A 144,179-nucleotide genomic window follows, 5' to 3' on the forward strand; every position below is an offset into this window, starting at 1 on the left:
ACTGCAGGGGGTGTTTGGGCAAAATATGATCCACAGCCTCTTTTAGTAATTGGCTGATTTTTGGTATAAAAATTCAGAATTTCAAACTGCGAATAGGTGCAGAGAGCCAGAATTTGGGTCCAAAATATGGCTCAGGTATCGAATTTGGGATGTTTGGGATATTTTGAAAACTGCAGGGGGGGTTTGGGCAAAATGTGATCCACAGCCTCTTTCAGTAATTGGCAGATTTTTGGTATAAAAAGTCGGAATTCCAAACGGCGAATAGGTGCAGAGAGCCAGAATTTGGGTCCAAAATATGGCTCAGGTATCGAATTCGGGATGTTTGGAATATTTTGAAAACTGCAGGGGGGTTTGGGCAAAATGTGACCCAACGCTGCTTTAAGTAATTGGCATATTTTTGGTATAAAAATCGGAATTTCAAACTGCGAATAGGTGCAGAGAGCCAGAATTTGGGTCCAAAATATGGCTCAGGTATCGAGTTTTGGATCTTTGGGATATTTTGAAAACTGCAGGGGGGTTTGGGCAAAATGTGACCCACCGTCGCTTTCAGTAATTGGCAGAATTTTGGTATAAAAAGTCGGAATTTCAAATGGCGAATAGGGGCAGAGAGCCAGAATTTGGGTCCAAAATATGGCTCAGGTATCGAATTTGGGAAGTTTGGGATATTTTGAAAACTGCACGGGGGGTTTGGGCAAAATGTGATCCACAGCCTATTTCTGTATTTGGCAGATTTTTGGTATAAAAAGTAGGAATTTCAAACTGCGAATAGGTGCAGAGAGACAGAATTTGGGTCCAAAATATGGCTCAGGTATCGAATTTTGGATCTTTGGGATATTTTGAAAACTGCAGGGGGGTTTGGGCAAAATGTGACCCACCACCGCTTTCAGTAATTGGCAGATTTTTGGTATAAAAAGTCGGAATTTCAAACGGCGAAGAGGTGCAGAGAGCCAGAATTTGGGTCCAAAATATGGCTCAGGTATCGAATTTGGGATGTTTGGGATATTTGGAAAACTGCAGGGGTGTTTGGGCAAAATGTGACCCAATGCTGCTTTCAGTAATTGGCATATTTATGGTATAAAAAGTCGGAATTTCAAAATGCGAATAGGTGCAGAGAGCCAGGATTTGGGTCCAAAATATGGCTCAGGTATCGAATTTTGGATGTTTGGGATATTTTGAAAACTGCAGGGGGTTTGGGCAAAATGTGACCCACCGCTGCTTTCAGTAATTGGCATATTTATGGTATAAAAAGTCGGAATTTCAAAATGCGAATAGGTGCAGAGAGCCAGAATTTGAGTCCAAAATATGGCTCAGGTATCGAATTTTGGATGTTTGGGATATTTTGAAAACTGCTGGGGGGTTTGGGCAAAATGTGACCCACCGCTGCTTTCAGAAATTGGCATATTTTTGGTATAAAAAGTCGGAATTTCAAAATGCGAATAGGTGCTGAGAGCAAGAATTTGGGTCCAAAATATGGCTCAGGTATCGAATTTTGGATGTTTGGGATATTTTGAAAACTGCACGGGGGGTTTCGGCAAAATGTGATCCACCGCCGCTTTCAGTAATAGGCAGATTTTTGGTACAAAAAGTCGGAATTTCAAACTGCGAATAGGTGCAGAGAGCCAGAATTTGGGTCCAAAATATGGCTCAGGTATCGAATTTGGGATGTTTGGGATATTTTGAAAACTGCAGAGGGGGTTTGGGCAAAATGTGATCCACAGCCTCTTTCAGTAATTGGCAGATTTTTGGTATAAAAAGTAGGAATTTCAAACAGCGAATAGGTGCAGAGATCCAGAATTTGGGTCCAAAATATGGCTCAGGTATCGAATTTTGGATCTTTGGGATATTTTGAAAACTGCACGGGGGGTTTGGGCAAAATGTGATCCGCTGCCGCTTTCAGTAATAGGCAGATTTTTGGTACAAAAAGTCGGAATTTCAAATTGCGAATAGGTGCAGAGAGCCAGAATTTGAGTCCAAAATATGGTTCAGGTATCGAATTTGGGATGTTTGGGATATTTTGAAAACTGCAGGGGGTGTTTGGGCAAAATATGATCCAAAGCCTCTTTTAGTAATTGGCTGATTTTTGGTATAAAATTTCAGAATTTCAAACTGCGAATAGGTGCAGAGAGCCAGAATTTGGGTCCAAAATATGGCTCAGGTATCGAATTTTGGATCTTTGGGATATTTTGAAAACTGCAGGGGGGTTTGGGCAAAATGTGACCCACCGCTGCTTTCAGTAATTGGCAGATTTTTGGTATAAAAAGTCGGAATTTCAAACTGCGAATAGGTGAAGAGAGCCAGAATTTGGGTCCAAAATATGGCTCAGGTATCGAATTTGGGATGTTCGGGATATTTTGAAAACTGCAAGGGGGTTTGGGCAAAATGTGACCTACCGCCGCTTTCAGTAATTGGCAGCTTTTTGGTATAAAAAGTCGGAATTTCAATCTGCGAATAGGTGCAGAGAGCCAGAATTTGGGTCCAAAATATGGCTCAGGTATCGAATTTGGGATGTTTGGGATATTTTGAAAACCGCAGGGGGGGTTTGGGCAAAATGTGATCCACAGCCTCTTTCAGTAATTGGCAGATTTTTGGTATAAAAAGTAAGAATTTCAAACTGCGAATAGGTGCAGAGAGCCAGAATTTGGGTCCAAAATATGACTCAGGTATCGAATTTTGGATCTTTGGGATATTTTGAAAACTGCAGGGAGGTTTGGGCAAAACGTGACCCACCGCCGCTTTCAGTAATTGGCAGATTTTTGGTATAAAAAGTCGGAATTACAAACGGCGAATAGGTGCAGAGAGCCAGAATTTGGGTCCAAAATATGGCTCAGGTATCGAATTTGGGATGTTTGGGATATTTTGAAAACTGCAGGGGGGTTTGGGCAAAATGTGACCCAACGCTGCTTTAAGTAATTGGCATATTTTTAGTATAAAAATCGGAATTTCAAACTGCGAATAGGTGCAGAGAGCCAGAATTTGGGTCCAAAATATGGCTCAGGTATCGAATTTTGGATGTTTGGGATATTTTGAAAACTGCAGGGGGGTTTGGGCAAAATGTGATCCACCGCCGCTTTCAGTAATAGGCAGAATTTTGGTACAAAAAGTCGGAATTTCAAACTGCGAATAGGTGCAGAGAGCCAGAATTTGGGTCCAAAATATGGCTCAGGTATCGAATTTGGGATGTTTGGGATATTTTGAAAACTGCAGAGGGGGTTTGGGCAAAAGGTGATCCACAGCCTCTTTCAGTAATTGGCAGATTTTTGGTATAAAAAGTCGGAATTTCAAACTGCGAATAGGTGCAGAGATCCAGAATTTGGGTCCAAAATATGGCTCAAGTATCGAATTTTGGATCTTTGGGATATTTTTAAACTGCAGGGGGGTTTGGGCAAAATGTGACCCACCGCTGCTTTCAGTAATTGGCAGATTTTTGGTATAAAAAGTCGGAATTTCAAACGGCGAATAGGTGCAGAGAGCCAGAATTTGGGTCCAAAATATGGCTCAGGTATCGAATTTGGGATGTTTGGGATATTTTGAAAACTGCAGAGGGGGTTTGGGCAAAAGGTGATCCACAGCCTCTTTCAGTAATTGGCAGATTTTTGGTATAAAAAGTCGGAATTTCAAACTGCGAATAGGTGCAGAGATCCAGAATTTGGGTCCAAAATATGGCTCAGGTATCGAATTTGGGATGTTCGGGATATTTTGAAAACTGCAAGGGGGTTAGGGCAAAATGTGACCTACCGCCGCTTTCAGTAATTGGCAGCTTTTTGGTATAAAAAGTCGGAATTTCAATCTGCGAATAGGTGCAGAGAGCCAGAATTTGGGTCCAAAATATGGCTCAGGTATCGAATTTGGGATGTTTGGGATATTTTGAAAACTGCAGGGGGGGTTTGGGCAAAATGTGATCCACAGCCTCTTTCAGTAATTGGCAGATTTTTGGTATAAAAAGTAAGAATTTCAAACTGCGAATAGGTGCAGAGAGCCAGAATTTGGGTCCAAAATATGACTCAGGTATCGAATTTTGGATCTTTGGGATATTTTGAAAACTGCAGGGAGGTTTGGGCAAAACGTGACCCACCGCCGCTTTCAGTAATTGGCAGATTTTTGGTATAAAAAGTCGGAATTCCAAACGGCGAATAGGTGCAGAGAGCCAGAATTTGGGTCCAAAATATGGCTCAGGTATCGAATTTGGGATGTTTGGGATATTTGGAAAACTGCAGGGGGGTTTGGGCAAAATGTGACCCAATGCTGCTTTCAGTAATTGGCATATTTATGGTATAAAAAGTCGGAATTTCAAAATGCGAATAGGTGCAGAGAGCCAGAATTTGGGTCCAAAATATGGCTCAGGTATCGAATTTTGGATGTTTGGGATATTTTGAAAACTGCAGGGGGGTTTGGGCAAAATGTGACCCACCGCTGCTTTCAGTAATTGGCATATTTATGGTATAAAAAGTCGGAATTTCAAAATGCGAATAGGTGCAGAGAGCCAGAATTTGGGTCCAAAATATGGCTCAGGTATCGAATTTGGGATGTTTGGGATATTTTGAAAACTGCACGGGAGGTTTGAGCAAAATGTGATCCACCGCCGCTTTCAGTAATAGGCAGATTTTTGGTACAAAAAGTCGGAATTTCAAACTGCGAATAGGTGCAGAGAGCCAGAATTTGGGTCCAAAATATGGCTCAGGTATCGAATTTGGGATGTTTGGGATATTTTGAAAACTGCAGAGGGGGTTTGGGCAAAAGGCGATCCACAGCCTCTTTCAGTAATTGGCAGATTTTTGGTATAAAAAGTCATAATTTCAAACTGCGAATGGGTGCAGAGATCCAGAATTTGGGTCCAAAATATGGCTCAAGTATCGAATTTTGGATCTTTGGGATATTTTTAAACTGCAGGGGGGTTTGGGCAAAATGTGACCCACCGCTGCTTTCAGTAATTGGCATATTTTTGGTATAAAAAGTCGGAATTTCAAAATGCGAATAGGTGCAGAGAGCAAGAATTTGGGTCCAAAATATGGCTCAGGTATAGAATTTGGGATGTTTGGGATATTTTGAAAACTGCAGAGGGGTTTTTGGCAAAATGTGATCCAATGCCGCTTTCAGTAATAGGCAGATTTTTGGTACAAAAAGTCGGAATTTCAAACTGCGAATAGGTGCAGAGAGCCAGAATTTGAGTCCAAAATATGGCTCAGGTATCGAATTTAGGATGTTTGGGATATTTTGAAAACTGCAGGGGGGTTTGGGCAAAATGTGACCCACCGCTGCTTTCAGTAATTGGCATATTTTTGGTATTAAAAGTCGGAATTTCAAAATGCGAATAGGTGCAGAGAGCAAGAATTTGGGTCCAAAATATGGCTCAGGTATCGAATTTTGGATGTTTGGGATATTTTGAAAACTGCACGAGGGGTTTGGGCAAAATGTGATCCACTGCCGCTTTCAGTAATAGGCAGATTTTTGGTACAAAAAGTCGGAATTTCAAACTGGGAATAGGTGCAGAGAGCCAGAATTTGGGTCCAAAATATGGCTCAGGTATCGAATTTGGGATGTTTGGGATATTTTGAAAACTGCAGTGGGTGTTTGGGCAAAATATGATCCACAGCCTCTTTTAGTAATTGGCTGATTTTTGGTATAAAAATTCAGAATTTCAATCTGCGAATAGGTGCAGAGAGCCAGAATTTGGGTCCAAAATATGACTCAGGTATCGAATTTTGGATCTTTGGGATATTTTGAAAACTGCAGGGGGGTTTGGGCAAAATGTGACCCACCGCCGCTTTAAGTAATTGGCAGATTTTTGGTATAAAAATTCGGAATTTCAAACGGCGAATAGGTGCAGAAAGCCAGAATTTGGGTCCAAAATATGGCTCAGGTATCGAATTTGGGATGTTTGGGATATTTGGAAAACTGCAGGGGGGTTTGGGCAAAATGTGACCCAATGCTGCTTTCAGTAAATGGCATATTTATGGTATAAAAAGTCGGAATTTCAAAATGCGAATAGGTGCAGAGAGCCAGAATTTGGGTCCAAAATATGGCTCAGGTATCGAATTTTGGATGTTTGGGATATTATGAAAACTGCAGGGGGGTTTGGGCAAAATGTGACCCACCGCTGCTTTCAGTAATTGGCATATTTATGGTATAAAAAGTCGGAATTTCAAAATGCGAATAGGTGCAGAGAGCCAGAATTTGGGTCCAAAATATGGCTCAGGTATCGAATTTGGGATGTTTGGGATATTTTGAAAACTGCACGGGAGGTTTGAGCAAAATGTGATCCACCGCCGCTTTCAGTAATAGGCAGATTTTTGGTACAAAAAGTCGGAATTTCAAACTGCGAATAGGTGCAGAGAGCCAGAATTTGGGTCCAAAATATGGCTCAGGTATCTAATTTGGGATGTTTGGGATATTTTGAAAGCTGCAGAGGGGGTTTGGGCAAAATGTGATCCACAGCCTCTTTCAGTAATTGGCAGGTTTTTGGTATAAAACTTCAGAATTCCAATCTGCGAATAGGTGCAGAGAGCTAGAATTTGGGTCCAAAATATGGCTCAGGTATCGAATTTGGGATGTTTGGGATATTTTGAAAACTGCAGGGGGGGTTTGGGCAAAATGTGATCCACAGCCTCTTTCAGTAATTGGCAGATTTTTGGTATAAAAAGTAGGAATTTCAAACTGCGAATACGTGCAGAGAGCCAGAATTTGGGTACAAAATATGGCTCAGGTATCGTGTTTTGGATCTTTGGGGTATTTTGAAAACTGCAGGGGGGTTTGGGCAAAATGTGACCCACCGTCGCTTTCAGTAATTGGCAGATTTTTGGTATAAAAAGTCGGAATTTCAAATGGCGAATAGGTGCAGAGAGCCAGAATTTGGGTCCAAAATATGGCTCAGGTATCGAATTTTGGATCTTTGGGATATTTTGAAAACTGCAGGGGGGTTTGGGCAAAATGTGACCCACCACCGCTTTCAGTAATTGGCAGATTTTTGGTATAAAAAGTCGGAATTTCAAACTGCGAATAGGTGCAGAGAGCCAGAATTTGGGTCCAAAATATGGCTCAGGTATTGAATTTGGGATGTTTGGGATATTTTGAAAACTGCAGAGGGGTTTGGGCAAAATGTGACCCACCGCCGCTCTCAGTAAATTGGCAGGTTTTTGGTATAAAACGTCGGAATTTCAAACTGCGAATAGGTGCAGAGAGCCAGAATTTGGGTCCAAAATATGGCTCAGGTATAGAATTTGGGATGTTTGGGATATATTTTGAAAACTGCAGGGGGGGTTTGGGCAAAATGTGATCCACAGCCTCTTTCAGTAATTGGCAGATTTTTGGTATAAAAATCGGAATTTCAAACTGCGAATAGGTGTAGAGAGCCAAAATTTGGGTCCAAAATATGGCTCAGGTATCGAATTTTGGATCTTTGGGATATTTTGAAAACTGCACGGGGGGTTTCGGCAAAATGTGATCCGCTGCCGCTTTCAGTAATAGGCAGATTTTTGGTATAAAAAGTCGGAATTTCAAAATGCGAATAGGTGCTGAGAGCAAGAATTTGGGTCCAAAATATGGCTCAAGTATCGAATTTTGGATGTTTGGGATATTTTGAAAACTGCACGGGGGGTTTCGGCAAAATGTGATCCACCGCCGCTTTCAGTAATAGGCAGATTTTTGGTACAAAAAGTCGGAATTTCAAACTGCGAATAGGTGCAGAGAGCCAGAATTTGGGTCCAAAATATGGCTCAGGTATCGAATTTGGGATGTTTGGGATATTTTGAAAACTGCAGAGGGGGTTTTGGCAAAATGTGATTCACAGCCTCTTTCAGTAATTGGCAGATTTTTGGTATAAAAAGTAGGAATTTCAAACTGCGAATAGGTGCAGAGATCCAGAATTTGGGTCCAAAATATGGCTCAGGTATCAAATTTTGGATCTTTGGGATATTTTGAAAACTGCACGGGGGGTTTGGGCAAAATGTGATCCGCTGCCGCTTTTCAGTAATAGGCAGATTTTTGGTACAAAAAGTCGGAATTTCAAATTCCGAATAGGTGCAGAGAGCTAGAATTTGAGTCCAAAATATGGTTCAGGTATCGAATTTGGGATGTTTGGGATATTTTGAAAACTGCAGGGGGTGTTTGGGCAAAATATGATCCACAGCCTCTTTTAGTAATTGGCTGATTTTTGGTATAAAAATTCAGAATTTCAAACTGCGAATAGGTGCAGAGAGCCAGAATTTGGGTCCAAAATATGGCTCAGGTATCGAATTTGGGATGTTTGGGATATTTTGAAAACTGCAGGGGGGGTTTGGGCAAAATGTGATCCACAGCCTCTTTCAGTAATTGGCAGATTTTTGGTATAAAAAGTCGGAATTCCAAACGGCGAATAGGTGCAGAGAGCCAGAATTTGGGTCCAAAATATGGCTCAGGTATCGAATTTGGGATGTTTGGAATATTTTGAAAACTGCAGGGGGGTTTGGGCAAAATGTGACCCAACGCTGCTTTAAGTAATTGGCATATTTTTGGTATAAAAATCGGAATTTCAAACTGCGAATAGGTGCAGAGAGCCAGAATTTGGGTCCAAAATATGGCTCAGGTATCGAGTTTTGGATCTTTGGGATATTTTGAAAACTGCAGGGGGGTTTGGGCAAAATGTGACCCACCGTCGCTTTCAGTAATTGGCAGAATTTTGGTATAAAAAGTCGGAATTTCAAATGGCGAATAGGGGCAGAGAGCCAGAATTTGGGTCCAAAATATGGCTCAGGTATCGAATTTGGGAAGTTTGGGATATTTTGAAAACTGCACGGGGGGTTTGGGCAAAATGTGATCCACAGCCTATTTCTGTAATTGGCAGATTTTTGGTATAAAAAGTAGGAATTTCAAACTGCGAATAGGTGCAGAGAGCCAGAATTTGGGTCCAAAATATGGCTCAGGTATCGAATTTTGGATCTTTGGGATATTTTGAAAACTGCAGGGGGGTTTGGGCAAAATGTGACCCAATGCTGCTTTCAGTAATTGGCATATTTATGGTATAAAAAGTCGGAATTTCAAAATGCGAATAGGGGCAGAGAGCCAGAATTTGGGTCCAAAATATGGCTCAGGTATCGAATTTTGGATGTTTGGGATATTTTGAAAACTGCAGGGGGGTTTGGGCAAAATGTGACCCACCGCTGCTTTCAGAAATTGGCATATTTATGGTATAAAAAGTCGGAATTTCAAAATGCGAATAGGTGCAGAGAGCCAGAATTTGAGTCCAAAATATGGCTCAGGTATCGAATTTTGGATGTTTGGGATATTTTGAAAACTGCTGGGGGGTTTGGGCAAAATGTGACCCACCGCTGCTTTCAGAAATTGGCATATTTTTGGTATAAAAAGTCGGAATTTCAAAATGCGAATAGGTGCTGAGAGCAAGAATTTGGGTCCAAAATATGGCTCAGGTATCGAATTTTGGATGTTTGGGATATTTTGAAAACTGCACGGGGGGTTTCGGCAAAATGTGATCCACCGCCGCTTTCAGTAATAGGCAGATTTTTGGTACAAAAAGTCGGAATTTCAAACTGCGAATAGGTGCAGAGAGCCAGAATTTGGGTCCAAAATATGGCTCAGGTATCGAATTTGGGATGTTTGGGATATTTTGAAAACTGCAGAGGGGGTTTGGGCAAAATGTGATCCACAGCCTCTTTCAGTAATTGGCAGATTTTTGGTATAAAAAGTAGGAATTTCAAACAGCGAATAGGTGCAGAGATCCAGAATTTGGGTCCAAAATATGGCTCAGGTATCGAATTTTGGATCTTTGGGATATTTTGAAAACTGCACGGGGGGTTTGGGCAAAATGTGATCCGCTGCCGCTTTCAGTAATAGGCAGATTTTTGGTACAAAAAGTCGGAATTTCAAATTGCGAATAGGTGCAGAGAGCCAGAATTTGAGTCCAAAATATGGTTCAGGTATCGAATTTGGGATGTTTGGGATATTTTAAAAACTGCAGGGGGTGTTTGGGCAAAATATGATCCAAAGCCTCTTTTAGTAATTGGCTGATTTTTGGTATAAAATTTCAGAATTTCAAACTGCGAATAGGTGCAGAGAGCCAGAATTTGGGTCCAAAATATGGCTCAGGTATCGAATTTTGGATCTTTGGGATATTTTGAAAACTGCAGGGGGGTTTGGGCAAAATGTGACCCACCGCTGCTTTCAGTAATTGGCAGATTTTTGGTATAAAAAGTCGGAATTTCAAATTGCGAATAGGTGAAGAGAGCCAGAATTTGGGTCCAAAATATGGCTCAGGTATCGAATTTTGGATGTTTGGGATATTTTGAAAACTGCAGGGGGGGTTTGGGCAAAATGTGATCCACAGCCTCTTTCAGTAATTGGCAGATTTTTGGTATAAAAAGTAAGAATTTCAAACTGCGAATAGGTGCAGAGAGCCAGAATTTGGGTCCAAAATATGACTCAGGTATCGAATTTTGGATCTTTGGGATATTTTGAAAACTGCAGGGAGGTTTGGGCAAAACGTGACCCACCGCCGCTTTCAGTAATTGGCAGATTTTTGGTATAAAAAGTCGGAATTACAAACGGCGAATAGGTGCAGAGAGCCAGAATTTGGGTCCAAAATATGGCTCAGGTATCGAATTTGGGATGTTTGGGATATTTTGAAAACTGCAGGGGGGTTTGGGCAAAATGTGACCCAACGCTGCTTTAAGTAATTGGCATATTTTTAGTATAAAAATCGGAATTTCAAACTGCGAATAGGTGCAGAGAGCCAGAATTTGGGTCCAAAATATGGCTCAGGTATCGAATTTTGGATGTTTGGGATATTTTGAAAACTGCAGGGGGGTTTGGGCAAAATGTGATCCACCGCCGCTTTCAGTAATAGGCAGATTTTTGGTACAAAAAGTCGGAATTTCAAACTGCGAATAGGTGCAGAGAGCCAGAATTTGGGTCCAAAATATGGCTCAGGTATCGAATTTGGGATGTTTGGGATATTTTGAAAACTGCAGAGGGGGTTTGGGCAAAAGGTGATCCACAGCCTCTTTCAGTAATTGGCAGATTTTTGGTATAAAAAGTCGGATTTTCAAACTGCGAATAGGTGCAGAGATCCAGAATTTGGGTCCAAAATATGGCTCAAGTATCGAATTTTGGATCTTTGGGATATTTTTAAACTGCAGGGGGGTTTGGGCAAAATGTGACCCACCGCTGCTTTCAGTAATTGGCAGATTTTTGGTATAAAAAGTCGGAATTTCAAACGGCGAATAGGTGCAGAGAGCCAGAATTTGGGTCCAAAACATGGCTCAGGTATCGAATTTGGGATGTTTGGGATATTTTGAAAACTGCAGGGGGGTTTGGGCAAAATGTGACCCACCGCTGCTTTCAGTAATTGGCATATTTATGGTATAAAAAGTCGGAATTTCAAAATGCGAATAGGTGCAGAGAGCCAGAATTTGGGTCCAAAATATGGCTCAGGTATCGAATTTTGGATGTTTGGGATATTTTGAAACTGCAGGGGGGTTTGGGCAAAATGTGACCCACCGCTGCTTTCAGTAATTGGCATATTTATGGTATAAAAAGTCGGAATTTCAAAATGCGAATAGGTGCAGAGAGCCAGAATTTGAGTCCAAAATATGGCTCAGGTATCGAATTTTGGATGTTTGGGATATTTTGAAAACTGCTGGGGGGTTTGGGCAAAATGTGACCCACCGCTGCTTTCAGAAATTGGCATATTTTTGGTATAAAAAGTCGGAATTTCAAACTGCGAATAGGTGAAGAGAGCCAGAATTTGGGTCCAAAATATGGCTCAGGTATCGAATTTGGGATGTTCGGGATATTTTGAAAACTGCAAGGGGGTTTGGGCAAAATGTGACCTACCGCCGCTTACAGTAATTGGCAGCTTTTTGGTATAAAAAGTCGGAATTTCAATCTGCGAATAGGTGCTGAGAGCAAGAATTTGGGTCCAAAATATGGCTCAGGTATCGAATTTTGGATGTTTGGGATATTTTGAAAACTGCAGGGGGGGTTTGGGCAAAATGTGATCCACAGCCTCTTTCAGTAATTGGCAGATTTTTGGTATAAAAAGTAAGAATTTCAAACTGCGAATAGGTGCAGAGAGCCAGAATTTGGGTCTAAAATATGGCTCAGGTATCGAATTTTGGATGTTTGGGATATTTTGAAAACTGCAGGGGGGGTTTGGGCAAAATGTGATCCACAGCCTCTTTAAGTAATTGGCAGATTTTTGGTATAAAAATTCGGAATTTCAAACGGCGAATAGGTGCAGAAAGCCAGAATTTGGGTCCAAAATATGGCTCAGGTATCGAATTTGGGATGTTTGGGATATTTGGAAAACTGCAGGGGGGTTTGGGCAAAATGTGACCCAATGCTGCTTTCAGTAATTGGCATATTTATGGTATAAAAAGTCGGAATTTCAAAATGCGAATAGGTGCAGAGAGCCAGAATTTGGGTCCAAAATATGGCTCAGGTATCGAATTTTGGATGTTTGGGATATTTTGAAAACTGCAGGGGGGTTTGGGCAAAATGTGACCCACCGCTGCTTTCAGTAATTGGCATATTTATGGTATAAAAAGTCGGAATTTCAAAATGCGAATAGGTGCAGAGAGCCAGAATTTGAGTCCAAAATGTGGCTCAGGTATCGAATTTTGGATGTTTGGGATATTTTGAAAACTGCTGGGGGGTTTGGGCAAAATGTGACCCACCGCTGCTTTCAGAAATTGGCATATTTTTGGTATAAAAAGTCGGAATTTCAAAATGCGAATAGGTGCTGAGAGCAAGAATTTGGGTCCAAAATATGGCTCAGGTATCGAATTTTGGATGTTTGGGATATTTTGAAAACTGCACGGGGGGTTTCGGCAAAATGTGATCCACCGCCGCTTTCAGTAATAGGCAGATTTTTGGTACAAAAAGTCGGAATTTCAAACTGCGAATAGGTGCAGAGAGCCAGAATTTGGGTCCAAAATATGGCTCAGGTATCGAATTTGGGATGTTTGGGATATTTTGAAAACTGCAGAGGGGGTTTGGGCAAAATGTGATCCACAGAATCTTTCAGTAATTGGCAGATTTTTGGTATAAAAAGTAGGAATTTCAAACAGCGAATAGGTGCAGAGATCCAGAATTTGGGTCCAAACTATGGCTCAGGTATCGAATTTTGGATCTTTGGGATATTTTGAAAACTGCACGGGGGGTTTGGGCAAAATGTGATCCGCTGCCGCTTTCAGTAATAGGCAGATTTTTGGTACAAAAAGTCGGAATTTCAAATTGCGAATAGGTGCAGAGAGCCAGAATTTGAGTCCAAAATATGGTTCAGGTATCGAATTTGGGATGTTTGGGATATTTTGAAAACTGCAGGGGGTGTTTGGGCAAAATATGATCCAAAGCCTCTTTTAGTAATTGGCTGATTTTTGGTATAAAATTTCAGAATTTCAAACTGCGAATAGGTGCAGAGAGCCAGAATTTGGGTCCAAAATATGGCTCAGGTATCGAATTTTGGATCTTTGGGATATTTTGAAAACTGCAGGGGGGTTTGGGCAAAATGTGACCCACCGCTGCTTTCAGTAATTGGCAGATTTTTGGTATAAAAAGTCGGAATTTCAAACTGCGAATAGGTGAAGAGAGCCAGAATTTGGGTCCAAAATATGGCTCAGGTATCGAATTTGGGATGTTCGGGATATTTTGAAAACTGCAAGGGGGTTTGGGCAAAATGTGACCTACCGCCGCTTTCAGTAATTGGCAGCTTTTTGGTATAAAAAGTCGGAATTTCAATCTGCGAATAGGTGCAGAGAGCCAGAATTTGGGTCCAAAATATGGCTCAGGTATCGAATTTTGGATGTTTGGGATATTTTGAAAACTGCAGGGGGGGTTTGGGCAAAATGTGATCCACAGCCTCTTTCAGTAATTGGCAGATTTTTGGTATAAAAAGTAAGAATTTCAAACTGCGAATAGGTGCAGAGAGCCAGAATTTGGGTCCAAAATATGACTCAGGTATCGAATTTTGGATCTTTGGGATATTTTGAAAACTGCAGGGAGGTTTGGGCAAAACGTGACCCACCGCCGCTTTCAGTAATTGGCAGATTTTTGGTATAAAAAGTCGGAATTCCAAACGGCGAATAGGTGCGGAGAGCGAGAATTTGGGTCCAAAATATGGCTCAGGTATCGAATTTGGGATGTTTGGGATATTTTGAAAACTGCAGGGGGGTTTGGGCAAAATGTGACCCAACGCTGCTTTAAGTAATTGGCATATTTTTAGTATAAAAATCGGAATTTCAAACTGCGAATAGGTGCAGAGAGCCAGAATTTGGGTCCAAAATATGGCTCAGGTATCGAATTTTGGATGTTTGGGATATTTTGAAAACTGCAGGGGGGTTTGGGCAAAATGTGATCCACCGCCGCTTTCAGTAATAGGCAGATTTTTGGTACAAAAAGTCGGAATTTCAAACTGCGAATAGGTGCAGAGAGCCAGAATTTGGGTCCAAAATATGGCTCAGGTATCGAATTTGGGATGTTTGGGATATTTTGAAAACTGCAGAGGGGGTTTGGGCAAAAGGTGATCCACAGCCTCTTTCAGTAATTGGCAGATTTTTGGTATAAAAAGTCGGAATTTCAAACTGCGAATAGGTGCAGAGAGCCAGAATTTGGGTCCAAAATATGGCTCAGGTATCGAATTTGGGATGTTTGGGATATTTTGAAAACTGCAGGGGGGTTTGGGCAAAATGTGACCCACCGCTGCTTTCAGTAATTGGCATATTTATGGTATAAAAAGTCGGAATTTCAAAATGCGAATAGGTGCAGAGAGCCAGAATTTGAGTCCAAAATATGGCTCAGGTATCGAATTTTGGATGTTTGGGATATTTTGAAAACTGCTGGGGGGTTTGGGCAAAATGTGACCCACCGCTGCTTTCAGAAATTGGCATATTTTTGGTATAAAAAGTCGGAATTTCAAACTGCGAATAGGTGAAGAGAGCCAGAATTTGGGTCCAAAATATGGCTCAGGTATCGAATTTGGGATGTTCGGGATATTTTGAAAACTGCAAGGGGGTTTGGGCAAAATGTGACCTACCGCCGCTTACAGTAATTGGCAGCTTTTTGGTATAAAAAGTCGGAATTTCAATCTGCGAATAGGTGCTGAGAGCCAGAATTTGGGTCCAAAATATGGCTCAGGTATCGAATTTTGGATGTTTGGGATATTTTGAAAACTGCAGGGGGGGTTTGGGCAAAATGTGATCCACAGCCTCTTTCAGTAATTGGCAGATTTTTGGTATAAAAAGTAAGAATTTCAAACTGCGAATAGGTGCAGAGAGCCAGAATTTGGGTCTAAAATATGGCTCAGGTATCGAATTTTGGATGTTTGGGATATTTTGAAAACTGCAGGGGGGGTTTGGGCAAAATGTGATCCACAGCCTCTTTAAGTAATTGGCAGATTTTTGGTATAAAAATTCGGAATTTCAAACGGCGAATAGGTGCAGAAAGCCAGAATTTGGGTCCAAAATATGGCTCAGGTATCGAATTTGGGATGTTTGGGATATTTGGAAAACTGCAGGGGGGTTTGGGCAAAATGTGACCCAATGCTGCTTTCAGTAATTGGCATATTTATGGTATAAAAAGTCGGAATTTCAAAATGCGAATAGGTGCAGAGAGCCAGAATTTGGGTCCAAAATATGGCTCAGGTATCGAATTTTGGATGTTTGGGATATTTTGAAAACTGCAGGGGGGTTTGGGCAAAATGTGACCCACCGCTGCTTTCAGTAATTGGCATATTTATGGTATAAAAATTCGGAATTTCAAAATGCGAATAGGTGCAGAGAGCCAGAATTTGAGTCCAAAATATGGCTCAGGTATCGAATTTTGGATGTTTGGGATATTTTGAAAACTGCTGGGGGGTTTGGGCAAAATGTGACCCACCGCTGCTTTCAGAAATTGGCATATTTTTGGTATAAAAAGTCGGAATTTCAAAATGCGAATAGGTGCTGAGAGCAAGAATTTGGGTCCAAAATATGGCTCAGGTATCGAATTTTGGATGTTTGGGATATTTTGAAAACTGCACGGGGGGTTTCGGCAAAATGTGATCCACCGCCGCTTTCAGTAATAGGCAGATTTTTGGTACAAAAAGTCGGAATTTCAAACTGCGAATAGGTGCAGAGAGCCAGAATTTGGGTCCAAAATATGGCTCAGGTATCGAATTTGGGATGTTTGGGATATTTTGAAAACTGCAGAGGGGGTTTGGGCAAAATGTGATCCACAGAATCTTTCAGTAATTGGCAGATTTTTGGTATAAAAAGTAGGAATTTCAAACAGCGAATAGGTGCAGAGATCCAGAATTTGGGTCCAAACTATGGCTCAGGTATCGAATTTTGGATCTTTGGGATATTTTGAAAACTGCACGGGGGGTTTGGGCAAAATGTGATCCGCTGCCGCTTTCAGTAATAGGCAGATTTTTGGTACAAAAAGTCGGAATTTCAAATTGCGAATAGGTGCAGAGAGCCAGAATTTGAGTCCAAAATATGGTTCAGGTATCGAATTTGGGATGTTTGGGATATTTTGAAAACTGCAGGGGGTGTTTGGGCAAAATATGATCCAAAGCCTCTTTTAGTAATTGGCTGATTTTTGGTATAAAATTTCAGAATTTCAAACTGCGAATAGGTGCAGAGAGCCAGAATTTGGGTCCAAAATATGGCTCAGGTATCGAATTTTGGATCTTTGGGATATTTTGAAAACTGCAGGGGGGTTTGGGCAAAATGTGACCCACCGCTGCTTTCAGTAATTGGCAGATTTTTGGTATAAAAAGTCGGAATTTCAAACTGCGAATAGGTGAAGAGAGCCAGAATTTGGGTCCAAAATATGGCTCAGGTATCGAATTTGGGATGTTCGGGATATTTTGAAAACTGCAAGGGGGTTTGGGCAAAATGTGACCTACCGCCGCTTTCAGTAATTGGCAGCTTTTTGGTATAAAAAGTCGGAATTTCAATCTGCGAATAGGTGCAGAGAGCCAGAATTTGGGTCCAAAATATGGCTCAGGTATCGAATTTTGGATGTTTGGGATATTTTGAAAACTGCAGGGGGGGTTTGGGCAAAATGTGATCCACAGCCTCTTTCAGTAATTGGCAGATTTTTGGTATAAAAATAAGAATTTCAAACTGCGAATAGGTGCAGAGAGCCAGAATTTGGGTCCAAAATATGACTCAGGTATCGAATTTTGGATCTTTGGGATATTTTGAAAACTGCAGGGAGGTTTGGGCAAAACGTGACCCACCGCCGCTTTCAGTAATTGGCAGATTTTTGGTATAAAAAGTCGGAATTCCAAACGGCGAATAGGTGCGGAGAGCCAGAATTTGGGTCCAAAATATGGCTCAGGTATCGAATTTGGGATGTTTGGGATATTTTGAAAACTGCAGGGGGGTTTGGGCAAAATGTGACCCAACGCTGCTTTAAGTAATTGGCATATTTTTAGTATAAAAATCGGAATTTCAAACTGCGAATAGGTGCAGAGAGCCAGAATTTGGGTCCAAAATATGGCTCAGGTATCGAATTTTGGATGTTTGGGATATTTTGAAAACTGCAGGGGGGTTTGGGCAAAATGTGATCCACCGCCGCTTTCAGTAATAGGCAGATTTTTGGTACAAAAAGTCGGAATTTCAAACTGCGAATAGGTGCAGAGAGCCAGAATTTGGGTCCAAAATATGGCTCAGGTATCGAATTTGGGATGTTTGGGATATTTTGAAAACTGCAGAGGGGGTTTGGGCAAAAGGTGATCCACAGCCTCTTTCAGTAATTGGCAGATTTTTGGTATAAAAAGTCGGAATTTCAAACTGCGAATAGGTGCAGAGATCCAGAATTTGGGTCCAAAATATGGCTCAAGTATCGAATTTTGGATCTTTGGGATATTTTTAAACTGCAGGGGGGTTTGGGCAAAATGTGACCCACCGCTGCTTTCAGTAATTGGCAGATTTTTGGTATAAAAAGTCGGAATTTCAAACGGCGAATAGGTGCAGAGAGCCAGAATTTGGGTCCAAAACATGGCTCAGGTATCGAATTTGGGATGTTTGGGATATTTTGAAAACTGCAGGGGGGTTTGGGCAAAATGTGACCCACCGCTGCTTTCAGTAATTGGCATATTTTTTGGTATAAAAAGTCGGAATTTCAAAATGCGAATAGGTGCAGAGAGCAAGAATTTGGGTCCAAAATATGGCTCAGGTATAGAATTTGGGATGTTTGGGATATTTTGAAAACTGCAGAGGGGTTTTTGGCAAAATGTGATCCAATGCCGCTTTCAGTAATAGGCAGATTTTTGGTACAAAAAGTCGGAATTTCAAACTGCGAATAGGTGCAGAGAGCCAGAATTTGGGTCCAAAATATGGCTCAGGTATCGAATTTTGGATGTTTGGGATATTTTGAAAACTGCAGGGGGGTTTGGGCAAAATGTGACCCACCACTGCTTTCAGTAATTGGCATATTTTTGGTATAAAAAGTCGGAATTTCAAAATGCGAATAGGTGCAGAGAGCAAGAATTTGGGTCCAAAATATGGCTCAGGTATCGAATTTTGGATGTTTGGGATATTTTGAAAACTGCACGAGGGGTTTGGGCAAAATGTGATCCACCGCCGCTTTCAGTAATAGGCAGATTTTTGGTACAAAAAGTCGGAATTTCAAACTGGGAATAGGTGCAGAGAGCCAGAATTTGGGTCCAAAATATGGCTCAGGTATCGAATTTGGGATGTTTGGGATATTTTGAAAACTGCAGTGGGTGTTTGGGCAAAATATGATCCACAGCCTCTTTTAGTATATGGCTGATTTTTGGTATAAAAATTCAGAATTTCAAACTGCGAATAGGTGCAGAGAGCCAGAATTTTGGGTCCAAAATATGGCTCAGGTATCGAATTTGGGATGTTTGGGATATTTTGAAAACTGCAGGGGGGTTTGGGCAAAATGTGACCCACCGCCGCTCTCAGTAATTGTCAGGTTTTTGGTATAAAACGTCGGAATTTCAATCTGCGAATAGGTGCAGAGAGCCAGAATTTGGGTCCAAAATATGACTCAGGTATCGAATTTTGGATCTTTGGGATATTTTGAAAACTGCAGGGGGGGTTTGGGCAAAATGTGACCCACCGCCGCTTTAAGTAATTGGCAGATTTTTGGTATAAAAATTCGGAATTTCAAACGGCGAATAGGTGCAGAAAGCCAGAATTTGGGTCCAAAATATGGCTCAGGTATCGAATTTGGGATGTTTGGGATATTTGGAAAACTGCAGGGGGGTTTGGGCAAAATGTGACCCAATGCTGCTTTCAGTAATTGGCATATTTATGGTATAAAAAGTCGGAATTTCAAAATGCGAATAGGTGCAGAGAGCCAGAATTTGGGTCCAAAATATGGCTCAGGTATCGAATTTTGGATGTTTGGGATATTTTGAAAACTGCAGGGGGGTTTGGGCAAAATGTGACCCACCGCCGCTCTCAGTAATTGTCAGGTTTTTGGTATAAAACGTCGGAATTTCAATCTGCGAATAGGTGCAGAGAGCCAGAATTTGGGTCCAAAATATGACTCAGGTATCGAATTTTGGATCTTTGGGATTTTTTGAAAACTGCAGGGGGGGTTTGGGCAAAATGTGACCCACCGCCGCTTTAAGTAATTGGCAGATTTTTGGTATAAAAATTCGGAATTTCAAACGGCGAATAGGTGCAGAAAGCCAGAATTTGGGTCCAAAATATGGCTCAGGTATCGAATTTGGGATGTTTGGGATATTTGGAAAACTGCAGGGGGGTTTGGGCAAAATGTGACCCAATGCTGCTTTCAGTAATTGGCATATTTATGGTATAAAAAGTCGGAATTTCAAAATGCGAATAGGTGCAGAGAGCCAGAATTTGGGTCCAAAATATGGCTCAGGTATCGAATTTTGGATGTTTGGGATATTTTGAAAACTGCAGGGGGGTTTGGGCAAAATGTGACCCACCGCTGCTTTCAGTAATTGGCATATTTATGGTATAAAAAGTCGGAATTTCAAAATGCGAATAGGTGCAGAGAGCCAGAATTTGAGTCCAAAATATGGCTCAGGTATCGAATTTTGGATGTTTGGGATATTTTGAAAACTGCTGGGGGGTTTGGGCAAAATGTGACCCACCGCTGCTTTCAGAAATTGGCATATTTTTGGTATAAAAAGTCGGAATTTCAAAATGCGAATAGGTGCTGAGAGCAAGAATTTGGGTCCAAAATATGGCTCAGGTATCGAATTTTGGATGTTTGGGATATTTTGAAAACTGCACGGGGGGGTTTCGGCAAAATGTGATCCACCGCCGCTTTCAGTAATAGGCAGATTTTTGGTACAAAAAGTCGGAATTTCAAACTGCGAATAGGTGCAGAGAGCCAGAATTTGGGTCCAAAATATGGCTCAGGTATCGAATTTGGGATGTTTGGGATATTTTGAAAACTGCAGAGGGGGTTTGGGCAAAATGTGATCCACAGCCTCTTTCAGTAATTGGCAGATTTTTGGTATAAAAAGTAGGAATTTCAAACAGCGAATAGGTGCAGAGATCCAGAATTTGGGTCCAAAATATGGCTCAGGTATCGAATTTTGGATCTTTGGGATATTTTGAAAACTGCACGGGGGGTTTGGGCAAAATGTGATCCGCTGCCGCTTTCAGTAATAGGCAGAGTTTTGGTACAAAAAGTCGGAATTTCAAATTGCGAATAGGTGCAGAGAGCCAGAATTTGAGTCCAAAATATGGTTCAGGTATCGAATTTGGGATGTTTGGGATATTTTGAAAACTGCAGGGGGTGTTTGGGCAAAATATGATCCAAAGCCTCTTTTAGTAATTGGCTGATTTTTGGTATAAAATTTCAGAATTTCAAACTGCGAATAGGTGCAGAGAGCCAGAATTTGGGTCCAAAATATGGCTCAGGTATCGAATTTTGGATCTTTGGGATATTTTGAAAACTGCAGGGGGGTTTGGGCAAAATGTGACCCACCGCTGCTTTCAGTAATTGGCAGATTTTTGGTATAAAAAGTCGGAATTTCAAACTGCGAATAGGTGAAGAGAGCCAGAATTTGGGTCCAAAATATGGCTCAGGTATCGAATTTGGGATGTTCGGGATATTTTGAAAACTGCAAGGGGGTTTGGGCAAAATGTGACCTACCGCCGCTTTCAGTAATTGGCAGCTTTTTGGTATAAAAAGTCGGAATTTCAATTTGCGAATAGGTGCAGAGAGCCAGAATTTGGGTCCAAAATATGGCTCAGGTATCGAATTTTGGATGTTTGGGATATTTTGAAAACTGCAGGGGGGGTTTGGGCAAAATGTGATCCACAGCCTCTTTCAGTAATTGGCAGATTTTTGGTATAAAAAGTAAGAATTTCAAACTGCGAATAGGTGCAGAGAGCCAGAATTTGGGTCCAAAATATGACTCAGGTATCGAATTTTGGATCTTTGGGATATTTTGAAAACTGCAGGGAGGTTTGGGCAAAACGTGACCCACCGCCGCTTTCAGTAATTGGCAGATTTTTGGTATAAAAAGTCGGAATTCCAAACGGCGAATAGGTGCAGAGAGCCAGAATTTGGGTCCAAAATATGGCTCAGGTATCGAATTTGGGATGTTTGGGATATTTTGAAAACTGCAGGGGGGTTTGGGCAAAATGTGACCCAACGCTGCTTTAAGTAATTGGCATATTTTTTGTATAAAAATCGGAATTTCAAACTGCGAATAGGTGCAGAGAGCCAGAATTTGGGTCCAAAATATGGCTCAGGTATCGAATTTTGGATGTTTGGGATATTTTGAAAACTGCAGGGGGGTTTGGGCAAAATGTGATCCACCGCCGCTTTCAGTAATAGGCAGATTTTTGGTACAAAAAGTCGGAATTTCAAACTGCGAATAGGTGCAGAGAGCCAGAATTTGGGTCCAAAATATGGCTCAGGTATCGAATTTGGGATGTTTGGGATATTTTGAAAACTGCAGAGGGGGTTTGGGCAAAAGGTGATCCACAGCCTCTTTCAGTAATTGGCAGATTTTTGGTATAAAAAGTCGGAATTTCAAACTGCGAATAGGTGCAGAGATCCAGAATTTGGGTCCAAAATATGGCTCAAGTATCGAATTTTGGATCTTTGGGATATTTTTAAACTGCAGGGGGGTTTGGGCAAAATGTGACCCACCGCTGCTTTCAGTAATTGGCAGATTTTTGGTATAAAAAGTCGGAATTTCAAACGGCGAATAGGTGCAGAGAGCCAGAATTTGGGTCCAAAACATGGCTCAGGTATCGAATTTGGGATGTTTGGGATATTTTGAAAACTGCAGGGGGGTTTGGGCAAAATGTGACCCACCGCTGCTTTCAGTAATTGGCATATTTTTGGTATAAAAAGTCGGAATTTCAAAATGCGAATAGGTGCAGAGAGCAAGAATTTGGGTCCAAAATATGGCTCAGTTATAGAATTTGGGATGTTTGGGATATTTTGAAAACTGCAGAGGGGTTTTTGGCATAATGTGATCCAATGCCGCTTTCAGTAATAGGCAGATTTTTGGTACAAAAATTCGGAATTTCAAACTCCGAATAGGTGCAGAGAGCCAGAATTTGGGTCCAAAATATGGCTCAGGTATCGAATTTGGGATGTTTGGGATATTTTGAAAACTGCAGGGGGGTTTGGGCAAAATGTGACCCACCGCTGCTTTCAGTAATTGGCATATTTTTGGTATAAAAAGTCGGAATTTCAAAATGCGAATAGGTGCAGAGAGCAAGAATTTGGGTCCAAAATATGGCTCAGGTATCGAATTTTGGATGTTTGGGATATTTTGAAAACTGCACGAGGGGTTTGGGCAAAATGTGATCCACCGCCGCTTTCAGTAATAGGCAGATTTTTGGTACAAAAAGTCGGAATTTCAAACTGGGAATAGGTGCAGAGAGCCAGAATTTGGGTCCAAAATATGGCTCAGGTATCGAATTTGGGATGTTTGGGATATTTTGAAAACTGCAGTGGGTGTTTGGGCAAAATATGATCCACAGCCTCTTTTAGTAATTGGCTGATTTTTGGTATAAAAATTCAGAATTTCAAACTGCGAATAGGTGCAGAGAGCCAGAATTTTGGGTCCAAAATATGGCTCAGGTATCGAATTTGGGATGTTTGGGATATTTTGAAAACTGCAGGGGGGTTTGGGCAAAATGTGACCCACCGCCGCTCTCAGTAATTGTCAGGTTTTTGGTATAAAACGTCGGAATTTCAATCTGCGAATAGGTGCAGAGAGCCAGAATTTGGGTCCAAAATATGACTCAGGTATCGAATTTTGGATCTTTGGGATATTTTGAAAACTGCAGGGGGGTTTGGGCAAAATGTGACCCACCGCCGCTTTAAGTAATTGGCAGATTTTTGGTATAAAAATTCGGAATTTCAAACGGCGAATAGGTGCAGAAAGCCAGAATTTGGGTCCAAAATATGGCTCAGGTATCGAATTTGGGATGTTTGGGATATTTGGAAAACTGCAGGGGGGTTTGGGCAAAATGTGACCCAATGCTGCTTTCAGTAATTGGCATATTTATGGTATAAAAAGTCGGAATTTCAAAATGCGAATAGGTGCAGAGAGCCAGAATTTGGGTCCAAAATATGGCTCAGGTATCGAATTTTGGATGTTTGGGATATTTTGAAAACTGCAGGGGGGTTTGGGCAAAATGTGACCCACCGCTGCTTTCAGTAATTGGCATATTTATGGTATAAAAAGTCGGAATTTCAAAATGCGAATAGGTGCAGAGAGCCAGAATTTGAGTCCAAAATATGGCTCAGGTATCGAATTTTGGATGTTTGGGATATTTTGAAAACTGCTGGGGGGTTTGGGCAAAATGTGACCCACCGCTGCTTTCAGAAATTGGCATATTTTTGGTATAAAAAGTCGGAATTTCAAAATGCGAATAGGTGCTGAGAGCAAGAATTTGGGTCCAAAATATGGCTCAGGTATCGAATTTTGGATGTTTGGGATATTTTGAAAACTGCACGGGGGGGTTTCGGCAAAATGTGATCCACCGCCGCTTTCAGTAATAGGCAGATTTTTGGTACAAAAAGTCGGAATTTCAAACTGCGAATAGGTGCAGAGAGCCAGAATTTGGGTCCAAAATATGGCTCAGGTATCGAATTTGGGATGTTTGGGATATTTTGAAAACTGCAGAGGGGGTTTGGGCAAAATGTGATCCACAGCCTCTTTCAGTAATTGGCAGATTTTTGGTATAAAAAGTAGGAATTTCAAACAGCGAATAGGTGCAGAGATCCAGAATTTGGGTCCAAAATATGGCTCAGGTATCGAATTTTGGATCTTTGGGATATTTTGAAAACTGCACGGGGGGTTTGGGCAAAATGTGATCCGCTGCCGCTTTCAGTAATAGGCAGAGTTTTGGTACAAAAAGTCGGAATTTCAAATTGCGAATAGGTGCAGAGAGCCAGAATTTGAGTCCAAAATATGGTTCAGGTATCGAATTTGGGATGTTTGGGATATTTTGAAAACTGCAGGGGGTGTTTGGGCAAAATATGATCCAAAGCCTCTTTTAGTAATTGGCTGATTTTTGGTATAAAATTTCAGAATTTCAAACTGCGAATAGGTGCAGAGAGCCAGAATTTGGGTCCAAAATATGGCTCAGGTATCGAATTTTGGATCTTTGGGATATTTTGAAAACTGCAGGGGGGTTTGGGCAAAATGTGACCCACCGCTGCTTTCAGTAATTGGCAGATTTTTGGTATAAAAAGTCGGAATTTCAAACTGCGAATAGGTGAAGAGAGCCAGAATTTGGGTCCAAAATATGGCTCAGGTATCGAATTTGGGATGTTCGGGATATTTTGAAAACTGCAAGGGGGTTTGGGCAAAATGTGACCTACCGCCGCTTTCAGTAATTGGCAGCTTTTTGGTATAAAAAGTCGGAATTTCAATCTGCAAATAGGTGCAGAGAGCCAGAATTTGGGTCCAAAATATGGCTCAGGTATCGAATTTTGGATGTTTGGGATATTTTGAAAACTGCAGGGGGGGTTTGGGCAAAATGTGATCCACAGCCTCTTTCAGTAATTGGCAGATTTTTGGTATAAAAAGTAAGAATTTCAAACTGCGAATAGGTGCAGAGAGCCAGAATTTGGGTCCAAAATATGACTCAGGTATCGAATTTTGGATCTTTGGGATATTTTGAAAACTGCAGGGAGGTTTGGGCAAAACGTGACCCACCGCCGCTTTCAGTAATTGGCAGATTTTTGGTATAAAAAGTCGGAATTCCAAACGGCGAATAGGTGCAGAGAGCCAGAATTTGGGTCCAAAATATGGCTCAGGTATCGAATTTGGGATGTTTGGGATATTTTGAAAACTGCAGGGGGGTTTGGGCAAAATGTGACCCAACGCTGCTTTAAGTAATTGGCATATTTTTAGTATAAAAATCGGAATTTCAAACTGCGAATAGGTGCAGAGAGCCAGAATTTGGGTCCAAAATATGGCTCAGGTATCGAATTTTGGATGTTTGGGATATTTTGAAAACTGCAGGGGGGTTTGGGCAAAATGTGATCCACCGCCGCTTTCAGTAATAGGCAGATTTTTGGTACAAAAAGTCGGAATTTCAAACTGCGAATAGGTGCAGAGAGCCAGAATTTGGGTCCAAAATATGGCTCAGGTATCGAATTTGGGATGTTTGGGATATTTTGAAAACTGCAGAGGGGGTTTGGGCAAAAGGTGATCCACAGCCTCTTTCAGTAATTGGCAGATTTTTGGTATAAAAAGTCGGAATTTCAAACTGCGAATAGGTGCAGAGATCCAGAATTTGGGTCCAAAATATGGCTCAAGTATCGAATTTTGGATCTTTGGGATATTTTTAAACTGCAGGGGGGTTTGGGCAAAATGTGACCCACCGCTGCTTTCAGTAATTGGCAGATTTTTGGTATAAAAAGTCGGAATTTCAAACGGCGAATAGGTGCAGAGAGCCAGAATTTGGGTCCAAAACATGGCTCAGGTATCGAATTTGGGATGTTTGGGATATTTTGAAAACTGCAGGGGGGTTTGGGCAAAATGTGACCCACCGCTGCCTTCAGTAATTGGCATATTTTTGGTATAAAAAGTCGGAATTTCAAAATGCGAATAGGTGCAGAGAGCAAGAATTTGGGTCCAAAATATGGCTCAGGTATAGAATTTGGGATGTTTGGGATATTTTGAAAACTGCAGAGGGGTTTTTGGCATAATGTGATCCAATGCCGCTTTCAGTAATAGGCAGATTTTTGGTACAAAAAGTCGGAGTTTCAAACTCCGAATAGGTGCAGAGAGCCAGAATTTGGGTCCAAAATATGGCTCAGGTATCGAATTTGGGATGTTTGGGATATTTTGAAAACTGCAGGGGGGTTTGGGCAAAATGTGACCCACCGCTGCTTTCAGTAATTGGCATATTTTTGGTATAAAAAGTCGGAATTTCACAATGCGAATAGGTGCAGAGAGCAAGAATTTGGGTCCAAAATATGGCTCAGGTATCGAATTTTGGATGTTTGGGATATTTTGAAAACTGCACGAGGGGTTTGGGCAAAATGTGATCCACCGCCGCTTTCAGTAATAGGCAGATTTTTGGTACAAAAAGTCGGAATTTCAAACTGGGAATAGGTGCAGAGAGCCAGAATTTGGGTCCAAAATATGGCTCAGGTATCGAATTTATCATGTTTGGGATATTTTGAAAACTGCAGTGGGTGTTTGGGCAAAATATGATCCACAGCCTCTTTTAGTAATTGGCTGATTTTTGGTATAAAAATTCAGAATTTCAAACTGCGAATAGGTGCAGAGAGCCAGAATTTTGGGTCCAAAATATGGCTCAGGTATCGAATTTGGGATGTTTGGGATATTTTGAAAACTGCAGGGGGGTTTGGGCAAAATGTGACCCACCGCCGCTCTCAGTAATTGTCAGGTTTTTGGTATAAAACGTCGGAATTTCAATCTGCGAATAGGTGCAGAGAGCCAGAATTTGGGTCCAAAATATGACTCAGGTATCGAATTTTGGATCTTTGGGATATTTTGAAAACTGCAGGGGGGTTTGGGCAAAATGTGACCCACCGCCGCTTTAAGTAATTGGCAGATTTTTGGTATAAAAATTCGGAATTTCAAACGGCGAATAGGTGCAGAAAGCCAGAATTTGGGTCCAAAATATGGCTCAGGTATCGAATTTGGGATGTTTGGGATATTTGGAAAACTGCAGGGGGGTTTGGGCAAAATGTGACCCAATGCTGCTTTCAGTAATTGGCATATTTATGGTATAAAAAGTCGGAATTTCAAAATGCGAATAGGTGCAGAGAGCCAGAATTTGGGTCCAAAATATGGCTCAGGTATCGAATTTTGGATCTTTGGGATATTTTGAAAACTGCTGGGGGGTTTGGGCAAAATGTGACCCACCGCTGCTTTCAGAAATTGGCATATTTTTGGTATAAAAAGTCGGAATTTCAAAATGCGAATAGGTGCTGAGAGCAAGAATTTGGGTCCAAAATATGGCTCAGGTATCGAATTTTGGATGTTTGGGATATTTTGAAAACTGCACGGGGGGGTTTCGGCAAAATGTGATCCACCGCCGCTTTCAGTAATAGGCAGATTTTTGGTACAAAAAGTCGGAATTTCAAACTGCGAATAGGTGCAGAGAGCCAGAATTTGGGTCCAAAATATGGCTCAGGTATCGAATTTGGGATGTTTGGGATATTTTGAAAACTGCAGAGGGGGTTTGGGCAAAATGTGATCCACAGCCTCTTTCAGTAATTGGCAGATTTTTGGTATAAAAAGTAGGAATTTCAAACAGCGAATAGGTGCAGAGATCCAGAATTTGGGTCCAAAATATGGCTCAGGTATCGAATTTTGGATCTTTGGGATATTTTGAAAACTGCACGGGGGGTTTGGGCAAAATGTGATCCGCTGCCGCTTTCAGTAATAGGCAGAGTTTTGGTACAAAAAGTCGGAATTTCAAATTGCGAATAGGTGCAGAGAGCCAGAATTTGAGTCCAAAATATGGTTCAGGTATCGAATTTGGGATGTTTGGGATATTTTGAAAACTGCAGGGGGTGTTTGGGCAAAATATGATCCAAAGCCTCTTTTAGTAATTGGCTGATTTTTGGTATAAAATTTCAGAATTTCAAACTGCGAATAGGTGCAGAGAGCCAGAATTTGGGTCCAAAATATGGCTCAGGTATCGAATTTTGGATCTTTGGGATATTTTGAAAACTGCAGGGGGGTTTGGGCAAAATGTGACCCACCGCTGCTTTCAGTAATTGGCAGATTTTTGGTATAAAAAGTCGGAATTTCAAACTGCGAATAGGTGAAGAGAGCCAGAATTTGGGTCCAAAATATGGCTCAGGTATCGAATTTGGGATGTTCGGGATATTTTGAAAACTGCAAGGGGGTTTGGGCAAAATGTGACCTACCGCCGCTTTCAGTAATTGGCAGCTTTTTGGTATAAAAAGTCGGAATTTCAATCTGCGAATAGGTGCAGAGAGCCAGAATTTGGGTCCAAAATATGGCTCAGGTATCGAATTTTGGATGTTTGGGATATTTTGAAAACTGCAGGGGGGGTTTGGGCAAAATGTGATCCACAGCCTCTTTCAGTAATTGGCAGATTTTTGGTATAAAAATAAGAATTTCAAACTGCGAATAGGTGCAGAAAGCCAGAATTTGGGTCCAAAATATGACTCAGGTATCGAATTTTGGATCTTTGGGATATTTTGAAAACTGCAGGGAGGTTTGGGCAAAACGTGACCCACCGCCGCTTTCAGTAATTGGCAGATTTTTGGTATAAAATTCGGAATTCCAAACGGCGAATAGGTGCAGAGAGCCAGAATTTGGGTCCAAAATATGGCTCAGGTATCGAATTTGGGATGTTTGGGATATTTTGAAAACTGCAGGGGGGTTTGGGCAAAATGTGACCCAACGCTGCTTTAAGTAATTGGCATATTTTTAGTATAAAAATCGGAATTTCAAACTGCGAATAGGTGCAGAGAGCCAGAATTTGGGTCCAAAATATGGCTCAGGTATCGAATTTTGGATGTTTGGGATATTTTGAAAACTGCAGGGGGGTTTGGGCAAAATGTGATCCACCGCCGCTTTCAGTAATAGGCAGATTTTTGGTACAAAAAGTCGGAATTTCAAACTGCGAATAGGTGCAGAGAGCCAGAATTTGGGTCCAAAATATGGCTCAGGTATCGAATTTGGGATGTTTGGGATATTTTGAAAACTGCAGAGGGGGTTTGGGCAAAAGGTGATCCACAGCCTCTTTCAGTAATTGGCAGATTTTTGGTATAAAAAGTCGGAATTTCAAACTGCGAATAGGTGCAGAGATCCAGAATTTGGGTCCAAAATATGGCTCAAGTATCGAATTTTGGATCTTTGGGATATTTTTAAACTGCAGGGGGGTTTGGGCAAAATGTGACCCACCGCTGCTTTCAGTAATTGGCAGATTTTTGGTATAAAAAGTCGGAATTTCAAACGGCGAATAGGTGCAGAGAGCCAGAATTTGGGTCCAAAACATGGCTCAGGTATCGAATTTGGGATGTTTGGGATATTTTGAAAACTGCAGGGGGGTTTGGGCAAAATGTGACCCACCGCTGCTTTCAGTAATTGGCATATTTTTGGTATAAAAAGTCGGAATTTCAAAATGCGAATAGGTGCAGAGAGCAAGAATTTGGGTCCAAAATATGGCTCAGGTATAGAATTTGGGATGTTTGGGATATTTTGAAAACTGCAGAGGGGTTTTTGGCATAATGTGATCCAATGCCGCTTTCAGTAATAGGCAGATTTTTGGTACAAAAAGTCGGAATTTCAAACTCCGAATAGGTGCAGAGAGCCAGAATTTGGGTCCAAAATATGGCTCAGGTATCGAATTTGGGATGTTTGGGATATTTTGAAAACTGCAGGGGGGTTTGGGCAAAATGTGACCCACCGCTGCTTTCAGTAATTGGCATATTTTTGGTATAAAAAGTCGGAATTTCAAAATGCGAATAGGTGCAGAGAGCAAGAATTTGGGTCCAAAATATGGCTCAGGTATCGAATTTTGGATGTTTGGGATATTTTGAAAACTGCACGAGGGGTTTGGGCAAAATGTGATCCACCGCCGCTTTCAGTAATAGGCAGATTTTTGGTACAAAAAGTCGGAATTTCAAACTGGGAATAGGTGCAGAGAGCCAGAATTTGGGTCCAAAATATGGCTCAGGTATCGAATTTGGGATGTTTGGGATATTTTGAAAACTGCAGTGGGTGTTTGGGCAAAATATGATCCACAGCCTCTTTTAGTAATTGGCTGATTTTTGGTATAAAAATTCAGAATTTCAAACTGCGAATAGGTGCAGAGAGCCAGAATTTTGGGTCCAAAATATGGCTCAGGTATCGAATTTGGGATGTTTGGGATATTTTGAAAACTGCAGGGGGGTTTGGGCAAAATGTGACCCACCGCCGCTCTCAGTAATTGTCAGGTTTTTGGTATAAAACGTCGGAATTTCAATCTGCGAATAGGTGCAGAGAGCCAGAATTTGAGTCCAAAATATGACTCAGGTATCGAATTTTGGATCTTTGGGATATTTTGAAAACTGCAGGGGGGTTTGGGCAAAATGTGACCCACCGCAGCTTTAAGTAATTGGCAGATTTTTGGTATAAAAATTCGGAATTTCAAACGGCGAATAGGTGCAGAAAGCCAGAATTTGGGTCCAAAATATGGCTCAGGTATCGAATTTGGGATGTTTGGGATATTTGGAAAACTGCAGGGGGGTTTGGGCAAAATGTGACCCAATGCTGCTTTCAGTAATTGGCATATTTATGGTATAAAAAGTCGGAATTTCAAAATGCGAATAGGTGCAGAGAGCCAGAATTTGGGTCCAAAATATGGCTCAGGTATCGAATTTTGGATGTTTGGGATATTTTGAAAACTGCAGGGGGGTTTGGGCAAAATGTGACCCACCGCTGCTTTCAGTAATTGGCATATTTATGGTATAAAAAGTCGGAATTTCAAAATGCGAATAGGTGCAGAGAGCCAGAATTTGAGTCCAAAATATGGCTCAGGTATCGAATTTGGGATGTTTGGGATATTTTGAAAACTGCACGGGAGGTTTGAGCAAAATGTGATCCACCGCCGCTTTCAGTAATAGGCAGATTTTTGGTACAAAAAGTCGGAATTTCAAACTGCGAATAGGTGCAGAGAGCCAGAATTTGGGTCCAAAATATGGCTCAGGTATCTAATTTGGGATGTTTGGGATATTTTGAAAACTGCAGAGGGGGTTTGGGCAAAATGTGATCCACAGCCTCTTTCAGTAATTGGCAGGTTTTTGGTATAAAACTTCAGAATTTCAATCTGCGAATAGGTGCAGAGAGCTAGAATTTGGGTCCAAAATATGGCTCAGGTATCGAATTTGGGATGTTTGGGATATTTTGAAAACTGCAGGGGGGGTTTGGGCAAAATGTGATCCACAGCCTCTTTCAGTAATTGGCAGATTTTTGGTATAAAAAGTAGGAATTTCAAACTGCGAATACGTGCAGAGAGCCAGAATTTGGGTACAAAATATGGCTCAGGTATCGCGTTTTGGATCTTTGGGGTATTTTGAAAACTGCAGGGGGGTTTGGGCAAAATGTGACCCACCGTCGCTTTCAGTAATTGGCAGATTTTTGGTATAAAAAGTCGGAATTTCAAATGGCGAATAGGTGCAGAGAGCCAGAATTTGGGTCCAAAATATGGCTCAGGTATCGAATTTTGGATCTTTAGGATATTTTGAAAACTGCAGAGGGGGTTTGGGCAAAATGTGACCCACCACCGCTTTCAGTAATTGGCAGATTTTTGGTATAAAAAGTCGGAATTTCAAACGGCGAATAGGTGCAGAGAGCCAGAATTTGGGTCCAAAATATGGCTCAGGTATTGAATTTGGGATGTTTGGGATATTTTGAAAACTGCAGAGGGGTTTGGGCAAAATGTGACCCACCGCCGCTCTCAGTAAATTGGCAGGTTTTTGGTATAAAACGTCGGAATTTCAAACTGCGAATAGGTGCAGAGAGCCAGAATTTGGGTCCAAAATATGGCTCAGGTATCGAATTTGGGATGTTTGGGATATTTTGAAAACTGCAGGGGGGGTTTGGGCAAAATGTGATCCACAGCCTCTTTCAGTAATTGGCAGATTTTTAGTATAAAAATCGGAATTTCAAACTGCGAATAGGTGCAGAGAGCCAAAATTTGGGTCCAAAATATGGCTCAGGTATCGAATTTTGGATCTTTGGGATATTTTGAAAACTGCAGGGGGGTTTGGGCAAAATGTGACCCAACGCTGCTTTAAGTAATTGGCATATTTTTGGTATAAAAATCGGAATTTCAAACTGCGAATAGGTGCAGAGAGTCAGAATTTGGGTCCAAAATATGGCTCAGGTATCGAATTTTGGATGTTTGGGATATTTTGAAAACTGCAGGGGGGTTTGGGCAAAATGTGACCCGCCGCTGCTTTCAGTAATTGGCATATTTTTGGTATAAAAAGTCGGAATTTCAAAATGCGAATAGGTGCAGAGAGCCAGAATTTGGGTCCAAAATATGGCTCAGGTATCGAATTTGGGATGTTTGGGATATTTTGAAAACTGCAGAGGGAGTTTGGGCAAAAGGTGATCCACAGCCTCCTTCAGTAATTGGCAGATTTTTGGTATAAAAAGTCGGAATTTCAAACTGCGAATAGGTGCAGAGATCCAGAATTTAGGTCCAAACTATGGCTCAAGTATCGAATTTTGGATCTTTGGGATATTTTTAAACTGCAGGGGGGTTTGGGCAAAATATGACCCACCGCTGCTTTCAGTAATTGGCAGATTTTTGGTATAAAAAGTCGGAATTTCAAACGGCGAATAGGTGCAGAGAGCCAGAATTTGGGTCCAAAATATGGCTCAGGTATCGAATTTGGGATGTTTGGGATATTTTGAAAACTGCAGGGGGGTTTGGGCAAAATGTGACCCACCGCTGCTTTCAGTAATTGGCATATTTTTGGTATAAAAAGTCGGAATTTCAAAATGCGAATAGGTGCAGAGAGCAAGAATTTGGGTCCAAAATATGGCTCAGGTATCGAATTTGGGATGTTTGGGATATTTTGAAAACTGCAGAGGGGTTTGGGCAAAATGTGATCCAATGCCGCTTTCAGTAATAGGCAGATTTTTGGTACAAAAAGTCGGAATTTCAAACTGCGAATAGGTGCAGAGAGCCAGAATTTGAGTCCAAAATATGGCTCAGGTATCGAATTTGGGATGTTTGGGATATTTTGAAAACTGCAGTGGGGTTTGGGCAAAAAGTGACCCACCGCTGCTTTCAGTAATTGGCATATTTTTGGTATAAAAAGTCGGAATTTCAAAATGCGAATAGGTGCAGAGAGCCAGAATTTGGGTCCAAAATATGGCTCAGGTATCGAATTTGGGATGTTTGGGATATTTTGAAAACTGCAGTGGGTGTTTGGGCAAAATATGATCCACAGCCTCTTTTAGTAATTGGCTGATTTTTGGTATAAAAATTCAGAATTTCAAACTGCGAATAGGTGCAGAGAGCCAGAATTTGGGTCCAAAATATGGCTCAGGTATCGAATTTTGGATCTTTGGGATATTTTGAAAACTGCAGGGGGGTTTGGGCAAAATGTGACCCACCGCCGCTTTCAGTAATTGGCAGATTTTTGGTATAAAAAGTCGGAATTTCAAACGGCGAATAGGTGCAGAGATCGCGAATTTGGGTCCAAAATATGCATCAGGTATCGAATTTTGGATGTTTGGGATATTTTGAAATCTGCAGGGGGGTTTGGGCAAAATGTGACCCACCGCTGCTTTCAGTAATTGGCAGATTTTTGGTATAAAAAGTCGGGATTTCAAACTGCGAATAGGTGAAGAGAGCCAGAATATGGGTCCAAAATATGACTCAGGTATCGAATTTGGGATGTTTGGGATATTTTGAAAACTGCAAGGGGGTTTGGGCAAAATGTGCCCTACCGCCGCTTTCAGTAATTGGCAGCTTTTTGGTATAAAAAGTCGGAATTTCAATCTGCGAATAGGTGAAGAGAGCCAGAATTTGGGTCCAAAATATGGCTCAGGTATCGAATTTGGGATGTTTGGGATATTTTGAAAACTGCAGGGGGGTTTGGGCAAAATGTGACCCAACGCTGCTTTAAGTAATTGGCATATTTTTGGTATAAAAATCGGAATTCCAAACTGCGAATAGGTGCAGAGAGCCAGAATTTGGGTTCAAAATATGGCTCAGGTATCGAACTTTGGATGTTTGGGAAATTTTGAATACTGCAGGGGGGGTTTGGGCAAAAAGTGACCCACCGCTGCTTTCAGTAATTGGCATATTTTTGGTATAAAAAGTCGGAATTTCAAAATGCGAATAGGTGCAGAGAGCAAGAATTTGGGTCCAAAATATGGCTCAGGTATCGAATTTTGGATGTTTGGGATATTTTGAAAACTGCACGAGAGGTTTGGGCAAAATGTGATCCACCGCCGCTTTCAGTAATAGGCAGATTTTTGGTACAAAAAGTCGGAATTTCAAACTGCGAATAGGTGCAGAGAGCCAGAATTTGGGTCCAAAATATGGCTCAGGTATCGAATTTGAGATGTTTGGGATATTTTGAAAACTGCAGTGGGTGTTTGGTCAAAATATGATCCACAGCCTCTTTTAGTAATTGGCTGATTTTTGGTATAAAAATTCAGAATTTCAAACTGCGAATAGGTGCAGAGAGCCAGAATTTGGGTCCAAAATATTTCTCAGGTATCGAATTTTGGATCTTTCGGATATTTTGAAAACTGCAGGGGGTTTGGGCAAAATGTGACCCACCGCCGCTTTCAGTAATTGGCAGATTTTTGGTATAAAAAGTCGGAATTTCAAACGGCGAATTGGTGCAGAGATCCCGAATTTGGGTCCAAAATATGCATCAGGTATCGAATTTTGGATGTTTGGGATATTTTGAAAACTGCAGGGGGGTTTGGGCAAAATGTGACCTACCGCCGCTTTCAGTAATTGGCAGCTTTTTGGTAAAAAAAGTCGGAATTTCAATCTGCGAATAGGTGCAGAGAGCCAGAATTTGGGTCCAAAATATGGCTCAGGTATCGAATTTGGGATGTTTGGGATATTTTGAAAACTGCAGTGGGGGTTTGGGCAAAATGTGATCCCCAGCCTCTTTCAGTAATTGGCAGATTTTTGGTATAATAAGTAAGAATTTCAAACTGCGAATAGGTGCAGAGAGCCAGAATTTGGGTCCAAAATATGGCTCAGGTATCGAATTTGGGATGTTTGGGATATTTTGAAAACTGCAGGGGGGTTTGGGCAAAATGTGACCCAACGCTGCTTTAAGTAATTGGCATATTTTTGGTATAAAAATCGGAATTCCAAACTGCGAATAGGTGCAGAGAGCCAGAATTTGGGTCCAAAATATGGCTCAGGTATCGAACTTTGGATGTTTGGGAAATTTTGAAAACTGCAGGGGGGGTTTGGGCAAAAAGTGACCCACCGCTGCTTTCAGTAATTGGCATATTTTTGGTATAAAAAGTCGGAATTTAAAAATGCGAATAGGTGCAGAGAGCAAGAATTTGGGTCCAAAATATGGCTCAGGTATGGAATTTGGGATGTTTGGGATATTTTGAAAACTGCAGGGGGCTTTGGGCAAAATGTGACATAACGCTGCTTTAAGTAATTGGCATATTTTTGGTATAAAAATCGGAATTTCAAACTGCGAATAGGCGCAGAGAGCCAGAATTTTGGTCCAAAATATGGCTCAGGTATCGAATTTGGGATGTTTGGGATATTTTGAAAACTGCAGGGGGGTTTGGGCAAAATGTGACCCAACGCTGCTTTAAGTAATTGGCATATTTTTGGTATAAAAATCGGAATTCCAAACTGCGAATAGGTGCAGAGAGCCAGAATTTGGGTCCAAAATATGGCTCAGGTATCGAATTTTGGATGTTTGGGAAATTTTGAAAACTACAGGGGGGGTTTGGGCAAAATGTGACCCACCGCTGCTTTCAGTAATTGGCATATTTTTGGTACAAAAAGTCGGAATTTCAAACTGCGAATAGGTGCCGAGAGCCAGAATTTGGGTCCAAAATATGGCTCAGGTATCGAATTTGAGATGTTTGGGATATTTTGAAAACTGCAGTGGGTGTTTGGGCAAAACGTGACCCACCGCCGCTTTCAGTAATTGGCATATTTTTGGTATAAAAAGTCGGAATTTCAAACGGCGAATAGGTGCAGAGAGCCAGAATTTGGGTCCAAAATATGGCTCAGGTATCGAATTTGGGATGTTTGGGATATTTTGAAAACTGCAGGGGGGGTTTGGGCAAAATGTGATCCACAGCCTCTTTCAGTAATTGGCAGATTTTTGGTATAAAAAGTAAGAATTTCAAACTGCGAATAGGTGCAGAGAGACAGAATTTGGGTCCAAAATATGGCTCAGGTATCGAATTTTGGATGTTTGGGATATTTTGAAAACTGCAGGGGGGTTTGGGCAAAATGTGACCCACCGCTGCTTTCAGTAATTGGCAGATTTTTGGTATAAAAAGTCGGAATTTCAAACGGCGAATAGGTGCAGAGATCGCGAATTTGGGTCCAAAATATGCATCAGGTATCGAATTTTGGATGTTTGGGATATTTTGAAATCTGCAGGGGGGTTTGGGCAAAATGTGACCCACCGTAGCTCTCAGTAATTGGCAGATTTTTGGTATAAAAATTCGGAATTTCAAACTGCGAATAGGTGAAGAGAGACAGAATTTGGGTCCAAAATATGGCTCAGGTATCGAATTTGGGATGTTTGGGATAATTTGAAAACTGCAAAGGGGGTTTGGGCAGAATGTGACCTACCGCCGCTTTCAGTAATTGGCAGCTTTTTGGTATAAAAAGTCGGAATTTCAATCTGCGAATAGGTGCAGAGAGCCAGAATTTGGGTCCAAAATATGGCTCGTGTATCGAATTTGGGATGTTTGGGATATTTTGAAAACTGCAGGGGGGGTTTGGGCAAAATGTGATCCACAGCCTCTTTCAGTAATTGGCCGATTTTTGGTATAAAAAGTAAGAATTTCAAACTGTGAATAGGTGCATAGAGCCAGAATTTGGGTCCAAAATATGACTCAGGTATCGAATTTTGGATCTTTGGGATATTTTGAAAAACTGCAGGGAGGTTTGGGCAAAACGTGACCCACCGCCGCTTTCAGTAATTGGCAGATTTTTGGTATAAAAAGTCGGAATTTGAAACGGCGAATAGGTGCAGAGAGCCAGAATTTGGGTCCAAAATATGGCTCAGGTATCGAATTTGGGATGTTTGGGATATTTTGAAAACTGCAGGGGGGTTTGGGCAAAATGTGACCCAACGCTGCTTTAAGTAATTGGCATATTTTTGGTATAAAAATCGGAATTCCAAACTGCGAATAGGTGCAGAGAGCCAGAATTTGGGTCCAAAATATGGCTCAGGTATCGAATTTTGGATGTTTGGGAAATTTTGAAAACTGCAGGGGGGGTTTGGGCAAAATGTGACCCACCGCTGCTTTCAGTAATTGGCATATTTTTGGTATAAAAAGTCGGAATTTCAAACGGCGAATAGGTGCAGAGATCGCGAATTTGGGTCCAAAATATGCATCAGGTATCGAATTTTGGATGTTTGGGATATTTTGAAATCTGCAGGGGGGTTTGGGCAAAATGTGACCCACCGCTGCTTTCAGTAATTGGCAGATTTTTGGTATAAAAAGTCGGAATTTCAAACTGCGAATAGGTGAAGAGAGACAGAATTTGGGTCCAAAATATGGCTCAGGTATCGAATTTGGGATGTTTGGGATATTTTGAAAACTGCAAGGGGGTTTGGGCAGAATGTGACCTACCGCCGCTTTCAGTAATTGGCAGCTTTTTGGTATAAAAAGTCGGAATTTCAATCTGCGAATAGGTGCAGAGAGCCATAATTTGGGTCCAAAATATGGCTCGTGTATCGAATTTGGGATGTTTGGGATATTTTGAAAACTGCAGGGGGGGTTTGGGCAAAATGTGATCCACAGCCTCTTTCAGTAATTGGCCGATTTTTGGTATAAAAAGTAAGAATTTCAAACTGTGAATAGGTGCATAGAGCCAGAATTTGGGTCCAAAATATGACTCAGGTATCGAATTTTGGATCTTTGGGATATTTTGAAAACTGCAGGGAGGTTTGGGCAAAACGTGACCCACCGCCGCTTTCAGTAATTGGCAGATTTTTGGTATAAAAAGTCGGAATTTGAAACGGCGAATAGGTGCAGAGAGCCAGAATTTGGGTCCAAAATATGGCTCAGGTATCGAATTTGGGATGTTTGGGATATTTTGAAAACTGCAGGGGGGTTTGGGCAAAATGTGACCCAACGCTGCTTTAAGTAATTGGCATATTTTTGGTATAAAAATCGGAATTCCAAACTGCGAATAGGTGCAGAGAGCCAGAATTTGGGTCCAAAATATGGCTCAGGTATCGAACTTTGGATGTTTGGGAAATTTTGAAAACTGCATGGGGGGTTTGGGCAAAAAGTGACCCACCGCTGATTTCAGTAATTGGCATATTTTTGGTATAAAAAGTCGGAATTTCAAAATGCGAATAGGTGCAGAGAGCAAGAATTAGGGTCCAAAATATGGCTCAGGTATCGAATTTTGGATGTTTGGGATATTTTGAAAACTGCACGAGGGGTTTGGGCAAAATGTGATCCACCGCCGCTTTCAGTAATAGGCAGATTTTTGGTACAAAAAGTCGGAATTTCGAACTGCGAATAGGTGCCGAGAGCCAGAATTTGGGTCCAAAATATGGCTCAGGTATCGAATTTGAGATGTTTGGGATATTTTGAAAACTGCAGTGGGTGTTTGGGCAAAATATGATCCACAGCCTCTTTTAGTAATTGGCTGATTTTTGGTATAAAAATTCAGAATTTCAAACTGCGAATAGGTGCAGAGAGCCAGAATTTGGGTCCAAAATATTTCTCAGGTATCGAATTTTGGATCTTTCGGATATTTTGAAAACTGCAGGGGGTTTGGGCAAAATGTGACCCACCGCCGCTTTCAGTAATTGGCAGATTTTTGGTATAAAAAGTCGGAATTTCAAACGGCGAATTGGTGCAGAGATCCCGAATTTGGGTCCAAAATATGCATCAGGTATCGAATTTTGGATGTTTGGGATATTTTGAAAACTGCAGGGGGGTTTGGGCAAAATGTGACCTACCGCCGCTTTCAGTAATTGGCAGCTTTTTGGTAAAAAAAGTCGGAATTTCAATCTGCGAATAGGTGCAGAGAGCCAGAATTTGGGTCCAAAATATGGCTCAGGTATCGAATTTGGGATGTTTGGGATATTTTGAAAACTGCAGTGGGGGTTTGGGCAAAATGTGATCCCCAGCCTCTTTCAGTAATTGGCAGATTTTTGGTATAAAAAGTAAGAATTTCAAACTGCGAATAGGTGCAGAGAGCCAGAATTTGGGTCCAAAATATGGCTCAGGTATCGAATTTGGGATGTTTGGGATATTTTGAAAACTGCAGGGGGGTTTGGGCAAAATGTGACCCAACGCTGCTTTAAGTAATTGGCATATTTTTGGTATAAAAATCGGAATTCCAAACTGCGAATAGGTGCAGAGAGCCAGAATTTGGGTCCAAAATATGGCTCAGGTATCGAACTTTGGATGTTTGGGAAATTTTGAAAACTGCAGGGGGGGTTTGGGCAAAAAGTGACCCACCGCTGCTTTCAGTAATTGGCATATTTTTGGTATAAAAAGTCGGAATTTAAAAATGCGAATAGGTGCAGAGAGCAAGAATTTGGGTCCAAAATATGGCTCAGGTATGGAATTTGGGATGTTTGGGATATTTTGAAAACTGCAGGGGGCTTTGGGCAAAATGTGACATAACGCTGCTTTAAGTAATTGGCATATTTTTGGTATAAAAATCGGAATTTCAAACTGCGAATAGGCGCAGAGAGCCAGAATTTTGGTCCAAAATATGGCTTAGGTATCGAATTTGGGATGTTTGGGATATTTTGAAAACTGCAGGGGGGTTTGGGCAAAATGTGACCCAACGCTGCTTTAAGTAATTGGCATATTTTTGGTATAAAAATCGGAATTCCAAACTGCGAATAGGTGCAGAGAGCCAGAATTTGGGTCCAAAATATGGCTCAGGTATCGAATTTTGGATGTTTGGGAAATTTTGAAAACTACAGGGGGGGTTTAGGCAAAATGTGACCCACCGCTGCTTTCAGTAATTGGCATATTTTTGGTACAAAAAGTCGGAATTTCAAACTGCGAATAGGTGCCGAGAGCCATAATTTGGGTCCAAAATATGGCTCAGGTATCGAATTTGAGATGTTTATGATATTTTGAAAACTGCAGTGGGTGTTTGGGCAAAACGTGACCCACCGCCGCTTTCAGTAATTGGCATATTTTTGGTATAAAAAGTCGGAATTTGAAACGGCGAATAGGTGCAGAGAGCCAGAATTTGGGTCCAAAATATGGCTCAGGTATCGAATTTGGGATGTTTGGGATATTTTGAAAACTGCAGGGGGGGTTTGGGCAAAATGTGATCCACAGCCTCTTTCAGTAATTGGCAGATTTTTGGTATAAAAAGTAAGAATTTCAAACTGCGAATAGGTGCAGAGAGACAGAATTTGGGTCCAAAATATGGCTCAGGTATCGAATTTTGGATGTTTGGGATATTTTGAAAACTGCAGGGGGGTTTGGGCAAAATGTGACCCACCGCTGCTTTCAGTAATTGGCATATTTTTGGTATAAAAAGTCGGAATTTCAAACGGCGAATAGGTGCAGAGATCGCGAATTTGGGTCCAAAATATGCATCAGGTATCGAATTTTGGATGTTTGAGATATTTTGAAATCTGCAGGGGGGTTTGGGCAAAATGTGACCCACCGTAGCTCTCAGTAATTGGCAGATTTTTGGTATAAAAAGTCGGAATTTCAAACTGCGAATAGGTGAAGAGAGACAGAATTTGGGTCCAAAATATGGTTCAGGTATCGAATTTGGGATGTTTGGGATAATTTGAAAACTGCAAGGGGGTTTGGGCAGAATGTGACCTACCGCCGCTTTCAGTAATTGGCAGCTTTTTGGTATAAAAAGTCGGAATTTCAATCTGCGAATAGGTGCAGAGAGCCAGAATTTGGGTCCAAAATATGGCTCGTGTATCGAATTTGGGATGTTTGGGATATTTTGAAAACTGCAGGGGGGGTTTGGGCAAAATGTGATCCACAGCCTCTTTCAGTAATTGGCCGATTTTTGGTATAAAAAGTAAGAATTTCAAACTGTGAATAGGTGCATAGAGCCAGAATTTGGGTCCAAAATATGACTCAGGTATCGAATTTTGGATCTTTGGGATATTTTGAAAAACTGCAGGGAGGTTTGGGCAAAACGTGACCCACCGCCGCTTTCAGTAATTGGCAGATTTTTGGTATAAAAAGTCGGAATTTGAAACGGCGAATAGGTGCAGAGAGCCAGAATTTGGGTCCAAAATATGGCTCAGGTATCGAATTTGGGATGTTTGGGATATTTTGAAAACTGCAGGGGGGTTTGGGCAAAATGTGACCCAACGCTGCTTTAAGTAATTGGCATATTTTTGGTATAAAAATCGGAATTCCAAACTGCGAATAGGTGCAGAGAGCCAGAATTTGGGTCCAAAATATGGCTCAGGTATCGAATTTTGGATGTTTGGGAAATTTTGAAAACTGCAGGGGGGGTTTGGGCAAAATGTGACCCACCGCTGCTTTCAGTAATTGGCATATTTTTGGTATAAAAAGTCGGAATTTCAAACGGCGAATAGGTGCAGAGATCGCGAATTTGGGTCCAAAATATGCATCAGGTATCGAATTTTGGATGTTTGGGATATTTTGAAATCTGCAGGGGGGTTTGGGCAAAATGTGACCCACCGCTGCTTTCAGTAATTGGCAGATTTTTGGTATAAAAAGTCGGAATTTCAAACTGCGAATAGGTGAAGAGAGACAGAATTTGGGTCCAAAATATGGCTCAGGTATCGAATTTGGGATGTTTGGGATATTTTGAAAACTGCAAGGGGGTTTGGGCAGAATGTGACCTACCGCCGCTTTCAGTAATTGGCAGCTTTTTGGTATAAAAAGTCGGAATTTCAATCTGCGAATAGGTGCAGAGAGCCATAATTTGGGTCCAAAATATGGCTCGTGTATCGAATTTGGGATGTTTGGGATATTTTGAAAACTGCAGGGGGGGTTTGGGCAAAATGTGATCCACAGCCTCTTTCAGTAATTGGCCGATTTTTGGTATAAAAAGTAAGAATTTCAAACTGTGAATAGGTGCATAGAGCCAGAATTTGGGTCCAAAATATGACTCAGGTATCGAATTTTGGATCTTTGGGATATTTTGAAAACTGCAGGGAGGTTTGGGCAAAACGTGACCCACCGCCGCTTTCAGTAATTGGCAGATTTTTGGTATAAAAAGTCGGAATTTGAAACGGCGAATAGGTGCAGAGAGCCAGAATTTGGGTCCAAAATATGGCTCAGGTATCGAATTTGGGATGTTTGGGATATTTTGAAAACTGCAGGGGGGTTTGGGCAAAATGTGACCCAACGCTGCTTTAAGTAATTGGCATATTTTTGGTATAAAAATCGGAATTCCAAACTGCGAATAGGTGCAGAGAGCCAGAATTTGGGTCCAAAATATGGCTCAGGTATCGAACTTTGGATGTTTGGGAAATTTTGAAAACTGCATGGGGGGTTTGGGCAAAAAGTGACCCACCGCTGATTTCAGTAATTGGCATATTTTTGGTATAAAAAGTCGGAATTTCAAAATGCGAATAGGTGCAGAGAGCAAGAATTTGGGTCCAAAATATGGCTCAGGTATCGAATTTTGGATGTTTGGGATATTTTGAAAACTGCACGAGGGGTTTGGGCAAAATGTGATCCACCGCCGCTTTCAGTAATAGGCAGATTTTTGGTACAAAAAGTCGGAATTTCGAACTGCGAATAGGTGCCGAGAGCCAGAATTTGGGTCCAAAATATGGCTCAGGTATCGAATTTGAGATGTTTGGGATATTTTGAAAACTGCAGTGGGTGTTTGGGCAAAATATGATCCACAGCCTCTTTTAGTAATTGGCTGATTTTTGGTATAAAAATTCAGAATTTCAAACTGCGAATAGGTGCAGAGAGCCAGAATTTGGGTCCAAAATATTTCTCAGGTATCGAATTTTGGATCTTTCGGATATTTTGAAAACTGCAGGGGGTTTGGGCAAAATGTGACCCACCGCCGCTTTCAGTAATTGGCAGATTTTTGGTATAAAAAGTCGGAATTTCAAACGGCGAATTGGTGCAGAGATCCCGAATTTGGGTCCAAAATATGCATCAGGTATCGAATTTTGGATGTTTGGGATATTTTGAAAACTGCAGGGGGGTTTGGGCAAAATGTGACCTACCGCCGCTTTCAGTAATTGGCAGCTTTTTGGTAAAAAAAGTCGGAATTTCAATCTGCGAATAGGTGCAGAGAGCCAGAATTTGGGTCCAAAATATGGCTCAGGTATCGAATTTGGGATGTTTGGGATATTTTGAAAACTGCAGTGGGGGTTTGGGCAAAATGTGATCCCCAGCCTCTTTCAGTAATTGGCAGATTTTTGGTATAAAAAGTAAGAATTTCAAACTGCGAATAGGTGCAGAGAGCCAGAATTTAGGTCCAAAATATGGCTCAGGTATCGAATTTGGGATGTTTGGGATATTTTGAAAACTGCAGGGGGGTTTGGGCAAAATGTGACCCAACGCTGCTTTAAGTAATTGGCATATTTTTGGTATAAAAATCGGAATTCCAAACTGCGAATAGGTGCAGAGAGCCAGAATTTGGGTCCAAAATATGGCTCAGGTATCGAACTTTGGATGTTTGGGAAATTTTGAAAACTGCAGGGGGGGTTTGGGCAAAAAGTGACCCACCGCTGCTTTCAGTAATTGGCATATTTTTGGTATAAAAAGTCGGAATTTAAAAATGCGAATAGGTGCAGAGAGCAAGAATTTGGGTCCAAAATATGGCTCTGGTATGGAATTTGGGATGTTTGGGATATTTTGAAAACTGCAGGGGGCTTTGGGCAAAATGTGACATAACGCTGCTTTAAGTAATTGGCATATTTTTGGTATAAAAATCGGAATGTCAAACTGCGAATAGGCGCAGAGAGCCAGAATTTTGGTCCAAAATATGGCTCAGGTATCGAATTTGGGATGTTTGGGATATTTTGAAAACTGCAGGGGGGTTTGGGCAAAATGTGACCCAACGCTGCTTTAAGTAATTGGCATATTTTTGGTATAAAAATCGGAATTCCAAACTGCGAATAGGTGCAGAGAGCCAGAATTTGGGTCCAAAATATGGCTCAGGTATCGAATTTTGGATGTTTGGGAAATTTTGAAAACTACAGGGGGGGTTTGGGCAAAATGTGACCCACCGCTGCTTTCAGTAATTGGCATATTTTTGGTACAAAAAGTCGGAATTTCAAACTGCGAATAGGTGCCGAGAGCCATAATTTGGGTCCAAAATATGGCTCAGGTATCGAATTTGAGATGTTTGGGATATTTTGAAAACTGCAGTGGGTGTTTGGGCAAAACGTGACCCACCGCCGCTTTCAGTAATTGGCATATTTTTGGTATAAAAAGTCGGAATTTGAAACGGCGAATAGGTGCAGAGAGCCAGAATTTGGGTCCAAAATATGGCTCAGGTATCGAATTTGGGATGTTTGGGATATTTTGAAAACTGCAGGGGGGGTTTGGGCAAAATGTGATCCACAGCCTCTTTCAGTAATTGGCAGATTTTTGGTATAAAAAGTAAGAATTTCAAACTGCGAATAGGTGCAGAGAGACAGAATTTGGGTCCAAAATATGGCTCAGGTATCGAATTTTGGATGTTTGGGATATTTTGAAAACTGCAGGGGGGTTTGGGCAAAATGTGACCCACCGCTGCTTTCAGTAATTGGCATATTTTTGGTATAAAAAGTCGGAATTTCAAACGGCGAATAGGTGCAGAGATCGCGAATTTGGGTCCAAAATATGCATCAGGTATCGAATTTTGGATGTTTGGGATATTTTGAAATCTGCAGGGGGGTTTGGGCAAAATGTGACCCACCGTAGCTCTCAGTAATTGGCAGATTTTTGGTATAAAAAGTCGGAATTTCAAACTGCGAATAGGTGAAGAGAGACAGAATTTGGGTCCAAAATATGGCTCAGGTATCGAATTTGGGATGTTTGGGATAATTTGAAAACTGCAAGGGGGTTTGGGCAGAATGTGACCTACCGCCGCTTTCAGTAATTGGCAGCTTTTTGGTATAAAAAGTCGGAATTTCAATCTGCGAATAGGTGCAGAGAGCCAGAATTTGGGTCCAAAATATGGCTCGTGTATCGAATTTGGGATGTTTGGGATATTTTGAAAACTGCAGGGGGGGTTTGGGCAAAATGTGATCCACAGCCTCTTTCAGTAATTGGCCGATTTTTGGTATAAAAAGTAAGAATTTCAAACTGTGAATAGGTGCATAGAGCCAGAATTTGGGTCCAAAATATGACTCAGGTATCGAATTTTGGATCTTTGGGATATTTTGAAAAACTGCAGGGAGGTTTGGGCAAAACGTGACCCACCGCCGCTTTCAGTAATTGGCAGATTTTTGGTATAAAAAGTCGGAATTTGAAACGGCGAATAGGTGCAGAGAGCCAGAATTTGGGTCCAAAATATGGCTCAGGTATCGAATTTGGGATGTTTGGGATATTTTGAAAACTGCAGGGGGGTTTGGGCAAAATGTGACCCAACGCTGCTTTAAGTAATTGGCATATTTTTGGTATAAAAATCGGAATTCCAAACTGCGAATAGGTGCAGAGAGCCAGAATTTGGGTCCAAAATATGGCTCAGGTATCGAATTTTGGATGTTTGGGAAATTTTGAAAACTGCAGGGGGGGTTTGGGCAAAATGTGACCCACCGCTGCTTTCAGTAATTGGCATATTTTTGGTATAAAAAGTCGGAATTTCAAACGGCGAATAGGTGCAGAGATCGCGAATTTGGGTCCAAAATATGCATCAGGTATCGAATTTTGGATGTTTGGGATATTTTGAAATCTGCAGGGGGGTTTGGGCAAAATGTGACCCACCGCTGCTTTCAGTAATTGGCAGATTTTTGGTATAAAAAGTCGGAATTTCAAACTGCGAATAGGTGAAGAGAGACAGAATTTGGGTCCAAAATATGGCTCAGGTATCGAATTTGGGATGTTTGGGATATTTTGAAAACTGCAAGGGGGTTTGGGCAGAATGTGACCTACCGCCGCTTTCAGTAATTGGCAGCTTTTTGGTATAAAAAGTCGGAATTTCAATCTGCGAATAGGTGCAGAGAGCCATAATTTGGGTCCAAAATATGGCTCGTGTATCGAATTTGGGATGTTTGGGATATTTTGAAAACTGCAGGGGGGGTTTGGGCAAAATGTGATCCACAGCCTCTTTCAGTAATTTGCCGATTTTTGGTATAAAAAGTAAGAATTTCAAACTGTGAATACGTGCATAGAGCCAGAATTTGGGTCCAAAATATGACTCAGGTATCGAATTTTGGATCTTTGGGATATTTTGAAAACTGCAGGGAGGTTTGGGCAAAACGTGACCCACCGCCGCTTTCAGTAATTGGCAGATTTTTGGTATAAAAAGTCGGAATTTGAAACGGCGACTAGGTGCAGAGAGCCAGAATTTGGGTCCAAAATATGGCTCAGGTATCGAATTTGGGATGTTTGGGATATTTTGAAAACTGCAGGGGGGTTTGGGCAAAATGTGACCCAACGCTGCTTTAAGTAATTGGCATATTTTTGGTATAAAAATCGGAATTCCAAACTGCGAATAGGTGCAGAGAGCCAGAATTTGGGTCCAAAATATGGCTCAGGTATCGAACTTTGGATGTTTGGGAAATTTTGAAAACTGCATGGGGGGTTTGGGCAAAAAGTGACCCACCGCTGATTTCAGTAATTGGCATATTTTTGGTATAAAAAGTCGGAATTTCAAAATGCGAATAGGTGCAGAGAGCAAGAATTTGGGTCCAAAATATGGCTCAGGTATCGAATTTTGGATGTTTGGGATATTTTGAAAACTGCACGAGGGGTTTGGGCAAAATGTGATCCACCGCCGCTTTCAGTAATAGGCAGATTTTTGGTACAAAAAGTCGGAATTTCAAACTGCGAATAGGTGCCGAGAGCCAGAATTTGGGTCCAAAATATGGCTCAGGTATCGAATTTGAGATGTTTCTGATATTTTGAAAACTGCAGTGGGTGTTTGGGCAAAATATGATCCACAGCCTCTTTTAGTAATTGGCTGATTTTTGGTATAAAAATTCAGAATTTCAAACTGCGAATAGGTGCAGAGAGCCAGAATTTGGGTCCAAAATATGGCTCAGGTATCGAATTTTAGATCTTTGGGATATTTTGAAAACTGCAGGGGGGGTTTGGGCAAAATGTGACCCACCGCCGCTTTCAGTAATTGGCAGATTTTTGGTATAAAAAGTCGGAATTTCAAACGGCGAATAGGTGCAGAGATCCCGAATTTGGGTCCAAAATATGCATCAGGTATCGAATTTTGGATGTTTGGGATATTTTGAAAACTGCAAGGGGGTTTGGGCAAAATGTGACCCACCGCTGCTTTCAGGAATTGGCAGATTTTTGGTATAAAAAGTCGGAATTTCAAACTGCGAATAGGTGAAGAGAGCCAGAATTTGGGTCCAAAATATGGCTCAGGTATCGAATTTAGGATGTTTGGGATATTTTGAAAACTGCAAGGGGGTTTGGGCAAAATGTGACCTACCGCCGCTTTCAGTAATTGGCAGATTTTTGGTATAAAAATCGGAATTTCAATCTTCGAATAGGTGCAGAGAGCCAGAATTTGGGTCCAAAATATGGCTTAGGTATCGAATTTGGAATGTTTGGGATATTTTGAAAACTGCAGTGGGGGTTTGGGCAAAATGTGATCCACAGCCTCTTTCAGTAATTGGCAGATTTTTGGTATAAAAAGTAAGAATTTCAAACTGCGAATAGGTGCAGAGAGCCAGAATTTGGGTCCAAAATATGGCTCAGGTATCGAATTTTGGATGTTTGGGATATTTTGAAAACTGCAGGGGGTTTTGGGCAAAATGTGACCCAACGCTGCTTTAAGTAATTGGCATATTTTTGGTATAAAAATCGGAATTCCAAACTGCGAATAGGTGCAGAGAGCCAGAATTTGGGTCCAAAATATGGCTCAGGTATCGAACTTTGGATGTTTGGGAAATTTTGAAAACTGCAGGGGGGGTTTGGGCAAAAAGTGACCCACCGCTGCTTTCAGTAATTGGCATATTTTTGGTATAAAAAGTCGGAATTTCAAAATACGAATAGGTGCAGAGAGCAAGAATTTGGGTCCAAAATATGGCTCAGGTATCGAATTTTGGATGTTTGGGATATTTTGAAAACTGCACGAGGGGTTTGGGCAAAATGTGATCCACCGCCGCTTTCAGTAATAGGCAGATTTTTGGTACAAAAAGTCGGAATTTCAAACTGCGAATAGGTGCCGAGAGCCAGAATTTGGGTCCAAAATATGGCTCAGGTATCGAATTTGAGATGTTTGGGATATTTTGAAAACTGCAGTGGGTGTTTGGGCAAAATATGATCCACAGCCTCTATTAGTAATTGGCTGATTTTTGGTATAAAAATTCAGAATTTCAAACTGCGAATAGGTGCAGAGAGCCAGAATTTGGGTCCAAAATATGGCCCAGGTATCGAATTTTAGATCTTTGGGATATTTTGAAAACTGCAGGGGGTTTGGGCAAAATGTGACCCACCGCCGCTTTCAGTAATTGGTAGATTTTTGGTATAAAAAGTCGGAATTTCAAACGGCGAATAGGTGCAGAGATCCCGAATTTGGGTCCAAAATATGCATCAGGTATCGAATTTTGGATATTTGGGATATTTTGAAAACTGCAGGGGGGTTTGGGCAAAATGTGACCCACCGCTGCTTTCAGGAATTGGCAGATTTTTGGTATAAAAAGTCGGAATTTCAAACTGCGAATAGGTGAAGAGAGCCAGAATTTGGGTCCAAAATATGCCTCAGGTATCGAATTTGGGATGTTTGGGATATTTTGAAAACTGCAAGGGGGTTTGTGCAAAATGTGACCTACCGCCGCTTTCAGTAATTGGCAGCTTTTTGGTATAAAAAGTAGGAATTTCAATCTGCGAATAGGTGCAGAGAGCCAGAATTTGGGTCCAAAATATGGCTTAGGTATCGAATTTGGAATGTTTGGGATATTTTGAAAACTGCAGTGGGGGTTTGGGCAAAATGTGATCCACAGCCTCTTTCAGTAATTGGCAGATTTTTGGTATAAAAAGTAAGAATTTCAAACTGCGAATAGGTGCAGAGAGCCAGAATTTGGGTCCAAAATATGGCTCAGGTATCGAATTTTGGATGTTTGGGATATTTTGATAACTGCAGGGGGGTTTGGGCAAAATGTGACCCACCGCTGCTTTCAGTAATTGGCATATTTTTGGCATAAAAAATCGGAATTTCAAACTGCGAATAGGTGCAGAGAGCCAGAATAATTTGGGTCCAAAATATGGCTCAGGTATGGAATTTGGGATGTTTGGGATATTTTGAAAACTGCAGGGGGCTTTGGGCAAAAGGTGACCCAACGCTGCTTTAAGTAATTGGCATATTTTTGGTATAAAAATCGGAATTTCAAACTGCGAATAGGTGCAGAGAGCCAGAATTTGGGTCCAAAATATGGCTCAGGTATCGAATTTTGGATGTTTGGGAAATTTTGAAAACTGCAGGGGGGGTTTGGGCAAAATGTGACCCACCGCTGCTTTCAGTAATTGGCATATTTTTGGTATAAAAAGTCGGAATTTCAAACGGCGAATAGGTGCAGAGATCGCGAATTTGGGTCCAAAATATGCATCAGGTATCGAATTTTGGATGTTTAGGATATTTTGAAATCTGCAGGGGGGTTTGGGCAAAATGTGACCCACCGCTGCTTTCAGTAATTGGCAGATTTTTGGTATAAAAAGTCGGAATTTTAAACTGCGAATAGGTGAAGAGAGACAGAATTTGGGTCCAAAATATGGCTCAGGTATCGAATTTGGGATGTTTGGGATATTTTGAAAACTGAAAGGGGGTTTGGGCAAAATGTGACCTACCGCCGCTTTCAGTAATTGGCAGCTTTTTGGTATAAAAAGTCGGAATTTCAATCTGCGAATAGGTGCAGAGAGCCAGAATTTGGGTCCAAAATATGGCTTAGGTATCGAATTTGGAATGTTTGGGATATTTTGAAAACTGCAGTGGGGGTTTGGGCAAAATGTGATCCACAGCCTCTTTCAGTAATTGGCAGATTTTTGGTATAAAAAGTAAGAATTTCAAACTGCGAATAGGTTCAGAGAGCCAGAATTTGGGTCCAAAATATGGCTCAGGTATCGAATTTTGGATGTTTGGGATATTTTGAAAACTGCAGGGGGGTTTGGGCAAAATGTGACCCACCGCTGCTTTCAGTAATTGGCATATTTTTGGTATAAAAAATCGGAATTTCAAACTGCGAATAGGTGCAGAGAGCCAGAATATTTTGGGTCCAAAATATGGCTCAGGTATGGAATTTGGGATGTTTGGGATATTTTGAAAACTGCAGGGGGCTTTGGGCAAAAGGTGACCCAACGCTGCTTTAAGTAATTGGCATATTTTTGGTATAAAAATCGGAATTCCAAACTGCGAATAGGTGCAGAGAGCCAGAATTTGGGTCCAAAATATGGCTCAGGTATCGAATTTTGGATGTTTGGGAAATTTTGAAAACTGCAGGGGGGGTTTGGGCAAAATGTGACCCACCGCTGCTTTCAGTAATTGGCATATTTTTGGTATAAAAAGTCGGAATTTCAAACAGCGAATAGGTGCAGAGATCGCGAATTTGGGTCCAAAATATGCATCAGGTATCGAATTTTGGATGTTTGGGATATTTTGAAATCTGCAGGGGGGTTTGGGCAAAATGTGACCCACCGCTGCTTTCAGTAATTGGCAGATTTTTGGTATAAAAAGTCGGAATTTCAAACTGCGAATAGGTGAAGAGAGACAGAATTTGGGTCCAAAATATGGCTCAGGTATCGAATTTGGGATGTTTGGGATATTTTGAAAACTGCAAGGGGGTTTGGGCAGAATGTGACCTACCGCCGCTTTCAGTAATTGGCAGCTTTTTGGTATAAAAAGTCGGAATTTCAATCTGCGAATAGGTGCAGAGAGCCATAATTTGGGTCCAAAATATGGCTCGTGTATCGAATTTGGGATGTTTGGGATATTTTGAAAACTGCAGGGGGGGTTTGGGCAAAATGTGATCCACAGCCTCTTTCAGTAATTTGCCGATTTTTGGTATAAAAAGTAAGAATTTCAAACTGTGAATACGTGCATAGAGCCAGAATTTGGGTCCAAAATATGACTCAGGTATCGAATTTTGGATCTTTGGGATATTTTGAAAACTGCAGGGAGGTTTGGGCAAAACGTGACCCACCGCCGCTTTCAGTAATTGGCAGATTTTTGGTATAAAAAGTCGGAATTTGAAACGGCGAATAGGTGCAGAGAGCCAGAATTTGGGTCCAAAATATGGCTCAGGTATCGAATTTGGGATGTTTGGGATATTTTGAAAACTGCAGGGGGGTTTGGGCAAAATGTGACCCAACGCTGCTTTAAGTAATTGGCATATTTTTGGTATAAAAATCGGAATTCCAAACTGCGAATAGGTGCAGAGAGCCAGAATTTGGGTCCAAAATATGGCTCAGGTATCGAACTTTGGATGTTTGGGAAATTTTGAAAACTGCATGGGGGGTTTGGGCAAAAAGTGACCCACCGCTGATTTCAGTAATTGGCATATTTTTGGTATAAAAAGTCGGAATTTCAAAATGCGAATAGGTGCAGAGAGCAAGAATTTGGGTCCAAAATATGGCTCAGGTATCGAATTTTGGATGTTTGGGATATTTTGAAAACTGCACGAGGGGTTTGGGCAAAATGTGATCCACCGCCGCTTTCAGTAATAGGCAGATTTTTGGTACAAAAAGTCGGAATTTCAAACTGCGAATAGGTGCCGAGAGCCAGAATTTGGGTCCAAAATATGGCTCAGGTATCGAATTTGAGATGTTTGGGATATTTTGAAAACTGCAGTGGGTGTTTGGGCAAAATATGATCCACAGCCTCTTTTAGTAATTGGCTGATTTTTGGTATAAAAATTCAGAATTTCAAACTGCGAATAGGTGCAGAGAGCCAGAATTTGGGTCCAAAATATGGCTCAGGTATCGAATTTTAGATCTTTGGGATATTTTGAAAACTGCAGGGGGGGTTTGGGCAAAATGTGACCCACCGCCGCTTTCAGTAATTGGCAGATTTTTGGTATAAAAAGTCGGAATTTCAAACGGCGAATAGGTGCAGAGATCCCGAATTTGGGCCCAAAATATGCATCAGGTATCGAATTTTGGATGTTTGGGATATTTTGAAAACTGCAGGGGGGTTTGGGCAAAATGTGACCCACCGCTGCTTTCAGGAATTGGCAGATTTTTGGTATAAAAAGTCGGAATTTCAAACTGCGAATAGGTGAAGAGAGCCAGAATTTGGGTCCAAAATATGGCTCAGGTATCGAATTTAGGATGTTTGGGATATTTTGAAAACTGCAAGGGGGTTTGGGCAAAATGTGACCTACCGCCGCTTTCAGTAATTGGCAGATTTTTGGTATAAAAATCGGAATTTCAATCTTCGAATAGGTGCAGAGAGCCAGAATTTGGGTCCAAAATATGGCTTAGGTATCGAATTTGGAATGTTTGGGATATTTTGAAAACTGCAGTGGGGGTTTGGGCAAAATGTGATCCACAGCCTCTTTCAGTAATTGGCAGATTTTTGGTATAAAAAGTAAGAATTTCAAACTGCGAATAGGTGCAGAGAGCCAGAATTTGGGTCCAAAATATGGCTCAGGTATCGAATTTTGGATGTTTGGGATATTTTGAAAACTGCAGGGGGTTTTGGGCAAAATGTGACCCAACGCTGCTTTAAGTAATTGGCATATTTTTGGTATAAAAATCGGAATTCCAAACTGCGAATAGGTGCAGAGAGCCAGAATTTGGGTCCAAAATATGGCTCAGGTATCGAACTTTGGATGTTTGGGAAATTTTGAAAACTGCAGGGGGGGTTTGGGCAAAAAGTGACCCACCGCTGCTTTCAGTAATTGGCATATTTTTGGTATAAAAAGTCGGAATTTCAAAATACGAATAGGTGCAGAGAGCAAGAATTTGGGTCCAAAATATGGCTCAGGTATCGAATTTTGGATGTTTGGGATATTTTGAAAACTGCACGAGGGGTTTGGGCAAAATGTGATCCACCGCCGCTTTCAGTAATAGGCAGATTTTTGGTACAAAAAGTCGGAATTTCAAACTGCGAATAGGTGCCGAGAGCCAGAATTTGGGTCCAAAATATGGCTCAGGTATCGAATTTGAGATGTTTGGGATATTTTGAAAACTGCAGTGGGTGTTTGGGCAAAATATGATCCACAGCCTCTATTAGTAATTGGCTGATTTTTGGTATAAAAATTCAGAATTTCAAACTGCGAATAGGTGCAGAGAGCCAGAATTTGGGTCCAAAATATGGCCCAGGTATCGAATTTTAGATCTTTGGGATATTTTGAAAACTGCAGGGGGTTTGGGCAAAATGTGACCCACCGCCGCTTTCAGTAATTGGCAGATTTTTGGTATAAAAAGTCGGAATTTCAAACGGCGAATAGGTGCAGAGATCCCGAATTTGGGTCCAAAATATGCATCAGGTATCGAATTTTGGATATTTGGGATATTTTGAAAACTGCAGGGGGGTTTGGGCAAAATGTGACCCACCGCTGCTTTCAGGAATTGGCAGATTTTTGGTATAAAAAGTCGGAATTTCAAACTGCGAATAGGTGAAGAGAGCCAGAATTTGGGTCCAAAATATGCCTCAGGTATCGAATTTGGGATGTTTGGGATATTTTGAAAACTGCAAGGGGGTTTGTGCAAAATGTGACCTACCGCCGCTTTCAGTAATTGGCAGCTTTTTGGTATAAAAAGTCGGAATTTCAATCTGCGAATAGGTGCAGAGAGCCAGAATTTGGGTCCAAAATATGGCTTAGGTATCGAATTTGGAATGTTTGGGATATTTTGAAAACTGCAGTGGGGGTTTGGGCAAAATGTGATCCACAGCCTCTTTCAGTAATTGGCAGATTTTTGGTATAAAAAGTAAGAATTTCAAACTGCGAATAGGTGCAGAGAGCCAGAATTTGGGTCCAAAATATGGCTCAGGTATCGAATTTTGGATGTTTGGGATATTTTGAAAACTGCAGGGGGGTTTGGGCAAAATGTGACCCACCGCTGCTTTCAGTAATTGGCATATTTTTGGTATAAAAAATCGGAATTTCAAACTGCGAATAGGTGCAGAGAGCCAGAATATTTTGGGTCCAAAATATGGCTCAGGTATGGAATTTGGGATGTTTGGGATATTTTGAAAACTGCAGGGGGCTTTGGGCAAAAGGTGACCCAACGCTGCTTTAAGTAATTGGCATATTTTTGGTATAAAAATCGGAATTCCAAACTGCGAATAGGTGCAGAGAGCCAGAATTTGGGTCCAAAATATGGCTCAGGTATCGAATTTTGGATGTTTGGGAAATTTTGAAAACTGCAGGGGGGGTTTGGGCAAAATGTGACCCACCGCTGCTTTCAGTAATTGGCATATTTTTGGTATAAAAAGTCGGAATTTCAAACAGCGAATAGGTGCAGAGATCGCGAATTTGGGTCCAAAATATGCATCAGGTATCGAATTTTGGATGTTTGGGATATTTTGAAATCTGCAGGGGGGTTTGGGCAAAATGTGACCCACCGCTGCTTTCAGTAATTGGCAGATTTTTGGTATAAAAAGTCGGAATTTCAATCTGCGAATAGGTGAAGAGAGACAGAATTTGGGTCCAAAATATGGCTCAGGTATCGAATTTGGGATGTTTGGGATATTTTGAAAACTGCAAGGGGGTTTGGGCAGAATGTGACCTACCGCCGCTTTCAGTAATTGGCAGCTTTTTGGTATAAAAAGTCGGAATTTCAATCTGCGAATAGGTGCAGAGAGCCATAATTTGGGTCCAAAATATGGCTCGTGTATCGAATTTGGGATGTTTGGGATATTTTGAAAACTGCAGGGGGGGTTTGGGCAAAATGTGATCCACAGCCTCTTTCAGTAATTTGCCGATTTTTGGTATAAAAAGTAAGAATTTCAAACTGTGAATACGTGCATAGAGCCAGAATTTGGGTCCAAAATATGACTCAGGTATCGAATTTTGGATCTTTGGGATATTTTGAAAACTGCAGGGAGGTTTGGGCAAAACGTGACCCACCGCCGCTTTCAGTAATTGGCAGATTTTTGGTATAAAAAGTCGGAATTTGAAACGGCGAATAGGTGCAGAGAGCCAGAATTTGGGTCCAAAATATGGCTCAGGTATCGAATTTGGGATGTTTGGGATATTTTGAAAACTGCAGGGGGGTTTGGGCAAAATGTGACCCAACGCTGCTTTAAGTAATTGGCATATTTTTGGTATAAAAATCGGAATTCCAAACTGCGAATAGGTGCAGAGAGCCAGAATTTGGGTCCAAAATATGGCTCAGGTATCGAACTTTGGATGTTTGGGAAATTTTGAAAACTGCATGGGGGGTTTGGGCAAAAAGTGACCCACCGCTGATTTCAGTAATTGGCATATTTTTGGTATAAAAAGTCGGAATTTCAAAATGCGAATAGGTGCAGAGAGCAAGAATTTGGGTCCAAAATATGGCTCAGGTATCGAATTTTGGATGTTTGGGATATTTTGAAAACTGCACGAGGGGTTTGGGCAAAATGTGATCCACCGCCGCTTTCAGTAATAGGCAGATTTTTGGTACAAAAAGTCGGAATTTCAAACTGCGAATAGGTGCCGAGAGCCAGAATTTGGGTCCAAAATATGGCTCAGGTATCGAATTTGAGATGTTTGGGATATTTTGAAAACTGCAGTGGGTGTTTGGGCAAAATATGATCCACAGCCTCTTTTAGTAATTGGCTGATTTTTGGTATAAAAATTCAGAATTTCAAACTGCGAATAGGTGCAGAGAGCCAGAATTTGGGTCCAAAATATGGCTCAGGTATCGAATTTTAGATCTTTGGGATATTTTGAAAACTGCAGGGGGGGTTTGGGCAAAATGTGACCCACCGCCGCTTTCAGTAATTGGCAGATTTTTGGTATAAAAAGTCGGAATTTCAAACGGCGAATAGGTGCAGAGATCCCGAATTTGGGTCCAAAATATGCATCAGGTATCGAATTTTGGATGTTTGGGATATTTTGAAAACTGCAGGGGGGTTTGGGCAAAATGTGACCCACCGCTGCTTTCAGGAATTGGCAGATTTTTGGTATAAAAAGTCGGAATTTCAAACTGCGAATAGGTGAAGAGAGCCAGAATTTGGGTCCAAAATATGGCTCAGGTATCGAATTTAGGATGTTTGGGATATTTTGAAAACTGCAAGGGGGTTTGGGCAAAATGTGACCTACCGCCGCTTTCAGTAATTGGCAGATTTTTGGTATAAAAATCGGAATTTCAATCTTCGAATAGGTGCAGAGAGCCAGAATTTGGGTCCAAAATATGGCTTAGGTATCGAATTTGGAATGTTTGGGATATTTTGAAAACTGCAGTGGGGGTTTGGGCAAAATGTGATCCACAGCCTCTTTCAGTAATTGGCAGATTTTTGGTATAAAAAGTAAGAATTTCAAACTGCGAATAGGTGCAGAGAGCCAGAATTTGGGTCCAAAATATGGCTCAGGTATCGAATTTTGGATGTTTGGGATATTTTGAAAACTGCAGGGGGTTTTGGGCAAAATGTGACCCAACGCTGCTTTAAGTAATTGTCATATTTTTGGTATAAAAATCGGAATTCCAAACTGCGAATAGGTGCAGAGAGCCAGAATTTGGGTCCAAAATATGGCTCAGGTATCGAACTTTGGATGTTTGGGAAATTTTGAAAACTGCAGGGGGGGTTTGGGCAAAAAGTGACCCACCGCTGCTTTCAGTAATTGGCATATTTTTGGTATAAAAAGTCGGAATTTCAAAATACGAATAGGTGCAGAGAGCAAGAATTTGGGTCCAAAATATGGCTCAGGTATCGAATTTTGGATGTTTGGGATATTTTGAAAACTGCACGAGGGGTTTGGGCAAAATGTGATCCACCGCCGCTTTCAGTAATAGGCAGATTTTTGGTACAAAAAGTCGGAATTTCAAACTGCGAATAGGTGCCGAGAGCCAGAATTTGGGTCCAAAATATGGCTCAGGTATCGAATTTGAGATGTTTGGGATATTTTGAAAACTGCAGTGGGTGTTTGGGCAAAATATGATCCACAGCCTCTATTAGTAATTGGCTGATTTTTGGTATAAAAATTCAGAATTTCAAACTGCGAATAGGTGCAGAGAGCCAGAATTTGGGTCCAAAATATGGCTCAGGTATCGAATTTTAGATCTTTGGGATATTTTGAAAACTGCAGGGGGTTTGGGCAAAATGTGACCCACCGCCGCTTTCAGTAATTGGCAGATTTTTGGTATAAAAAGTCGGAATTTCAAACGGCGAATAGGTGCAGAGATCCCGAATTTGGGTCCAAAATATGCATCAGGTATCGAATTTTGGATATTTGGGATATTTTGAAAACTGCAGGGGGGTTTGGGCAAAATGTGACCCACCGCTGCTTTCAGGAATTGGCAGATTTTTGGTATAAAAAGTCGGAATTTCAAACTGCGAATAGGTGAAGAGAGCCAGAATTTGGGTCCAAAATATGCCTCAGGTATCGAATTTGGGATGTTTGGGATATTTTGAAAACTGCAAGGGGGTTTGGGCAAAATGTGACCTACCGCCGCTTTCAGTAATTGGCAGCTTTTTGGTATAAAAAGTAGGAATTTCAATCTGCGAATAGGTGCAGAGAGCCAGAATTTGGGTCCAAAATATGGCTTAGGTATCGAATTTGGAATGTTTGGGATATTTTGAAAACTGCAGTGGGGGTTTGGGCAAAATGTGATCCACAGCCTCTTTCAGTAATTGGCAGATTTTTGGTATAAAAAGTAAGAATTTCAAACTGCGAATAGGTGCAGAGAGCCAGAATTTGGGTCCAAAATATGGCTCAGGTATCGAATTTTGGATGTTTGGGATATTTTGATAACTGCAGGGGGGTTTGGGCAAAATGTGACCCACCGCTGCTTTCAGTAATTGGCATATTTTTGGTATAAAAAATCGGAATTTCAAACTGCGAATAGGTGCAGAGAGCCAGAATAATTTGGGTCCAAAATATGGCTCAGGTATGGAATTTGGGATGTTTGGGATATTTTGAAAACTGCAGGGGGCTTTGGGCAAAAGGTGACCCAACGCTGCTTTAAGTAATTGGCATATTTTTGGTATAAAAATCGGAATTTCAAACTGCGAATAGGTGCAGAGAGCCAGAATTTGGGTCCAAAATATGGCTCAGGTATCGAATTTTGGATGTTTGGGAAATTTTGAAAACTGCAGGGGGGGTTTGGGCAAAATGTGACCCACCGCTGCTTTCAGTAATTGGCATATTTTTGGTATAAAAAGTCGGAATTTCAAACGGCGAATAGGTGCAGAGATCGCGAATTTGGGTCCAAAATATGCATCAGGTATCGAATTTTGGATGTTTAGGATATTTTGAAATCTGCAGGGGGGTTTGGGCAAAATGTGACCCACCGCTGCTTTCAGTAATTGGCAGATTTTTGGTATAAAAAGTCGGAATTTTAAACTGCGAATAGGTGAAGAGAGACAGAATTTGGGTCCAAAATATGGCTCAGGTATCGAATTTGGGATGTTTGGGATATTTTGAAAACTGAAAGGGGGTTTGGGCAAAATGTGACCTACCGCCGCTTTCAGTAATTGGCAGCTTTTTGGTATAAAAAGTCGGAATTTCAATCTGCGAATAGGTGCAGAGAGCCAGAATTTGGGTCCAAAATATGGCTTAGGTATCGAATTTGGAATGTTTGGGATATTTTGAAAACTGCAGTGGGGGTTTGGGCAAAATGTGATCCACAGCCTCTTTCAGTAATTGGCAGATTTTTGGTATAAAAAGTAAGAATTTCAAACTGCGAATAGGTGCAGAGAGCCAGAATTTGGGTCCAAAATATGGCTCAGGTATCGAATTTTGGATGTTTGGGATATTTTGAAAACTGCAGGGGGGTTTGGGCAAAATGTGACCCACCGCTGCTTTCAGTAATTGGCATATTTTTGGTATAAAAAATCGGAATTTCAAACTGCGAATAGGTGCAGAGAGCCAGAATATTTTGGGTCCAAAATATGGCTCAGGTATGGAATTTGGGATGTTTGGGATATTTTGAAAACTGCAGGGGGCTTTGGGCAAAAGGTGACCCAACGCTGCTTTAAGTAATTGACATATTTTTGGTATAAAAATCGGAATTTCAAACTGCGAATAGGTGCAGAGAGCCAGAATTTGGGTCCAAAATATGGCTCAGGTATCGAATTTTGGATGTTTGGGAAATTTTGAAAACTGCAGGGGGGGTTTGGGCAAAATGTGACCCACCGCTGCTTTCAGTAATTGGCATATTTTTGGTATAAAAAGTCGGAATTTCAAACGGCGAATAGGTGCAGAGATCGCGAATTTGGGTCCAAAATATGCATCAGGTATCGAATTTTGGATGTTTAGGATATTTTGAAATCTGCAGGGGGGTTTGGGCAAAATGTGACCCACCGCTGCTTTCAGTAATTGGCAGATTTTTGGTATAAAAAGTCGGAATTTCAAACTGCGAATAGGTGCAGAGAGCCAGAATTTGGGTCCAAAATATGGCTCAGGTATCGAATTTTGGATGTTTGGGATATTTTGAAAACTGCAGGGGGTTTTGGGCAAAATGTGACCCAACGCTGCTTTAAGTAATTGGCATATTTTTGGTATAAAAATCGGAATTCAAAACTGCGAATAGGTGCAGAGAGCCAGAATTTGGGTCCAAAATATGGCTCAGGTATCGAACTTTGGATGTTTGGGAAATTTTGAAAACTGCAGGGGGGGTTTGGGCAAAAAGTGACCCACCGCTGCTTTCAGTAATTGGCATATTTTTGGTATAAAAAGTCGGAATTTCAAAATGCGAATAGGTGCAGAGAGCAAGAATTTGGGTCCAAAATATGGCTCAGGTATCGAATTTTGGATGTTTGGGATATTTTGAAAACTGCACGAGGGGTTTGGGCAAAATGTGATCCACCGCCGCTTTCAGTAATAGGCAGATTTTTGGTACAAAAAGTCGGAATTTCAAACTGTGAATAGGTGCCGAGAGCCAGAATTTGGGTCCAAAATATGGCTCAGGTATCGAATATGAGATGTTTGGGATATTTTGAAAACTGCAGTGGGTGTTTGGGCAAAATGTGATCCACAGCCTCTTTCAGTAATTGGCATATTTTTGGTATAAAAAGTCGGAATTTCAAACGGCGAATAGGTGCAGAGATCGCGAATTTGGGTCCAAAATATGCATCAGGTATCGAATTTTGGATGTTTAGGATATTTTGAAATCTGCAGGGGGGTTTGGGCAAAATGTGTCCCACCGCTGCTTTCAGTAATTGGCAGATTTTTGGTATAAAAAGTCGGAATTTCAAACTGCGAATAGGTGAAGAGAGACAGAATTTGGGTCCAAAATATGGCTCAGGTATCGAATTTGGGATGTTTGGGATATTTTGAAAACTGAAAGGGGGTTTGTGCAAAATGTGACCTACCGCCGCTTTCAGTAATTGGCAGCTTTTTGGTATAAAAAGTCGGAATTTCAATCTGCGAATAGGTGCAGAGAGCCAGAATTTGGGTCCAAAATATGGCTTAGGTATCGAATTTGGAATGTTTGGGATATTTTGAAAACTGCAGTGGGGGTTTGGGCAAAATGTGATCCACAGCCTCTTTCAGTAATTGGCAGATTTTTGGTATAAAAAGTAAGAATTTCAAACTGCGAATAGGTGCAGAGAGCCAGAATTTGGGTCCAAAATATGGCTCAGGTATCGAATTTTGGATGTTTGGGATATTTTGAAAACTGCAGGGGGGTTTGGGCAAAATGTGACCCACCGCTGCTTTCAGTAATTGGCATATTTTTGGTATTAAAAATCGGAATTTCAAACTGCGAATAGGTGCAGAGAGCCAGAATATTTTGGGTCCAAAATATGGCTCAGGTATGGAATTTGGGATGTTTGGGATATTTTGAAAACTGCAGGGGGCTTTGGGCAAAAGGTGACCCAACGCTGCTTTAAGTAATTGGCATATTTTTGGTATAAAAATCGGAATTTCAAACTGCGAATAGGTGCAGAGAGCCAGAATTTGGGTCCAAAATATGGCTCAGGTATCGAATTTTGGATGTTTGGGAAATTTTGAAAACTGCAGGGGGGGTTTGGGCAAAATGTGACCCACCGCTGCTTTCAGTAATTGGCATATTTTTGGTATAAAAAGTCGGAATTTCAAACGGCGAATAGGTGCAGAGATCGCGAATTTGGGTCCAAAATATGCATCAGGTATCGAATTTTGGATGTTTAGGATATTTTGAAATCTGCAGGGGGGTTTGGGCAAAATGTGACCCACCGCTGCTTTCAGTAATTGGCAGATTTTTGGTATAAAAAGTCGGAATTTCAAACTGCGAATTGGTGAAGAGAGACAGAATTTGGGTCCAAAATATGGCTCAGGTATCGAATTTGGGATGTTTGGGATATTTTGAAAACTGAAAGGGGGTTTGGGCAAAATGTGACCTACCGCCGCTTTCAGTAATTGGCAGCTTTTTGGTATAAAAAGTCGGAATTTCAATCTGCGAATAGGTGCAGAGAGCCAGAATTTGGGTCCAAAATAAGGCTTAGGTATCGAATTTGGAATGTTTGGGATATTTTGAAAACTGCAGTGGGGGTTTAGGCAAAATGTGATCCACAGCCTCTTTCAGTAATTGGCAGATTTTTGGTATAAAATTAAGAATTTCAAACTGCGAATAGGTGCAGAGAGCCAGAATTTGGGTCCAAAATATGGCTCAGGTATCGAATTTTGGATGTTTGGGATATTTTGAAAACTGCAGGGGGGTTTGGGCAAAATGTGACCCACCGCTGCTTTCAGTAATTGGCATATTTTTGGTATAAAAAATCGGAATTTCAAACTGCGAATAGGTGCAGAGAGCCAGAATATTTTGGGTCCAAAATATGGCTCAGGTATGGAATTTGGGATGTTTGGGATATTTTGAAAACTGCAGGGGGCTTTGGGCAAAAGGTGACCTAACGCTGCTTTAAGTAATTGGCATATTTTTGGTATAAAAATCGGAATTTCAAACTGCGAATAGGTGCAGAGAGCCAGAATTTGGGTCCAAAATATGGCTCAGGTATCGAATTTTGGATGTTTGGGAAATTTTGAAAACTGCAGGGGGGGTTTGGGCAAAATGTGACCCACCGCTGCTTTCAGTAATTGGCATATTTTTGGTATAAAAAGTCGGAATTTCAAACGGCGAATAGGTGCAGAGATCGCGAATTTGGGTCCAAAATATGCATCAGGTATCGAATTTTGGATGTTTAGGATATTTTGAAATCTGCAGGGGGGTTTGGGCAAAATGTGACCCACCGCTGCTTTCAGTAATTGGCAGATTTTTGGTATAAAAAGTCGGAGTTTCAAACTGCGAATTGGTGAAGAGAGACAGAATTTGGGTCCAAAATATGGCTCAGGTATCGAATTTGGGATGTTTGGGATATTTTGAAAACTGAAAGGGGGTTTGGGCAAAATGTGACCTACCGCCGCTTTCAGTAATTGGCAGCTTTTTGGTATAAAAAGTCGGAATTTCAATCTGCGAATAGGTGCAGAGAGCCAGAATTTGGGTCCAAAATAAGGCTTAGGTATCGAATTTGGAATGTTTGGGATATTTTGAAAACTGCAGTGGGGGTTTAGGCAAAATGTGATCCACAGCCTCTTTCAGTAATTGGCAGATTTTTGGTATAAAATTAAGAATTTCAAACTGCGAATAGGTGCAGAGAGCCAGAATTTGGGTCCAAAATATGGCTCAGGTATCGAATTTTGGATGTTTGGGATATTTTGAAAACTGCAGGGGGGTTTGGGCAAAATGTGACCCACCGCTGCTTTCAGTAATTGGCATATTTTTGGTATAAAAAATCGGAATTTCAAACTGCGAATAGGTGCAGAGAGCCAGAATATTTTGGGTCCAAAATATGGCTCAGGTATGGAATTTGGGATGTTTGGGATATTTTGAAAACTGCAGGGGGCTTTGGGCAAAAGGTGACCTAACGCTGCTTTAAGTAATTGGCATATTTTTGGTATAAAAATCGGAATTTCAAACTGCGAATAGGTGCAGAGAGCCAGAATTTGGGTCCAAAATATGGCTCAGGTATCGAATTTTGGATGTTTGGGAAATTTTGAAAACTGCAGGGGGGGTTTGGGCAAAATGTGACCCACCGCTGCTTTCAGTAATTGGCATATTTTTGGTATAAAAAGTCGGAATTTCAAACGGCGAATAGGTGCAGAGATCGCGAATTTGGGTCCAAAATATGCATCAGGTATCGAATTTTGGATGTTTAGGATATTTTGAAATCTGCAGGGGGGTTTGGGCAAAATGTGACCCACCGCTGCTTTCAGTAATTGGCAGATTTTTGGTATAAAAAGTCGGAATTTCAAACTGCGAATAGGTGAAGAGAGACAGAACTTGGGTCCAAAATATGGCTCAGGTATCGAATTTGGGATGTTTGGGATTTTTTGAAAACTGAAAGGGGGTTTGGGCAAAATGTGACCTACCGCCGCTTTCAGTAATTGGCAGCTTTTTGGTATAAAAAGTCGGAATTTCAATCTGCGAATAGGTGCAGAGAGCCAGAATTTGGGTCCAAAATATGGCTTAGGTATCGAATTTGGAATGTTTGGGATATTTTGAAAACTGCAGTGGGGGTTTGGGCAAAATGTGATCCACAGCCTCTTTCAGTAATTGGCAGATTTTTGGTATAAAATTAAGAATTTCAAACTGCGAATAGGTGCAGAGAGCCAGAATTTGGGTCCAAAATATGGCTCAGGTATCGAATTTTGGATGTTTGGGATATTTTGAAAACTGCAGGGGGGTTTGGGCAAAATGTGACCCACCGCTGCTTTCAGTAATTGGCATATTTTTGGTATAAAAAATCGGAATTTCAAACTGCGAATAGGTGCAGAGAGCCAGAATATTTTGGGTCCAAAATATGGCTCAGGTATGGAATTTGGGATGTTTGGGATATTTTGAAAACTGCAGGGGGCTTTGGGCAAAAGGTGACCCAACGCTGCTTTAAGTAATTGGCATATTTTTGGTATAAAAATCGGAATTTCAAACTGCGAATAGGTGCAGAGAGCCAGAATTTGGGTCCAAAATATGGCTCAGGTATCGAATTTTGGATGTTTGGGAAATTTTGAAAACTGCAGGGGGGGTTTGGGCAAAATGTGACCCACCGCTGCTTTCAGTAATTGGCATATTTTTGGTATAAAAAGTCGGAATTTCAAACGGCGAATAGGTGCAGAGATCGCGAATTTGGGTCCAAAATATGCATCAGGTATCGAATTTTGGATGTTTAGGATATTTTGAAATCTGCAGGGGGGTTTGGGCAAAATGTGACCCACCGCTGCTTTCAGTAATTGGCAGATTTTTGGTATAAAAAGTCGGAATTTCAAACTGCGAATAGGTGAAGAGAGACAGAATTTGGGTCCAAAATATGGCTCAGGTATCGAATTTGGGATGTTTGGGATATTTTGAAAACTGAAAGGGGGTTTGGGCAAAATGTGACCTACCGCCGCTTTCAGTAATTGGCAGCTTTTTCGTATAAAAAGTCGGAATTTCAATCTGCGAATAGGTGCAGAGAGCCAGAATTTGGGTCCAAAATATGGCTTAGGTATCGAATTTGGAATGTTTGGGATATTTTGAAAACTGCAGTGGGGGTTTGGGCAAAATGTGATCCACAGCCTCTTTCAGTAATTGGCAGATTTTTGGTATAAAAAGTAAGAATTTCAAACTGCGAATAGGTGCAGAGAGCCAGAATTTGGGTCCAAAATATGGCTCAGGTATCGAATTTTGGATGTTTGGGATATTTTGAAAACTGCAGGGGGGTTTGGGCAAAATGTGACCCACCGCTGCTTTCAGTAATTGGCATATTTTTGGTATAAAAAATCGGAATTTCAAACTGCGAATAGGTGCAGAGAGCCAGAATAATTTGGGTCCAAAATATGGCTCAGGTATGGAATTTGGGATGTTTGGGATATTTTGAAAACTGCAGGGGGCTTTGGGCAAAAGGTGACCCAACGCTGCTTTAAGTAATTGGCATATTTTTGGTATAAAAATCGGAATTTCAAACTGCGAATAGGTGCAGAGAGCCAGAAATTGGGTCCAAAATATGGCTCAGGTATCGAATTTTGGATGTTTGGGAAATTTTGAAAACTGCAGGGGGGGTTTGGGCAAAATGTGACCCACCGCTGCTTTCAGTAATTGGCATATTTTTGGTATAAAAAGTCGGAATTTCAAACGGCGAATAGGTGCAGAGATCGCGAATTTGGGTCCAAAATATGCATCAGGTATCGAATTTTGGATGTTTGGGATATTTTGAAATCTGCAGGGGGGTTTGGGCAAAATGTGACCCACCGCTGCTTTCAGTAATTGGCAGATTTTTGGTATAAAAAGTCGGAATTTCAAACTGCGAATAGGTGAAGAGAGACAGAATTTGGGTCCAAAATATGGCTCAGGTATCGAATTTGGGATGTTTGGGATATTTTGAAAACTGAAAGGGGGTTTGGGCAAAATGTGACCTACCGCCGCTTTCAGTAATTGGCAGCTTTTTGGTATAAAAAGTCGGAATTTCAATCTGCGAATAAGTGCAGAGAGCCAGAATTTGGGTCCAAAATATGGCTCAGGTATCGAATTTTGGATCTTTGGGATATTTTGAAAACTGCAGGGGGGTTTGGGAAAAATGTGACCCACCGCTGCTTTCAGTAATTGGCAGATTTTTGGTATAAAAGTTCGGAATTTCAAACGGCAAATAGGTGCAGAGAGCCAGAATTTGGGTCCAAAATATGGCTCAGGTATCGAATTTGGGATGTTTGGGATATTTTGAAAACTGCAGAAGGGTTTGGGCAAAATGTGACCCACCGCCGCTCTCAGTAATTGGCAGGTTTTTGGTATAAAACGTCGGAATTTCAATCTACGAATAGGTGCTGAGAGCCAGAATTTGGGTCCAAAATATGGCTCAGGTATCGAATTTGGGATGATTGGGTTATTTTGAAAACTGCAGGGGGGTTTGGGCAAAATGTGACTCACCGCTGCTTTCAGTAATTGGCAGATTTTTGGTATAAAAAGTCGGAATTTCAAACTGCGAATAGGTGAAGAGAGCCAGAATTTGGGTCCAAAATATGGCTCAGGTATCGAATTTTGGATGTTTAAGATATTTTAAAAGTGCAGGGGGGTTTGGGCAAAATGTGACCCACCGCTGATTTCAGTAATTGGCAGATTTTTGGTATAAAATGTCGGAATTTCAAAATGCGAATAGGTGCTGAGAGCAAGAATTTGGGTCCAAAATATGGCTCAGGTATCGAATTTTGGATGTTTGGGATATTTTGAAAACTGCACGGGGGGTTTCGGCAAAATGTGATCCACCGCCGCTTTCAGTAATAGGCAGATTTTTGGTACAAAAAGTCGGAATTTCAAACTGGGAACAGGTGCAGAGAGCCAGAATTTGGGTCCAAAATATGGCTCAGGTATCGAATTTGGGATGTTTGGTATATTTTGAAAACTGTAAGGGGGTTTGGGCAAAATGTGACCTACCGCCGCTTTCAGTAATTGGCAGCTTTTTGGTATACACAGTCGGAATTTCAAACTGCGAATAGGTGCTGAGAGCAAGAATTTGGGTCCAAAATATGGCTCAGGTATCGAATTTTGGATGTTTGGGATATTTTGAAAACTGCACGGGGGGTTTCGGCAAAATGTGATCCACCGCCGCTTTCAGTAATAGGCAGATTTTTGGTACAAAAAGACGGAATTTCAAACTGCGAATAGGTGCAGAGAGCCAGAATTTGGGTCAAAAATATGGCTCAGGTATCGAATTTGGGATGTATGGGATATTTTGAAAACTGCAGGGGGGGTTTGGGCAAAATGTGATCCACAGCCTCTTTCAGTAATTGGCAGATTTTTGGTATAAAAATTAAGAATTTCAAACTGCGAATAGGTGCAGAGAGCCAGAATTTTGGTCCAAAATATTGCTCAGGTATCGAATTTTGGATCTTTGGGATATTTTGAAAACTGCAGGGGGGTTTGGGCAAAATGTGACCCACCGCCGCTTACAGTAATTGGCAGATTTTTGGTATAAAAAGTCAGAATTTCAATCTGCGAATAGGTGCAGAGATCCCGAATTTGGGTCCAAAATATGCATCAGGTATCAAATTTTGGATGTTTAGGATATTTTGAAAACTGCAGGGGGGTTTGGGCAAAATGTGACCTACCGCTGCTTTCAGTAATTGGCAGATTTTTGGTATAAAAAGTCGGAATTTCAAACTGCGAATAGGTGAAGAGAGCCATAATTTGGGTCCAAAATATGGCTCAGGTATCGAATTTTGGATGTTTGGGATATTTTGAAAACTGCAGGGGGGTTTGGGCAAAATGTGACCCACCGCTGCTTTCAGTAATTGGCATATTTTTGGTATAAAAAGTCGGAATTTGAAAATGCGAATAGGTGCTGAGAGCAAGAATTTGGGTCCAAAATATGGCTCAGGTATCGAATTTTGGATGTTTGGGATATTTTGAAAACTGCACGGGGGGTTTCGGCAGAATGTGATCCACCGCCGCTTTCAGTAATAGGCAGATTTTTGGTACAAAAAGACGGAATTTCAAACTGCGAATAGGTGCAGAGAGCCAGAATTTGGGTCCAAAATATGGCTCAGGTATCGAATTTGGGATGTTTGGGATATTTTGAAAACTGCAGAGGGGGTTTGGGCAAAAAGTGATCCACAGCCTCTTTCAGTAATTGGCAGATTTTTGGTATAAAAAGTAGGAATTTCAAACTGCGAATAGGTGCAGAGATCCAGAATTTGGGTCCAAAATATGGCTCAGGTATCGAATTTTGGATCTTTGGGATATTTTGAAAACTGCAGGGGGGTTTGGGCAAAATGTTACCCACCGCTGCTTTCAGTAATTGGCAGATTTTTGGTATAAAAAGTCGGAATTTCAAAATGCGAATAGGTACTGAGAGCAAGAATTTGGGTCCAAAATATGGCTCAGGTATCGAATTTGGGATGTTTGGGATAATTTGAAAACTGCAAGGGGGTTTGGGCAAAATGTGACCTACCGCTGCTTTCAGTAATTGGCAGTTTTTTGGTATAAAAAGTCGGAATTTCAATCTGCGAATAGGTGCAGAGAGCCAGAATTTGGGTCAAAAATATGGCTCAGGTATCGAATTTGGGATGTTTGGGATATTTTGAAAACTGCAGGGGGGGGGGGGTTTGGGCAAAATGTGATCCACAGCCTCTTTCAGTAATTGGCAGATTTTTGGTATAAAAGTAAGAATTTCAAACTGCGAATAGGTGCAGAGAGCCAGAATTTGGGTCCAAAATATGACTCAGGTATCGAATTTTGGATCTTTGGGATATTTTGAAAACTGCAGGGAGGTTTGGGCAAAACGTGACCCACCGCCGCTTTCAGTAATTGGCAGATTTTTGGTATAAAATTCGGAATTTCAAACGGCGAATAGGTGCAGAGAGCCAGAATTTGGGTCCAAAATATGGATCAGGTATTGAATTTGGGATGTTTGGGATATTTTGAAAACTGCAGGGGGGTGTGGGCAAAATGTGACCCAACGCTGCTTTAAGTAATTGGCATATTTTTGGTATAAAAATCGGAATTTCAAACTGCGAATAGGTGCAGAAAGCCAGAATTTGGGTCTAAAATATGGCTCAGGTATCGAATTTTGGATGTTTGGGATATTTTGAAAACTGCAGGGGGGTTTGGGCAAAATGTGACCCACCGCTGCTTTCAGTAAATGGCATATTTTTGGTATAAAAAGTCGGAAATTCAAAATGCGAATAGGTGCAGAGAGCAAGAATTTGGGTCCAAAATATGGCTCAGGTATCGAATTTTGGATGTTTGGGATATTTTGAAAACTGCACGAGGGGTTTGGGCACAATGTGATCCACCGCCGCTTTCAGTAATAGGCAGATTTTTGGTACAAAAAGTCGGAATTTCAAACCGCGAATAGGTGCAGAGAGCCAGAATTTGGGTCCAAAATATGGCTCAGGTATCGAATTTGAGATGTTTTGGATATTTTGAAAACTGCAGTGGGTGTTTGGGCAAAATATGATCCACAGCCTCTTTTAGTAATTGGCTGATTTTTGGTATAAAAATTCAGAATTTCAAACTGCGAATAGGTGCAGAGAGCCAGAATTTTGGTCCAAAATATTGCTCAGGTATCGAATTTTGGATCTTTGGGATATTTTGAAAACTGCAGGGGGGTTTGGGCAAAATGTGACCCACCGCCGCTTTCAGTAACTGGCAGATTTTTGGTATAAAAAGTCGGAATTTCAAACGGCGAATAGGTGTAGAGATCCCGAATTTGGGTCCAAAATATGCATCAGGTATCGAATTTTGGATGTTTAGGATATTTTGAAAACTGCAGGGGGGTTTGGGCAAAATGTGACCCACCGCTGCTTTCAGTAATTGGCAGATTTTTTGTATAAAAAGTCGGAATTTCAAACTGCGAATAGGTGAAGAGAGCCAGAATTTGGGTCCAAAATATGGGTCAGGTATCGAATTTTGGATGTTTAAGATATTTTGAAAACTGCAGGGGGGTTTGGGCAAAATGTTACCCACCGCTGCTTTCAGTAATTGGCATATTTTTGGTATAAAAAGTCGGAATTTCAAAATGCGAATAGGTGCTGAGAGCAAGAATTTGGGTCCAAAATCTGGCTCAGGTATCGAATTTTGGATGTTTGGGATATTTTGAAAACTGCACGGGGGGTTTCGGCAAAATGTGATCCACCGCCGCTTTCAGTAATTGGCAGATTTTTGGTACAAAAAGACGGAATTTCAAACTGCGAATAGGTGCAGAGAGCCAGAATTTGGGTCCAAAATATGGCTCAGGTATCGAATTTGGGATGTTTGGGATATTTTGAAAACTGCAGGGGGGTTTGGGCAAAATGTGATCCACAGCCTCTTTCAGTAATTGGCAGATTTTTGGTATAAAAAGTAGGAATTTCAAACTGCGAATAGGTGCAGAGATCCAGAATTTGGGTCCAAAATATGGCTCAGGTATCGAATTTTGGATCTTTGGGATATTTTGAAAACTGCAGGGGGGTTTGGGCAAAATGTGACCCACCGCTGCTTTCAGTAATTGGCAGATTTTTGGTATAAAAAGTCGGAATTTCAAAATGCGAATAGGTGCTGAGAGCAAGAATTTGGGTCCAAAATATGGCTCAGGTATCGAATTTGGGATGTTTGGGATAATTTGAAAACTGCAAGGGGGTTTGGGCAAAATGTGACCTACCGCTGCTTTCAGTAATTGGCAGTTTTTTGGTATAAAAAGTCGGAATTTCAATCTGCGAATAGGTGCAGAGAGCCAGAATTTGGGTCAAAAATATGGCTCAGGTATCGAATTTGGGATGTTTGGGATATTTTGAAAACTGCAGGGGGGGGGGGTTTGGGCAAAATGTGATCCACAGCCTCTTTCAGTAATTGGCAGATTTTTGGTATAAAAAGTAAGAATTTCAAACTGCGAATAGGTGCAGAGAGCCAGAATTTGGGTCCAAAATATGACTCAGGTATCGAATTTTGGATCTTTGGGATATTTTGAAAACTGCAGGGAGGTTTGGGCAAAACGTGACCCACCGCCGCTTTCAGTAATTGGCAGATTTTTGGTATAAAATTCGGAATTTCAAACGGCGAATAGGTGCAGAGAGCCAGAATTTGGGTCCAAAATATGGATCAGGTATTGAATTTGGGATGTTTGGGATATTTTGAAAACTGCAGGGGGGTGTGGGCAAAATGTGACCCAACGCTGCTTTAAGTAATTGGCATATTTTTGGTATAAAAAGTCGGAATTTCAAACTGCGAATAGGTGCAGAAAGCCAGAATTTGGGTCTAAAATATGGCTCAGGTATCGAATTTTGGATGTTTGGGATATTTTGAAAACTGCAGGGGGGTTTGGGCAAAATGTGACCCACCGCTGCTTTCAGTAAATGGCATATTTTTGGTATAAAAAGTCGGAAATTCAAAATGCGAATAGGTGCAGAGAGCAAGAATTTGGGTCCAAAATATGGCTCAGGTATCGAATTTTGGATGTTTGGGATATTTTGAAAACTGCACGGGGGGTTTCGGCAAAATGTGATCCACCGCCGCTTTCAGTAATTGGCAGATTTTTGGTACAAAAAGACGGAATTTCAAACTGCGAATAGGTGCAGAGAGCCAGAATTTGGGTCCAAAATATGGCTCAGGTATCGAATTTGGGATGTTTGGGATATTTTGAAAACTGCAGGGGGGTTTGGGCAAAATGTGATCCACAGCCTCTTTCAGTAATTGGCAGATTTTTGGTATAAAAATTCAGAATTTCAAACTGCGAATAGGTGCAGAGAGCCAGAATTTTGGTCCAAAATATTGCTCAGGTATCGAATTTTGGATCTTTGGGATATTTTGAAAACTGCAGGGGGGTTTGGGCAAAATGTGACCCACCGCCGCTTTCAGTAACTGGCAGATTTTTGGTATAAAAAGTCGGAATTTCAAACGGCGAATAGGTGTAGAGATCCCGAATTTGGGTCCAAAATATGCATCAGGTATCGAATTTTGGATGTTTAGGATATTTTGAAAACTGCAGGGGGGTTTGGGCAAAATGTGACCCACCGCTGCTTTCAGTAATTGGCAGATTTTTTGTATAAAAAGTCGGAATTTCAAACTGCGAATAGGTGAAGAGAGCCAGAATTTGGGTCCAAAATATGGGTCAGGTATCGAATTTTGGATGTTTAAGATATTTTGAAAACTGCAGGGGGGTTTGGGCAAAATGTTACCCACCGCTGCTTTCAGTAATTGGCATATTTTTGGTATAAAAAGTCGGAATTTCAAAATGCGAATAGGTGCTGAGAGCAAGAATTTGGGTCCAAAATCTGGCTCAGGTATCGAATTTTGGATGTTTGGGATATTTTGAAAACTGCACGGGGGGTTTCGGCAAAATGTGATCCACCGCCGCTTTCAGTAATTGGCAGATTTTTGGTACAAAAAGACGGAATTTCAAACTGCGAATAGGTGCAGAGAGCCAGAATTTGGGTCCAAAATATGGCTCAGGTATCGAATTTGGGATGTTTGGGATATTTTGAAAACTGCAGGGGGGTTTGGGCAAAATGTGATCCACAGCCTCTTTCAGTAATTGGCAGATTTTTGGTATAAAAAGTAGGAATTTCAAACTGCGAATAGGTGCAGAGATCCAGAATTTGGGTCCAAATTATGGCTCAGGTATCGAATTTTGGATCTTTGGGATATTTTGAAAACTGCAGGGGGGTTTGGGCAAAATGTGACCCACCGCTGCTTTCAGTAATTGGCAGATTTTTGGTATAAAAAGTCGGAATTTCAAAATGCGAATAGGTGCTAAGAGCAAGAATTTGGGTCCAAAATATGGCTCAGGTATCGAATTTTGGATGTTTGGGATATTTTGAAAACTGCAGGGGGGTTTGGGCAAAATGTGACCCACCGCTGCTTTCAGTAATTGGCATATTTTTGGTATAAAAAATCGGAATTTCAAACTGCGAATAGGTGCAGAGAGCCAGAATATTTTGGGTCCAAAATATGGCTCAGGTATGGAATTTGGGATGTTTGGGATATTTTGAAAACTGCAGGGGGCTTTGGGCAAAAGGTGACCCAACGCTGCTTTAAGTAATTGGCATATTTTTGGTATAAAAATCGGAATTTCAAACTGCGAATAGGTGCAGAGAGCCAGAATTTGGGTCCAAAATATGGCTCAGGTATCGAATTTTGGATGTTTGGGAAATTTTGAAAACTGCAGGGGGGGTTTGGGCAAAATGTGACCCACCGCTGCTTTCAGTAATTGGCATATTTTTGGTATAAAAAGTCGGAATTTCAAACGGCGAATAGGTGCAGAGATCGCGAATTTGGGTCCAAAATATGCATCAGGTATCGAATTTTGGATGTTTAGGATATTTTGAAATCTGCAGGGGGGTTTGGGCAAAATGTGACCCACCGCTGCTTTCAGTAATTGGCAGATTTTTGGTATAAAAAGTCGGAATTTCAAACTGCGAATAGGTGAAGAGAGACAGAATTTGGGTCCAAAATATGGCTCAGGTATCGAATTTGGGATGTTTGGGATATTTTGAAAACTGAAAGGGGGTTTGGGCAAAATGTGACCTACCGCCGCTTTCAGTAATTGGCAGCTTTTTGGTATAAAAAGTCGGAATTTCAATCTGCGAATAGGTGCAGAGAGCCAGAATTTGGGTCCAAAATATGGCTTAGGTATCGAATTTGGAATGTTTGGGATATTTTGAAAACTGCAGTGGGGGTTTGGGCAAAATGTGATCCACAGCCTCTTTCAGTAATTGGCAGATTTTTGGTATAAAAAGTAAGAATTTCAAACTGCGAATAGGTGCAGAGAGCCAGAATTTGGGTCCAAAATATGGCTCAGGTATCGAATTTTGGATGTTTGGGATATTTTGAAAACTGCAGGGGGGTTTGGGCAAAATGTGACCCACCGCTGCTTTCAGTAATTGGCATATTTTTGGTATAAAAAATCGGAATTTCAAACTGCGAATAGGTGCAGAGAGCCAGAATAATTTGGGTCCAAAATATGGCTCAGGTATGGAATTTGGGATGTTTGGGATATTTTGAAAACTGCAGGGGGCTTTGGGCAAAAGGTGACCCAACGCTGCTTTAAGTAATTGGCATATTTTTGGTATAAAAATCGGAATTTCAAACTGCGAATAGGTGCAGAGAGCCAGAAATTGGGTCCAAAATATGGCTCAGGTATCGAATTTTGGATGTTTGGGAAATTTTGAAAACTGCAGGGGGGGTTTGGGCAAAATGTGACCCACCGCTGCTTTCAGTAATTGGCATATTTTTGGTATAAAAAGTCGGAATTTCAAACGGCGAATAGGTGCAGAGATCGCGAATTTGGGTCCAAAATATGCATCAGGTATCGAATTTTGGATGTTTGGGATATTTTGAAATCTGCAGGGGGGTTTGGGCAAAATGTGACCCACCGCTGCTTTCAGTAATTGGCAGATTTTTGGTATAAAAAGTCGGAATTTCAAACTGCGAATAGGTGAAGAGAGACAGAATTTGGGTCCAAAATATGGCTCAGGTATCGAATTTGGGATGTTTGGGATATTTTGAAAACTGAAAGGGGGTTTGGGCAAAATGTGACCTACCGCCGCTTTCAGTAATTGGCAGATTTTTGGTATAAAAAGTCGGAATTTCAATCTGCGAATAAGTGCAGAGAGCCAGAATTTGGGTCCAAAATATGGCTCAGGTATCGAATTTTGGATCTTTGGGATATTTTGAAAACTGCAGGGGGGTTTGGGAAAAATGTGACCCACCGCTGCTTTCAGTAATTGGCAGATTTTTGGTATAAAAGGTCGGAATTTCAAACGGCAAATAGGTGCAGAGAGCCAGAATTTGGGTCAAAAATATGGCTCAGGTATCGAATTTGGGATGTTTGGGATATTTTGAAAACTGCAGAAGGGTTTGGGCAAAATGTGACCCACCGCCGCTCTCAGTAATTGGCAGGTTTTTGGTATAAAACGTCGGAATTTCAATCTACGAATAGGTGCTGAGAGTCAGAATTTGGGTCCAAAATATGGCTCAGGTATCGAATTTGGGATGATTGGGTTATTTTGAAAACTGTAAGGGGGTTTGGGCAAAATGTGACCTACCGCCGCTTTCAGTAATTGGCAGCTTTTTGGTATACAAAGTCGGAATTTCAATCTGAGAATAGGTGCAAAGAGCCAGAATTTGGGTCCATATTATGGCTCAGGTATCGAATTTGGGATGTTTGGGATATTTTGAAAACTGCAAGGGGGTTTGGGCAAAATGTGACCTACCGCCGCTTTCAGTAATTGGCAGCTTTTTGGTATACAAATTCGGAATTTCAATCTGAGAATAGGTGCAGAGAGCCAGAATTTGGGTCCAAATTTTGGCTCAGGTATCGAATTTGGGATGTTTGGGATATTTTGAAAACTGCACGGGGGGTTTGGGCAAAATGTGATCCGCTGCCGCTTTCAGTAATAGGCAGATTTTTGGTACAAAAAGTCGGAATTTCAAACTGCGAATAGGTGCAGAGAGCCAGAATTTGAGTCCAAAATATGGTTCAGGTATCGAATTTGGGATGTTTGGGATATTTTGAAAACTGCAGGGGGTGTTTGGGCAAAATATGATCCACAGCCTCTTTTAGTAATTGGCTGATTTTTGGTATAAAAATTCAGAATTTCAAACTGCGAATAGGTGCAGAGAGCCAGAATTTGGGTCCAAAATATGGTTCAGGTATCGAATTTTGGATGTTTGGGATATTTTGAAAACTGCAGGGGGGTTTGGGCAAAATGTGACTCACCGCTGCTTTCAGTAATTGGCAGATTTTTGGTATAAAAAGTCGGAATTTCAAACTGCGAATAGGTGAAGAGAGCCAGAATTTGGGTCCAAAATATGGCTCAGGTATCGAATTTTGGATGTTTAAGATATTTTAAAAGTGCAGGGGGGTTTGGGCAAAATGTGACCCACCGCTGATTTCAGTAATTGGCAGATTTTTGGTATAAAATGTCGGAATTTCAAAATGCGAATAGGTGCTGAGAGCAAGAATTTGGGTCCAAAATATGGCTCAGGTATCGAATTTTGGATGTTTGGGATATTTTGAAAACTGCACGGGGGGTTTCGGCAAAATGTGATCCACCGCCGCTTTCAGTAATAGGCAGATTTTTGGTACAAAAAGTCGGAATTTCAAACTGGGAACAGGTGCAGAGAGCCAGAATTTGGGTCCAAAATATGGCTCAGGTATCGAATTTGGGATGTTTGGGATATTTTGAAAACTGTAAGGGGGTTTGGGCAAAATGTGACCTACCGCCGCTTTCAGTAATTGGCAGCTTTTTGGTATACACAGTCGGAATTTCAAACTGCGAATAGGTGCTGAGAGCAAGAATTTGGGTCCAAAATATGGCTCAGGTATCGAATTTTGGATGTTTGGGATATTTTGAAAACTGCACGGGGGGTTTCGGCAAAATGTGATCCACCGCCGCTTTCAGTAATAGGCAGATTTTTGGTACAAAAAGACGGAATTTCAAACTGCGAATAGGTGCAGAGAGCCAGAATTTGGGTCAAAAATATGGCTCAGGTATCGAATTTGGGATGTATGGGATATTTTGAAAACTGCAGGGGGGGTTTGGGCAAAATGTGATCCACAGCCTCTTTCAGTAATTGGCAGATTTTTGGTATAAAAATTAAGAATTTCAAACTGCGAATAGGTGCAGAGAGCCAGAATTTTGGTCCAAAATATTGCTCAGGTATCGAATTTTGGATCTTTGGGATATTTTGAAAACTGCAGGGGGGTTTGGGCAAAATGTGACCCACCGCCGCTTACAGTAATTGGCAGATTTTTGGTATAAAAAGTCAGAATTTCAATCTGCGAATAGGTGCAGAGATCCCGAATTTGGGTCCAAAATATGCATCAGGTATCAAATTTTGGATGTTTAGGATATTTTGAAAACTGCAGGGGGGTTTGGGCAAAATGTGACCTACCGCTGCTTTCAGTAATTGGCAGATTTTTGGTATAAAAAGTCGGAATTTCAAACTGCGAATAGGTGAAGAGAGCCATAATTTGGGTCCAAAATATGGCTCAGGTATCGAATTTTGGATGTTTGGGATATTTTGAAAACTGCAGGGGGGTTTGGGCAAAATGTGACCCACCGCTGCTTTCAGTAATTGGCATATTTTTGGTATAAAAAGTCGGAATTTCAAAATGCGAATAGGTGCTGAGAGCAAGAATTTGGGTCCAAAATATGGCTCAGGTATCGAATTTTGGATGTTTGGGATATTTTGAAAACTGCACGGGGGGTTTCGGCAGAATGTGATCCACCGCCGCTTTCAGTAATAGGCAGATTTTTGGTACAAAAAGACGGAATTTCAAACTGCGAATAGGTGCAGAGAGCCAGAATTTGGGTCCAAAATATGGCTCAGGTATCGAATTTGGGATGTTTGGGATATTTTGAAAACTGCAGAGGGGGTTTGGGCAAAAAGTGATCCACAGCCTCTTTCAGTAATTGGCAGATTTTTGGTATAAAAAGTAGGAATTTCAAACTGCGAATAGGTGCAGAGATCCAGAATTTGGGTCCAAAATATGGCTCAGGTATCGAATTTTGGATCTTTGGGATATTTTGAAAACTGCAGGGGGGTTTGGGCAAAATGTTACCCACCGCTGCTTTCAGTAATTGGCAGATTTTTGGTATAAAAAGTCGGAATTTCAAAATGCGAATAGGTGCTGAGAGCAAGAATTTGGGTCCAAAATATGGCTCAGGTATCGAATTTGGGATGTTTGGGATAATTTGAAAACTGCAAGGGGGTTTGGGCAAAATGTGACCTACCGCTGCTTTCAGTAATTGGCAGCTTTTTGGTATAAAAAGTCGGAATTTCAATCTGCGAATAGGTGCAGAGAGCCAGAATTTGGGTCAAAAATATGGCTCAGGTATCGAATTTGGGATGTTTGGGATATTTTGAAAACTGCAAAGGGGGGGGGGGGTTTGGGCAAAATGTGATCCACAGCCTCTTTCAGTAATTGGCAGATTTTTGGTATAAAAAGTAAGAATTTCAAACTGCGAATAGGTGCAGAGAGCCAGAATTTGGGTCCAAAATATGACTCAGGTATCGAATTTTGGATCTTTGGGATATTTTGAAAACTGCAGGGAGGTTTGGGCAAAACGTGACCCACCGCCGCTTTCAGTAATTGGCAGATTTTTGGTATAAAATTCGGAATTTCAAACGGCGAATAGGTGCAGAGAGCCAGAATTTGGGTCCAAAATATGGATCAGGTATTGAATTTGGGATGTTTGGGATATTTTGAAAACTGCAGGGGGGTGTGGGCAAAATGTGACCCAACGCTGCTTTAAGTAATTGGCATATTTTTGGTATAAAAATCGGAATTTCAAACTGCGAATAGGTGCAGAAAGCCAGAATTTGGGTCTAAAATATGGCTCAGGTATCGAATTTTGGATGTTTGGGATATTTTGAAAACTGCAGGGGGGTTTGGGCAAAATGTGACCCACCGCTGCTTTCAGTAAATGGCATATTTTTGGTATAAAAAGTCGGAAATTCAAAATGCGAATAGGTGCAGAGAGCAAGAATTTGGGTCCAAAATATGGCTCAGGTATCGAATTTAGGATGTTTGGGATATTTTGAAAACTGCACGAGGGGTTTGGGCAAAATGTGATCCACCGCCGCTTTCAGTAATAGGCAGATTTTTGGTACAAAAAGTCGGAATTTCAAACCGCGAATAGGTGCAGAGAGCCAGAATTTGGGTCCAAAATATGGCTCAGGTATCGAATTTGAGATGTTTTGGATATTTTGAAAACTGCAGTGGGTGTTTGGGCAAAATATGATCCACAGCCTCTTTTAGTAATTGGCTGATTTTTGGTATAAAAATTCAGAATTTCAAACTGCGAATAGGTGCAGAGAGCCAGAATTTTGGTCCAAAATATTGCTCAGGTATCGAATTTTGGATCTTTGGGATATTTTGAAAACTGCAGGGGGGTTTGGGCAAAATGTGACCCACCGCCGCTTTCAGTAACTGGCAGATTTTTGGTATGAAAAGTCGGAATTTCAAACGGCGAATAGGTGTAGAGATCCCGAATTTGGGTCCAAAATATGCATCAGGTATCGAATTTTGGATGTTTAGGATATTTTGAAAACTGCAGGGGGGTTTGGGCAAAATAAGACCCACCGCTGCTTTCAGTAATTGGCAGATTTTTGGTATAAAAAGTCGGAATTTCAAACTGCGAATAGGTGAAGAGAGCCAGAATTTGGGTCCAAAATATGGGTCAGGTATCGAATTTTGGATGTTTAAGATATTTTGAAAACTGCAGGGGGGTTTGGGCAAAATGTGACCCACCGCTGCTTTCAGTAATTGGCATATTTTTGGTATAAAAAGTCGGAATTTCAAAATGCGAATAGGTGCTGAGAGCAAGAATTTGGGTCCAAAATCTGGCTCAGGTATCGAATTTTGGATGTTTGGGATATTTTGAAAACTGCACGGGGGGTTTCGGCAAAATGTGATCCACCGCCGCTTTCAGTAATTGGCAGATTTTTGGTACAAAAAGACGGAATTTCAAACTGCGAATAGGTGCAGAGAGCCAGAATTTGGGTCCAAAATATGGCTCAGGTATCGAATTTGGGATGTTTGGGATATTTTGAAAACTGCAGGGGGGTTTGGGCAAAATGTGATCCACAGCCTCTTTCAGTAATTGGCAGATTTTTGGTATAAAAAGAAGGAATTTCAAACTGCGAATAGGTGCAGAGATCCAGAATTTGGGTCCAAATTATGGCTCAGGTATCGAATTTTGGATCTTTGGGATATTTTGAAAACTGCAGGGGGGTTTGGGCAAAATGTGACCCACCGCTGCTTTCAGTAATTGGCAGATTTTTGGTATAAAAAGTCGGAATTTCAAAATGCGAATAGGTGCTGAGAGCAAGAATTTGGGTCCAAAATATGGCTCAGGTATCGAATTTTGGATGTTTGGGATATTTTGAAAACTGCACGGGGGGTTTCGGCAAAATGTGATCCACCGCCGCTTTTAGTAATAGGCAGATTTTTGGTACAAAAAGTCGGAATTTCAAACTGGGAATAGGTGCAGAGAGCCAGAATTTGGGTCCAAAATATGGCTCAGGTATCGAATTTGGGATGTTTGGGATATTTTGAAAACTGCAGAGGGGGTTTGGGCAAAATGTGATCCACAGCCTCTTTCAGTAATTGGCAGATTTTTGGTATAAAAAGTTGGAATTTCAAACTGCGAATAGGTGCAGAGATCCAGAATTTGGGTCCAAAATATGGCTCAGGTATCGAATTTTTGATCTTTGGGATATTTTGAAAACTGCAGGGGGGTTTGGGCAAAATGTGACCCACCGCTGCTTTCAGTAATTGGCAGATTTTTGGTATAAAAGGTCGGAATTTCAAACGGCGAATAGGTGCAGAGAGCCAGAATTTGGGTCCAAAATATGGCTCAGGTATCGAATTTGGAATGTTTGGGATATTTTGAAAACTGCAGAAGGGTTTGGGCAAAATGTGACCCACCGCCGCTCTAAGTAATTGGCAGGTTTTTGGTATAAAATGTCGGAATTTCAATCTGCGAATAGGTGCTGAGAGCCAGAATTTGGGTCCAAAATATGGCTCAGGTATCGAATTTGGGATGTTTGGGTTATTTTGAAAACTGTAAGGGGGTTTGGGCAAAATGTGACCTACCGCCGCTTTCAGTAATTGGCAGCTTTTTGGTATACAAAGTCGGAATTTCAATCTGAGAATAGGTGCAAAGAGCCAGAATTTGGGTCCATATTATGGCTCAGGTATCGAATTTGGGATGTTTGGGATATTTTGAAAACTGCAGGGGGTGTTTGGGCAAAATATGATCCACAGCCTCTTTAAGTAATTGGCAGATTTTTGGTATAAAAATTCAGAATTTAAAACTGCGAATAGGTGCAGAGAGCCAGAATTTGGGTCCAAAATATGGCTCAGGTATCGAATTTTGGATCTTTGGGATATTTTGAAAACTGCAGGGGGGTTTGGGCAAAATGTGACCCACCGCCGCTTTCAGTAATTGGCAGAGTTTTGGAATAAAAAGTCGGAATTTCAATCTGCGAATAGGTGCAGAGAGCCAGAATTTGGGTCATAAATATGGCTCAGGTATCGAATTTGGGATGTTTGGGATATTTTGAAAACTGCAGGGGGGGTTTGGGCAAAATGTGATCCACAGCCTCTTTCAGTAATTGGCAGATTTTTGGTATAAAAAGTAAGAATTTCAAACTGCGAATAGGTGCAGAGAGCCAGAATTTTGGTCCAAAATATTGCTCAGGTATCGAATTTTGGATCTTTGAGATATTTTGAAAACTGCAGGGGGGTTTGGGCAAAATGTGACCCACCGCCGCTTTCAGTAATTGGCAGATTTTTGGTATAAAAAGTCGGAATTTCAAACAGCGAATAGGTGCAGAGATCCCGAATTTGGGTCCAAAATATGCATCAGGTATCAAATTTTGGATGTTTAGGATATTTTGAAAACTGCAGGGGGGTTTGAGCAAAATGTGACCCACCGCTGCTTTCAGTAATTGGCAGATTTTTGGTATAAAAAGTAAGAATTTCAAACTGCGAATAGGTGCAGAGAGCCAGAATTTTGGTCCAAAATATTGCTCAGGTATAGAATTTTGGATCTTTGAGATATTTTGAAAACTGCAGGGGGGTTTGGGCAAAATGTGACCCACCGCCGCTTTCAGTAATTGGCAGATTTTTGGTATAAAAAGTCGGAATTTCAAACAGCGAATAGGTGCAGAGATCCCGAATTTGGGTCCAAAATATGCATCAGGTATCAAATTTTGGATGTTTAGGATATTTTGAAAACTGCAGGGGGGTTTGAGCAAAATGTGACCCACCGCTGCTTTCAGTAATTGGCAGATTTTTGGTATAAAAAGTCGGAATTTCAAACTGCGAATAGGTGAAGAGAGCCAGAATTTGGGTCCAAAATATGGCTCAGGTATCGAAATTTGGATGTTTGGGATATTTTGAAAACTGCAGGGGGGTTTGGGCAAAATGTGACCCACCGCTGCTTTCAGTAATTGGCATATTTTTGGTATAAAAAGTCGGAATTTCAAAATGCGAATAGGTGCTGAGAGCAAGAATTTTGGTCCAAAATATGGCTCAGGTATCGAATTTTGGATGTTTGGGATATTTTGAAAACTGCACGGGGGGTTTCGGCAAAATGTGATCCACCGCCGCTTTCAGTAATAGGCAGATTTTTGGTACAAAAAGACGGAATTTCAAACTGCGAATAGGTGCAGAGAGCCAGAATTTGGGTCCAAAATATGGCTCAGGTATCGAATTTGGGATGTTTGGGATATTTTGAAAACTGCAGAGGGGGTTTGGGCAAAATGTGATCCACAGCCTCTTTCAGTAATTGGCAGATTTTTTGTATAAAAAGTAGGAATTTCAAACTGCGAATAGGTGCAGAGATCCAGAATTTGGGTCCAAAATATGGCTCAGGTATCGAATTTTGGTTCTTTGGGATATTTTCAAAACTGCAGGGGGGTTTGGGCAAAATGTGACCCACCGCTGCTTTCAGTAATTGGCTGATTTTTGTTATAAAAAGTCGGAATTTCAAAATGCGAATAGGTGCTGAGAGCAAGAATTTGGGTCCAAAATATGGCTCAGGTACCGAATTTTGGATGTTTGGAATATTTTGAAAACTGCACGGGGGGTTTCGGCAAAATGTGATCCACCGCCGCTTTCAGTAATAGGCAGGTTTTTGGTACAAAAAGTCGGAATTTCAAACTGGGAATAGGTGCAGAGAGCCAGAATTTGGGTCCAAAATATGGCTCAGGTATCGAATTTGGGATGTTTGGGATATTTTTAAAACTGCAGGGGGGGTTTGGGCAAAATGTGATCCACAGCCTCTTTCAGTAATTGACAGATTTTTGGTATAAAAACTAGGAATTTCAAACTGCGAATAGGTGCAGAGATCCAGAATTTGGGTCCAAAATATGGCTCAGGTATCAAATTTTGGATCTTTGGGATATTTTGAAAACTGCAGGGGGGGTTTGGGCAAAATGTGACCCACCGCTGCTTTCAGTAATTGGCAGATTTTTGGTATTCAAAGTCGGAATTTCAATCTGAGAATAGGTGCAAAGAGCCAGAATTTGGGTCCATATTATGGCTCAGGTATCGAATTTGGGATGTTTGGGATATTTTGAAAACTGCAAGGGGGTTTGGGCAAAATGTGACCTACCGCTGCTTTCAGTAATTGGCAGCTTTTTGGTATACAAAGTCGGAATTTCAATCTGAGAATAGGTGCAGAGAGCCAGAATTTGGGTCCAAATTATGGCTCAGGTATCGAATTTGGGATGTTTGGGATATTTTGAAAACTGCACGGGGGGTTTGGGCAAAATGTGATCCGCTGCAGCTTTCAGTAATAGGCAGATTTTTGGTACAAAAAGTCGGAATTTCAAACTGCGAATAGGTGCAGAGAGCCAGAATTTGAGTCCAAAATATGGTTAAGGTATCGAATTTGGGATGTTTGGGATATTTTGAAAACTGCAGGGGGTGTTTGGGCAAAATATGATCCACAGCCTCTTTTAGTAATTGGCTGATTTTTGGTATAAAAATTCAGAATTTCAAACTGCGAATAGGTGCAGAGAGCCATAATTTGGGTCCAAAATATGGCTCAGGTATCGAATTTTGGATCTTTGGGAAATTTTGAAAACTGCAAGGGGGTTTGGCCAAATGTGACCGACCGCCGCTTTCAGTAATTGGCAGATTTTTGGTATAAAAAGTCGGAATTTCAAACGACGAATAGGTGCAGAGATCCCGAATTTGGGTCCAAAATATGCATCAGGTATCGAATTTTGGATCTTTGCGATATTTTGAAAACTGCAGGGGGGGTTTGGGCAAAATGTGACCCACCGCTGCTTTCAGTAATTGGCAGATTTTTGGTATAAAAATTCGGAATTTCAAACGGCGAATAGGTGAAGAGAGCCAGAATTTGGGTCCAAAATATGGCTCAGGTATCGAATTTGGGATGTTTGGGATAATTTGAAAACTGCAAGGGGGTTTGGGCCAAACGTGACCTACCGCCGCTTTCAGTAATTGGCAGCTTTTTGGTATAAAAAGTCGGAATTTCAATCTGCGAATAGGTGCAGAGAGCCAGAATTTGGGTCAAAAATATGCCTCAGGTATCGAATTTGGGATGTTTGGGATATTTTGAAAACTGCAGGGGGGGTTTGGGCAAAATGTGATCCACAGCCTCTTTCAGTAATTGGCAGATTTTTGGTATAAAAAGTAAGAATTTCAAACTGCGAATAGATGCAGAGAGCCAGAGTTTGGGTCTAAAATATGACTCAGGTATCGGATTTTGGATCTTTGGGATATTTTGAAAACTGCAGGGAGGTTTGGGCAAAACGTGACCCACCGCCGCTTTCAGTAATTGGCAGATTTTTGGTATAAAATTCGGAATTTCAAACGGCGAATAGGTGCAGAGAGCCAGAATTTGGGTCCAAAATATGGCTCAGCTATCGAATTTGGGATGTTTGGGATATTTTGAAAACTGCAGGGGGGTTTGGGCAAAATGTGACCCAACGCTGCTTTAAGTAATTGGCATATTTTTGGTATAAAAATCGGAATTTCAAACTGCGAATAGGTGCAGAGAGCCAGAATTTGGGTCTAAAATATGGCTCAGGTATCGAATTTTGGATGTTTGGGATATTTTGAAAACTGCAGGGGGGTTTGGGCAAAATGCTACCCACCGCTGCTTTCAGTAAATGGAATATTTTTGGTACAAAAAGTCGGAATTTCAAAATGCGAATAGGTGAGGGAGCAAGAATTTGGGTCCAAAATATGGCTCAGGTATCGAATTTTGGATGTTTGGGATATTTTGAAAACTGCACGAGGGGTTTGGGCAAAATGTGATCAACCGCCGCTTTCAGTAATAGGCAGATTTTTGGTACAAAAAGTCGGAATTTCAAACTGCGAATAGGTGCAGAGAGCCAGAATTTGGGTCTAAAATATGACTCAGGTATCGAATTTGGGATGTTTGGGATATTTTGAAAACTGCAGAGGGGTTTGGGCAAAATGTGACCCACCGCCGCTCTCAGTAATCGGCAGGTTTTTGGTATGAAACGTCGGAATTTCAATCTGCGAATAGGTGCAGAGAGCCAGAATTTGGGTCAAAAATATGGCTCAGGTATCGAATTTGGGATGTTTGGTTTATTTTGAAAACTGCAGGGGGGTTTGGGCAAAATGTGACCTACCGCTGCTTTCAGTAATTGGCAGCTTTTTGGTATAAAAAGTCGGAATTTCAATCTGCGAATAGGTGCAGAGAGCCAGAATTTGGGTCCAAATTATGGATCAATTATCGAATTTGGGATGTTTGGGATATTTTGAAAACTGCACGGGGGGTTTGGTCAAAATGTGATCCGATGCCGCTTTCAGTAATAGGTAGATTTTTTGTACACAAAGTCGGAATTTCAAACTGCGAATAGGTGCAGAGAGCCAGAATTTTAGTCCAAAATATGGCTCAGGTGTCGAATTTGGGATGTTTGGGATATTTTGAAAACTGCAGGGGGTGTTTGGGCAAAATATGATCCACAGCCTCTTTTAGTAATTGGCTGATTTTTGGTATAAAAATTCAGAATTTCAAACTGCGAATAGGTGCAGAGAACCAGAATTTGGGTCCAAAATATGGCTCAGGTATCGAATTTTGGATCTTTGCGATATTTTCAAAACTGCAGGGGGGTTTGGGCAAAATGTGACCCACCGTTGCTTTCAGTAATTGGCAGATTTTTGGTATAAAAAGTCGGAATTTTAAACGGCGAATAGGTGCAGAGAGCCAGAATTTGGGTCCAAAATATGGCTCAGGAATCGAATTTGGGATGTTTGGGATATTTTGAAAACTGCAAAGGGGTTTGGGCAAAATGTGACCCACCGCCGCTCTCAGTAATTGGCAGGTTTTTGGTATAAAACGTCGGAATTTCAATCTGCAAATAGGTGCAGAGAGCCAGAATTTCGGTCCAAAATATGGCTCAGGTATCGAATTTGGGATGTTCGGGATATTTTGAAAACTGCACGGGGGGTTTGGTCAAAATGTGATCCGATGCCGCTTTCAGTAGTAGGCAGATTTTTGGTACAAAAAGTCGGAATTTCAAACTGCGAATAGGTGCAGAGAGCCAGAATTTTATGTCCAAAATATGGCTCAGGTATCGAATTTGGGATGTTTGGGATATTTTGAAAACTGCATGGGGGTTTGGGCAAAATGTGACCCACCGCTGCTTTCAGTAATTGGCATATTTTTGGTATAAAAAGTCGGAATTTCAAAATGCGAATAGGTGCAGAGAGCAAGAATTTGGGTCCAATATATGGCTCAGGTATCGAATTTTGGATGTTTGGGATATTTTTAAAACTGCACGAGGGGTTTGGGCAAAATGTGATCCACCGCCGCTTTCAGTAATAGGCAGATTTTTGGTACAAAAAGTCGGAATTTCAAACTGCGAATAGGTGCAGAGAGCCAGAATTTGGGTCCAAAATATGGCTCAGGTATCGAATTTGGGATGTTTGGGATATTTTGAAAACTGCAGTGGGTGTTTGGGCAAAATATGATCCACAGCCTCTTTTAGTAATTGGCTGATTTTTGGTATAAAAATTCAGAATTTCAAACTGCGAATAGGTGCAGAGAGCCAGAATTTGGGTCCAAAATATGGCTCAGGTATCGAATTTTGGATCTTTGGGATATTTTGAAAACTGCAGGGAGGTTTGGGCAAAATGTGACCCACCGCTGCTTTCAGTAATTGGCAGATTTTTGGTATAAAAAGTCGGAATTTCAAACGGCGAATAGGTGCAGAGATCCCGAATTTGGGTCCAAAATATGCATCAGGTATCGAATTTTGGATGTTTGGGATATTTTGAAAACTGCAGGGGGGTTTAGGCAAAATGTGACCCACCGCTGCTTTTAGTAATTGGCCGATTTTTGGTATAAAAAGTCGGAATTTCAAACTGCAAATAGGTGAAGAGAGCCAGAATTTGGGTCCAAAATATGGCTCAGGTATCGAATTTGGGATGTTTGGGATATTTTGAAAACTGCAGGGGGGGTTTGGGCAAAATGTGATCCACAGCCTCTTTCAGTAATTGGCAGATTTTTGGTATAAAAAGTCGGAATTTCAAATTGCGAATAGGTGCAGAGAGCCAGAATTTGGGTCCAAAATATGGATCAGGTATCGAATTTGGGATGTTTGGGATATTTTGAAAACTGCAGAGGGGGTTAGGGCAAAAGGAGATCCACAGCCTCTTTCAGTAATTGGCAGATTTTTGGTATAAAAAGTCGGAATTTCAAACGGCGAATAGGTGCAGAGAGACAGAATTTGGGTCCAAAATATGGCTCAGGTATCGAATTTGGGATGTTTGGAATATTTTGAAAACTGCAGAGGGGTTTGGGCAAAATGTGACCCACCGTCGCTCTCAGTAATCGGCAGGGTTTTGTTATGAAACGTCGGAATTTCAATCTGCGAATAGGTGCAGAGAGCCAGAATTTGGGTCAAAAATATGGCTCAGGTATCGAATTTGGGATGTTTGGGTTATTTTGAAAACTGCAGGGGGGTTTGGGCAAAATGTGACCTACCGCTGCTTTCAGTAATTGGCAGCTTTTTGGTATAAAAAGTCGGAATTTCAATCTGCGAATAGGTGCAGAGAGCCAGAATTTGGGTCCAAATTTTGGCTCAGGTATCGAATTTGGGATGTTTGGGATATTTTGAAAACTGCACGGGGGGTTTGGTCAAAATGTGATCCGATGCCGCTTTCAGTAATAGGCAGATTTTTTGTACAAAAAGTCGGAATTTCAAACTGCGAATAGGTGCAGAGAGCCAGAATTTTAGTCCAAAATATGGCTCAGGTGTCGAATTTGGGATGTTTGGGATATTTTGAAAACTGCAGGGGGTGTTTGGGCAAAATATGATCCACAGCCTCTTTTAGTAATTGGCTGATTTTTGGTATAAAAATTCAGAATTTCAAGCTGCGAATAGGTGCAGAGAGCCAGAATTTTGGTCCAAAATATGGCTCAGGTTTCGAATTTTGGATCTTTGGGATATTTTGAAAACTGCAGGGGGGTTTGGGCAAAATGTGACCAACCGCTGCTTTCAGTAATTGGCAGATTTTTGGTATAAAAAGTCGGAATTTCAAACGGCGAATAGGTGCAGAGAGCCAGAATTTGGGTCCAAAATATGGCTCAGGAATCGAATTTGGGATGTTTGGGATATTTTGAAAACTGCAGAGGGGTTTGGGCAAAATGTGACCCACCTCCGCTCTCAGTAATTGGCAGGTTTTTGGTATAAAACGTCGGAATTTCAATCTGCAAATAGGTGCAGAGAGCCAGAATATGGGTCCAAAATATGGCTCAGGTATCGAATTTGGGATGTTCGGGATATTTTGAAAACTGCACGGGGGGTTTGGTCAAAATGTGATCCGATGCCGCTTTCAGTAATAGGCAGATTTTTGGTACAAGTCGGAATTTCAAACTGCGAATAGGTGCAGAGAGCCAGAATTTGAGTCCAAAATATGGCTCAGGTATCGAATTTGGGATGTTTGGGATATTTTGAAAACTGCAGAGGGGTTTGGGCAAAATGTGACCCACCGCTGCTTTCAGTAATTGGCATATTTTTAGTATAAAAAGTCGGAATTTCAAAATGCGAATAGGTGCAGAGAGCAAGAATTTGGGTCCAAAATATGGCTCAGGTATCGAATTTTGGATGTTTGGGATATTTTTAAAACTGCACGAGGGGTTTGGGCAAAATGTGATCCACCGCCGCTTTCAGTAATAGGCAGATTTTTGGTACAAAAAGTCGGAATTTCAAACTGCGAATAGGTGCAGAGAGCCAGATTTTGGGTCCAAAATATGGCTCAGGTATCGAATTTGGGATGTTTGGGATATTTTGAAAACTGCAGTGGGTGTTTGGGCAAAATATGATCCACAGCCTCTTTTAGTAATTGGCTGATTTTTTGTATAAAAATTCAGAATTTCAAACTGCGAATAGGTGCAGAGAGCCAGATTTTGGGTCCAAAATATGGCTCAGGTATCGAATTTTGGATCTTTGGGATATTTTGAAAACTGCAGGGGGCTTTGGGCAAAATGTGACCCAACGCTGCTTTAAGTAATTGGCATATTTTTGGTATAAAAATCGGAATTTCAAACTGCGAATAGGTGCAGAGAGCCAGATTTTGGGTCCAAAATATGGCTCAGGTATCGAATTTTGGATGTTTGGGATATTTTGAAAACTGCAGGGGGGTTTGGGCAAAATGTGACCCACCGCTGCTTTCAGTAATTGGCATATTTTTGGTATAAAAAATCGGAATTTCAAAATGCGAATAGGTGAAGAGAGCCAGAATTTGGGTCCAAAATATGGCTCAGGTATCGAATTTGGGATGTTTGGGATATTTTGAAAACTGCAGAGGGGGTTTGGGCAAAATGTGATTCATCGCCGCTTTCAGTAATTGACAGATTTTTGGTATAAAAAGTCGGAATTTCAAACGGCGAATAGGTGCAGAGATCCCGAATTTGGGTCCAAAATATGCATCAGGTATCGAATTTTGGATGTTTGGGATATTTTGAAAACTGCATGGGGGTTTGGGCAAAATGTGACCCACCGCTGCTTTCAGTAATTGGCAGATTTTTGGTATAAAAAGTCGGAATTTCAAAATGCGAATAGGTGAAGAGAGCCAGAATTTGGGTCCAAAATATGGCTCAGGTATCGAATTTGGGATGTTTGGGATATTTTGAAAACTGCAAGGGGGTTTGGGAAAAATGTGAACTACCGCCGCTTTCAGTAATTGGCAGCTTGTTGGTATAAAAAGTAGTAATTTCAATCTGCGAATAGTTGCAGAGAGCCAGAATTTGGGTCCAAAATATGGCACAGGTAACGAATTTGGTATGTTTTTGATATTTTGAAAACTGCAGGGGGGGTTTGGGCAAAATGTGATCCACCGCCGCTTTCAGTAATTAGCATATTTTTGGTATAAAAATTCGGAATTTCAAACTGCGAATAGGTGCAGAGAGCCAGAATTTGGGTCCAAAATATGGCTCAGGTATCGAATTTGGGATGTTTGGGATATTTTGAAAACTGCAGGGGGGTTTGGGCAAAATGTGACCCACCGCTGCTTTCAGTAATTGGCATATTTTTAGTATAAAAAGTAGGAATTTCAAACTGCGAATAGGTGCAGAGAGCCAGAATTTGGGTCCAAAATATGGCTCAGGTATCGAATTTGGGATGTTTGGGATATTTTGAAAACTGCAGGGGGGTTTTGGCAAAATGTGGCCCACTGCCGCTTTCAGTAACTGGCAGATTTTTTATATAAAAAGTCGGAATTTCAAACAGCGAATAGGTGCAGAGAGCCAGAATTTGGGTCCAAAATATGGCTCAGGTATCGAATTTGGGATGTCTGGGATATTTTGAAAACTGCAGGGGGGTTTGGGCAAAATGTGACCCACCGCTGCTTTCAGTAATTGGCATATTTTTGGTATAAAAATCGTAATTTCAAACTGCGAATAGGTGCAGAGAGCCAGAATTTGTGTCCAAAATATGGCTCAGGTATCGAATTTTGGATGTTTGGGATATTTTGAAAACTGCAGGGGGGTTTGGACAAAATGTGACCCACCGCTTCTTTCAGTAATTGGCATATTTTTGGTATAAAAAGTCGGAATTTCAAAATGCGAATAGGTGCAGAGAGCAAGAATTTGGGTCCAAAATATGGCTCAGGTGTCGAATTTGGGATGTTTGGGATATTTTGAAAACTGCACGGGGGGTTTGGGCAAAATGTGATCCACTGCCGCTTTCAGTAATAGGCAGATTTTTGGTACAAAAAGTCGGAATTTCAAACTGCGAATAGGTGCAGAGAGCCAGAATTTGAGTCCAAAATATGGCTCAGGTATCGAATTTGGGATGTTTGGGATATTTTGAAAACTGCAGGGGGTGTTTGGGCAAAATATGATCCACAGCCTCTTTTAGTAATTGGCTGATTTTTGGTATAAAAATTCAGAATTTCAAACTGCGAATAGGTGCAGAGAGCCAGAATTTTGGTCCAAAATATGGCTCAGGTATCGAATTTTGGATCTTTGGGATATTTTGAAAACTGCAGGGGGGTTTGGGCCAAATGTGACCCACCGCTGCTTTCAGTAATTGGCAGATTTTTGGTATAAAAAGTCGGAATTTCAAACGGCGAATAGGGGCAGAGATCCCGAATTTGGGTCCAAAATATGCATCAGGTATCGAATTTTGGATGTTTGGGATATTTTGAAAACTGCAGGGGGGGTTTGGGCAAAATGTGACCCACTGCTGCTTTCAGTAATTGGCAGATTTTTGGTATAAAAAGTCGGAATTTCAAACTGAGAATAGGTGAAGAGAGCCAGAATTTGGGTCCAAAATATGGCTCAGGTATCGAATTTGGGATGTTTGGGATATTTTGAAAACTGCAAGGGGGTTTGGGCAAAATGTGACCTACCGCCGCTTTCAGTAATTGGCAGCTTTTTGGTATAAAAAGTAGTAATTTCAATCTGCGAATAGTTGCAGAGAGCCAGAATTTGGGTCCAAAATATGGCACAGGTAACGAATTTGGTATGTTTGGGATATTTTGAAAACTGCTGGGGGGGTTTGGGCAAAATGTGATCCACCGCCGCTTTCAGTAATTGGCATATTTTTGGTATAAAAATTCGGAATTTCAAACTGCGAATAGGTGCAGAGAGCCAGAATTTGGTTCCAAAATATGGCTCAGGTATCGAATTTGGGATGTTGGGATATTTTGAAAACTGCAGGGGGGTTTGGGCAAAATGTGACCCCACCGCTGCTTTCAGTAATTGGCATATTTTTAGTATAAAAAGTAGGAATTTCAAACTGCGAATAGGTGCAGAGAGCCAGAATTTGAGTCCAAAATATGGCTCAGGTATCGAATTTGGGATGTTTGGGATATTTTGAAAACTGCAGGGGGTGTTTGGGCAAAATATGATCCACAGCCTCTTTTAGTAATTGGCTGATTTTTGGTATAAAAATTCAGAATTTCAAACTGCGAATAGGTGCAGAGATCCCGAATTTGGGTCCAAAATATGCATCAGGTATCGAATTTGGGATGTTTGGGATATATTGAAAACTGCAGGGGGGTTTGGGCAGAATGTGACCCACCGCTGCTTTCAGTAATTGTCATATTTTTGGTATAAAAATCGTAATTTCAAACTGCGAATAGGTGCAGAGAGCCAGAATTTATGTCCAAAATATGGCTCAGGTATCGAATTTTGGATGTTTGGGATTTTTTTAAAACTGCAGGGGGGTTTGGACAAAATGTGACCCACCGCTGCTTACAGTAATTGGCATATTTTTGGTATAAAAAGTCGGAATTTCAAACTGCGAATAGGTGCAGAGAGCCAGAATTTGGGTCCAAAATATGGCTCAGGTATAGAATTTGGGATGTTTGGGATATTTTGAAAACTGCAGGGGGTGTTTGGGCAAAATATGATCCACAGCCTCTTTCAGTAATTGGCAGATTTTTGGTATAAAAAGTCGAAATTTCAAACTGCGAATAGGTGAAGAGAGCCAGAATTTGGGTCCAAAATATGGCTCAGGTATCGAATTTGGGATGTTTGTTTTTTTTTGAAAACTGCAAGGGGGTTTATGCAAAATGTGACCTACCGCCGCTTTCAGTAATTGACAGCTTTTTGGTATAAAAAGTAGTAATTTCAATCTGCGAATAGTTGCAGAGAGCCAGAATTTGGGTCCAAAATATGGCACAGGTAACGAATTTGGTATGTTTTTGATATTTTGAAAACTGCAGGGGGGGTTTGGGCAAAATGTGATCCACCGCCGCTTTCAGTAATTGGCATATTTTTGGTATAAAAATTCGGAATTTCAAACTGCGAATAGGCGCAGAGAGCCAGAATTTGGGTCCAAAATATGGCTCAGGTATCGAATTTGGGATGTCTGGGATATTTTGAAAACTGCAGGGGGGTTTGGGCAAAATGTGACCCACCGCTGCTTTCAGTAATTGGCATATTTTTGGTATAAAAATCGTAATTTCAAACTGCGAATAGGTGCAGAGAGCCAGAATTTGTGTCCAAAATATGGCTCAGGTATCGAATTTTGGATGTTTGGGATATTTTGAAAACTGCAGGGGGGTTTGGACAAAATGTGACCCACCGCTTCTTTCAGTAATTGGCATATTTTTGGTATAAAAAGTCGGAATTTCAAAATGCGAATAGGTGCAGAGAGCAAGAATTTGGGTGCAAAATATGGCTCAGGTGTCGAATTTGGGATGTTTGGGATATTTTGAAAACTGCACGGGGGGTTTGGGCAAAATGTGATCCACTGCCGCTTTCAGTAATAGGCAGATTTTTGGTACAAAAAGTCGGAATTTCAAACTGCGAATAGGTGCAGAGAGCCAGAATTTGAGTCTAAAATATGGCTCAGGTATCGAATTTGGGATGTTTGGGATATTTTGAAAACTGCAGGGGGTGTTTGGGCAAAATATGATCCACAGCCTCTTTTAGTAATTGGCTGATTTTTGGTATAAAAATTCAGAATTTCAAACTGCGAATAGGTGCAGAGAGCCAGAATTTTGGTCCAAAATATGGCTCAGGTATCGAATTTTGGATCTTTGAGATATTTTGAAAACTGCAGGGGGGTTTGGGCAAAATGTGACCCACCGCCGCTTTCAGTAATTGGCAGATTTTTGGTATAAAAAGTCGGAATTTCAAACGGCGAATAGGGGCAGAGATCCCGAATTTGGGTCCAAAATATGCATCAGGTATCGAATTTTTGATGTTTGGGATATTTTGAAAACTGCAGGGGGGTTTGGGCAAAATGTGACCCACCGCTGCTTTCAGTAATTGGCAGATTTTTGGTATAAAAAGTCGGAATTTCAAACTGAGAATAGGTGAAGAGAGCCAGAATTTGGGTCCAAAATATGGCTCAGGTATCGAATTTGGGATGTTTGGGATATTTTGAAAACTGCAAGGGGGTTTGGGCAAAATGTGACCTACCGCCGCTTTCAGTAATTGGCAGCTTTTTGGTATAAAAAGTAGTAATTTCAATCTGCGAATAGTTGCAGAGAGCCAGAATTTGGGTCCAAAATATGGCACAGGTAACGAATTTGGTATGTTTGGGATATTTTGAAAACTGCAGGGGGGGTTTGGGCAAAATGTGATCCACCGCCGCTTTCAGTAATTGGCATATTTTTGGTATAAAAATTCGGAATTTCAAACTGCGAATAGGTGCAGAGAGCCAGAATTTGGGTCCAAAATATGGCTCAGGTATCGAATTTGGGATGTTTGGTTTTTTTTTTGAAAACTGCAAGGGGGTTTATGCAAAATGTGACCTACCGCCGCTTTCAGTAATTGACAGCTTTTTGGTATAAAAAGTAGTAATTTCAATCTGCGAATAGTTGCAGAGAGCCAGAATTTGGGTCCAAAATATGGCACAGGTAACGAATTTGGTATGTTTTTGATATTTTGAAAACTGCAGGGGGGGTTTGGGCAAAATGTGATCCACCGCCGCTTTCAGTAATTGGCATATTTTTGGTATAAAAATTCGGAATTTCAAACTGCGAATAGGTGCAGAGAGCCAGAATTTGGGTCAAAAATATGGCTCAGGTATCGAATTTGGGATGTTTGGGATATTTTGAAAACTGCAGGGGGGTTTGGGCAAAATGTGACCCACCGCTGCTTTCAGTAATTGGCATATTTTTAGTATAAAAAGTAGGAATTTCAAACTGCGAATAGGTGCAGAGAGCCAGAATTTGGGTCCAAAATATGGCTCAGGTATCGAATTTGGGATGTTTGGGATATTTTGAAAACTGCAGGGGGGTTTTGGCAAAATGTGGCCCACTGCCGCTTTCAGTAACTGGCAGATTTTTTATATAAAAAGTCGGAATTTCAAACAGCGAATAGGTGCAGAGAGCCAGAATTTGGGTCCAAAATATGGCTCAGGTATCGAATTTGGGATGTCTGGGATATTTTGAAAACTGCAGGGGGGTTTGGGCAAAATGTGACCCACCGCTGCTTTCAGTAATTGGCATATTTTTGGTATAAAAATCGTAATTTCAAACTGCGAATAGGTGCAGAGAGCCAGAATTTGTGTCCAAAATATGGCTCAGGTATCGAATTTTGGATGTTTGGGATATTTTGAAAACTGCAGGGGGGTTTGGACAAAATGTGACCCACCGCTTCTTTCAGTAATTGGCATATTTTTGGTATAAAAAGTCGGAATTTCAAAATGCGAATAGGTGCAGAGAGCAAGAATTTGGGTCCAAAATATGGCTCAGGTGTCGAATTTGGGATGTTTGGGATATTTTGAAAACTGCACGGGGGGTTTGGGCAAAATGTGATCCACTGCCGCTTTCAGTAATAGGCAGATTTTTGGTACAAAAAGTCGGAATTTCAAACTGCGAATAGGTGCAGAGAGCCAGAATTTGAGTCCAAAATATGGCTCAGGTATCGAATTTGGGATGTTTTGGATATTTTGAAAACTGCAGGGGGTGTTTGGGCAAAATATGATCCACAGCCTCTTTTAGTAATTGGCTGATTTTTGGTATAAAAATTCAGAATTTCAAACTGCGAATAGGTGCAGAGAGCCAGATTTTTGGTCCAAAATATGGCTCAGGTATCGAATTTTGGATCTTTGGGATATTTTGAAAACTGCAGGGGGGTTTGGGCAAAATGTGACCCACCGCCGCTTTCAGTAATTGGCAGATTTTTGGTATAAAAAGTCGGAATTTCAAACGGCGAATAGGGGCAGAGATCCCGAATTTGGGTCCAAAATATGCATCAGGTATCGAATTTTGGATGTTTGGGATATTTTGAAAACTGCAGGGGGGTTTGGGCAAAATGTGACCCACCGCTGCTTTCAGTAATTGGCAGATTTTTGGTATAAAAAGTCGGAATTTCAAACTGTGAATAGGTGAAGAGAGCCAGAATTTGGGTCCAAAATATGGCTCAGGTATCGAATTTGGAATGTTTGGGATATTTTGAAAACTGCAAGGGGGTTTGGGCAAAATGTGACCTACCGCCGCTTTCAGTAATTGGCAGCTTTTTGGTATAAAAAGTAGTAATTTCAATCTGCGAATAGTTGCAGAGAGCCAGAATTTGGGTCCAAAATATGGCACAGGTAACGAATTTGGTATGTTTGGGATATTTTGAAAACTGCAGGGGGGGTTTGGGCAAAATGTGATCCACCGCCGCTTTCAGTAATTGGCATATTTTTGGTATAAAAATTCGGAATTTCAAACTGCGAATAGGTGCAGAGAGCCAGAATTTGGTTCCAAAATATGGCTCAGGTATCGAATTTGGGATGTTGGGATATTTTGAAAACTGCAGGGGGGTTTGGGCAAAATGTGACCCCACCGCTGCTTTCAGTAATTGGCATATTTTTAGTATAAAAAGTAGGAATTTCAAACTGCGAATAGGTGCAGAGAGCCAGAATTTGAGTCCAAAATATGGCTCAGGTATCGAATTTGGGATGTTTGGGATATTTTGAAAACTGCAGGGGGTGTTTGGGCAAAATATGATCCACAGCCTCTTTTAGTAATTGGCTGATTTTTGGTATAAAAATTCAGAATTTCAAACTGCGAATAGGTGCAGAGAGCCAGAATTTTGGTCCAAAATATTGCTCAGGTATCGAATTTTGGATCTTTGGGATATTTTGAAAACTGCAAGGGGGTTTGGGCAAAATGTGACCCACCGCCGCTTTCAGTAATTGGCAGATTTTTGGTATAAAAAGTCGGAATTTAGAACGGCGAATAGGGGCAGAGATCCCGAATTTGGGTCCAAAATATGCATCGGGTATCGAATTTTGGATGTTTGGGAAATTTTGAAAACTGCAGGGGGGTTTGGGCAAAATGTGACCCACCGCTGCTTTCAGTAATTGGCAGCTTTTTGGTATAAAAAGTAGTAATTTCAATATGCGAATAGTTGCAGAGAGCCAGAATTTGGGTCCAAAATATGGCACAGGTAACGAATTTGGTATGTTTGGGATATTTTGAAAACTGCAGGGGGGGTTTGGGCAAAATGTGATCCACCGCTGCTTTCAGTAATTGGCATATTTTTGGTATAAAAATTCGGAATTTCAAACTGCGAATAGGTGCAGAGAGCCAGAATTTGGGTCCAAAATATGGCTCAGGTATCGAATTTGGGATGTTTGGGATATTTTGAAAACTGCAGGCGGGGTTTGGGCAAAATGTGACCCACCGCTGCTTTCAGTAATTGGCAGATTTTTGGTATAAAAAGTCGGAATTTCAAACGGCGAATAGGTGCAGAGATCCCGAATTTGGGTCCAAAATATGGCTCAGGTATCGAATTTTGGATGTTTGGGATTTTTTTAAAACTGCAGGGGGGTTTGGACAAAATGTGACCCACCGCTGCTTACAGTAATTGGCATATTTTTGGAATAAAAAGTCGGAATTTCAAACTGCGAATAGGTGCAGAGAGCCAGAATTTGGGTCCAAAATATGGCTCAGGTATAGAATTTGGGATGTTTGGGATATTTTGAAAACTGCAGGGGGTGTTTGGGCAAAATATGATCCACAGCCTCTTTCAGTAATTGGCAGATTTTTGGTATAAAAATTCGAAATTTCAAACTGCGAATAGGTGAAGAGAGCCAGAATTTGGGTCCAAAATATGGCTCAGGTATCGAATTTGGGATGTTTGGTTTTTTTTTGAAAACTGCAAGGGGGTTTATGCAAAATGTGACCTACCGCCGCTTTCAGTAATTGACAGCTTTTTGGTATAAAAAGTAGGAATTTCAAACTGCGAATAGGTGCAGAGAGCCAGAATTTGGGTCCAAAATATGGCTCAGGTATCGAATTTGGGATGTTTGGGATATTTTGAAAACTGCAGGGGGGTTTGGGCAAAATGTGGCCCACCGCTGCTTTCAGTAATTGGCAGATTTTTTATATAAAAAGTCGGAATTTCAATCGGCGAATAGGTGCAGAGAGGCAGAATTTGGGTCCAAAATATGGCTCAGGTATCGAATTTGGGATGCTTGGGATATTTTGAAAACTGCAGGGGGATTTGGGCAAAATGCGACCCACCGCTGCTTTCAGTAATTGGCATATTTTTGGTATAAAAATCGGAATTTCAAACTGCGAATAGGTGCAGAGAGCTAGAATTTGGGTCCAAAATATGGCTCAGGTATCGAATTTTGGATGTTTGGGATATTTTGAAAACTGCAGGGGGGTTTGGGCAAAATGTGACCCACCGCTGCTTTCAGTAATTGGCATATTTTTGGTATAAAAAGTCGGAATTTCAAACTGCGAATAGGTGCAGAGAGCCAGAATTTGGGTCCAAAATAAGGCTCAGGTATCGAATTTTGGATGTTTGGGATATTTTGAAAACTGCACGGGGGGTTTGGGCAAAATGTGATCAACCGCTGCTTTCAGTAATTGGCAGATTTTTGGTATAAAAAGTAGGAATTTCAAACTGCGAATAGATGCAGAGAGCAAAAATTTGGGTCCAAAATATGGCTCAGGTATCGAATTTGGGATGTTTGGGATATTTTGAAAACTGCAGGGCGGTTTGGGCAAAATGTGACCCACCGCCGCTCTCAGTAATTGGCAGGTTTTTCGTATAAAACGTCGGAATTTCAATCTGCGAAGAGGTGCAGAGAGCCAGAATTTGGGTTTAAAATATGGCTCAGGTATCGAATTTGGGATGTTTGGGATATTTTGAAAACTGCAGGGGGGTTTGGGCAAAATGTGACCCACCGCTGCTCTCAGTAATTGGCATATTTTTGGTATAAAAATTCGGAATTTCAAACTGCGAATAGGTGCAGAGAGCCAGAATTTGGGTCCAAAATATGGCTCAGGTATCGAATTTGGGATGTTTGGGATATTTTGAAAACTGCAGGCGGGGTTTGGGCAAAATGTGACCCACCGCTGCTTTCAGTAATTGGCATATTTTTAGTATAAAAAGTAAAAATTTCAAACTGCGAATAGGTGCAGAGAGCCAGAATTTGGGTCCAAAATATGGCTCAGGTATCGAATTTGGGATGTTTGGGATATTTTGAAAACTGCCGGGGGGGTTTGGGCAAAATGTGGCCCACCGCCGCTTTCAGTAACTGGCAGATTTTTTATATAACAAGTCGGAATTTCAAACGGCGAATAGGTGCAGAGAGGCAGAATTTGGGTCCAAAATATGGTCCTGGTATCGAATTTTGGATCTTTGGGATATTTTGAAAACTGCAGGGGGGTTTGGGCAAAATGTGACCCACCGCCGCTTTCAGTAATTGGCAGATTTTTGGTATAAAAAGTCGGAATTTCAAGCGGCGAATAGGTGCAGAGATCCCGAATTTGGGTCCAAAATATGCATCAGGTATCGAATTTGGGATGTTTGGGATATTTTGAAAACTGCAGGGGGGTTTGGGCAAAATGTGACCCACCGCTGCTTTCAGTAATTGACATATTTTTGGTATAAAAATCGTAATTTCAAACTGGGAATAGGTGCAGAGAGCCAGAATTTATGTCCAAAATATGGCTCAGGTATCGAATTTTGGATGTTTGGGATTTTTTTAAAACTGCAGGGGGGTTTGGACAAAATGTGACCCACCGCTGCTTACAGTAATTGGCATATTTTTGGTATAAAAAGTCGGAATTTCAAACTGCGAATAGGTGCAGAGAGCCAGAATTTGGGTCCAAAATAAGGCTCAGGTATAGAATTTGGGATGTTTGGGATATTTTGAAAACTGCAGGGGGTGTTTGGGCAAAATATGATCCACAGCCTCTTTCAGTAATTGGCAGATTTTTGGTATAAAAATTCGGAATTTCAAACTGCGAATAGGTGAAGAGAGCCAGAATTTGGGTCCAAAATATGGCTCAGGTATCGAATTTGGGATGTTTTTTTTTTTTTGATAACTGCAAGGGGGTTTATGCAAAATGTGACCTACCGCCGCTTTCAGTAATTGACAGCTTTTTGGTATAAAAAGTAGGAATTTCAAACTGCGAATAGGTGCAGAGAGCCAGAATTTGGGTCCAAAATATGGCTCAGGTATCGAATTTGGGATGTTTGGGATATTTTGAAAACTGCAGGGGGGTTTGGGCAAAATGTGGCCCACCGCTGCTTTCAGTAATTGGCAGATTTTTTATATAAAAATTCGGAATTTCAAACGGCGAATAGGTGCAGAGAGGCAGAATTTGGGTCCAAAATATGGCTCAGGTATCGAATTTGGGATGCTTGGGATATTTTGAAAACTGCAGGGGGATTTGGGCAAAATGCGACCCACCGCTGCTTTCAGTAATTGGCATATTTTTGGTATAAAAATCGGAATTTCAAACTGCGAATAGGTGCAGAGAGCTAGAATTTGGGTCCAAAATATGGCTCAGGTATCGAATTTTGGATGTTTGGGATATTTTGAAAACTGCAGGGGGGTTTGGGCAAAATGTGACCCACCGCTGCTTTCAGTAATTGGCATATTTTTGGTATAAAAAGTCGGAATTTCAAACTGCGAATAGGTGCAGAGAGCCAGAATTTGGGTCCAAAATAAGGCTCAGGTATCGAATTTTGGATGTTTGGGATATTTTGAAAACTGCACGGGGGGTTTGGGCAAAATGTGATCAACCGCTGCTTTCAGTAATTGGCAGATTTTTGGTATAAAAAGTAGGAATTTCAAACTGCGAATAGATGCAGAGAGCAAAAATTTGGGTCCAAAATATGGCTCAGGTATCGAATTTGGGATGTTTGGGATATTTTGAAAACTGCAGGGCGGTTTGGGCAAAATGTGACCCACCGCCGCTCTCAGTAATTGGCAGGTTTTTCGTATAAAACGTCGGAATTTCAATCTGCGAAGAGGTGCAGAGAGCCAGAATTTGGGTTCAAAATATGGCTCAGGTATCGAATTTGGGATGTTTGGGATATTTTGAAAACTGCAGGGGGGTTTGGGCAAAATGTGACCCACCGCTGCTTTCAGTAATTGGCATATTTTTGGTATAAAAACTCGGAATTTCAAACTGCGAATAGGTGCAGAGAGCCAGAATTTGGGTCCAAAATATGGCTCAGGTATCGAATTTGGGATGTTTGGGATATTTTGAAAACTGCAGGCGGGGTTTCGGCAAAATGTGACCCACTGCTGCTTTCAGTAATTGGCATATTTTTAGTATAAAAAGTAAAAATTTCAAACTGCGAATAGGTGCAGAGAGCCAGAATTTGGGTCCAAAATATGGCTCAGGTATCGAATTTGGGATGTTTGGGATATTTTGAAAACTGCCGGGGGGGTTTGGGCAAAATGTGGCCCACCGCCGCTTTCAGTAACTGGCAGATTTTTTATATAACAAGTCGGAATTTCAAACGGCGAATAGGTGCAGAGAGCCAGAATTTTGGTCCAAAATATGGCTCTGGTATCGAATTTTGGATCTTTGGGATATTTTGAAAACTGCAGGGGGGTTTGGGCAAAATGTGACCCACCGCCGCTTTCAGTAATTGGCAGATTTTTGGTATAAAAAGTCGGAATTTCAAACGGCGAATAGGTGCAGAGATCCCGAATTTGGGTCCAAAATATGCATCAGGTATCGAATTTGGGATGTTTGGGATATTTTGAAAACTGCAGGGGGGTTTGGGCAAAATGTGACCCACCGCTGCTTTCAGTAATTGTCATATTTTTGGTATAAAAATCGTAATTTCAAACTGCGAATAGGTGCAGAGAGCCAGAATTTATGTCCAAAATATGGCTCAGGTATCGAATTTTGGATGTTTGGGATTTTTTTTAAAACTGCAGGGGGGTTTGGACAAAATGTGACCCACCGCTGCTTACAGTAATTGGCATATTTTTGGTATAAAAAGTCGGAATTTCAAACTGCGAATAGGTGCAGAGAGCCAGAATTTGGGTCCAAAATATGGCTCAGGTATAGAATTTGGGATGTTTGGGATATTTTGAAAACTGCAGGGGGTGTTTGGGCAAAATATGATCCACAGCCTCTTTCAGTAATTGGCAGATTTTTGGTATAAAAAGTCGGAATTTCAAACTGCGAATAGGTGAAGAGAGCCAGAATTTGGGTCCAAAATATGGCTCAGGTATCGAATTTGGGATGTTTGTTTTTTTTTGAAAACTGCAAGGGGGTTTATGCAAAATGTGACCTACCGCCGCTTTCAGTAATTGACAGCTTTTTGGTATAAAAAGTAGGAATTTCAAACTGCGAATAGGTGCAGAGAGCCAGAATTTGGGTCCAAAATATGGCTCAGGTATCGAATTTGGGATGTTTGGGATATTTTGAAAACTGCAGGGGGGTTTGGGCAAAATGTGGCCCACCGCTGCTTTCAGTAATTGGCAGATTTTTTATATAAAAATTCGGAATTTCAAACGGCGAATAGGTGCAGAGAGGCAGAATTTGGGTCCAAAATATGGCTCAGGTATCGAATTTGGGATGCTTGGGATATTTTGAAAACTGCAGGGGGATTTGGGCAAAATGCGACCCACCGCTGCTTTCAGTAATTGGCATATTTTTGGTATAAAAATCGGAATTTCAAACTGCGAATAGGTGCAGAGAGCTAGAATTTGGGTCCAAAATATGGCTCAGGTATCGAATTTTGGATGTTTGGGATATTTTGAAAACTGCAGGGGGGTTTGGGCAAAATGTGACCCACCGCTGCTTTCAGTAATTGGCATATTTTTGGTATAAAAAGTCGGAATTTCAAACTGCGAATAGGTGCAGAGAGCCAGAATTTGGGTCCAAAATAAGGCTCAGGAATCGAATTTTGGATGTTTGGGATATTTTGAAAACTGCACGGGGGGTTTGGGCAAAATGTGATCAACCGCTGCTTTCAGTAATTGGCAGATTTTTTATATAAAAAGTAGGAATTTCAAACTGCGAATAGATGCAGAGAGCAAAAATTTGGGTCCAAAATATGGCTCAGGTATCGAATTTGGGATGTTTGGGATATTTTGAAAACTGCAGGGCGGTTTGGGCAAAATGTGACCCACCGCCGCTCTCAGTAATTGGCAGGTTTTTCGTATAAAACGTCGGAATTTCAATCTGCGAAGAGGTGCAGAGAGCCAGAATTTGGGTTCAAAATATGGCTCAGGTATCGAATTTGGGATGTTTGGGATATTTTGAAAACTGCAGGGGGGTTTGGGCAAAATGTGACCCACCGCTGCTTTCAGTAATTGGCATATTTTTGGTATAAAAATTCGGAATTTCAAACTGCGAATAGGTGCAGAGAGCCAGAATTTGGGTCCAAAATATGGCTCAGGTATCGAATTTGGGATGTTTGGGATATTTTGAAAACTGCAGGCGGGGTTTGGGCAAAATGTGACCCACCGCTGCTTTCAGTAATTGGCATATTTTTAGTATAAAAAGTAAAAATTTCAAACTGCGAATAGGTGCAGAGAGCCAGAATTTGGGTCCAAAATATGGCTCAGGTATCGAATTTGGGATGTTTGGGATATTTTGAAAACTGCCGGGGGGGTTTGGGCAAAATGTGGCCCACCGCCGCTTTCAGTAACTGGCAGATTTTTTATATAACAAGTCGGAATTTCAAACGGCGAATAGGTGCAGAGAGCCAGAATTTTGGTCCAAAATATGGCTCTGGTATCGAATTTTGGATCTTTGGGATATTTTGAAAACTGCAGGGGGGTTTGGGCAAAATGTGGCCCACCGCTGCTTTCAGTAACTGGCAGATTTTTGGTATAAAAAGTCGGAATTTCAAACGGCGAATAGGTGCAGAGATCCCGAATTTGGGTCCAAAATATTCATCAGGTATCGAATTTGGGATGTTTGGGATATTTTGAAAACTGCAGGGGGGTTTGGGCAAAATGTGACCCACCGCTGATTTCAGTAATTGTCATATTTTTTGTATAAAAATCGTAATTTCAAACTGCGAATAGGTGCAGAGAGCCAGAATTTGGGTCCAAAATATGGCTCAGGTATCGAATTTGGGATGTTTGGGATATTTTGAAAACTGCAGGCGGGGTTTGGGCAAAATGTGACCCACTGCTGCTTTCAGTAATTGGCATATTTTTAGTATAAAAAGTAAAAATTTCAAACTGCGAATAGGTGCAGAGAGCCAGAATTTGGGTCCAAAATATGGCTCAGGTATAGAATTTGGGATGTTTGGGATATTTCGAAAACTGCAGGGGGTGTTTGGGCAAAATATGATCCACAGCCTCTTTCAGTAATTGGCAGATTTTTGGTATAAAAAGTCGGAATTTCAAACTGCAAATAGGTGAAGAGAGCCAGAATTTGGATCCAAAATATGGCTCAGGTATCGAATTTGGGATGTTTGGTTTTTTTTTGAAAACTGCAAGGGGGTTTATGCAAAATGTGACCTACCGCCGCTTTCAGTAATTGACAGCTTTTTGGTATAAAAAGTAGGAATTTCAAACTGCGAATAGGTGCAGAGAGCCAGAATTTGGGTCCAAAATATGGCTCAGGTATCGAATTTGGGATATTTGGGATATTTTGAAAACTGCAGGGGGGTTTGGGCAAAATGTGACCCACCGCTGCTTTCAGTAATTGGAATATTTTTAGTATAAAAAGTAGGAATTTCAAACTGTGAATAGGTGCAGAGAGCCAGAATTTGGGTCCAAAATATGGCTCAGGTATCGAATTTGGGATGTTTGGGATATTTTGAAAACTGCAGGGGGGTTTGGGCAAAATGTGGCCCACCGCTGCTTTCAGTAATTGGCAGATTTTTTATATAAAAAGTCGGAATTTCAAACGGCGAATAGGTGCAGAGAGGCAGAATTTGGGTCCAAAATATGGCTCAGGTATCGAATTTGGGATGCTTGGGATATTTTGAAAACTGCAGGGGGATTTGGGCAAAATGCGACCCACCGCTGCTTTCAGTAATTGGCATATTTTTGGTATAAAAATCGGAATTTTAAACTGCGAATAGGTGCAGAGAGCTAGAATTTGGGTCCAAAATATGGCTCAGGTATCGAATTTTGGATGTTTGGGATATTTTGAAAACTGCAGGGGGGTTTGGGCAAAATGTTACCCACCGCTGCTTTCAGTAATTGGCATATTTTTGGTATAAAAATTCGGAATTTCAAACTGCAAATAGGTGCAGAGAGCCAGAATTTGGGTCCAAAATAAGGCTCAGGTATCGAATTTTGGATGTTTGGGATATTTTGAAAACTGCACGGGGGGTTTGGGCAAAATTTGATCAACCGCTGCTTTCAGTAATTGGCAGATTTTTGGTATAAAAAGTAGGAATTTCAAACTGCGAATAGATGCAGAGAGCAAAAATTTGGGTCCAAAATATGGCTCAGGTATCGAATTTGGGATGTTTGGGATATTTTGAAAACTGCAGGGCGGTTTGGGCAAAATGTGACCCACCGCCGTTTTCAGTAATTGGCAGGTTTTTCGTATAAAACGTCGGAATTTCAATCTGCGAAGAGGTGCAGAGAGCCAGAATTTGGGTTCAAAATATGGCTCAGGTATCGAATTTGGGATGTTTGGGATATTTTGAAAACTGCAGGGGGGTTTGGGCAAAATGTGACCCACCGCTGCTTTCAGTAATTGGCATATTTTTGGTATAAAAAGTCGGAATTTCAAACTGCGAATAGGTGCAGAGAGCCAGAATTTAGGTCCAAAATATGGCTCAGGTATCGAATTTGGGATGTTTAGGATATTTTGAAAACTGCATGGGGGGTTTGGGCAAAATGTGACCCTTCGCCGCTTTTAGTAATTGGTATATTTTTGGTATAAAAAAGTCAGAATTTCAAACTGCGAATAGGTGAAGAGAGCCAGAATTTGGCTCCAAAATATGGCTCAGGTATCGAATTTGGGATGTTTGGGATATTTTGAAAACTGCAGGGGGTTTGGGCAAAATGTGACCCACCGCCGCTTTCAGTAATTGGCAAATTTTTGGTATAAAACGAAGGAATTTTAAACTGCGAATAAGTGCAGAGAGCCAGAATTTGGGTCCAAAATATGGCTCAGGTATCGAATTTGGGATGTTTGGGATGTTTTGAAAACTGCAGGAGGGGTTTGGGCAAAATGTGATCCATCGCCGCTTTCAGTAATTGACAGATTTTTGGTATAAAAAGTCGGAATTTCGAACTGCGAATAGGTGCAGAGAGCCAGAATTTGGATCCAAAATATGGCACAGGTATCGAATTTGGGATGTTTGGGATATTTTGAAAATTGCACGGGGGTTTGGGCAAAATGTGACCCACTGCCGCTTTCAGTAATTGGCATATTTTTGGTATAAAAAGTAGGAATTTCAAAATGGGAATAGGTGCAGAGAGCCAGAATTTTGGTCTAAAATATGTCTCTGGTATGGAATTTGGGATGTTTGGAATATTTTGAAAACTGCATGGGGGTTTGGGCAAAATGTGACCCACTGCCGCTTTCAGTAATTCGCATATTTTTGGTATAAAAAGTAGGAAATTCAAACTGGGAATATGTGCAGAGAGCCAGAATTTGGGTCTAAAATATGGCTCTGGTATCGAATTTGGGATGTTTGAAATATTTAGAAAACTGCAGGGGGTTTTGGGCAAAATGTGACCCACCGCCGCTTTCAGTAATTGGCATATTTTTGGCATAAAATTTCGGAATTTCAAACTGCGAATAGATGCAGAGAGCCAGAATTTGGGTCCAAAATATGGCTCAGGTATCGAATTTCGGATGTTTATGATATTTTGAAAACTGCAGGGGGGTTTGGGCAAAATGTGACCCGCAGCTGCTTTCAGTATTTGGCATATTTTTGGAATAAAAAGTTGGAATTTCAAACTGCGAATAGGTGCAGAGAACCAGAATTTAGGTCCAAAATATGGCTCAGGTATCGAATTTTGGATCTTTGGGATATTTTGAAAACTGTAGGGGTGTTTGGGCAAAATGTGACCCACCGCCGCTTTCAGTAATTGGCAGATTTTTGGTATAAAAAGTAGGAATTTCAAACGGCGAATAGGTGCAGAGAACCAGAATTTAGGTCCAAAATATGGCTCAGGTATCGAATTTGGGATGTTCGGAATATTTTGAAAACTACAGGAGGGTTAGGGCAAAATGTGACCCACCGCTGCTTTCAGTAATTGGCATATTTTTGGTATAAAAAGTCGGAATTTCAAACTGCGAATAGGTGCAGAGAACCAGAATTTAGGTCCAAAATATGGCTCAGGTATCGAATTTTGGATCTTTGGGATATTTTGAAAACTGTAGGGGTGTTTGGGCAAAATGTGACCCACCGCCGCTTTCAGTAATTGGCAGATTTTTTGTATAAAAAGTCGGAATTTCAAACGGCGAATAGGTGCAGAGAGCCAGAATTTGAGTCCAAAATATGGCTCAGGTATCGAGTTTGGGATGTTTAAGATATTTTGAAAACTGCAGGGGGGTTTGGGCAAAATGTGACCCACCGCCGATCTCAGTAATTGGCAGGTTTTTGGTATAAACGTCGGAATTTCTATCTGCGAATAGGTGCAGAGAGCCAGAATTTGGGTCCAAAATATGGCTCAGGTATCGAATTTGGGATGTTTGGGATATTTTGAAAACTGCAGGGGGGTTTGCGCAAAATGTGACCCACCGCCGCTCCTAGTAATTGGCAGGTTTTTGGTATAAAACGTCGGAATTTCAATCTGCGAACAGGTGCAGAGAGCCAGAATTTGGGTTCAAAATATGGCTCAGGTATCGAATTTGGGATGTTTGGGATATTTTGAAAACTGCAGGGGAGGTTTGGGCAAAATGTGACCCTTCGCCGCTTTTAGTAATTGGTATATTTTTGGTATAAAAAAGTCGGAATTTCAAACTTCGAATAGATGCAGAGAGCCAGAATTTGGCTCCAAAATATGGCTCAGGTATCGAATTTGGGATGTTTGGGATATTTTAAAAACTGCAGGGGGGGTTTGGGCAAAATGTGACCCACCGCCGCTTTCAGTAATTGGCAACTTTTTGGTATAAAAAGTCGGAATTTCAAACTGCGAATAAGTGCAGAGAGCCAGAATTTGGGTCTAAAATATGGCTCAGGTATCGAATTTGGGATGTTTGGGATATTTTGAAAACTGCAAGGGGGGGGGGGGGATTTGGGCAAAATGTGATCCATCGCCGCTTTCAGTAATTGGCAGATTTTTTGTATAAAAAGTCGGAATTTCAAACTGCGAATAGGTGCAGAGAGCCAGAATTTGGGTCCAAAATATGGCACATGTATCGAATTTGGGATGTTTGGGATATTTTGAAAATTGCACGGGGGTTTGGGCAAAATGTGACCCACTGCCGCTTTCAGTAATTGGCATATTTTTGGTATAAAAAGTAGGAATTTCAAACTGGGAATAGGTGCAGAGAGCCAGAATTTTGGTCTAAAATATGGCTCTGGTATCGAATTTGGGATGTTTGGAATATTTTGAAAACTACATGGGGGGTTTGATCAAAATGTGACCCACCGCCGCTTTTAGTAATTGGCATATTTTGGGTATAAAAAGTAGGAATTTCAAACTGGGAATATGTGCAGAGAGCCAGAATTTGGGTCCAAAATATAACTCAGGTATCGAATTTGGGATGTTTGGGATATTTTGAAAACTGCAGGGGGGTTTGGGCAAAATGTGACCCACCGCTGCTTTCAGTAATTGGCAGATTTTGGTATAAAAAGTCGGAATTTCAAACTGCGAATAGGTGCAGAGAGCCAGAATTTGGGTCCCAAATATGGCTGAGGTAACGAATTTGGTATGTTTGGGATATTTTGAAAACTGCTGGGGGGGGTTTGGGCAAAATGTGATCCACCGAATCTTTCAGCAATTGGCAGATTTTTGGTATAAAAAGTCGGAATTTCAAAATGCGAATAGGTGCAGAGAGTAAGAATTTGGGTCCAAAATATGGCTCAGGTATCGAATTTGGGATGTTTGGGATATTTTGAAAACTGCACGGGGGGTTTGGGCAAAATGTGATCCACTGCCGCTTTCAGTAATAGGCAGATTTTTGGTACAAAAAGTCGGAATTTCAAACTGCGAATAGGTGCAGAGAGCCAGAATTTGAGTCCAAAATATGGCTCAGGTATCGAATTTGGGATGTTTGGGATATTTTGAAAACTGTAGGGGGTGTTTGGGCAAAATATGATCCACAGCCTCTTTTAGTAATTGGCTGATTTTTGGTATAAAAATTCAGAATTTCAAACTGCGAATAGGTGCAGAGAGCCAGAATTTTGGTCCAAAATATGGCTCAGGTATCGAATTTTGGATCTTTGGGATATTTTGAAAACTGCAGGGGGGTTTGGGCTAAATGTGACCCACCGCCGCTTTCAGTAATTGGCAGATTTTTGGTATAAAAAGTCGGAATTTCAAACGGCGAATAGGGGCAGAGATCCCGAATTTGGGTCCAAAATATGCATCAGGTATCGAATTTTGGATGTTTGGGATATTTTGAAAACTGCAGGGGGGTTTGGGCAAAATGTGACCCACCGCTGCTTTCAGTAATTGGCAGATTTTTGGTATAAAAAGTCGGAATTTCAAACTGAGAATAGGTGAAGAGAGCCAGAATTTGGGTCCAAAATATGGCTCAGGTATCGAATTTGGGATGTTTGGGATATTTGGAAACTGCAAGGGGGTTTGGGCAAAATGTGACCTACCGCCGCTTTCAGTAATTGGCAGCTTTTTGGTATAAAAAGTAGTAATTTCAATCTGCGAATAGTTGCAGAGAGCCAGAATTTGGGTCCAAAATATGGCACAGGTAACGAATTTGGTATGTTTGGGATATTTTGAAAACTGCAGGGGGAGTTTGGGCAAAATGTGATCCACCGCCGCCTTCAGTAATTGGCATATTTTTGGTATAAAAATTCGGAATTTCAAACTGCGAATAGGTGCAGAGAGCCAGAATTTGGGTCCAAAATATGGCTCAGGTATCGAATTTGGGATGTTTGGGATATTTTGAAAACTGCAGGGGGGTTTGGGCAAAATGTGACCCACCGCTGCTTTCAGTAGTTGGCATATTTTTAGTATAAAAAGTAGAAATTTCAAACTGCGAATAGGTGCAGAGAGCCAGAATTTGGGTCCAAAATATGGCTCAGGTATCGAATTTGGGATGTTTGGGATATTTTGAAAACTGCAGGGGGGTTTGGGCAAAATGTGACCCACCGCTGCTTTCAGTAATTGGCATATTTTTGGTATAAAAATCGTAATTTCAATCTGCGAATAGGTGCAGAGAGCCAGAATTTATGTCCAAAATATGGCTCAGGTATCGAATTTTAGATGTTTGGAATATTTTGAAAACTGCAGGGGGGTTTGGGCAAAATGTGACCCACCGCTGCTTTCAGTAATTGGCATATTTTTGGTATAAAAATCGTAATTTCAATCTGCGAATAAGTGCAGAGAGCCAGAATTTATGTCCAAAATATGGCTCAGGTATCGAATTTTAGATGTTTGGGATATTTTGAAAACTGCAGGGGGGTTTGGACAAAATGTGACCCACCGCTGCTTACAGTAATTGGCATATTTTTGGTATAAAAAGTCGGAATTTCAAACTGCGAATAGGTGCAGAGAGCCAGAATTTGGGTCCAAAATAAGGCTCAGGTATAGAATTTGGGATGTTTGGGATATTTTGAAAACTGCAGGGGGTGTTTGGGCAAAATATGATCCACAGCCTCTTTCAGTAATTGGCAGATTTTTGGTATAAAAAGTAGAAATTTCAAACTGCGAATAGGTGCAGAGAGCCAGAATTTGGGTCCAAAATATGGCTCAGGTATCGAATTTGGGATATTTGGAATATTTTGAAAACTGCAGGGGGGTTTGGGTAAAATGTGACCCACCGCTGCTTTCAGTAATTGGAATATTTTTAGTATAAAAAGTAGGAATTTCAAAGTTTGAATAGGTGCAGAGAGCCAGAATTTTGGTCCAAAATATGGCTCAGGTATCGAATTTGGGATGTTTGGGATATTTTGAAAACTGCAGGGGGGTTTGGGCAAAATGTGGCCCACCGCTGCTTTCAGTAATTGGCAGATTTTTTATATAAAAAGTCGGAATTTCAAACGGCGAATAGGTGCAGAGAGGCAGAATTTGGGTCCAAAATATGGCTCAGGTATCGAATTTGGGATCTTTGGGATATTTTGAAAACTGCAGGGGGATTTGGGCAAAATGCGACCCACCGCTGCTTTCAGTAATTGGCATATTTTTGGTATAAAAAGTCGCAATTTCAAACTGCGAATAGGTGCAGAGAGCCAGACTTTGGGTCCAAAATAAGGCTCAGGTATCGAATTTTGGATGTTTGGGATATTTTGAAAATTGCACGGGGGGTTTGGGCAAAATGTGATCAACCGCTGCTTTCAGTAATTCGCAGATTTTTGGTATAAAAAGTAGGAATTTCAAACTGCGAATAGGTGCAGAGAGTAAAAATTTGGGTCCAAAATATGGCTCAGGTATCGAATTTGGGATGTTTGGGATATTTTGAAAACTGCAGGGGGTTTGGCAAAATGTGACCCACCGCCGCTCTAAGTAATTGGCAGGTTTTTCGTATAAAACGTCGGAATTTCAATCTGCGAAGAGGTGCAGAGAGCCAGAATTTGGGTTCAAAATATGGCTCAGGTATCGAATTTGAGATGTTTAGGATATTTTGAAAACTGCATGGGGGGTTTGGGCAAAATGTGACCCTTCGCCGCTTTTAGTAATTGGTATATTTTTGGTATAAAAAAAGTCAGAATTTCAAACGGCGAATAGGTGCAGAGAGCCAGAATTTGGCTCCAAAATATGGCTCAGGTATCGAATTTGGGATGTTTGGGATATTTTGAAAACTGCAGGGGATTTGGGCAAAATGTGACCCACCGCCGCTTTCAGTAATTGGCAATTTTTTGGTATAAAACGACGGAATTTTGAACTGCGAATAAGTGCAGAGAGCCAGAATTTGGGTCCAAAATGTGGCTCAGGTAACGAATTTGGGATGTTTGGGATGTTTTGAAAACTGCAGGAGGGGTTTGGGCAAAATGTGATCCATCGCCGCTTTCAGTAATTGGCAGATTTTTGGTATAAAAAGTCGGAATTTCAAACTGCGAATAGGTGCAGAGAGCCAGAATTTGGATCCAAAATATGGCACAGGTATCGAATTTGGGATGTTTGGGATATTTTGAAAATTGCACGGGGGTTTGGGCAAAATGTGACCCACTGCCGCTTTCAGTAATTGGCATATTTTTGGTATAAAAAGTAGGAATTTCAAAATGGGAATAGGTGCAGAGAGCCAGAATTTTGGTCTAAAATATGGCTCTGGTATGGAATTTGGGATGTTTGGAATATTTTGAAAACTGCATGGGGGTTTGGGCAAAATGTGACCCACTGCCGCTTTCAGTAATTGGCATATTTTTGGTATAAAAAGTAGGAAATTCAAACTGGGAATATGTGCAGAGAGCCAGAATTTAGGTCCAAAATATGGCTCAGGTATCGAATTTTGGATCTTTGGGATATTTTGAAAACTGTAGGGGTGTTTGGGCAAAATGTGACCCACCGCCGCTTTCAGTAATTGGCAGATTTTTGGTATAATAAGTCGGAATTTCAAACGGCGAATAGGTGCAGAGAGCCAGAATTTGGGTCCAAAATATGGCTCAGGTATCGAATTTGGGATGTTTGGGATATTTTGAAAACTGCAGGGGGGTTTGCGCAAAATGTGACCCACCGCCGCTCTAAGTAATTGGCAGGTTTTTCGTATAAAACGTCGGAATTTCAATCTGCGAAGAGGTGCAGAGAGCCAGAATTTGGGTTCAAAATATGGCTCAGGTATCGAATTTGAGATGTTTAGGATATTTTCAAAACTGCATGGGGGGTTTGGGCAAAATGTGACCCGCCGCTGCTTTCAGTATTTGGCATATTTTTGGAATAAAAAGTCGGAATTTCAAACTGCGAATAGGTGCAGAGAGCCAGAATTTGGGTCCAAAATATGGCTCAGGTATCGAATTTGGGATGTTCGGGATATTTTGAAAACTGCAGGGGTGTTAGGGCAAAATGTGACCCACCGCTGCTTTCAGTAATTGGCATATTTTTGGTATAAAAAGTCGGAATTTCAAACTGCGTATAGGTGCAGAGAGCCAGAATTTAGGTCCAAAATATGGCTCAGGTATCGAATTTTGGATCTTTGGGATATTTTGAAAACTGTAGGGGTGTTTGGGCAAAATGTGACCCACCGCCGCTTTCAGTAATTGGCAGATTTTTGGTATAATAAGTCGGAATTTCAAACGGCGAATAGGTGCAGAGAGCCAGAATTTGGGTCCAAAATATGGGTCAGGTATCGAATTTGGGATATTTGGGATATTTTGAAAACTGCAGGGGGGTTTGGGCAAAATGTGACCCACCGCCGATCTCAGTAATTGGCAGGTTTTTGGTATAAAACGTCGGAATTTCAATCTGCGAATAGGTGCAGAGAGCCAGAATTTGGGTCCAAAATATGGCTCAGGTATCGAATTTGGGATGTTTGGGATATTTTGAAAACTGCAGGGGGGTTTGCGCAAAATGTGACCCACCGCCGCTCCCAGTAATTGGCAGGTTTTTGGTATAAAAATTCGGAATTTCAAACTGCGAATAGGTGCAGAGAGCCAGAATTTAGGTCCAAAATATGGCTCAGGTATCGAATTTGGGATGTTTGGGATATTTTGAAAACTGCAGGGGGTTTGGGCAAAATGTGACCCACCGCCGCTTTCAGTAATTGGCAACTTTTTGGTATAAAACGTCGGAATTTCAAACTGCGAATGAGTGCAGAGAGCCAGAATTTGGGTCCAAAATATGGCTCAGGTATCGAATTTGGGATGTTTGAAATATTTAGAAAACTGCAGGGGGTTTTGGGCAAAATGTGACCCACCGCCGCTTTCAGTAATTGGCATATTTTTGGCATAAAATGTCGGAATTTCAAACTGCGAATAGGTGCAGAGAGCCAGAATTTGAGTCCAAAATATGGCTCAGGTATCGAATTTGGGATGTTTAAGATATTTTGAAAACTGCAGGGGGATTTGGGCAAAATGTGACCCACCGCCGATCTCAGTAATTGGCAGGTTTTTGGTATAAAACGTCGGAATTTCAATCTGCGAACAGGTGCAGAGAGCCAGAATTTGGGTTCAAAATATGGCTCAGGTATCGAATTTGGGATGTTTGGGATATTTTGAAAACTGCAGGGGGGTTTGGGCAAAATGTGACCCACCGCTGCTTTCAGTAATTGGCATATTTTTGGTATAAAAAGACGGAATTTCAAACTTCGAATAGGTGCAGAGAGCCAGAATTTAGGTCCAAAATATGGCTCAGGTATCGAATTTGGGATGTTTAGGATATTTTGAAAAGTGCAGGAAGGGTTTGGGCAAAATGTGACCCTTCGCTGCTTTTAATAATTGGTATATTTTTGGCATAAAAAAGTCGGAATTTCAAACTGCGAATAGGTGCAGAGAGCCAAAATTTGACTCTAAAATATGGCTCAGGTCACGAATTTGGGATGTTTGGGATATTTTAAAAACTGCAGGGGGGGTTTGGGCAAAATGTGACCCACCGCCGCTTTCAGTAATTGGCAACTTTTTGGTATAAAAAGTCGGAATTTCAAACTGCGAATAAGTGCAGAGAGCCAGAATTTGGGTCCAAAATATGGCTCAGGTATCGAATTTGGGATGTTTGGGATATTTTTAAAATTGCACGGGGGTTTGGGCAAAATGTGACCCACTGCCGCTTTCAGTAATTGGCAGATTTTTGGTATAAAAAGTCGGAATTTCAAACTGCGAATAGGTGCAAAGAGCCAGAATTTGGGTCCAAAATATGGCACAGGTATCGAATTTGGGATGTTTGGGATATTTTTAAAATTGCACGGGAGTTTGGGCAAAATGTGACCCACTGCCGCTTTCAGTAATTGGCATATTTTTGGTATAAAAAGTAGGAATTTCAAACTGGGAATAGGTGCAGAGAGCCAGAATTTTGGTCTAAAATATGGCTCTGGTATCAAATTTGGGATGTTTGGAATATTTTGAAAACTGCATGGGGATTTGATCAAAATGTGACCCACCGCCGCTTTCAGTAATTGGCATATTTTTGGTATAAAAAGTAGGAATTTCAAACTGGGAATATGAGCAGAGAGCCAGAATTTGGGTCTAAAATATGGCTCTGGTATCGAATTTGGGATCTTTGAAATATTTAGAAAACTGCAGGGGGTTTTGGGCAAAATGTGACCCACCGCCGCTTTCAGTAATTGCCATATTTTTGGCATAAAATGTCGGAATTTCAAATTGCGAATAGGTGCAGAGAGCCAGAATTTGGGTCCAAATAATGGCTCAGGTATCGAATTTGAGATGTTTGGGATATTTTGAAAACTGCAGGGGGTGTTTGGGCAAAATATGATCCACAGCCTCTTTCAGTAATTGGCATATTTTTGGCATAAAAAGTCGGAATTTCAAACTGCCAATAGGTGCAGAGAGCCAGAATTTGGGTCCAAAATATGGCTCAGGTATCGAATTTTGGATCTTTGGGATATTTTGAAAACTGCAGGGGGGTTTGGGCAAAATGTGACCTACCACCGCTTTCAGTAATTGGCAGCTTTTTGATATAAAAAGTAGGAATTTCAAACGGCGAATAGGTGCAGAGATCCAGAATTTGGGTCCAAAATATGCATCAGGTATCGAATTTTGGATGTTTGGGATATTTTGAAAACTGTAGGGGGGTTTGGGCAAAATGTGACCCACCGCTGCTTTCAGTAATTGGCATATTTTTGGTATAAAAAGTCGGAATTTCAAACTGCGAATAGGTGAAGAGAGCCAGAATTTGGGTCCAAAATATGGCTCAGGTATCGAATTTGGGATGTTTGCGATATTTTGAAAACTGCAAGGGGGGTTTGGGCAAAATGTGACCTACCGCCGCTTTCAGTAATTGGCAGCTTTTTGGTATAAAAAGTAGGAATTTCAATCTGCGAATAGGTGCAGAGAGCCAGAATTTGGGTCCAAAAAATGGCACAGGTAACGAATTTGGTATGTTTGGGATATTTTGAAAACTGCAGGGGGGTTTGGGCAAAATGTGACCCACCGCTGCTTTCAGTAATTGGTATATTTTTAGTATAAAGAGTAGGAATTTCAAACTGCGAATAGGTGCAGAGAGCCAGAATTTGGGTCCAAAAAATGGCTCAGGTATCGAATTTGAGATGTTTGGGATATTTTGAAAACTGCAGGGGGGTTTGGGCAAAATGTGACCCACCGCCGCTTTCAGTAATTGGCATATTTTTGGTATAAAAATCGGAATTTCAAACTGCGAATAGGTGTTGGAAATTTCCAACACCGAATACAACACTGTTGTATTCTCATTACTTATTACTAACTCTACTAATTATTGTAGTAAGTAAAATTAACAACACGTATTATTCTCATGTACTAATAATTTCATCTGTGCAGTAGGCTTGAATTCTCAAGTCACCCGACGCCAGTATTGCGTCAGATTTCATTACAATAAACACATTATATCCAATGTATCTGAGAATTAAATTCGATTCTCTAAAACCAAGGCATTCTGTATGATAATTAATTACAGATAAATTGACCTCCAACTAAAAGCCGAATAGAGCGTTAGAGTCATAGCGATTATCTAGTAATAAAAGTTAACGTCACAAGTGAATGCCATGGAGAGACATTAATTCCTCTCCCTTATATGTTTACTATCACTAAATTGGCAAATAATAATATTTCCCTCTTCTAAATAATAAACCCGTCCAGTCTCCAACATTTCAAGCATAAATGCTAGAAATACTAATATTCATGACAATAATTTGTCTAATGAACGCGAGACGCGGCGTGGGTGGAGGAGGCACGCCAGTACACGTGGAGGGAAGCTTTGAGGCAGACCTACCCGTATCGTGCTCACGAGGAGACGCCATTGCCCAGCCATCAGGGTAGACGTTAGCCATCCTCAGATGAAAGTCGCCACTGTGAGGCGTGAACAACCTTGCAGATAATATCTTCAACTGGTGCTGGTGTAACATAGGGAACCTTTTTAATCTGGTTCCAGACTACACGTGACCGGCCAGTGAAGCGCGCCATTATCTAGGATAAGCTGAAGCCGGAGCCTGGGACGCGAATTTCGGCAATCTTAAAACTTATACAGTGCCCATATTAGCTAAGTATCTTCTCTTTATTTGATGCATCCGGTAAAGTGTAGTGTAGTAGCTGGGTGATTGACCGTGACGACGCATGTTAACACCAAACCACAGGTTATTAATTAATTATCACCTGTAACTCGTAATTTCTTGAATATAGAGATTCAGTAGTTTAATTAGTTGCTACTGTAAATATTTGTCTTGCAGCACGTGAGAAGAATTCTCCCTGCCGCCTTCTCCCATGTTAATCCATCCCATTCGTCAGCCAGCCGAGCCCAGAGAATTAGAGGAAACGTCGTGGCTTACATAAAGGAATCGTCTTTAAGCTAAGATTTCTTTGTATTTATTCATGAAATTTCTGAAATTAAATACATGCAGAATTTCTTTGGATTAACATGTGTTTATTGTGACTATTATTACTATACTTATAATCTATGTTCCCATTCATGGTAATGACATTAGTTTCAGTATAATTCATAGGATTAGATTATTATAATTTGGATTAGTGAACGAACCACACTAGTTCCTGGACGTACTGACTTCCAGTAATAACCCCCCAATGTAGGTGTTTGAGGGTTTGATTCATTTAATTATACAGCCCCTTAATTATTTTTATGATCATATTCTCTAGTATTTTATCCATAGTTACTGGTTCATCTAGGAATTATCTAATGATCAGAAATTCTCAGTTTCCCTCTTTACTATAAAAGCGGGTGGTCCTTCGTAATTTAATTTACTACATTAATATTTAAATAATCAGATTCAAGCCCCAAATGTCCCACATTATGGTCCTTCGAACCGGATAGGCATTAAATTTATAATTAAAATATTAATCATTAATAACTAATCCTTGTGTGACATAAGCTAGACTAACTATTTAATTAATTGTGTTAACTAACAGTGTAACACCTCAGTTAGCCTAGATCACACTAACATATTGCTACTTTCACCTCATGTATAAGGTAGCTTTAGTGGGTCATAGCCAATTACCCACAACACTTAGACCTACACTTCATACTGAAGTAGAATCTTTAGGTCACCAAGAGCAACAGCTCATAACCTTATATTAATCACTAACACCAATTAAGTGTTAACCATTTAGGCTATACCAATGTTTCAATGTATGGCTGTCAGCAGACTGTCCATTATAGCCTGAATCCATGTTATAATTACTGATTCACTCAAGTCAGTGGATCATTAACATTTAGGGATCCAGTATACTAATATAAATTACTGATCTCATACTAGTTAATCATTACTAACCCTGATAATATTTTATTCCACAATTAGGAGTACATTTAGGAGTTAGGTAATATTTACGGCAGTAGAATACTTGCCAAACACAATTAATTCCTTTGTGTTCATTTAATTTCTTATACACATAATTATACAAGTGTATATTATATAAAATACAAAAAACCCAAAAACACAGCACAATTATTTGCAAATTACTGCACCATAATATAATCTTTGCCAACCTTCATTAGGTAGCAATTTAGGCTGTGATTGTGTTGAATTTGGCACAAGCACAGACTAAATATAGTTGTAGTTTCTTAAGTATAAATTCTCACGACTAGGCTTGAGCTAGTTAGTGACACCTATATTATTCATTTTGTGCTGACCCTATCAAGGGTGGGATTAACCATTTATTGTGTAATTATTTTATTGCATATTTCTATGTATGTACTTGAGTGTTAATGTAAGTCCACTACCCAACCGAAGCTGATTTAGAAGAGCTAAGCTGAGGAACACCTGTAGTGAGACCAAGGTACCACTCAAATCTTAGTTGCTTATTATTAGGTAGGTAGCTAACCTCTAAAGGAGGTAAATTACAACCAGCCTCAAGAAATACCAGGCTGTCAATACTTATACCTGCTCTACATCAAGGAGCAGACACCATAGCTATACCACTAGCTACATAAGCCCTATCAGGTTGTAAATAATTATACCTGCTCTACATCAAGGAGCAGACACCATAGCCATACCACTAGCTACATAAGCCCTATCAGGCTCAATTTACCGCAAGAATGAATCCTCTAGAAAGGAATGCAAGATTCTTGAGAGCTCTTCAAACTCGCCTAGGAGAACTGCTTATGAAATGTCATCTCTGTGTAGAAACAGACCCAGGTGACGTCTTCAGACTAGCAAGTTCCATAAGGAACGCCATTCAAAAATATGATCATGTAAAGACTGTAATCGAGTCCCACAGGAATTTACTCCAAGTCGGTCATACTGTCTCAGACCACTTACGTCTGACAGAATCGGATCTGGATAACTATGAACTTTACGTTCAAACCAGCTTAGACCGATATAAGGAGGTGCTTGTGAGACAAGATATTCCCGAGTGGATAGAGCCGATCATTAATAGACCTACACCTGAGTCAACACTCAGTTCAGACGAAATACTTGAACTACCTCAAGACGAGGAGAATCCTCTAATCAATACTGATCACCACACAGGATCCACAACTGAAGTTCAACCTTCATTTTCTAACCTCTCATCTAATACAGCTTCATGTGATGATTTGTTTACAGAGTCTGACCAATTTTCAGAACACTCTTCTCCATGTTCCCTGGATTCTATAAGTTCAATACATAAAGCTACTGAATTAACTAGCCTATCACAAGAACCAAGAGAAACAAGTGAAGCTGCAGATGAAACAAGTGAAACTGCAATAATCAGTGAATCTGAACCAGAAAATGATAAAGCTGATGCTGCAGCAGCAGTAGAAGCTGTAATCAAAGCTGCGGCTAAACAAGAAGCCTTAAGCAACACAAGTAATGGTCACAATTGCTCCCAACAGCCTTCTAAAGTAAGTGCTAACAATGAGAAGACTATTATAAACCTTGTACACCAATTATTAAATTTATCTTCACCAGAACAATCAGTTGACTCCTTACAAGCCTTTAGTTTTCAGCTTGAGTCACTGATAAATTCTTTCAGTAAAGAGGTGGATCACCCAACTACTGAGTGGATGACTAAAATTATCATCCAGAGAAAATTGTCTGGTGACACACTTAATAAATTATATGTATACCAGAATGGTAATACCCTGTCAATGCTGGATATATTTACAGGTTTGCGCAATATGAGCAATCATACAGCAGACCAAGCAATTAATGCTGAATCTGAATGCACCAAAACTGTACCTACATCAGTTTCCTTACCTGAAACTCCTAAAGTGACACTGTCACTAGGTAACCAAGGTGCTAATAATCAATGTAACCAAAATCAGTCAAACACTGATTCATCAGTGAGGCCTAAGAGCCCCACAGGTGCTCCTAAGAGACCTAATAGTCCAAAGAGCACTCCTAATAACTCCATAGGTGCTCCTAAGAGACCTAATAGTCCAAAGAGCACTCCCAAGAGCCTATTAATGGCTCCCCAGAGTACACCAAGTACTCACAAGAGAATAAATAACAAGCAAATGCAAGCAGCAAAACCATCACCACCTGCAAATACTGTTTTACCTAAACCGGTAACACCTAAACGATCTGTAGGATGGGGAATATGCTTGTTTTGCAATCAAAAACATTCTCTGTACAAATGTACTAATTATCCTAATAGAGACACAAGAGTCAGACGACTCAAACAGTTACACAAATGTACTAGGTGTCTCAAACCACATAATGTTAACAGCTGTGAAACCCCACTGAACACCTGCAATAGGTGTAGAAGGGGCAAGCATCATGCTGCACTGTGCAAATTAGTTAGGACTAATTATGTCAATCCAAGAATAGGACGTAGAGAATCTACACCAGTACAGTGCTGCAAGGTGCGAGATGTGTACAGCGTAACTTCCCAAGCATCTCAAGTGGATGCTGCTTTGCCTACTGCCCAACTTCAAGTGAAGAACAGAGGAGCCAAGATCACCATACGTGGACTATTTCACCAAGGTTCCCAGAGAACTTTCATTACTCAAAGAGCAGCAGAGGCACTTAATTTACAACCAATAGGACAGGTAAAATTAAACTTGTCAGGGTCCATGATAAATCGAGGAACCCATGAATACTCAGTAGTTCAACCGCTTGTACGACTAGGTAGTCATGCCAAGGCTGTCCAAGCCATTGTTGTAGATCAAATACCTTTAGATTTAAATATTAAGGGTCTGGGGTACACAGCCCACTTCCTGCAGGAACGTGAAATTAATTTGGCTGACAACAAGTTAACGTCTGACCGCCTTAACAATGTAGATGTACTAGTAGGAGCCGACTACTATTACCAGTTCATAACTGGACATGTTAAACGATTGGGAATGAATATGCTCCAATCTGCAGGTGGCTACTTACTTACTGGTAAAGTTCTGAATGTGAACAAGCCTAAACCTGCCAACAATAATAAATTAGTCAGCAGTAAATCAATTCTCCAGCAGCAAGTTAAAAGGAGAAACGCAGCTGAGTAATAAACTCAGATTGAATGTAGTGCAATTGATACTCGCCGAGATGTTTCATAGCTCTCAGTGAAAACCAATAGTCCGCACTCAAACAAGTACAAGTCACAGCGACCAAACTATTGAATTCACTGCAGACCTAGAATTATTCTCGACAAGTAGTAATTGACCACACTCAGTCTTCCTAGGTAAATTGTAATGTTGGGCTAGAGAATCTAGTACTCCCTAGGTAATTGATAATGTTAGGCTAGAGAATCTAGCACTCAATGCCACTGGCATTTCCTGAATTTAGTAATTCTATGAAGTCATCAAGCAACTTCAGTAATTACAAATTCACTAGGACCACTGGTCCACTATACTTGCGCTTAAAGGTTTGCCAAGAAAACCTTCTTGAAACCATGTTTTCTGCACTAAGAGTTAGTGATAAATACTTGCATCAATTTGTTTGAGTTGTTTTTTCTTTCGTTTCTGCTTATTTAGTGTAGGAGCGCAGCACGAACAAACTTGCAAACTTACTAATATGTAAGCGAATTTTCAGAGAACTAATATGTTTAATGCATTATCGTTAAACATCAGCATTGTTAATTAACATGCTGCATGAGCTTAATATAGCTCACCTTAGAATTAACGTAATAATATGAGTGCTTGTTCACCATGCGTATACGAGCTTAATATTGCTCGCCATGACAATCGAACGCTTTAATGTTCCCCATGCCACGAGCACTGCTCGCCATGATAATTGAATGAGACAATACTCCACCTCGTTAATTCGAGCTCACTGTAGCTCACCCTGTCAACACTGTTGACGAGTTCACTGTAACTCACCCTGTTAGCACTGCTAACGAGCTCACTGTAGCTCACCCTGTCAACACTGTTGACGAGTTCACTGTAACTCACCCTGTTAGCACTGCTAACGAGCTCACTGCAGCTCACCCTGTCAACACTGTTGACGAGTTCAATGTAACTCACCCTGTTAGCACTGCTAACGAGCTCACTGTAGCTCACCCTGTCAACACTGTTGACGAGTTCACTGTAACTCACCCTGTTAGCACTGCTAACGAGCTCACTGTAGCTCATCCTGTCAACCCTGTTGACGAGTTCACTGTAACTCACCCAGTTAGCACTGCTAACGAGCTCACCCTGTCAACACTGTTGACGAGTTCACTGTAACTCACCCTGTTAGCACTGCTAACGAGCTCACTGCAGCTCACCCTGTCAACACTGTTGACGAGTTCAATGTAACTCACCCTGTTAGCACTGCTAACGAGCTCAATATAGCTCACCATGTTCAAGAGTTCAATATAGCTCGACCTGTTAATGAGCTCAATACTGCTCACCATGTTAATTCGAGTACATTTTTGCTCACAAGTAACTTAGTCCCTTACTTAGGTAGGTTAGAAATTCAAACCAATTATTTAGGTAGGTTTAGGGACTTTAGTCAGTGTCAACTGAGTACTAACCTAATCTGTACTCACCATTAATTACAGTTGACTATACTTATAAAGACTGATTTAATAAACTCAATTTCATGTAAAGGTGATTTCGTATTAACAAGTTTGCAGTGTCAAGCCTATGAGCTGCCATTCAATTAGCTCATAAGTCAGAATGACTAGGCTACTAATCTCACTGTCGACTCAGAATTTTCCTTGATTTAATGAATAAACTTTTCAGTTCTCTACTTTTCTATTATTTTAGCTAGTTAGCAAATTAGTTGTACCATCAGTCAGAATGACTACTGCACGGCAGTGCACATTAAATTCAATTTCCTAATTTGAATTTGAGGTGATCGTGATGCTGGGTGATGTTATTGTCTAGTAACTCAATAGTTACAAGTCACAGCGACCCTAGACAGTGATTTTACTGTAGTGTCATAGTCTCCTTGATCTTAAATGACTAATAATACTTTACTGTATAATCATACAATAGTGTTATCAGTTCTTAGGAACTTATTCTGAGTTTTCCTATGATTCAGCAGCTACGTAATACACCATTACATGTCACTGCGACCCTAGTTGTTGAGTTTATTGTGAGCTTTAGAGTGTTCCTGATTACCGATAACTTAATCATTTAATGTTTCAATATTTAATGCGTGTTTCCACTAAGGGAAACTACAAGCCTATTATAGTTCTCAACTAAGAGCAATTCCTTAATTATTGTGTAGGCTATAAATAACATGTTTCATTTGACATGAAACTAGCAAGACTTAAATTTCTTGTAAGTCCTTGATAAATACGGGACATTCGTTATGTGTGTACTAACATACTAACATATTAACATACTAATATACTAATATTAATCTCAACTTCGGGATAGGTCAGTACTCCACAGTACACTACGACCCTAGAATCCTCCCCCCGGAGTTATGTTGGAAATTTCCAACACCGAATACAACACTGTTGTCTTCTCATTAATTCTTACTAATTCTACTAATCATTGTAGTAAGTAAAATTAACACAACGTAGAATTCACATGTACTAATAATTTCATCTGTGCAATAGGCTAGAATTCTTACGTCACCCGACGCCAGTATTGCGTCAGATTTCATTGTAATAAACACATTATATCCAATGTGCCTGAGAATTGAATTCGATTCTCTATAACAAAAGGTGTTCTGTGTGATAATTAATTACAGATAAATTGACCTCCAACTAAAGCCGAATAGAGCGTTAAAGTCATAGCAGTTATCTAGTAATAAAAATTAATGTCACACATGAATGCCATGGAGAGACATTAATTTTTCTCCATTATATGTTTACTCTCACTGAACTGGCAAATAATAATATTTAACTCTTCCAAATAATAAACCCGTCCTGACTCGAGCATTTCAAGCACAACCGCGAGGAATACTAATATTCATGATAATAACATGTTTAATGAACGCGAGACGCGGAGCGGGGAAGGAGAGGAAGCCAGTGCACGTGTTGAGACGCTCCCGAGCGGACTTGTTCACGTAGTGCTCACGAGGAGACGCCATAACCCAACCATCAGGGTAAACGCTATTCATTCTCGCGAAGAAAGTCGCCACTGTGAGGCGTGAAGTGCCTTGCAGACAATATCTTCACCTGGTGTCAGTGTCATATAAGGAACCTATCAAATCTGGTTCATTGTGATTCCACGTGACCGGCCAGTGAAGCGCGTCATTATCCAGGATAGGCGAAGCCAGAGCCTGGGACGCGAATTTCGGCAAACTTAAAACTTACACAGTGCCCATATTAGCTAAGTATCTTATCTTTATTTGATGCATCTGATTGGGTGTAGAATTATAGCTGGGTAGTTTGTCGTGACGACGTATACCAACACCAAATCACAGGTCATTATCCCTTACCCACTATTAATATTAATTTATTGGACATAGAAATCCAGTAGTTTAATTAGTTGCTACTGTAAATATTTATTTTGCAGCATGTGAGAAGAATTCTCCTAGCTGCCCTCTCCCATGTTAATCGAATTCCACTCGTCATCCAGCCGAGCCCAGGAGAATCAGAGGAAGCGTCGTGACTTACTTTAAGGAATCGTCATTAAGCTAAGATTCCTTTGTATTCTTCTAATTTATTACCTGGAATTATTTACATGCAGAACTCTGTTTCTTGGATTGACATGTGTTTATTATGATTATCATTATTATATTCATAATCTATGTTCCCATTAGTGACAATGACAATGATTTCACAATTATTCATAGGATTAGATTATTACATCTTGGATTAGTGAACGAACCACACTAGTTCCTGGACGTACTGAGTTCCAGTAATAACCCCCCAATGTAGGTGTTTGAGGTTTGATTCATTTAATTATACAGCCCATTAATTATTTCTATGATCATATTCTCTAGTATTTTATCCATAGTTATTGGTTCATCTAGGAATTATCAAATGATCATAATTTCTCAGTTTCCCTCTTTACTATAAAAGCGGGTGGTCCTTCGTAATTTATTTTACTATATTAATATTTAAATAATTAGATTCAAGCCCCAACTGTCCCACAGCTGAAGCCTCTGGTGGGGGTAAATGCAACAGCTCATGAACTAAATGTGATGTTCTTACTTCTGGATCAGCATAATTATCCTTGAGGAGTTTTACTGCCAGATCATAGCCGTCATTAGTTAATCTCAGATGGGATACTACTGTTTTAGCCTCACCTGATAACTGGCCTTGCAAATAAGAGAATTTACTACTCTTTGGTAAAGATTGTTTTGAGTCCACAAGGTCAACGAATTTGTTCCAAAATTCATCCCAATCTTCCTCATCTTTTCCTGAGAAAGTGGGTAAATTAATTGGAGGGAGTCGAGCTTCTGCTTGACTCATATTAGATGCAACTGTTGTTGTTGTTGCTGTTGCCTTGTTCTGGGCAATTAATTTGATGTAAGGCTGTAACGTGGCCTGAATGTGATCTTCATAATTCGCTAGATCAACCATAATGTCGTCTATTTCCGTTTCTGATAAATTGGTGTTTGCAAGTTCAGCCACATATTTGACATTTGATTTGCTCAAATTTACCTGCAGCTGCTTGATAATAGCTTTCCAGGTCAGCATAATCAACTGGAGATTGTTGTGACAAATCTTCACATTTCTTGATCTGTCTTGTTAAGTGGCCTTTAAGACCTGCAAGGGTTCTTTTCATTCTCCCTGCATTATCCATACTGGCTAGTTGGTAAAGCCTTGGGGGGCTTGTACTTGGATTGCTCATAATACTGAACAAGCACTGATGGTAGCCTAGGGTAAAATTTCTGCACTCACTAGGCTGTAATCCTACTTCTACTAGAGGTTAGCACTTAAAATTAATACACATTATATATATACAATCATACACACTAATGATTTGAGTGATAAACCAGTGTCACTGGAAGCACCTTTAGGTTAGCTCTTCTATATCACCCTAGGATGGTGTAGACACTAATTAATCACTCAAAGGTGTAATGATCATAAGTAAATTATTATATATACACAACTCAACTCGAGTTGATAAAAATTGCACCCAAAATAGGGTCTGCACCATTCATTAATGGTGCTAGCTTGTTTATTATAGTACAACTAGACTATGGTAATAATGGGACTAGAATGAACAATAAATTTAACAGTCTCCGTGGTGTAGTGGTAAGACACTCGCCTGGCGTTCCGCGAGCGCTATGTCATGGGTTCGTATCCTGGCCGGGGAGGATTTACTGGGCGCAATTCCTTAACTGTAGCCACTGTTTAACGCAACAGTAAAATGTGTACTTGGATGAAAAAACGATTCTTCGCGGCAGGGGATCGTATTCCAAGGACCTGCCCGAAATGCTACGCGTACTAGTGGCTGTACAAGAATGTAACAAATCTTGTATATATCTCAAAAAAAAAAAATAGTTCAACTAGTCAATGGTAATAGGGGACTAGGTTATCTATAAACACTAGTCAATGTATATCCTACCATGTTGTGGGTTGGCAATTGGTAAATATTATATTGTGAACACTAGTGCAATATATGTTAAATAATTCTCTATTTTGGAGAAATAATATACACAATTATTGATAATAGCCTCTTAATTAGCCTCTATGAAACTTCTAATATTATCAAGAAGTATTAAATATTATTAGTGACCTCGCGAAATAAACTCCACAAAATTCGTGGATAATCTCTCGCGAAATTTAACACCACGAAATCCGTGAACAATCTCGTGAAGACACAGCCACTAATTTGGCTGGCTTCAATATTAGCGCTGTCATTTCACAGAATAACACGCCACCAAATCTGTGGGTGTGCCTGAAATCGCTGACTGAGGCTGAACCGAGGGGCTCTTGGGCTCGGTCGAGGCTACGCCGCCGTCTTTGACTGGCTTTGTATAAATCACACTGCACTAGTATATTTAATGAATCCACTGGTTAACTGGTTCATCCGGTACTTAGATGACTGTTACAAAACTAGATGTGGGGGCTACTATGGGGTACTGGTAATATTAAGGGGTAAGGGTAGTTAGAAGACAAGAGTATCAAATATGGGAGAGCTAAAAGGCCCGGCCCCCAAAATAAACTATCCACAGTAGTAATAACTTGCTGCAAGACCATATATGTTAGTCTAAGGGTTGATCAATTCGCTCCCACACTGGAAGAAGAGATACTCTGTAATTCATGTACTTATTTATTAACCCCTTAACAACCCCCCCATATACACTCACACCAATAACAATAATAATAATAACTTTACCACACTATCTTACGTTAAAAGCCTTGGTCCACATAGGCAGGATACAAGGTTACACTAATAACAAGCTAGGGTAAAGTACTACTGGATAAGCACTGAAGCTGGATGCTGCTTTGGGTAGTGAGACCATGTGGTACCCTAATACAACACACAACACTTAGGGGTAAACAAAACACTGGTAAATACTAACCCCAGGTCTCACCAATATTTACTACCAGAGCAGGTTCACTTAATAATGCCCCGTACTTAACTTAAGGATACAGGAACTTCAGGTAAGGGAAATAAGTAAGAGGAGAAGGGAGAAGAGTAGGGATACAGCCACAGAGTAGGTCTTATCCGCACGACACCAGCCAGAGAAGAGCGCCAGCGACCAGCTTCCTCCCTCATGTCGTGGTGCCGGAAGGAGCCTAATTGATCGTGCAGCTAAGCACATTAAAGATCTTCCCCTATGCAACGTATTGTTACTTTATGAGTGATTAGAAAGTATTAGTAAGCAAAGTTGGTGCCTATGTTATTATTTAATAATCAACCCCCAGCTCAGTCTTTAAATGCTCTTTGAGAAACAATAATAGTCTTACGTCTGGTAGGGAAGATACAAACAATTGCAATTCAAGATGCCCAACTGTACTACCAGAAAGTTTAATAGCTCAATTTTGACATCTGGTTTCCACTGGAGAACCCAGGGTCTTAACAATGACCAAATAATCTGTCATCCGACTCGAAGATGACCAATAATGTGGGTTCAAAGGACCAAATAATCCGGTTCGAAGGACCAAATAATGTGGGAACCGACCTGTGAGATTTATATTTATATGAACTTATATTAACGTTAATTTATATTTTTGATAGCAATTTGTATGATGTTAAGTGGACTGTATTTCTGCAATAATCTCACAAATCGATCCACTACACATTAGGGGGGGGTTTATATTGAATTTATATATATGCAGCCAATCAAACTACAGTATTAACTACACATATTAGTATACATTGAGGAGGTTCCTTATCTTATTATACAGCAGGCTTAGTTCACCAGATATAACTAGGATGTAGACACCAAATTTCCTCTGAGGCAGCTTCCATCACCCAGTAACTGATTCACAAAGCTTGCTTCCTCTTCTTGACCTGTCAAAGGCACTAGCTGTAAAGCCAGAATCCTAATATATGACAGCTGTATCAGAGAAAACACTGTATAATGAACCATAAAGACCAAGGCTTAATTACCTAACCGGCTCGCCCTATCTACAGACATTAATGGCCAAAAATGATTAGATAAATGGGTTTCGGCAGAACACTTTCCTTGTGATTGTTGACAGCGTGTTGATAATGGCAGACCTTTGGTTTCCATAACACTTCGTCCAAGAGAAATTAACAGGAGCCGTTTACTCCCATGTGCCTCTGGTCTTAAACAACATTGGCTAACCACTCCTTCCTCACTGACGCTACTGGCCTACATTGTCCAGATATCAGAAAGTGATAAAAGGGTCACATTTACTCTATTTTCATACTGATAATTAAATTAATTCAAATGAGATGTTTTATGATGGTAAAAGTCCAAAGACTAATGTATTTAAGAATAATTCCCAGCAGAATAGCTGGTGAATTTATAATAGTATGTGGCAATGATATCCCGTTTTCTATAGACGGAAAATTCCACTAAAAGTTACATTTCCTATGGGTAACATGTCTATACAATGGCAGCAATATTATCTGCCTGTATGTAATATTATTAAATAGTGTCGGATTTTCTGGCACCTCCAAGGACGTGCATAGGTTTTTTGGGGCGACCAGATATTTTCTTTGTCATATTGAAGGTTTCACTGGCATTTCAGCACCCAGGACTGATCTGACAAAGAAAAATGCGAAGTTTGTGTGGAAATCTGAGCATGACGAAGCCTATCGCAAACTGAAAGACCAACTAATCACGACACCGGTATTGGCTATTCATGATTTTGAGAAAGAGTGGGAGGTGCACACTGACGCCAGTGGTATATCTATTGGCGGGCGCTTAATTCAGCGAGATGCGGATAATTTACCTCATCTGGTATCCTATTTCAGTAGAAAGGTCAAAGGACCTGAAGTTCGCTAATCACCTATGGATTGGAAGGCACTGGCCGTAGTAGAATCAGTTAGGTATTTCGAACCTTACCTATTTCAGCGGCACTTTGTAATTTACACAGACCATCAAGCGTTGACACACATTTAAGAAGCGAACAAAATGCCCTCGAATGTCATGCTGGTCTCACGAACTTTCGGCCCACTCATTCCAGATTTTGTACAAGCCTGGTCCAGCACATGTTGTGCCAGATACGCTAAGTAGAAACATAGGGCAGTTCAAGTTAATGAAAATATTGATCAATTCCATCAGATAAAATGAGAGGAATACCAGATGAGCGAGCCTAGATGGAAAGAAATTATTGAGTATTTAGAAGGAGGAAAATACCCGAAAAAGAAAAAGAACTTACCTATTCATGATTTTGAACTGAAACAGGGCGTCCTGTATTATGTTAATAGCCAGAATGATAGGGCAGTATTTCAACTAGTTATTCTGGACGCGTTGCGGTCATCAGCGTTAAAGCTTGCGCATGCATCTAAAATTGCAGGGCATCCGGGGGTCTTTAAAACCCACTTAAAGGCAAAGTCTCCATTTTATTTTCCAGGATTACTTTCTGAAGTAATCAATTTCGTGAAGTCGTGCAATCGTTGCCAGAGGAGGAAAGGCACCCTTAAGGTACAGTCCCCACTTCAGGAATTTCCTGAAATTCGTGAACCTCTAGACCGTGTGGGGGCCGATTTGATTGATTTACATCACAGTCATTCAGGAAATAGATACATGTTGGTGCTAGTTGACCATCTGTCAAGGTACACTACACTAGTTGCATTACCTCAGAAGGATTCTCGTACAGTTGCAGATGCATTCTTGCGTAGGTTCGTTACTGTATTCGGACCTCCTAAAATTTTAGTCTCTGACCGGAGTCAAGAATTCAATGGGAATATATTTAGGGAAGTCTGTAAGATTTTAGAGACAACTTCGGCTTTTACAACAGCCTACCACCCACAAGCAAACGGAATGGCGGAACGGACTAATCGTTCAGTCAAGGATATGCTTGCAATCCTTGCTGAACATGATGCAAACTCTTGGGATGAACACCTACCCTATGTTCAATTAGCCTTGAATACTGCCATCCACCATTCGATTAACACCCAACCCCTTCATTTGTTTACTGGTAGTTCATGCAATTTCCCCTCAGGTCTGCTTAACAGACATAATGTTGCATACGGGGAGGACTATCCTTCAGAGGTCCTTGGAAAAATGAGAAATGCATGGAATATTGCAACTGAAGCGTCCAAGAAAGCATGGAACCGGTATGCTCATTTTTATGGCAAGAAGTGCGCCCCCTTGAGTTGAAAGAAGGAAGCCTCGTATTGAGAGTGAATGAGGCTGCACCCGCCAATCAGAGTAGGAAACTTGCTCCGAGGTGGCGAGGACCATATAGAGTAGTTATAACGGCGGGGCCGGGTAATCTTTTTATAAAAGGAGTGTTCGAGGACCAGGTGGAAAGGACAATTCATGTAAATAAATTGAAACAATATCATGCTGGAGAGGAATTAGAAATGCCTCAGCTGGTCTAGTTCCTGACTCATGGCTTCAGCGACGAGTCAGAGGATGAGGATGACCCTCTGTCATCGCTCATCAGTAGTCAGGTGCAGTCTTGCCACCCTATGGTAACGAGATATCGCGCTATACAGTAAAGTAACTTTCTTGGTTAGTATACTTTAGTATTCATTAGATTTACCTGTAGAGGCAATGAGATGAACTATTACTATACTTAACTCAGGTAGCAGCTTTTACCATGCTCTGGGGTTCCACCTCCACCAAACCCAGAGTATATCTATGCTTCCGCTGTGTTGTGTCTGTTCCCAGGTCTGATTGGTACACCGACCCAGTTGTTCCAGCCACACGTGAACCCTTGTCTGTAAAGACCGAGGGGGAGGCACGTTACACAAAGCCCTTCCCCCACCAGACCCAATAACCCATACATCAGTTACTTTGGGGGATGAGTGACTATCCAAGAGTCACCCGGCCGACGCCTCATGTCACTAAACAAGGTTGTCAGGGCCAGCGAGCTGTCCACATATAGCAGTCACCGGAGGTGCTATACAACGCCGGGGTAGCTGTCTCGAGATCACCACTACCCACCTGCTGCGTCAGCAAGACTGCAGCCATTCCAGCAGTGTTGGAAGAGAGGTCAAGAAATGGAAAGCACGTAGCAGTACTCAAGGATTTCGCCGGAAGATTAATGATTACGTCGTCTGAAGCAACATGAAAGCGGAAGTAAGGCAGTCACAAGTGGGAGGCACGGTTTCCCTACAGAGTTCTGGGACTCGCCAATAGAAGGTCACAAAATTGTCTCCTTTGGCATAAAGTCGGCGGTACGAGGGTATACACAGTTGGTGTTTACGGCCTAGTAACCTGGTGACATCAAAAAACGCCTGAGATGATGTGAGCAATGATGGAAGACGAGATTCACCTGTTCTGCAAACAAACAACCCGCCTCTACAACCCTCTGACATCACTCCTGTTACAAGACACCGTTGGTACATCCAGTCCTGCTCTGCTGTGGTCATCTGCGACGTCAAGTCTAACATCAAGACTGCCGTGTGAACTGTGCTTGATATGAAGGCATGTGGACTGTCGAGAGCAAGATCAATGGCCGAAGTAACAGTATTCTACAGCTGTCACTTGGCACTCCGCTCTACTACACTCTCGTCATTCAAGAGTACCGGATGGGAGTACAAGAGGACCAGGTATCGATGTCTACGCATGGGAGAAGCAAGATCGACAACGTCATCATCAGCGACTGCATTCAACGTCCATCAACATCGATTTTTTTATTATAAACATATATATTTTTTTCAATATAAACAATTGATACAAAAGATAAAGTTGGCTCAACATCTGTATAAAGAATATCTGGACACTTGTTTAAATGTTGAAAAATAGATCTAGAATCATATTACTCTATAAATGTTGAAAAAATTACTCTATAAATGTTGGAAAACAGATTTAATATAATTATTCTGGTATATAGTGATATGAAAATTTCACTCTATAAATTGGTCAGTGATTAAAATCGAAGCCCCTGTATAATTGTCTAAGCCCTGAACATACGGTTATGGAAAATTATGTTGTGTGTTTTTTAGAATGTTTGAACACAGGAGAGGCGGACCAATATAAACACTGACACTCTTACAGTGAGTGCGAACACTTGCCTGTACAGTCAGCTGAAACCTGTGATATACTACAGTAGGATTTTTTTTTATTTTAGATACATGTAATAAACATTTGGTGTGTTCCTTAGCATGTCAAGGTTGACATTGATTGGGAAGTGGATAGTACACGGATGTGAACTTGGTAGAGTTCAGTAGTACGCTCCCGGATGACTGAAAGTTCAGTCTGTAGATATAACTTTTATGTTTTATGATTGAGCACGGTGTGTCCGGCTCTAGAGGACACATGAACTTGGCTAGTGAAGAGTCAAGAGATTTTAATAGCTAGTCTTTGCTGTTAGGAGTAGGGACATGTTATTTAGCTATGTCAGTAAGGGTAGGATATATGTTTCCTGATATTGGAGGATTGCTGTCAGTTGACAGCCGAGACAGCTATGAATTTGAACATGTTTATTATGATGTGTTGGACAATCTAATGATTGTCAAATTTTCTTAGGTTAGCTTTTGTTTGTGGCATGAGTTGAGTTTATTGTGGGTTTGGATACTAAACCTCGTTATTTTGAACAGATTAACAAGGTTTACTAAGTTGCTTGTGCGGGGGGGGGGGGGTTGTAACAAACAAGGTTTGTTGTAAGAATTATCCAGTATTGTTCTCTCAGACATGGGAGTTTGGGAGGATTGGAGTCAAGTGGTAGTGACCTGACCCCTGGAAGCACAAGGCGCATCCCCCTGGTAATTATCAAGTCTGGGTCACAAAATGGCTGGCGCCCTTTGTCTCATAGCAACATATAATGAATCATTCTATAGTATTCACTTATTTAGAGAAATTAGTCTTCATTCAAATTATATAATATTACTGGTTATAGTATCGAAAATATCCTAATTGTCAGGATAATGAGTTAAGTCACCATCAGTGACGTCACGAGCCAGGACTAGGCCGTAGTGCGGAGTGACCTCGGCGACCTGGCGGTCACAGGTCAGCAGAGTTTCCACATTCAGTAATTCTCAAAGGTCAAATAGCCATTTTGTAATTGGGAATAGCTCTTCCCTAAGATGCTTGTGTAATTAACTTCAGTTAAAATAATTCAACCAATCTGGATCATTCAGTGCAACAGCGGTAGTTGTTAAGCTTTGCTAAGTAACTTGGAAAACTAGGCGGAGGGATACTCTGCTCTGGGCTCCTGGGTCGAGGAGCATCAGAGAGAGGACAGTGTGGTATCCGGAGCAACACAGGAGAGGTGTCCACTCCACCTCTTCCCAAGACCTTAGCATTAACATCTAGCTGGTCGCCATAAAGGTAAAGTTTGCTCAGAGTATTGTTATAGGGAATAGGTCAACTCATTGCCTAAGTCAGGAAGTGTTCAGGTTAGGGAGTGCATTGATTTAGATTTTGTTTAGTTTTTGAATAAACCATTTAGCTATTAAATTGTCTTTTTTATTAATTTCCATTTTGTGTAATTTATGTGAATTGGTCCGTACCACGTGGGTAGCCGGCGAGGCCGAGTTGAGTTGGGCGCCGATTCTAACACAGAATCATTATTCAGTATTCCCTTTGATTATTAATTAATTCCACACTTACAGATATCCAAATTATCTATTACTAGTGGGGATCAAGCCCCAAAGTTTATTGATTACCATGATCGATCCAGACCTCGATCATTGTTCAGTGTTACTGGTCTGGTGGTGGCAGCGAAAAAGTGATTCTAGAGTTTTGCTAGAAGTCGATTTCACGTCATACGGGTTGTAGAATCTTAAGTCAGTCAATCGTCTTAAGACCACGTGGCGTGGGGTCGGTTCAAGTAAACGTTTGGAGTCCCTTGGTATGGAGATTTAAAGTAGAATACAGGTAAAGAGAGGGGTAGAGAGAACGAAGATACGAAGTAGTACAGAACGAATACTCCCCCCCCCCCCCGTATTACATATTGTTGGAAAATTGCTTCAATCAATAATTGCAAAGCCATTCGTATCCTTCTTGATAAACATTAATAAATGATTCATATCTTTGTTTTACTAACAACCGTTCATGATTAACAAATTTGATATCATTCAATTCCATCATAATTGAGGTAATTGACAGTAAAAATTTGTGACATTGTGTACCTTTACTTTAGGAAAGCTTTTGATACAGTGCCACATGAAAGATTGATGGTAAAGATATGAGTTCCATTGTATTGAGGGTGCCATCTTTAGTTATATTTGGTCAAAATTATACAAAAGTTTGTTAGTATTGTATCCCACATTGACGTACGTAGTATGTGTAGTAAGGGGTTTGGAGATGTCGTGATCGACTACTTCAAACACTCATTAGCTTCGAGATGAGTTTAAGTTTATTTAATCCACTAATACATCTTCCCTCAATACAAACAATACTACTTCCAACCTATTAGGTGACGTGAGGTCCGATTACATAAACAATCGATAATTGTATAATCATTTTACGGGCTATACATGCTCGTGCCACCTCTTGGGTGGCTTAATCTTCTTCAATCTAATAATCACTCACTTATTTTTTTTTTTTAGAGAATATATCGGAGAGAGAGAGAGAGAGAAAGAGAGAGAGAGAGAGAGAGAGAGGAGAGAGAGAGAGAGAGAGAGAGAGAGAGAGAGAGAGAGAGAGAGAGAGAGAGAGAGAGAGAGAGAGAGAGAGAGAGAGAGAGAGAGAGAGAGAGAGAGAGAGAGAGAGAGAGAGAGAGAGAGAGAGAGAGAGAGAGAGAGAGAGAGAGAGAGAGAGAGAGAGAGAGAAAGAGAGAGAGAGAGAGAGGAGAGAGAGAGAGAGAGAGAGAGAGAGAGAGAGAGAGAGAGAGAGAGAGAGAGAGAGAGAGAGAGAGAGAGAGAGAGAGAGAGAGAGAGAGAGAGAGAGAGAGAGAGAGAGAGAGAGAGAGAGAGAGAGAGAGAGAGAGAGTAGAGAGGAGAGAGGAGAGAGAGGAGAGAGAGAGAGAGAGATGCGGCCTAGAGGGCAATCCTCAGGCCGCTAACCTCCCTCTCTGGAAAAAGCAGTCTGCAAGTCCTTCGCACATACTATGTACAGGCAGTCAGATCAGTAATCGACTATGCCGCACCTGCACTCAAGTAACAGTTAATCACAACAACAGTTAAAAATTAAAAATAAAAAGTGGCCAAAAACAATGCTATGGGAGCCCTTATGTGGACCAGGCTTCAAACTAAGGCTGGAAACTTTGCCCTCTATTCAAGAAAGAATATCTCAAAGAACATCTACGGTTATCATTAAGATAGTATTTTCCTCAGATCCAGTCCCAGTACGATAGGCCTTGGTGGTTGAACTTTGCCAAAAAGTGCTAGAGGCTTTGCTCTAGGCTTTTTGGAGGCCAAAAAGTGCTAGTGCTTTGCCATTTTCTGCTAGAGGGGGAAAAGTCCATAATAGACTACAATTTGTTCTCGCCCGTGGAGAACAAGTGTAGTTTTGATTACTATCAAAACAGTAATAGAACGTCTTCCGATGAAAAAAAGGCTGCTTGTGATCCAAAAATCTTAGGGCGCATCATAGAAAAGCATTGCAGTAACAGAAGCCACCCACATGAACACAGATGGATTGGTAGACACAGCATATGAGAGTGTTGGCCCTGTTTGCACTAACAGCGAACAGACATATTGGAGACTGGGAGGACCACTATTATCAACCCAAACTGAGCTGCTTGCCATACAACAGGCATTCGCATGTGTGATTGCATAAAACACTCAAAATGCAATCACACACACACTCAAAAGTTGCACTTCAAATATTAGGAAATAAGCAGTGGAAAGACAACGTGATAATAATTACAACCCTTTTTCTATCTTGGAGCAGTAGCTAAAGGCAAAAGACTCGACATCACCCTAAACTGGATTCCATCCCATGTCGGAATCCCATTAAATGAGAAAGCTGATGAAATTGCTTAATTGGCAATTCGTCATCCAGTGATTCATAAAAGACTCCAACTCAGCCTAGAGTACATAAACAACACCACCAAAAACTCACCTCAATAACAGCCCATCTACACCAATGAGTAGCAGAAGGTTCGCCCTCTGCAATATGGTATCTTCAGGCCACTAAGTTAGAAAGGTTAAATATCCCCAAAAGAATCCGCAGGGAAATAGCAGTTCGGATATATAGACTACGTCTAGGTTACAGATGCAGCTGGGAGATTGGTGAACCCAGACAGAGGGAATACATCTTCTGCCAATCTCAGAAAAGTCACTACTTCACCATCTCTTGCAATATGAAGCAACCAACGACCTAAGAAGAGCCTTAAGAGTCCCTAAAACTTCTAGTAACTACCCTGAGGAAATCAACACTGCCGTTCTTCTGGTTAAAAAAAGCGTTTATAGCAGTTGGATACCCTCAAATACTGTCAAGCAGTGTCCTTCCCCGTGATAGCAGCCTGACTATTGAATGCGACCTCAGCACACAGTATACATTATTATTATTATTATTATTTTCATTGTTAAATTATAATAATAATAATCTAACAAATACGGCCTATCTTGAGACGATTTCGAGGCTTAATGTCACCGCGGCTCGTTCCTCGACAAGGGCCTCCGTTTTTATACATCCCCCCCCCCCACCCCCAAAAAGCAGCCCATAACATCTGTCTAACTCCCAGGCACCTATTTACTGCTAGGTAACAGGGGGCATCAGGATGAAAAAAAATTGCCCATCTGTCTCCGCCTCCACCGGGGATCGAACCGGATCCTCAAGACTACGAATCCGAAGCGCTGTCCACCCAGCAGTCAGGCGCCCATTCATGCCCTTACCACCTCTTGGGTGGCTTAATCTTTATCAATCAATCAATTGAATAATTAGTTACAGCTCCGCTCGTGCCAGGTAAATCTATTACAGGCTCACCCCAGCCTGTGATGCTTTGAACTCTTTGTTCTGAGTAGCTGAATCTAAAACATGAATAATGAATTATGGATTATTCATGCTTGTACCATCTATTGGGTGGTTTACTCTTCATTAATCATGAATCTAATAATCAATGCAAACAGGCACTTAGAATGCCCCCAATGTTATAACTGCGGAAAGGTGCAAACACGAAAACTTGTAGCCGCCGACCGCTCTGCTCTCACTGTACTACGTGACGTCACCGCCTGCCACATCCTTACCCTCACATGCCAGTGTGTGTTGGGGCGTCTGTGTCTTACCTGCAGGTGTGTGTACACAAGATACGGCCTACGGTCAGTGTAGAAGCACGGCACACCACCTGCGAGTACTCCGCCGTGTTAAATATGGTCGTGTTGGTAAGCCAGTCATACTATAGTCATACATACTCCTGTCGTAACGAGTGAGACTAGCAGTCGGGCCATTTACGAGGATGCTTGCATGAATGACAGTGAATGGCTAGCCTACCTGTAAGTATAAGATCTCGTTTCTTATTAATGTGTGTGTTGCTCTGAGCGGTCAACCAGAGTTCTCACCTTGCCAACAACTGACACAGGTATATGTGGAAACCAAGACACCCGACAGTGTATACGTGTTTATCTGTGTGGTGTCACGACATTACACTCGTCTGTGAATGTGAGCTTCACACACACCACACATTGTTACTTTGCGATACAAGTATTGTGCATGATTATTGCCTGTCCCATTGACAGTACAAATGTTGATTTATTGTGCATGATTATTGCCTGAGCATCCTGTTTGGAACTCCTGTGACACTTTGCACACCAACACTTAGGTATGCCGTGTTGGTGATTGGTCATCAGGTCGTTAAGTTATGGTGTCCACAAGTGAATCGGAATCTATTAGATGTCAAGGGTCTCGCTAATGCCTTGCTGACGCCAATCTGGAGTAAATCAAGCACTGTATTAGTGGTTAAGTAAATAAACTACTGTTAAGCATTAGGCGGTGTTTCCGTTGAACCACTTCCGAATACTCTCACTACTATTAATTGAGCCTTCAGCCCCAGGTGTCTTCAGCTCCGAGATGCCTATTAATCACTAAACTAAGTGTGATTAGGACCCTTTGAGTTACTTTAATTGATTCAGTTGCATTGAGGAGATTCCCATGACCAACGTGGATTAGGACCAGGTGCAGCAAGTCTGAGAGGAGACCATACATTACTCTATCAACCTTGCTCCCTGGCCCTGGACGGTTGCTCTCGTATTTTGCTGGATTCCGACCGCTTTGTGAAGCGTCTGCCAAATGCACATTGGTGACGTTGCACGCAATTGCAATCTGGATTAAAAGTGAAAACCCCCACACCAACAAATGCAAAATGCCCAAACTGCAGGGATAAACATCACGCCTGGAACAGTATGTCCAGACATGGTCAAAGGAATCCAAGCCTTTGGATCTACCCAGCAACCTGAAGTCACAAATCTATGACAAACTACCAGACCCTCAGTTAAAAGCCAAATAAAATACTCCTCGTCAAATCCGAATCTATGAAGACAAAAATCAGCAACAGTCTAGAGCACCAATTCCTTCTTTTCTAAACAGGACCTCTAAGAACAGGAAAAAGACCAGCACTCCACAAGGCAAAAACAATCGCACAGATCTAGTCATCAAATACACCTGTTATTGCCTCCTGAATATATCAAGTACAGATGATGACATCTACATCATCATATGCTCAAAGTAGCAAAGACACCACAACTAAACCCCCGAGTTTCCCCCACCTACCAAGACAAAGAAAGGCAGCCAAAGGTGTATCAAGTGACTACTATTCCATTGTTTATTATCTCCCTAACAGAGATCATCAGCAAGGTGCATGACAAAATATTCCAAGCACTGCAACAGGCCAACCCTCAGTCAAGGAAGTTAATGTTAACAGGTAAAAAAATCTACTGAACTTATTTCCTCCACACTTCATCAAGCCCTACCGGAAAATGTCGACGAATTGTAAGGAGGTTATCTTGAGGTTATCTTGAGATGATTTCGGGGCTTTTTAGTGTCCCTGCGGCCCGGTCCTCGACCAGGCCTCCACCCCCAGGAAGCAGCCCGTGACAGCTGACTAACACCCAGGTACCTATTTACTGCTAGGTAACAGGGGCATATGGTGAAAGAAACTCTGCCCATTGTTTCTCGCCGGCGCCTGGGATCGAACCCAGGACCACAGAATCACAAGTCCAGCGTGCTGTCCGCTCGGCCGACCGACTCCCCTCGAAACTTAATTGTTTCAGCGACCAATGGCAGTCTCCACTTCAGCAAAGACAGCAAGCCGTCGGGGAAATCAGCAGATTAGAAACCACTGTGGACTCTCTGGATTCAACTACACCAGAATAATGGCCAATAACGACACTCTCAAGATTATACAAAGGAATATCCAAGGATTCTCAAACAAAGCACCAACACTGAGCAGGGCTGCTCAATGACAACACTGATCTTTTTTACTTCAAGAAATACTTACCAGGACTGGAAGAAGTATTAATATCCCAGGATAACGGGGTTTCTACTGCCCAATTGCTCGAGGTGGCATTAGAGGCTTTTTAAAACTAATAAGAAATCATATCAATGTCACGGCAATCACAGATCTGCCTGTGGTGAGGACGTCGAAATTATGGAAGTTAATATCACAATGAGAAACTCAGTGTTGTCCATCTTCAATGTATTCAGGAGTTATAAGGAACAATATGGATCTCTGCAATCTTTGAAATAGCAGTCACCACACCTACTGTCATACCTGGTGACTTCAACGCTCATGGAGAGTTATTACCTGATTGACCAAGAACCGATGCCAACGGAAGACTTTTTTGTTATATATACAAGAGTTATTTCTAGTATAGCCACTAGCACGCATAGTGTTTTGGGCAAGTCCTTAATCCTAATTTTCCCTAAAATACAACCAGCCAAATCGTTTAATTGTTTCACCCATTCATTGTTGGATGAACAGAGGCTACAGTTAAGGATTGACGGTCAGTAATCTTCCCTGGCCAGGATACGAACCCCGGCCAAAGCACTCGTGAAACGCCATGCGAGTGTGTAACCATTTCGCCATGGGGACTGCTTAAACTTTAACATGTTGAACACATTTTGGATGAAGTGCCTGAAGTCAGTCAAACTCGACAGAACCAACCCATATTGGTGACGGGAAGAGTTGTGTCATTGGTCAGTTGCCCATTTACTAACTAGTGACCACTTTGCTACAAAAACTATTATTAACATAACACTACCTCCCAGATCTCCAGCTCCCGAGCCCTGATTGGATATTATCAAAGCACATTGGACGAATTTTCAGGAATCTCTTGAAATTTGGCACCAAAACTACATTCCTCCTGACAACACTGGAGAGATAGAGAAATATTTAGTAAATGCAATACAGAGCAGCAAATCACTCCATCCCCAAGAAGTAAACAATTACTCAACAACAACAAGACCAATGGTGATGGGAACAAAGAACTATGTAACAGACTAAATTGGGCAACAAATAATTTCTAAATTAGGCAACAAATAATTTCTAAATTAGGCAACAAATAATTATTAAAATGTGGGGGGAGGGTAGGGGGGACTACAGAATGTTTACCTCCTTTGTTGATCAAATCTGACACACCAGGAATCCTTATTATCCTAGACCTAGAAAAAAGATTAGGTTAGCCAATGCTTCAGCTGCACTGTGCTGCCTGGTGGATAAGGAAATCAAAGAACACTCTTGCCTTTACCAAAGGAAGTCTGCTTAACAGAGAAGCTAGTCAAATTCCAAGGAGAAACATCCTCCTCAAAGAGGCTGGAAAATGGGACTCTGCAGGAAGGAATAGTAAGCCCCTTCCTCTTCAACTGTCTCATGAAACAATTCATGAGACAAGTTGAACAAACAATTCAAACTTAAGTAACCAAAAGCCAAACTGCTTATCTATGCAGATGAATTTGGTCATTATCATTGGCAAAGGCACTAAGAATCATGCACAAAAATGCATTGACATCAGCAGCAAGGAAGCAGAAAGCATAGTGAAAATAACCGGCAATAAGACCAAAGCAATGGCCGTTAAAAATGAGGACTAAACAACATCCTCGCAATACACGTACACGAAATTGAGTTGGTTACCTCTTTTCAATACCATCGAGTCATATAGACAGCCATTTGAAATTCACTCTAGGAATTGAACATCATCGGCATCGTTGCAGAGTCAGAAACTGCTTTGGACCCCCTGACAAGTTTTGGTTTGGTGCAACCTAGTTTGGTGCAAGTTAAGTTTTGGAAATGGTGCAACTTTCAATACTCAAACTGTACTATGTTCAAGCAGTTAGGTCACTCATTGACTATGCTGCTCCTGCTCTCACATCTCTCAGTGATAACCAGCAGGAGAAACTCTTAAGTGTCACAAAATTATTACCTCAGAACAATGCTGGGAGCACCTATGAGAAAATATAAGAATGGAAACCAATGTGCCAGCCTTAGACACAGGATAGAACAAAGAATAATCACCATAACAGCAAAACTTGTTGGAACCACCAGCAGACTGTCAAAGATAGCACACACAGATCGCTTCACAGAAACCTTCAATGTAAAACAAGTATATGGACGGATAATCTAGTCAAGATTCTAAAGAAAATGGAATTTAAACTTATCATTAGAAACAAAAAGAGACAGCCCATAACACCTTCACAAGCCTTCTCCATGGGGAAAGAATCGAGTCTAAAGATAATAATTAAAGGATTACGGCTAGAAAATCGCTTTGTGAATCTCTGAGGCTCAAAAGCAATCATGGAACCACAAATGGAAAGCATCTCGAGAACGGAAACTCTTATCTTCACTGATGGATCTGTTGACCGAGAAAGATTCTGGCGGGGCAGCAGTTTACACCAACAACGATGAAGGGTTATTAAAATATGAACAGTGGGTGCTCAACATTGCAAACAATTATATGCCCTGAAAAAGGCTATAAATTATGCAATTGAGAATAATATAGATGATGTCATTATTCATACCAACTCTAAATATTCGCTTCATGCGTTGTTATCCGGCCAGCACTGAGATAAAATGAACTTCACTGAAATCCTACATATAGGAAAGAAGCACACAATCTAGGGCTGTCAATCACCCTAAATTTGATATCAACTCCCATTGGCATAGATGGTAATGAAAAGGCAGACTCACTAGCAAAAACTGCCACTACTCGACCTGTTATACAGGTTAAAATACCTCCAAGTTTTTTTTTTACAGATTAACGAGCAAATCAAGAAGACAATGCTCCCAACTATCAAAAGTCGTAACAGAGGCAAAGTAGAGGAAGAAAGATTCACTGCGATGTAGTACGAACATGCCACTGGGTTGTAACGGCCTGCGGGAAGCAGCCCTGAGTTTCCCTCCTCCCCCCACCCTCTCTTTCTGCCCATTTGTCCATTGTTAAGCCACTGGTGGCTGGGCGGCCCTTTTCGCTTGGCCCTCTCCTTACCCACGTTCCCCAACTCAATTCCCACTCCCATTGATAAATGGAATTTTCAAAGATTTCGATATATTTTTATTTATTTATTTTGTGTGACACTGCACTGGAATTAAGCTCTGTTTACCATACCGTTCATTTCGTAGGTATAAGTATAGATGCCACATCTGTGACGGGTTAAAACCAATCTTTTTTTAAGGAAACGGTGCCATCTGTTGCACATATGAGCAACACACGCTATACTATATATATTACAATTATATTTCAATGTTTCCGATTGCATTGACAAATTGATTTTTCATAGATTTCGATTTATTTTCATTTTGATTTAATTAATTTGTGACATTGCATTGGAATTGAGCTGCTGTGTTTACCATACCGCTCATTTCATGAATAGTTGATTTTTTATTTTTTCATTGTATTTCATTTTTTTTTAATTTTTCTTATATTTCAGTGATGGAAACATCAGATCATTTGATGTTTCCAATTTTCTGATGGGAATGTCAGATCATTTAGGAATGCATCGGTGGAGGGAGTGGCGAATGGTGGGGACGACATGGGGACGGGAGTGGGGGATGGTGGGGAGGATGGGGGGACAGGGGAGTGAGGAATAGTTGGGAGGACGAGGGGCCTGGGGAAGCGGGAATGGTTATCTTGAGATGGTTATCTTGAGATAGTTATCTTGAGATGAATATCTTGAGATGGTTATCTTGAGATGATTTCGGGGCTTTTAGTGTCCCCGCAGCCCGGTTCTCGACCAGGCCTCCACCCCCAGGAAGCAGCCCGTGTCAGCTGACTAAGACCCAGATACCTAAGTTACATGCTAGGTAACAGGAGCATAGGGTGAAAGAAACTCTGCCCATTGTTTCTCGCCGGCGCCTGGGATCGAACCCAGGACCACCGGATCACAAGTCCCGCGTGCTGTCCGCTCGGCCGACCGGCTCCCTGGTGGGGTGGGGAGGACTGGGATACACGGGAAGGTTGTTGTGGCTCAGCAATGCGTGACCGGGTTCAGCTGGTTGTTAATAAAATTAACAATTACTTAACGATGGATTGGTCGTTTTACCCATTTAAAATGGGCCACACCAGAGGACCGGTACCGAGGGATACTGTTCTCAATGGACGTTGTATCACTACCCATGCATCCCACACAGGGAAGAAGCAAAAGGGGTAGCAGTTTTTTAGGACACCAACTGTAACACTTGTTGTAAAATGAACAGAGGAGCTGGGATGAAGAGAACTCCTCCTAAGGACAGGCTTTAAGAAGAGATCCTACACGTAATACAAGACACGAAACTTCACTTCGACAGAGGAACATACAGGCAAACGAAGGAGACGGGGAAAGGAGACTAGCAGTGTTGCAATTGCTGAGATCTTCAAGCACATCACATTTGAACAGAAGAGGATACACAGGACTGGCCAACAATCTATTATATATAAATATATATATATATATATATAT

The sequence above is a fragment of the Procambarus clarkii genome, chromosome 45 (assembly GCF_040958095.1).
Source record: "Procambarus clarkii isolate CNS0578487 chromosome 45, FALCON_Pclarkii_2.0, whole genome shotgun sequence".
In the NCBI taxonomy this organism is placed as follows: Eukaryota; Metazoa; Arthropoda; class Malacostraca; order Decapoda; family Cambaridae; genus Procambarus; species Procambarus clarkii.